The 142841-nt window shown below is 45.2% G+C and overlaps 7 protein-coding genes across 8 annotated transcripts; 3 read left to right on the plus strand and 4 right to left on the minus strand.

The window, feature by feature from the left end:
* Positions 1-18321: 18321 nt before the first annotated feature.
* On the plus strand, positions 18322-47983 carry LOC130108276 (hemicentin-2-like). The gene is made up of 15 exons (XM_056275166.1): positions 18322-18610; positions 27066-27365; positions 29259-29528; positions 30025-30318; positions 32812-33102; positions 33785-34054; positions 38158-38451; positions 38974-39246; positions 39333-39447; positions 42212-42369; positions 46222-46323; positions 46509-46577; positions 46845-46904; positions 47632-47700; positions 47848-47983. The coding sequence occupies exons 1-15, from the start codon at positions 18322-18324 to the stop codon at positions 47904-47906; spliced, it is 2913 nt and encodes a 970-aa protein (XP_056131141.1). The 3' UTR covers positions 47907-47983.
* A 1265-nt stretch (positions 47984-49248) lies between these two features.
* Positions 49249-65173, minus strand: apobec2b (apolipoprotein B mRNA editing enzyme, catalytic polypeptide-like 2b). Of its 2 annotated transcripts, XM_056274099.1 has the most exons (4): positions 64887-65173; positions 62237-62417; positions 49493-49845; positions 49249-49382 (listed from the first exon to the last, which is right to left on the minus strand). In XM_056274099.1, exons 1-3 carry the CDS (start codon positions 65171-65173, stop codon positions 49495-49497), a joined length of 819 nt encoding a protein of 272 aa, XP_056130074.1. In that variant the 3' UTR covers positions 49249-49382; positions 49493-49494. The 2 variants fall into 2 exon arrangements, with proteins under 2 accessions (XP_056130074.1, XP_056130073.1); XM_056274098.1 differs by lacking the exon at positions 49249-49382 and having other exon boundaries at positions 49484-49845.
* Positions 65174-67403: 2230 nt separating this feature from the next.
* Positions 67404-72747, minus strand: si:dkey-109j17.5 (zinc finger BED domain-containing protein 4). The gene is made up of 3 exons (XM_056274964.1): positions 72492-72747; positions 69898-70489; positions 67404-69821 (listed from the first exon to the last, which is right to left on the minus strand). Exons 1-3 carry the CDS (start codon positions 72722-72724, stop codon positions 68994-68996), a joined length of 1653 nt encoding a protein of 550 aa, XP_056130939.1. The 5' UTR covers positions 72725-72747; the 3' UTR covers positions 67404-68993.
* Positions 72748-72800: 53 nt separating this feature from the next.
* Positions 72801-75120, minus strand: LOC130108277 (short stature homeobox protein 2-like). The gene is made up of 3 exons (XM_056275167.1): positions 74550-75120; positions 73556-73807; positions 72801-72842 (listed from the first exon to the last, which is right to left on the minus strand). Exons 1-3 carry the CDS (start codon positions 74697-74699, stop codon positions 72801-72803), a joined length of 444 nt encoding a protein of 147 aa, XP_056131142.1. The 5' UTR covers positions 74700-75120.
* A 1447-nt stretch (positions 75121-76567) lies between these two features.
* ccdc115 (coiled-coil domain containing 115) lies at positions 76568-82085 on the minus strand. Its single transcript, XM_056274853.1, has 5 exons — positions 81787-82085; positions 79118-79221; positions 78923-79026; positions 78121-78318; positions 76568-77279 (listed from the first exon to the last, which is right to left on the minus strand). The coding sequence occupies exons 1-5, from the start codon at positions 81904-81906 to the stop codon at positions 77164-77166; spliced, it is 642 nt and encodes a 213-aa protein (XP_056130828.1). The 5' UTR covers positions 81907-82085; the 3' UTR covers positions 76568-77163.
* A 4555-nt stretch (positions 82086-86640) lies between these two features.
* On the plus strand, positions 86641-98383 carry si:dkey-16n15.6 (organic solute transporter subunit alpha). The gene is made up of 7 exons (XM_056275169.1): positions 86641-86707; positions 86983-87134; positions 87320-87393; positions 92259-92414; positions 93061-93172; positions 96080-96332; positions 97545-98383. Exons 1-7 carry the CDS (start codon positions 86641-86643, stop codon positions 98006-98008), a joined length of 1278 nt encoding a protein of 425 aa, XP_056131144.1. The 3' UTR covers positions 98009-98383.
* A 2803-nt stretch (positions 98384-101186) lies between these two features.
* Positions 101187-135087, plus strand: LOC130107862 (histone-lysine N-methyltransferase SUV39H1-like). The gene is made up of 6 exons (XM_056274640.1): positions 101187-101229; positions 107047-107192; positions 108737-109396; positions 111486-111632; positions 130945-131074; positions 133624-135087. The coding sequence occupies exons 1-6, from the start codon at positions 101211-101213 to the stop codon at positions 133755-133757; spliced, it is 1236 nt and encodes a 411-aa protein (XP_056130615.1). The 5' UTR covers positions 101187-101210; the 3' UTR covers positions 133758-135087.
* Positions 135088-142841: the final 7754 nt, after the last annotated feature.

Here is a 142841-nt window from a genome sequence, read left to right on the forward strand (position 1 = left end):
CCTCTAAATTGTCCAGTGTGTTCTTAGCCCAGCACCTGCAGCCAGGGATACCTTCCTTGATTTGGATTAAGCAGCCATGAGCAATGGATGATTTGCATAGTTTTCGCCTAAAACAGATAACGTCCAGGAATGTTAGGCAGTGACAGATAAGAAAGCTTAGATGGGACAGGAAACAAGCTGAATTTCCTGATGGGTATAATAACTACCGTCCTTTAAAAGTGCGTGCGATAACTTGCCACGACAGCGCCTCCCTGGTCAGAATCCGTAACCGCAGTCGTGGTGTTTTCAGGCAGTAAGCGACACCACTACGCCTGTGCACCCGGTGTGGATCCGCGGGGTCTCAATGCGCTCCACGAGCAAACGCACGGCGCTCCACGCGTGGTAACCACGGAAACGGCTTCTGTGCACTACTGTATCCCTGTCGGTACAACCGTATGCTCTTTATAGGCTATAGTAGCGTATGAAAATATATCTTCTAGGATTATGGAAAGAAATAGCCTACAACTAAATAACAAAACCGACTCTGTACCATAACTGTAGTCCACTGACTTCCGGTTTCTACAGCAGCGGGCACACCAGTTTCCTGTTTGTTGGCGCGCGCTATTGACAATGGTGTAGAGCCGAAGTAACGGAGAAGACCGTAGGTTCACACTTTAGCCGTGTAGGCAACTTTCTTTAATCCACGGTAAATCAGCGAGACAAACAAAACCCACAGCTCGACTGAGCGGAGGTGGCAAGAATAACCAGAAAACTGGCTGGACAACCATAACTTAACCCTGCGTTAACCTGCCAGGGCAACCATGACTTAACCCTTAGTTCCTGGGTTGAATTCTGTCCCCAATACGTGTCCACCACATGAGCTCCCCCAGAATTCGCCCTAGTAATCGAAGTCAGGCAGGCGCGGGTGGACGACAGGCCGTCCGCGGCGGCTCCGGATAACAGGGGCCGGAGTGTCTCTGGGAGGCATTGACGCGGGCCTGTGGAGGTCGGCCTGAGGAGCAGAATAGGCAGCTCGGGCCTCCACGGGGGGAGGAGGCGGAGCCGGGGGACGACCGCGACGAGGAGGTTGGGCTAACTCCAACGGCTGCGTCAAGTCCAGGTGTGCGGGTTTAACTCGGTCCACTGAAACATGCTCGGCAGTGCCCCCAAAATCCACCACCAGGTGCTTAGTTCCCCGTTCCAGGACGCGGAAGGGGCCGTCATAAGGGGGTTGCAGAGGGGGGCGGTGTGCGTCGTGACGGATGAACACGTAGTCCGCTGACTGCAGACCTGGGGGCACCTGGGACACCGGAGCGCCGTGTTGGGCGGTAGGGACGGGTGTGAAAGCTCTGACCCCGTCCAGCAAGGAGGCTCGTTGGTCCACAGCTGACCAGGGACGCGTTGCATTGGGCATGAAATCGCCTGGGACTCGCAGCGGTGTGCCGTACACCAGCTCCAAAGAGGAGGCTTGTAGGTCTTCCTTCGGGGCGGTCCGCAGGCCCAGCATGACCCATGGGAGCTTGTCGACCCAGTTGCAGTCCTTGAGAGTAGCCCGAAGCGCAGCCTTCATGGACCGGTGGAAGCGCTCACATAGGCCGTTCGCCTGAGGGTGGTAGGTGGTAGTGCGATGAAGCTTGACGCCCAGAGCCTCACCCACAGCATTCCATAGCTCTGAGGTAAACTGTGGCCCACGGTCAGATGAAAGGTCGGAAGGCGTACCGAAACGTGAGACCCACGACCCAATAAAAGCCCGGGCCACATCAGCAGACGTCGTGGATGCCAGGGGAACAGCTTCAGGCCAGCGCGTAGTCCTGTCCACCACAGTGAAGAGGTAGGTGAACCCATGGGAGGGGGGTAGGGGACCAACCAGGTCGACGTGGACATGGTCAAATCGTCTCTCCGGCACTGCGAAGCGTTCCAGGGGCGCCTTAATGTGGCGGTGTATCTTAGCCCGCTGACAGGCAACACACGAGTCGGCCCACGCTTTCACGTCTCTCTTAAGTCCCTCCCACACAAACTTAGCAGAGGTCAGGCGCACGGATGGCTTACCGCCTGGATGAGAGAGGCCGTGTACAGCTTCAAATACGGGGCGTCTCCAGCTGTGCGGGACGATGGGCCTGGGCTGTCCTGTGGAGACGTCACACAGGAGGGTGGCACCTGTGTCGCTGAAAGGAACGTCCTGCAGGCGGAGCCCCGTGTCGGAGGCCCGGAGACGGAGGATGCTCGCGTCCGTGGCCTGGTCAGCAGCCATCTGTGCATAGTCAAGGCCTAGGTGGACCGCTCCAATCACTGCCCTAGACAGGCAGTCAGCTACCTGGTTAGACTTACCAGCGACGTGCTGGATGTCGGTAGTGAATTCCGAAATGTAGGAGAGTTGTCGCTGCTGGCGAGCGGACCATGGCTCGGCCGTCTTGGACATGGCAAACGTGAGGGGCTTGTGGTCCACGTACGCAGTAAACTCGCGGCCCTCTAGCAGGAAACAGAAATGCCGGACGGCGAGCCAGAGACCGAGGAGTTCCCTGTCAAAAGTACTATACTTGCGCTCTCGGGGTGTAAGCTGGCGACTGAAAAAGGCCAAAGGCTGCCAAGCCCCCCCCACCCACTGTTCGTGAACCGCACCAACAGCATAGTCCGATGCATCCGTGGTTATGGAAATAGGCGCTGTAGGTGAAGGATGCGCTAGCAGGGTAGCCTGGGAGAGCGCAGCTTTAGTCTCGGTGAACGCACGGTCCCGCTCTGCTGTCCAGTCGACCGCCTGGTTGGGGGACATGCCTTTCAGCGCCTCGTACAGTGGCCGGATGATAAAGGCGGCTCGAGGAATGAAGCGGTGGTAGAATGTCACCATCCCGATGAACTCCCTGAGCGCACGAGCTGTTTGGGGGCGCGGAAAGGCCGCCACCGCTTCCACCTTTGAGGGCAGGGGGACTGCCCCGTCCCCAGTGATGCGGTGCCCGAGGAAATCAATGGCTCTCAGCCCGAACCGGCACTTCGCCGGGTTGACGATCAGCCCATGCTGGCTGAGGCGTGTGAAGAGGGCATGAAGATGGGACAGGTGTTCTTCCTCGGAGGCGCTGGCGATGAGTATGTCGTCCAAATAGACGAAGATGAAAGGAAGGCCACGGAGCACTGAATCCATCAGCCGCTGAAAGGACTGGGCCGCGTTTTTGAGTCCAAATGGCATTCGTAGGAATTCAAATAGGCCGAATGGGGTTGTCACCGCTGTCTTGGGGATGTCTGAGGGGTGCACGGGAACTTGATGATAACCACGGACCAGGTCGACTTTTGAGAAGACGCATTTGCCAGACAGGTTTGCAGAAAAGTCCTGGATATGCGGGACAGGATAGCGGTCAGGCGTGGTGGCGTCATTTAGTCGGCGGTAGTCCCCGCATGGGCGCCAACCTCCATCAGGCTTAGCGACGATGTGGAGTGGGGACGCCCACGGGCTGTCAGAGCGGCGGATGATCCCCATGCGTTCCAGGTGCTCGAACTCAAGACTTGGCAATGGCGAGTTTGGCGGGGTCGAGACGCCTGGCTCTGGCGTAGACCGGGGGCCCCTTCGTAGCAATGTGATGCTCCACCCCATGCTTAGCGGTGGGTGCAGAGAAGGTAGGCTGGGTGAGGTCAGGGAACTCAGCGAGGAGGCGGGTGAACTTGTCTGCCTCTGAGAGAGAGTTGGCTAGACCTGCATAGGCCGCTTCCCTCCGCGTACATGCGAAGGAGGAGAGGGTTAAGGCATCGACCAGACGGCTGTTCTGAATGTCCACTAGCAAACCGTAAGCGCACAAAAAATCAGCTCCGAGGAGGGGAAGCGTTACATTGGCCATGACGAACTCCCACGTGAAACGTTGTCCACCAAAACACAGTTCTACAGACCGCACGCCGTAGGTGTGGATAGGGCTGCCGTCAGCCGTCGCCAACTGGGGGCCCCGCTCCCCGCCCATGATGTCGACGTCAGTAGCAGGGAGCACACTTCTCTGTGCGCCCGTGTCACAAAGAAATCGCCGACCGGAGATGGTGTCGAGGATGAAGAGTAGCCTGCTCGTATCGCCAACACTCATGGCCACTACTGAGTGTTGGCCCTCTCGTTTCCCGTCGGCCTGTAGTTGCAGGGGGAACGGCACCGTTTAGCTTTCGCACCAAATCGAGCGTGGTACATACAGAGTCCAGAGGGCTTGTAGCGGTCTGATGCTGTGGCGCCACCGTCGGGCCACGCCCGCGATGTCGGCGGGGGGCCAGTGAAGGTAGGAGCCAGTACCCCGGCATGGGAGGAACGTTGTGTAGCGACGAAGAATCGGTCAGCCTCCTTTGCCAGCTCACGGGGATCAGTGATGGTGGAGTTAGCGAGCGCAGTCTGGACGTGGGGCGGCATGTTGCGCAGAAACAGCTCCATAAACAGGAAACATGGCTTTTCTTGACCCAGTAGGTTTAACATCCTGCTCATTAGCTCCGATGGTTTGCCATCTCCCAAGCCCTGAATTGCGAAGAGGCGACGTGCTCTCTCCGTTGTTGACAGTTCAAAAGTTTCAAGGAGGAGATGTTTAAGTGCGGCGTATTTACCATCGGCCGGTGGGTTGGTTATGAAACCGCTTATCCTGGAAGCCGTAGCGCCCCCCAGCGCTGCCACTACGTAGTAGTACCTGGTCTCGTCTGCTGTTATGTCTCTGAGCGCGAACTGTGCCTCAGCCTGCGCGAACCATGTAGCCGCGGAAGACTCCCAAAACTCCGGCAGTTTAATTGCAACGGCGTTCGTAGCCATAATGTGTGTGGTTTCAGAAAACTTATCCGAAAACCGACGTCGGGGTCACCAGTGTAGAGCCGAAGGAACGGAGAAGACCGTAGGTTCACACTTTAGCCGTGTAGGCAACTTTCTTTAATCCACGGTAAATCAGAGAGACAACCAAACCCAGCTCGACTGAGCGGACGTGGCAAGAATAACCAGAAAACTGGCTGGACAACCATAACTTAACCCTGCGTTAACCTGCCAGGGCAACCATGACTTAACCCTTAGTTCCTGGGTTGAATTCTGTCCCCAATACGTGTCCACCACATGAGCTCCCCCAGAATTCGCCCTAGTAATCGAAGTCAGGCAGGCGCGGGTGGACGACAGGCCGTCCGCGGCGGCTCCGGATAACAGGGGCCGGAGTGTCTCTGGGAGGCATTGACGCGGGCCTGTGGAGGTCGGCCTGAGGAGCAGAATAGGCAGCTCGGGCCTCCACGGGGGGAGGAGGCGGAGCCGGGGGACGACCGCGACGAGGAGGTTGGGCTAACTCCAACGGCTGCGTCAAGTCCAGGTGTGCGGGTTTAACTCGGTCCACTGAAACATGCTCGGCCGTGCCCCCAAAATCCACCACCAGGTGCTTAGTTCCCCGTTCCAGGACGCGGAAGGGGCCGTCATAAGGGGGTTGCAGAGGGGGGCGGTGTGCGTCGTGACGGATGAACACGTAGTCCGCTGACTGCAGACCTGGGGGCACCTGGGACACCGGAGCGCCGTGTTGGGCGGTAGGGACGGGTGTGAAAGCTCTGACCCCGTCCAGCAAGGAGGCTCGTTGGTCCACAGCTGACCAGGGACGCGTTGCATTGGGCATGAAATCGCCTGGGACTCGCAGCGGTGTGCCGTACACCAGCTCCAAAGAGGAGGCTTGTAGGTCTTCCTTCGGGGCGGTCCGCAGGCCCAGCATGACCCATGGGAGCTTGTCGACCCAGTTGCAGTCCTTGAGAGTAGCCCGAAGCGCAGCCTTCATGGACCGGTGGAAGCGCTCACATAGGCCGTTCGCCTGAGGGTGGTAGGTGGTAGTGCGATGAAGCTTGACGCCCAGAGCCTCACCCACAGCATTCCATAGCTCTGAGGTAAACTGTGGCCCACGGTCAGATGAAAGGTCGGAAGGCGTACCGAAACGTGAGACCCACGACCCAATAAAAGCCCGGGCCACATCAGCAGACGTCGTGGATGCCAGGGGAACAGCTTCAGGCCAGCGCGTAGTCCTGTCCACCACAGTGAAGAGGTAGGTGAACCCATGGGAGGGGGGTAGGGGACCAACCAGGTCGACGTGGACATGGTCAAATCGTCTCTCCGGCACTGCGAAGCGTTCCAGGGGCGCCTTAATGTGGCGGTGTATCTTAGCCCGCTGACAGGCAACACACGAGTCGGCCCACGCTTTCACGTCTCTCTTAAGTCCCTCCCACACAAACTTAGCAGAGGTCAGGCGCACGGATGGCTTACCGCCTGGATGAGAGAGGCCGTGTACAGCTTCAAATACGGGGCGTCTCCAGCTGTGCGGGACGATGGGCCTGGGCTGTCCTGTGGAGACGTCACACAGGAGGGTGGCACCTGTGTCGCTGAAAGGAACATCCTGCAGGCGGAGCCCCGTGTCGGAGGCCCGGAGACGGAGGATGCTCGCGTCCGTGGCCTGGTCAGCAGCCATCTGTGCATAGTCAAGGCCTAGGTGAACCGCTCCAATCACTGCCCTAGACAGGCAGTCAGCTACCTGGTTAGACTTACCAGCGACGTGCTGGATGTCGGTAGTGAATTCCGAAATGTAGGAGAGTTGTCGCTGCTGGCGAGCGGACCATGGCTCGGCCGTCTTGGACATGGCAAACGTGAGGGGCTTGTGGTCCACGTACGCAGTAAACTCGCGGCCCTCTAGCAGGAAACAGAAATGCCGGACGGCGAGCCAGAGACCGAGGAGTTCCCTGTCAAAAGTACTATACTTGCGCTCTCGGGGTGTAAGCTGGCGACTGAAAAAGGCCAAAGGCTGCCAAGCCCCCCCCACCCACTGTTCGTGAACCGCACCAACAGCATAGTCCGATGCATCCGTGGTTATGGAAATAGGCGCTGTAGGTGAAGGATGCGCTAGCAGGGTAGCCTGGGAGAGCGCAGCTTTAGTCTCGGTGAACGCACGGTCCCGCTCTGCTGTCCAGTCGACCGCCTGGTTGGGGGACATGCCTTTCAGCGCCTCGTACAGTGGCCGGATGATAAAGGCGGCTCGAGGAATGAAGCGGTGGTAGAATGTCACCATCCCGATGAACTCCCTGAGCGCACGAGCTGTTTGGGGGCGCGGAAAGGCCGCCACCGCTTCCACCTTTGAGGGCAGGGGGACTGCCCCGTCCCCAGTGATGCGGTGCCCGAGGAAATCAATGGCTCTCAGCCCGAACCGGCACTTCGCCGGGTTGACGATCAGCCCATGCTGGCTGAGGCGTGTGAAGAGGGCATGAAGATGGGACAGGTGTTCTTCCTCGGAGGCGCTGGCGATGAGTATGTCGTCCAAATAGACGAAGATGAAAGGAAGGCCACGGAGCACTGAATCCATCAGCCGCTGAAAGGACTGGGCCGCGTTTTTGAGTCCAAATGGCATTCGTAGGAATTCAAATAGGCCGAATGGGGTTGTCACCGCTGTCTTGGGGATGTCTGAGGGGTGCACGGGAACTTGATGATAACCACGGACCAGGTCGACTTTTGAGAAGACGCATTTGCCAGACAGGTTTGCAGAAAAGTCCTGGATATGCGGGACAGGATAGCGGTCAGGCGTGGTGGCGTCATTTAGTCGGCGGTAGTCCCCGCATGGGCGCCAACCTCCATCAGGCTTAGCGACGATGTGGAGTGGGGACGCCCACGGGCTGTCAGAGCGGCGGATGATCCCCATGCGTTCCAGGTGCTCGAACTCAAGACTTGGCAATGGCGAGTTTGGCGGGGTCGAGACGCCTGGCTCTGGCGTAGACCGGGGGCCCCTTCGTAGCAATGTGATGCTCCACCCCATGCTTAGCGGTGGGTGCAGAGAAGGTAGGCTGGGTGAGGTCAGGGAACTCAGCGAGGAGGCGGGTGAACTTGTCTGCCTCTGAGAGAGAGTTGGCTAGACCTGCATAGGCCGCTTCCCTCCGCGTACATGCGAAGGAGGAGAGGGTTAAGGCATCGACCAGACGGCTGTTCTGAATGTCCACTAGCAAACCGTAAGCGCACAAAAAATCAGCTCCGAGGAGGGGAAGCGTTACATTGGCCATGACGAACTCCCACGTGAAACGTTGTCCACCAAAACACAGTTCTACAGACCGCACGCCGTAGGTGTGGATAGGGCTGCCGTCAGCCGTCGCCAACTGGGGGCCCCGCTCCCCGCCCATGATGTCGACGTCAGTAGCAGGGAGCACGCTTCTCTGTGCGCCCGTGTCACAAAGAAATCGCCGACCGGAGATGGTGTCGAGGATGAAGAGTAGCCTGCTCGTATCGCCAACACTCATGGCCACTACTGAGTGTTGGCCCTCTCGTTTCCCGTCGGCCTGTAGTTGCAGGGGGAACGGCACCGTTTAGCTTTCGCACCAAATCGAGCGTGGTACATACAGAGTCCAGAGGGCTTGTAGCGGTCTGATGCTGTGGCGCCACCGTCGGGCCACGCCCGCGATGTCGGCGGGGGGCCAGTGAAGGTAGGAGCCAGTACCCCGGCATGGGAGGAACGTTGTGTAGCGACGAAGAATCGGTCAGCCTCCTTTGCCAGCTCACGGGGATCAGTGATGGTGGAGTTAGCGAGCGCAGTCTGGACGTGGGGCGGCATGTTGCGCAGAAACAGCTCCATAAACAGGAAACATGGCTTTTCTTGACCCAGTAGGTTTAACATCCTGCTCATTAGCTCCGATGGTTTGCCATCTCCCAAGCCCTGAATTGCGAAGAGGCGACGTGCTCTCTCCGTTGTTGACAGTTCAAAAGTTTCAAGGAGGAGATGTTTAAGTGCGGCGTATTTACCATCGGCCGGTGGGTTGGTTATGAAACCGCTTATCCTGGAAGCCGTAGCGCCCCCCAGCGCTGCCACTACGTAGTAGTACCTGGTCTCGTCTGCTGTTATGTCTCTGAGCGCGAACTGTGCCTCAGCCTGCGCGAACCATGTAGCCGCGGAAGACTCCCAAAACTCCGGCAGTTTAATTACAACGGCGTTCGTAGCCATAATGTGTGTGGTTTCAGAAAACTTATCCGAAAACCGACGTCGGGGTCACCAGTGTAGAGCCGAAGGAACGGAGAAGACCGTAGGTTCACACTTTAGCCGTGTAGGCAACTTTCTTTAATCCACGGTAAATCAGAGAGACAACCAAACCCAGCTCGACTGAGCGGAGGTGGCAAGAATAACCAGAAAACTGGCTGGACAACCATAACTTAACCCTGCGTTAACCTGCCAGGGCAACCATGACTTAACCCTTAGTTCCTGGGTTGAATTCTGTCCCCAATACGTGTCCACCACAATGGCATATTTTTCGCGATGCCTGCCAGGTTTACCATGGATAAATGTCAACGATATACACCGAATTGTCGACAAACTTTCACCTGCGCCTACCGGCAAACGGGTGAAAAGTTTCAAGTTGTACATATCAAGTTACGTCCACAATGTCCGGACCGTCCTCATAATTGTGGACGTAACTTGATATTACAGCGAATAAGGGAGCAGTCGGGGAACCGTCGCCACAGCCGGGGCGCGAACCCATATCTCCTGCACCGCGGGCGACAACGTTAACCAGTCGACTAAAGGGTCCGACCCATTAACCTTATTCGTGTACGTTACATTACCCCCCTCTTTCAGGAAGCGCGGGTACTCCCTCGCGCCTCTGGGCGCACGCGCTTCCGATGACCTCACAGTCTCACCACCCCACTTACTTCTAACACCAATGCAGCGAATTAAGGGGGCAGTATGGGAACCGCCGTACCCGGGACGCGAACCCGGATCTCCCTCACCACGGGTGACAACGTTAACCAGTCGACTAAAGGGTCCGACCCGTTAGCCAAAGGCTAACGTGTCTACTTATTCGTGTACGTTACAATATGTACAACTTGAACCTTTTCACCCGTTCACCGGTGGGCACATGGGAAAGTTTGTCGACAATTCTGTGTATATCGTTGCCATTTATTCATGGTAAGTCTTGCAGGTGTAAACTACTAATAAGACACGTTAGCCCCCTAGCTAACGAGTCTGACCCTTTAGTCGAGCGGTTAGTGATGTCGCCCTGTGGTGCAGTACACCCAGTATCGAATCCCGCACCGGGCAAGAAAATAACCGGTTACATAATCATCAGTACGAGATTGTGTATAGGGCACTTTCTCCAGCAAGTGGGAATTAGAAGTCTGGCCAACTTCTTTATGTCACCCCCCCCCCCCCCTTTTAGTTGGGAGATGCTTATGTCACACATAGAGATGTACGCTAGGGAATAATGACAAGCTATGCTACTGTAACCGGTTATTTTCTTGCCCGGTGCGGGATTCGATACGAGGTGTACTGCACCACAAGGCGACATCACTAACCGCTCGACTAAAGGGTCAGACCCGCTAACGGGTCTTATTAGTAGGTTGCACTACCAGAATTCAGCTACTGACCCCTACTACAGCAGTTTTGAGAAGTTCGGGGGGGGGGTATGTTGCTGAGTCAATATGTTGTCCATGTCATCTTTATTTTGTTTTGTTTTTTTTTCTCTTGGTGAACATTCTCAAAACCCGTGTGTAATATTGTAACGTGCATGGATAAGATGACACGCTGGCCGCTGGCTGACGGGTCTGACTCTTTGGTCTAGCGGTTAGCTATGTCTCCTGCGGTGCGGGCGACACGGGTTCGCTTCCCGGCCGCGGCAGTTCCCGTGGTTGAGTTGTCCCCCGAATTCGCCACAATATTTTCTGTCATAGTCCGTATGTCACCAACCTTATGGTTAACGAACGAATATGTAGTTCCGGGTTACCTGTTGCAGCAAGGGGGACTTCGATTAGTGACTCACAAGCGACGCAGGTGACGTGGCAGCGGATTCGCGGCGAAAGTTGAGCCGCTCTTGTGACGGTCGTTTGTTGTCCTTCGTCCGCCGCAGCGACGAGGACCGTCTAGTCATCCTGTGATGGATGACAGATGACCCCCCGCAACGATTAAAGCGAGGAAGAGTTGCACAGCATCAGCCCCGCTCTCTCGTCCGAGACCAGCTACCACCAGTGGCAGGACCAGCGAGACGACTGGCAATGGAGACGGATGAGGCGGAGGTCTTAAATCAGAATTGTCCTTCTCCTAGGTTGGCTGCCAACCAAGGCTAACGAGTCCAATCGACCCACCCGGCTAGACCGCCGGGAACCCGGTCTCCCCCGCAGCAGACTTTGTGAAAACAGGAGGCACCACGAGGAGGTGCTGCTGCGGACACATTTGCGTAGGAGCGGCCATATTCTGAGGTCCTGATGGACCCGCGGCGACCACTGCACCAGGAAGCCCGAGGCCACCGCACTAGTCTAGTCAGTTAAGGCAAAATGGCTGCAAAAAGTCATTCACATTTGAGCCTATGTTTTTCTGTTAATTTAGAGTCCAATAAAGAAAAAAATGCAAGGAGCCCAAAATTTTAGGTGGGGGAAGTCTCTGAAATGGCCACGCCCACTTTTTAGGCCTGGAAATCAGTATCTCGGCTCCTGAATGTCGCAGAGAGCTGATCATGGGCTCAAAAGAAGCAGAAGCACCACATTTATATAAGCATTATGAACAAACATATACCCCAAAACCTTTACTTTTTCAGATATTTTAAGAAAACTAATTTTTACTGGTCACGTTTCACGTATCAGCTCCTGAAGGTTGTAAAAAGCTATATTTGACATGAATCTCATTCGCTGCCTATGTTATAAAGCATGAAGCACAATACACACACGAATCATGAGTTTAGAAAATATCTTAGTTGTCTGTGGTTCTTCTTATCACTTGGGATGTAATGCCGCCTCTGACCACAATTACAAATTGGCGCTGTTTGTTTATCAAGTGGTTGATTCTACAGGAAAGGAAGCAGAAGTGCACATGTTTCAGTAAAGCTAGTTTACTGTAAACATTTTCCAAAATATGACATGCATGCCTCATCTGGCCTTCATATCAGTGAGTTAATTTGTTCCTGACCTCGTGGATGGATGGTAAGGAACAGTGTTGTTTTATTTTTGTATGTTTACCTTGTAAAACATTATTTTCACCTTAGCTCATATGTGTAGGCCTAACTAGCCTTGCAAGCATGACTTGCTCGATACACTCGACAGCACAGTTGCACAGTTGTAGTATTTGGCTAAGGCATTACCTACTTTTGGACAGTTGGTGTTTGTGTGTCTGCTTGCTCTACACATGTTGGTTAATTTTGGGCATTTTTAGTTGGCTGGTATGAAAGGGTGAAAGTATTTGTAGTAACAACACTTTTATTATGCTATATTTGGACACACTTTTATTGGACTATATTTTGTATCTATGCAGAAGAATAAATAACATTGTTTATTGCATGCTATTTTTGTGGGAGGGTGGATGTATTGTGCCATACCAGTGAAACATCACTCTGTTACAAACTTGTGTACAGAAAAATCAAGTTTAAATTAGTTCTGATTTTCCATGATCAGATGATCCCCCATCCTAACTATGGAACTAGGGAACAAGACCCTGTGCATTGTCTGCAAGGTTAGTTTTCACGTGTGTGCTTCAGTAGTATAATGTTTATGACATCAATGAGTCCAACAGTGTTAGTTTTCATGCGTATTCCTTCAGTAATGTAATGTTTATGACAGCAATGAGTCCAACATTTCATTTCTAAATTCATGACAGGAATCTGGTGGAAGGGACATAACTGCTGTCACAGCTCCTAAGCTGCTTCACCAAGTAAAACTGTTTGAGGAATCCGGACTGATCACCAATGATGCGGATATCAATCTTTCACAGAGACTGTCAGCTGTCAATGCAGAAACTTTACAGGATGGATATAAAATCCACAAGAGTTGCTATGATCGCTATAATAACAGCCATTTCAATTGTGCGAAGGATCGTAAACGGAAAAGAGAACTGGACCTTGCAGATCACCAGACTATTGGGGCAAACACACGAGCAAAGGCTGGGCCTAGTCTTGCGTTTGGAGCCGAACTTTGCTTCTATTGTGAAGAGCCAGCCATTGAGAACCCTCGGAAGAAGGACAAATCAGAACCATTGTTAGCTGCTGCGGGAAAAGAAAAGTCAGCAAAACATGTGAAGGATTTCACAGACAATCTAGAGATGATGGCCAAAGTCCTGAATGATGGCAAAATACTCAGATTACTTGAAACTGATGTTAGATCACGGGAGTTATTCTATCACAGGAAGTGCCACTCAAGATACCGTAACAGGTGAGCCAGCACAACATACCCTTTTAAGTTCAATTCTTAAGTTGAGCTATAGTCGGGCCATATATATATATTTTAATAATTTGATTATTTCTTCTTACTAGATACAGTTCAGCGAGCTGCAGGATAAAGCAAGAAAGAACTTCATCACAGAACTCCCCAGACATGATCCAGTATGCTGAATATATCGCCATGGAGGAAGTAGGGAACTTCATTGATGACAGCTCAGAAAATGTTTTTGATCTTCACAAACTCGAGAATATTTATCTGCAGAAAGTTGAAGATTTGGGCTTCGACCGGCCCAAATCTCACTCTACACGATTTGCTGAGAAACTCTCGAACAGCTGTCTGGACATAAATGTAGTGCAGAAAGAGACAGGGGCACATTACAAGGTTATTAAGAAGGGTAGTTTGGACAATGTAAAACAGCCTGCTACAACTCCCTTGTCCCCCTGTCATTGAATGGGGTTGGACTACCGAAGGAGAGGAACTCTTCGTCAAGTGGAGCACAGTTTCCACAAGAGATACATTGTCTCAAGTAACAGGGGTGTGTAGTTGCAGATCTAATAAGTGTACCTCATGTTCTTGTGCTGGCAGAGGGATGAAATGTCTCATTTATTGCAAGTGCCTCAGCAAGTGTTTGAATCCAGTCTGATGGGATGTGTGAGGTTAAAATAAAGACTTTTTTGGACCTCACATGGTTTGCTTTGTTTCTTTGGTGGTTACTGGGTTCCTCCTCTTATAACAAAGAGTCAACTTGAATACTAGCACTCCATGAGTAGATGTAACACTTTTACTCAAACAAACTGTATAGCCTTCTTGCACAGATTTGGCTAAAGTTGATTGCATGCTGCTGATCAATTCAATGGAAAAAAGAACATGTTCATGAATAGCTCAAAACGTGAAGGTTTTAGGGCATACAGTATATTTGTTCAGAGCACTAATATAAATAGTTATTTCCACATCTTTTGAGCCCAATATCAACTCGGGGCAACCTCCGAGAGCTGAGCCTGAGATATAGTCCCAGGGCTAAAAAGTGGGCGTGGCCATGTATGTGACCAGTGAAAATTAGTTTTTTGTAAATACCTGAAAAAGTAAAGGTTTTGGGGTATATGTTTGTTCATAATGCTTATATAAATGTGGTGCTTCTGCTTCTTTTGAGCCCATGATCAGCTCTCTGCGACATTCAGGAGCCGAGATACTGATTTCCAGGCCTAAAAAGTGGGCGTGGCCATTTCAGAGACTTCCCCCACCTAAAATTTTGGGCTCCTTGCATTTTTTTCTTTATTGGACCCTAAATTAACAGAAAAACATTGGCTCAAATGTGAATGACTTTTTGCAGCCTTGACCCCATATTTGCCCTTAACTGACCAGACTACACCGCTTCGCGTCCCTTTGAGATGCATCTGGCTGCAGACAAGATGCGTTAGCTAGCAATCGCTATTGTTTCTAGCTAGTGTAAACTACTAATAAGACCCGTTAGCTAGGGGCTAACGGGTCTTATTAGTAGTTTACAGTCGTCACCCTCTCCCGGAAGCGCGCCCTCGCGCTTTGTTATTCCCGCGCTCCGGAAGAGACTTCTGAGGCTCTGCACATTTCCGGATCCCACCGCTGCCACCAATGTAACTAACCGGTTATTTTCTTGCCCGGTGCGGGATTCGATACGGGTGTACTGCACCACAAGGCGACATCGCTACCCGCTCGGCTAAAGGGTCAGACGCGTTAGCTAGGGGCTAACGTGTCTTATTAGTAGCTTACACTAGCTAACGTATCGCTATTGTTGTGCCTTTTGTGCATGCTCCTGTCAAGTGCCTCTTGCGCATGCTCCTGTCAACTGCGGAGGTCACGTGATGGTCCTGTCAACTGCGGAGGTGCCTCTTGCGGAGGTCCGCCATCTTGTCTGCAGCCAGATGCGTCTCGCCCAACTCGCCGTCTCTTGTAATGGTAAGACGCGTTGTAACGCTCTTGGTTAAGCTAGCGCGTTTAAAAGTAAAACGTCCCCTGGCTTAAACTGTGTGGAAATGCAACAGTAGATCATTTCTTAACATGTTCGGAGTTTTGCCATTGGGTTTGGGTCGGTACAAAACGGCCATTAAATCCTCTTGAATCTGCCGGGAAATGTGACGTCATTTGCATATTTCCTGACTCGCTGCAGGGGGCCAGTGCGTGAATCGAGTGTGCGCATGCCGCTTTCTTCAGGCGCGTCACGGTGTTACATTGTTACTTGTTATATTCTGGTGTACTATAATGGAAGGACTGCACTGAATGAGCAGCCTAACATAGTCTTACTTACTGTCGTTTTTGCCTTTACTTAAACTACTGATTTCAAATACACGTGTAACCACTGTAAGGGCAAGCATTCTTTTAGCGTGCACATATTTGATTTATAGTTGTATTTTGTTAGATGTATGTTTAAAACAAGAATTGATAACAGTTATCAATATCAACTTACCTCGTTACTTTTGGTCAAATTCTGGAGAATCCCATCAGCTTTATTAAGACATTAAAAAAAAAGAAGAACATCTTTGAGACATGCTGCCTGGTGTGCAAGAGATGCGCCACAGACATTACAGACGGTGTTCTCTATTCTTTGCTTTGCTGACACCCAGTGGTCAAACAGAAGAACAGAAGAATACGAATCATCTGTATGCATCTGTATGAGTATTTGTATTAGTATCTATTTAAATACATGGATCTGTATCTGCCATAAATATAAAGCAAAAATATAACAAGCAGAATTCATTCAAGTTTCTAAGATTTGTGTCACACCAACTTTTAGATAGTTAACTTTAATGGTTAAAAAAAAACAAATTGGCATTTCATGGAACTACCTGAAATCATTTGTGACTTTGGCTAAACTTCAGATTTTGAACTATCATTCTGGATAATAAATCTACCTGCAACATTATGTAAACATCCTCTGCTACTTTCGGCTGCTCCCGTTAGGGGGTTGCCCCAGCGGATCATCCGTTTCCATCTCTTCCTGTCCTCTGCATCTTCCTCTGTCACAGCAGCCACCTGCATGTCCTCCCTCACCACATCCATAAACCTCCTCTTTGGCCTTCCTCTTCTCCTCTTCCCTGGCAGCTCCATATTCAGCATCCTTCTCCCAATATACCCAGCATCTCTCCTCCACACATGTCCAAGCCATCTCCACCTTGTCTCTCTTGCTTTGTCTCCAAACCGTCCAACCTGAGCTGTCCCTCTAATATACTCGTTCCTAATCCTGTCCTTCCTTGTCACTCCCAATGAAAATCTTATTCAAATTAATTAAATTAAAAATTAATTAAAATCTGCAACATTATTTCAACATATTTTATCTAATTTTTTTTTAATTCAGTGTTACAGTTGTGGCAAGACAGTTGATCAACAGAATACAAAATCAAGACAATCACAAGACATGAAAAAAGTCCAAGCTCGCACATCTGGATTTTGAATTACATTTAATATGACATCGTAAGTTCTGTAAATATGCTGTCGTACTGCTGTTTATTACAGTTGGACAGGAGGTTACATTTTACCAGAAATCACCAACAACAGAGGCTGTCATGACAAACATCTGAGTGTGGTTAAACCATCGCACTTCCTGTTTCTTCAAATACAGTTCCACGTTTCAGAGACAGGAAAACAGGCCGGCCTGAGGTGAGATCGAATGAATTTCAAACACACCCAGTTCCGTCACTGAAGGTCTTAATGCCCCGATTCAACCTGTGAGTCATCTGACTGAAGGTAACCATGCACCATGCTTGCATCACAGTTACACAAAACTCAATGGAAAATGTGTCTCATCGAGCTCTTTGGCATCATATGTAAGTTTAATTCAGCTTCACCTTTTTGAGATTTTGCAACATGTCTTCGCATTGTATTTCCTTACGCAGGACAAAACGTTTTGATCTGTACTATGCATATATCACCGAGTCCTAAACTCATTTTGACAGAAACATCTCCACAGAGGTTTGGATTTGAGCACATATGGGATTTAGCTGCATGTGGATTTGAAAGACTAGTCAGTGCTTCCTCTGCAGCTGTTTCTAGGAGTGAAAGTTGGAACAGTGAAATGTGACATTGATAAAACTGAAGTTAAAGCATTGAAATGAATACCGATCTGAAACCAACCTGCTTTCTGTTCAACAGCTTTGACCGCTCTTTGTGCGGGTGAAGACTTTGCTGACTACAGTGATCTGAATAGTAAGACACAAATAATGATTTTACTGTCATACTGGAACAACAGCAATACATTTTTGAAATATTGACAAGGTTAAGAAAGTTTTAACTCATGGCCTTATTGCTTTGTGATGGCTATCACCTTCCCTCAGTACCGCAGACACAACATGTAATTTAAGTGTGATCAGTTACAGATTCAGTTGTTCAAACCCTGTCAGACTTCCTCCACTTCATGGTTTAGTTTTGATTTTAGAAATAGTCCTACCTCTCTGTCCAATGGCGACGGAAGATGATGAAGTAATCTTAAAAATCCCAACCAGAAGTCGCATGCAGCTATCTGCATGCTCACAGTTGTAATGAGGAAGCTAAATTCATTATTCAGGTAATTTAATTGTGGAATTTAACAAAGACATTTGGAAACAGGAACATGGTTGTCTTTTATTTTTATGTCTCTTTCAGCCACTGACCTCTCTTCTAATGGTACGTTACAGTTCAAGTATTTTTCTTTTCTTTTTTTTGTGTGTATGATTTGTCTTTGTTTTACACACTAAATCATTTCAATGTCTTTGTTTCTATGATATCCTTAATAATGTCACTTATATTATCATCATGTGTAATCTTATAAAAGATAAAGAGCAGTGTTCCTCCTCACAATTCGGCTCCAGTTCCATCCAATGTGGTTTCTGTCTGTAGGTCTCCTGCATGCATGTATCGAAGCAGACTCTAATATCTATAATACACGCCATCACTGGGGAAAACCTCATTGAGAGTGAAATACAAATACTGGCTGTTGGGATTAAATTAATCATGTAATGGAGGTTAAATGCAAATAAACATTGGTTAATAGAAAAATAGTGTGTATTTCAGCTTTAATTTGATGAAGGTAGTTTGATCAAGCAGATGCAATATTCAAATTATTGCCTTAATCGGACTAAAATTACATTTTTAACTTGCATGTAAACACACTGACTGACTGAATGTCAGAGTTTATCCACCCTTTTATTTACCGCTGCATCACCGGGTCAAACCCGTACTCTTCCCCAGCCTCATACAGCTTTCCCATGCCCACCGAGATGCCCATGGCCAGTGTGACGCCCGTGTTGTCTCTGGAGCATCCTGATCAACACGTCTACACAACGGAGTCCGTCAGTCTCCTCTGCCAAGGCAGAAACAGCTCTTCCGACTGGACTTACCTCTGGTTTGATAACAATCAAGGAACGCCTCGCCAGTCTGCTGATCCCAGTTTGCCCAGTTACAACATACGCTCTGCCAGCCTGACTGACAGTGGAACGTACTGGTGCCAGATCCAGCGAGGGGAGGAAGTATCTGGGCTCAGCAACAGCATTTCACTGGATGTTATTGGTGAGATTTCATTTCCACACACCAAAAATGCCAAGTCAAAACTGAGGCAAAATGTTGTATGTTCAAGTAAGAAAATCCCCAAAACAGTCAAATTATCTGCCGTGGCAGATTTCTCTGTAACAAAAAGAAATCACTTGTTTACCTGAAAGACCAGAAATGTTGATACACGCCAAATTGCATTGATTTGAAGGTATTCTATCAAATCTGTTGCATAATTTGATATTAGACAAAACCACTCCACAAAAAGCTTTATCATTTAACCTGTACAAATACTGAAGATTAAATAATTAACTTGTAAATGAATGTTGAGGTTAAGATGGTGAGATGGATGGGGAATGGGAGCAGCGTTCTGCTGGAGAACAAGGTTGTGTTCAGGTCAAGTCAATTTTATTTGTATAGCCCAGCATCACAAATTACAAATTTGCCTCAGTGGGCTTTACAGCAACACAACATCCTGTCCTTAGACCCTCTCACTGGATATGGAGCAACTCCCTAAAAAAAAAAGAAAAAAAAAAAGCCTTTAACAGGGAGAAAAAATAGGAAGAAACCTCAGGGAGAGCAACAGAGGAGAGATCGCTTCTTTAATCATACTTGTTAGAGGAGAGAACAGTTTATCTGAAAATGTTTAAAAATATGCGATCGGGAAGCCATCTGGTCCTGGGGCCTTATTATTCTGCAATGACTTCATGGCCAGGAGAACCCCTCACTTATGTCAGCATTCAGACGATCGTTATCTTCTGTGTTAATCTGAGGAAGAGGTAAACCTTCCAGAAATTGCTCCGCTGCAGTATTAGTGGTGTTGTGATCCGATCTATACAGTGTTTCATAAAGCTTTTTGAATTCCGCGTTGATCTCCGATGGGCTTACCAGGGATTTGCCCTCATCAGTAGTTGTTGAGTGGGTAATTTTATCGGTTTCTTCCCTCTTAATCTGCCATGCTAGGAGCTTACCAGTTTTGTTTCCATACTCGTAATAGTGGTAGTTAGTCCTTGCTAAAGCTGCTTCGGTATCTGCTTCATGGTCAAAGAGTTTAAAAAATGTCTGCTCTTTTTAGTTTCAGAGTGCTATTGCTCAAGTATTCTAATTTCTTCATCTAATTTTGACCAGGCTTTTTTCTTTTAACTTATGTGCATTGTAGGATAGGGTACATCCCCTCATAAATGCCTTGACAGCCTCCCAAATATTTGCTTGAGAAGCTGAATTCAGATTGGCCTCAAGGAACAGGTAAATATGGGAGTTCATAAATACAATGAATTCTGGGTCTTTCAGCATATATGTTTTAAATCTCCATCTCTGAGAGAATGTTTATACAGGCTCTATTACCCAGGTCATCTTCAGTGGATTATGATCTGATAGTGCAGCAGCCAGATAAGAGCAATCCTTTACCCTAGCGAATATATTTTCTAGAGCAAGAATCATCGACATTAGAGAAAAAGGAGAAATCTTTCTTGTTAGGGTTGAGAGTACGCCAAATATCACATACTCCTAGTTCTTTTATGCTGTGATTCAATACTAAAGATGCCTTAGATGGTGTAAGTGCCTTGAGCAGTGAGCGGTCAATAGCTGGTTTGAAGACCAGATTAAAGTCTCCACCAATAAGGCAGAGACCCTCAACCGCCGCTAGTCTTAGAAGTAGCTCATCAAAGAAGGCTGGGTTGTCATAGTTGGGACCATATATATTTACCAATGTCAACCTATTCATATTCAAAACACAATCAATAAGCAGGAATCTACCATTCTCATCTTTTTCTACTGAGTTCAATTTAAACTCTGTGTTTTTGTTTATAAGTACAGCAACCCCTCTCGCTTTGGAGGTAAAAGACACATCCAATCCAGTCCCTCTAAAGTTTCAAATGTTCCATATCAGTAAGGTGTGATTCTTGAATGAATGCAATACTTGTAGATAGCTTCTTTAAATAAGTAATAATTTTCTTCCTCCTTATCGGAGAGCTGATTTCCTTTACGTTCCAGGAGACACAGTTGACTAGTCATGTAAATATGTAAAAAGTATTAACCATTCTGAGATTTTCGGTCATAGATATCAAACAAGGAAGTGTTGATAATGTATGAGAGATTAAAAATTTAACATTGTACCACATAAATGTTGCCATTTCTGAAAACAATGGAGAGCATATCAAATAACCATTCCAATCCCCATAATAGACCCACTCAAACCTTCAAAACAAAAAAGACAAAGACAGGAACATTAGGTGGGCTACTCTTGTTAACTATAGGGTAGCCTCCACAGTTGTTGTAAATCTTGAACTTTTGAACCTCAATCCGTGATGAAAGGATAACCCGGTGTTCCCAATGTGTGAGTCTATCCACAGCCACTCCAGAAGTCTGGGAGCATCACGTCAGTGGCATTATTCAGAATGGACCATAGGCCGAGTATCAAGCTGTCACTGTGGGGGAACCTCTTTATCTACTGAGCCCGTTGCACTATGGTGTACCATGTAGGAATGGGTTCTGAGGTCCAGAGAGACTATTCGCCGGGGGCATGACACCGACTGTCTTAACTACTGTACAAGGCCTGATGTGAGGAGAGCTTGACAAGAAAAGCACTTGCAAGGAGAGTGTTTACAAAGTCCTATGGCGACAGAATGAACGTGATGGTAGCAGGTTTAAGGAGCTGGAAGCTACTAGCGGGATCTCAGCACATAGGCGACTCACATGTGATGTTTGCAACTCTGTTGAATCCTGGGCAACAACAGGGTTGAGGCAGCTATGTGGGTGTCCGGACAGCCGTTTTCAGGTAAAGCACTGCCTGCCCCGTAAGGGGAAGCCCCTAGAAAAGGTAGGGTAAAAAAAAAAGCTTGCTCAGAAACTACCTGGCTGGTTCACCGTGGCCAGCGGGTCTTCACTTCAGTGGTCGACAATGCAAGAAAGTGAAACTGACTGTTACTATGTGCAACGTTCAGACCATGTTGGACAACCACACCAGACCTGAGAGAAGAACTGCATTGATTGCTAAGGAGCTAAAGAGATACCGCGTTGACATTGCTGCTCTCCAAGAAACACGGATTGAAGGCCAAGGACAAATGCAAGAGAGCAACTACACCTTCTTCTGGATTGGAAAGGCAGATGGAAGGAGAGATGCTAGAGTGGCCTTTGCCATTACCAACAGAATTACATCCATATTGCCCACTCTACCATTAGGAATCTCTGAGAGGATTATGAGTCTCTGAGTTGGGGGGGAAAACGCTTCTTATCACTCGTCAATGTGTATGCTCCGGGTATGGCGTATCCAGATGAAGACGAGGAATCTTTCTCCCAGAAATTGGCTGAAGTAGCGGACAGTGTACCAAGTGCAGACAACCTTCTCATTTTAGGAGACTTCAGTGCAAGGATAGGCAAGGACCACTTAACCTATGAGGGTGTCTTCGGAAAGTTTGGCAAGGGCAATAAGAATACCAACGGCGACCTTATGTTGAATTTCTGTGCGGAGTGTGACCTGTGTATCACAATCACCTTCTTCTCTCAGCCTGAAAAGAACTACTTCACCTGGATGCATTCAAGATCAAAGCATTTCCATTTTTTAGACTACGTTGTGACTTGCAGGATAATCTTGACAGAAGTACTCTCAGCAAAGGTGATCCGTGGAGTGGAATGCTCAACTGATCACTACCTGGTCCAAACACAGTTGCAAATGAAACTAAAGATGAATTTACGAAAAACACCCTGTGAAGCACAGAAGAAACTGGATACCAACAAGCTAGTAAGCACAGAACATCAAATGAGACTAGCTGCACCAATCACATCTGCTCTTCAAGATGAAGAAAGGTTTGCAACAGGCGCAAGTAACATTGAAGAATGCTGGACACAAATGAAAGAGACCATCTATAATTCAGCAAAATTGGTGCTTGGTAATCCAAAAAGGAAATCGCTTGACTGGTTTCAGGATCAAGACGAAGCAATGCAAGAGCTGCTACAGGAAAAGCAAATGCTTCACAATGTCCACCTGAAAGAGAACTCTGAGGGGAGTCAATCGACCTTCAAGGCAATTAAACCCAAAGTTCAGAAGGAGATTAGGGTGATGAAGGAGAACTGGTGAAGCAAGAAAGCAGAAGAGCTGCAGGCCTTAGCAGATCGAAATGATATGCATGGGCTCTTCTCTGCACTAAGAGCCACCTACAGCCCAAGAAGCAGTACGATAGCACCAGTAAAAACGGCTGATGGGAGTAAGCTGTGTACTGACCTGAAAGAGATCACAGAAAGATGGAAAGAGCACTTCTGCACCCTCTTGAATCAAGAATGATCAGAAAATCCAAATGCATGCCAGTGGCTTACAAGAAGGCGGCTAAGAGAAGGCCTCTGTGAGCTGATCACAATGGCTGAAGTAGAGAAGGCACTTAAAGACACCAGAAGTGGGAAGGCACCAGGACAAGATGGCATCCCATCAGACATCCTGAAGCATGGCGGCTCAGTACTTAGGTCAGAGCTACTAAAGCTCTATAATGCCTGCTGGCAGAACCTATCCCTTCCTCAAGACTTCAAAGATGCTTTGATTGTGACCATCTACAAGAAGAATGGTGAATGAAGCGATTGTGGAAACCACCGTGGGATCTCACTTCTGTCAACTGCTGGAAAGGTCCTGGCTAAGATCATACTGAACTGGATAAAGATCCTTTCAGAAGAAGTGTTGCCTGAAAGCCAATGTGGTTTCAGATCTTGTAGATCCACCGCAGACATGATCTTCACCCTAAGAGAACTCCAACAGAAAGCGGCTGAACAGCACCAGCCACTTTACATTGTTTTTGTGGACTTTTTAAAAGCGTTTGACACTGTTGATAGGGAGACACTGCGGAAAGTGCTAGAGACTTATGGCTGCCCCCAGAAAGTGATCAGCATCATCAGACTTTTCCATGATGATATGACAAGGAAAGTATCAATTGGAGGAGACGTCAGCGATGCTTTCAACATCAAGCATGGAGTGAAGCAAGGCTGTGTGCTTGCACCGACCCTGTTCACGTTATATTTCACTGCAGTCCTAGAAACAATGTCTCCCAACTTGAGAGGTGGCTTGTACATCAGGACCTAAACAGATGGAAACCTCTACAATCTTGTGAGACTCAGTGCGTCTACCAAAACAAGAGAACTCTGTTTGAGAGCTTCTCTATGCAGATGACTCAGCTCTGGTTGCCAATGATCCTGGAGAAATGCAAGAAAGAGTAGACCGCTTCGCTTCAGCGGCTACCCTCTTTGGACTGAAGATCAAAGTCTCCAAAACAGAGCTTCTGTACCAGCCTCCCCCTCAGAAAAGCCCTGACGAAGGTCAGCCCAGTATTTGGTTAATGGAGCAACTCTGAAGACCACTGAGTGCTTTACCTATCTGGGCAGTGCTGTGACAGATACAAACTCCTCTCAGTTAGAAGTGGACAGAAGAATCCAAGCACCCACAATAGCCTTTGGTGCCCTCCACAAACGACTTTGGTCCCACCATGACATTAGGCTGACAACAAAGATAAAGGTCTACAACACAGCTGTTCTCCTGTGTCTACTATACTCCACTGTATGCATGACCCTGTATCGCAAGCACATCAAGAAGCTCACCAGCATACAGCTTCGTCATCTGCGAAAGCTGCTGTGAATCAAATGGGAAGACAAGGTGCCCGACGTGGAAGTATTGAGACATGCTGGTACTGTCAGTGTTGAATCCCTAATAACAGCCTCCCAGCTCATATGGGCCGGCCATGTGAGAAGAATGCCAGACAACTGCCCACAAAAAGAGTTTTCTACGGGGAGCTGTGCCAGGGAAAAAGGAAGCAGGGAGGCCACAAGTTACGCTTCAAAGATGTGCTCAAGCACCACATGAAGATGTGCGGCATATATGACCCCAGCTGGGAGACAGTGGCCCTGGACAGACAGAGATGGCGCTCCACAGTACGGCAATTGAGAACAGCTGTTGAAAAAAATAGACCACTCAAACAACATTCATCTGTGACAAATTTGGATGATATTGTCGCTCTAATGTGGGCCCACAAGCGTGCTTGCCAAGCTTAAACTGCATCACAGTCATCATCGTTTTGATGGACTGCCGAAGAAGCCATGCTTGGTAGTTAAGAAACCAATTATGATAATTAAGAAATCAGAACACAATCAAAAATGTAAAGGAAAACAAGCTGTAATCAACGGAGCCTCTTTTAAATCTGAAATAACAGCAATAAGCAGCCTAACGGGAAGACAAACCATGTTTGTTAAATGTAGACTGGGTTGCAGCGCTAGTTGCCATACGGTTTTTCGCCACCATCAAGTGGCCCAAACAATAATAATCTATATAAGGTAAAGTCGATGGATGGCTAATTAACTCACCCATTTTCGCTGGATGACATTACCATCTCATGACAGCCGTTAGGCAATCTGTTAAAGAGTAAAAGGGAATTTAGTCTTCCAGCTTGCTCAAAAACTCAACGACATCGGCAAGTGTAATGAACCACATGACGGTTCCCTCATACAATATTCGGAGCTTGGCTGGGTGGTGCAAGCCGTACTCAATGCCCTTCTCCCGCTGCATCTTTTTCACCGCTTTGAATGTGTCCTTCCGTTGTGTCTTGGAACAGCTGTCAGCATAGATGTAAATTCTTCTGTTTTCAAAGAATGTCTCCTTCATTTTCCTGGCCCGGCGAAGCACCTTTTCTTTGTCTTTAAAGTTAAGGAATTTAGCTGTCAGAGGCCTGATCTTGTCTGAAGCTTTGCCGAGGTGATGACATTTCTCAACGATGATGGGAGACTCAAATACGATAGGGTTGAGGATTTGTGGGATAATCCATTCGAGGAATGTAGTTGCATCCCGGCCTTCCGACCTTTCAGGTAGCCTATGTTGAAGATTTGTATATTATTTTTCTTGCTCCTATCCTCGAGATCGACCAGTTTGTCTTTGATGTGCCGTAACTCCTTCTCTGTCTTGTCCAGACTTTTGAGTGCATCACTCACATTGTCCTTGTTAGCTGACACCTGTCCTTCCATTGCCTCCACCTGGTCAGATAAAGTTGAGAGCGAGGATTCAATTTCTGTGAGAGGGGTCTGGATACTAGCTATCTTAGCGTCTGTCTGCTTGGACAAGTCATCTTTGTGTTCACATATTGCTGACATCACAGCTTCGAGGGAAAGCGGTCCTTTCTTGTCGGTCGCCATGTTCGAGGGATCTTGCGGTTTTGTTGTATTAATATTTTTCGACTTAAGTTGTCGTTTTCCTTCTGAATGGCACGAAACAAACAGTAGAGTTAGTTGGTTTCTAGCTTGGGATCAAGGTTTGATATAGATGGCTGGAATATAAAAACAGCTGTGAGGTTAACCCGGCGGAGCTCACGCTTGCATGACCTGCTTCAGTGCGTGCTAGACCAGAACTCCCCAATGGAAATACTTCTGACCCAGCGAAACAGCACAGTCCTCCATTATAAATGCAGTATTTTGCTTTTCAGGCTTCAGTTGTGGCCTACTAATGATGAAATGAAATAGACGAGGCATTATTTCAGTTTCACCATGACACTGAACGCTAGGCCAGCAGACACGATGACACCTAATAATGCCCTTTTCCCACTGGCCAAAAAACCCGCTAGTGTGCGCTTTTGGTCAATGTAGAAAGGCGGATGTAAGCGGGTTTTTTTGGCCAGTGGGCAGATTGGTTAAGAAAGATGCCGCTACATTGAAACTAACAGCTCTCTTCTATGACGTCATCCTCTAAAGGAAAGACATCTTTTCTTTTGAAAACCACTCTCGTATATAGAAGAGGAAGAAGGCATACACCATTCGTGCAGATATCAATAAGATCACACGAACACACAAAGTTCAAACATTACGCAGTTAGGAAGTACAAAGGACTGATTATCAAGTGATATAGGGATGACGAAGAGATGTGTTAACTTTTATTTTTCTCTGAACAGTTCTTATTAAAAAAAAATCATTTTTCTTTCTATGACACCGAGTGGATATTTGGGTTGCACGTTACATTGAGATCTGTTTAGTCTTGGCACATGACACTAGGCTGCGTTTTATTTTTTTTCTCTTATTGTTCACAGCAGTTGAGTTTGTATTGCGCAGGACGACTTGCATTGAATGTGAGCCATACAGTACAGCGGGAATTGAGTTTGAAATGTAAAGTAGCTGAATTAACTTAAGAGTAGGTAAGAAGGCGCGGGAAAAAAAATCAAGCGTCTACTTCCTCCTACTCCTTTTCCAACATGTAACAAATAATCTGATGTATATGGAGATTTGTTCAATGACTGATGTGTGGATTTGTTGATCACTTCAGATTATTGGCAGTGGCTTATCTGCTTCTATCCAGCTTATTTACATGTTTGAAATAAATCATAACCAATAGTCATATTTTTAAACCATCTGATAATGTTATTACTCGTTTATTAACCACAGTCAAAAGGTGTTCATTATAAAACGTTACCCATCACACACACACACGCACACATTTATATAAAACATTTTCCTGTGAAACTTTCAGAGCCACCCAGACCCTTGCTGCAGCCGCTGAGCCAGCCGTTAGACGTCTTCCCCTCCGAAACCCTGGAGTTGAGCTGTGCGGTTCAGGGCAGTTCTGCATGGATTTTTAACTGGTACAGAAACGGACAACAGATCAGTGAAAACTCACACATGTCCCTGAACGGTGAGGGTTCAACTCTCACCATCAGCCCTGCACCACAAGCATCAGGGGAATATTCTGGAAGTTACTCCTGCAGAGCTCAACACAAGAACAGATCGGTCGTCTCCGGGGACAGCAACTCAGTTCGCCTCCAAGTCTACGGTTGGTAAAGTCCATTTTGTGTTACCATGCCATGTTCGACACCATCTCTTTGACACTGATGTGTTTCATGACAATGTTAAACCTAGAAATTTTAAAACTCCTTTTTTTTTCTTCTTTTGTCTCGAGTAGCAAACGAGGCCAAAACCACAGTGAGCCAGACTCCAATATAAATTTGCATTATACATTCCTATTACAATGGCTGTTTTAAAGTTAGCACAGAGTTGCTGTGTTTGCCAGCTGCTAGCCCATGCAGCCCGGCAGCTCCGATAACACCCAGGGCGGTCTGGTGGCGGCCTCGCCTAGCGTTGACTGTGTTGTAGGGTCGTCGTGTAGAGTGTGAGGAGGTGTGTCAAAGGTGACTGGCTTGAGAGCTGGTGCTGGATTGGCCGGGGGAGCTTGGTCTGCTGCGTCCGGTGGGCCCAGGGACCGCGGCTCTGGCAGGGCCGCGACCAAGAAGGAAACCCCGAGGGCGGTCTGACAGGACGCCGAAGCGGGGCAGGCTAAGCTAACTGCTGGCCCATGCAGACCGGCAGTGCCCCCAGTCATCCTGGATGGCGTTCGTTCTCTGGACAGTGGAATTTTTGGACACGGTTGCGCTGAGTGGACTGGGTTTTTAACTGTGTGTTGTTTTTTCTTGCTTTGCTCTCTCTGTTTTTGTATGTTTTTGGTGGTGTCGTTCTTGGGAAATCTGCAATGTGTGTTTTTGTCTTTGTGCTGCACTGCTGTGGGCTGGCGGAAACGGAATCTCGTTTCTTTTGTGTACGCAAGTGCATGAAAGAAATGACAATAAATTGTTCCTGATTCCCGATTAAAGTAGGGAGAACTACAACAAAGTGAGCGTGTTAGCTCTCAGCACGTCCACTAATAATCAACATAGTGGCAACACACATCCAGGGCGGCGCGGTGGCCCAGTGGTTAGCACCGTTACCTCACAGCAGGAAGGTCCTGGGTTCGAACCCCAGGCCATCCCAGGTCCTTTCTGTGTGGAGTTTGCATGTTCTCCCCGTGTCTGCGTGGGTTTCCTCCCACCATCCAAAAGACATGCACGTTAGGGTTAATACTCCTGTCTGTGCCCCTGAGCAAGGCAATGGAAAAAGCTGGAGTTGGTCCCCGGATGTTGCAGCTGCCCACTGCTCCTATACAATAGGATGGGTTAAATGCAGAGAACACATTTATTGGAAGAATACAACTCATTGTAAGGTACAGTGACAAAATAAAGTGGCTTTGTTTCTCACAAAGCTGACATGTACACATTACATACATTATTACATACATATACATACATAGCTCTTTTTTTATCAACAAATGAGGAGTGGAATATTATTACATACATACATATACACTTTTTCTACTTACATATTTAACATTACTATGTTGATTATACCCGGTAATTTGCATATGAAACTGATTGTTTGTTTCGGTCATTATGCCACTGTATTGTTTATAAGGGTGGGGGTACGGAAGAGGTCACTTATGCCCCTTTCCCACTACATGGTACCGACTCGACTCGACCGCAGAGAGTCGTTTCCCATTGCCATTACAGTACCCCTCAGTGTAGCTTGTCTGCATTGGTTTTGGTACCCGCCCCAGTTTTTTTTGGAACCTCGACAAAGGTGGTACCAGAAAAGTGGCAACAGTTACCAAAACGCCAGTACTTCCCAGTTATGGAAAACGAAAAAGTTGAGTCAAGCTGAGCCGGGGCATTAGACGAGCGATGAAACGTTTCTCTCAATGAACGCTGGGTCCAGATGAACTGATTCAACTTTCTGTGATTACCTTAACCTGGATTATTGAGCATGCATCAAGACATTTTCATAGCACTGCTTCGTGTACTAGTAGTGAACACGGTTATTGATTATACCTTCTTTTTTTCCCTTTTTCTCTTGGATTTAGAAAGCAAACCCAAGCCCTTGATGACTCAGAGTCCCAGTGTGGAGGAGGTGTACGTAGGAGAGCCGGTGAATTTTGGCTGTGGTGTGGACGTCTCGTCTGGATGGGAGTTTCTCTGGTACAGAAATGGAGCATTACTCCCTGCGAGTGGCAATAAGTTCAATATAACGTCTGTAACTCCAGCAGACAGTGGCACTTATCACTGCATGGCCAGAAGAGGCAAAATAATATTCGATACAGAAAACAGCGAAACTCGGACTCTACGGGTCTCAGGTGAGCTGCCATTACGTTCAGCATATGTTATTTTGGGCAGGGAATCGACACGTACCTCCCAGTTTGATATTACAACGATGTTTTAGAGTTGACTTGATACCTATAGTGATTTTTCAAATATCACATTATAATAAACATTGTGGTTCAATATTCCAATATTTTGCATGTGTGTGGGGTGGTGGGAAGGGACAGACTGGGGATATTATTGCCAATTTGTTGAAATTGTACATTTGCAAGTAGGAGGAGCGAGGGATTGACTCGCCTGTTTCTGTGTTTGGCATTATAGCGGTAATCGTGAAAGTAACATTGCCACCGGGTGGGTTAAATTGGGGGGGGGGACTTTTCTGCCTACATTTCCGCTCCATAGTGGAAATTTAGGCATAGTTTCACAGCCAATGGCGTCCCACAAGATGCCATTGGCCGTGAAACTATATCGATGGCCTGTGACATTAACGTTTTAGCAGACACTGTGACTGATCCGTGTCCATGTCTTCAGAGCGGCCTGTCCCATCCTTGGCCCTGAGGAGCCCGTGGCAGGACGTCTTTGTGTCTGAAGAGGTGAAGCTGAGCTGTGGCGTCCAGAACAGCAGCGCTGAATGGACTTACGAATGGTTCAAAGACAGCCAAGCGGTTCAGATGGACGACTCCGTGGCTCAGAGTTCAGACGGAGCGTCTCTGGCCATCTCCTCTGCTTCTGACGAACACCGGGGAACGTACTCGTGTCGAGGGCGACATCGAAGCCGGCCCGTCAGCACTAAAACAAGTGATGGGCTTTTACTTAAAGTCTACGGTGAGTTTTAGATTGTTGTTTATCTGTATTTACTCTTTTTAGGTGGTTTTATATTGTATGATGATGGGCTGTCTCACATCAACATTTCTCCTGGTGGAGCCTGCGTCTATGTCACGTGACTGTCCAGTTTCTGTCTGCTAAAAGAAAAAAGAAAAAGACTGTCCTTCCTTTTATCCTCAGTGGAAAACGCAATATTTCAAGATAGTTTTGGCAGTAAAACTCAGTACCGTTGGCGGTCCTTGGTATCCTGAGCCTCCACCAATCCAGTATGGAGATCTGATTTATGATCCACATATTTGATTTGGCAAAGATTTTACGCCGGATGCCCTTCCTGACACAACCCCCTCCCCGTTTATCCGGGCTTGGGACCGGCACTAAGGATGCACTGGCTTGTGCGTCCTCGGTGGCTGGGTTACCTTGAGTGTCATGAAAGACGCCTTTAAATAAAATGTGTGTCATTATTGTATTTATTATTTTTATATGCAGTGTTACTGTATGAGGAAATTGAACTAAATGTTGTTATGTGTAGTGTATCTTAAGGTAAATCCACTTTTTAGGGCCTTAATAGAAAACTGGAGAAAACAACAACCCAGTCTCAGGCAAAATATTTGTGTACGACTTATTTGCAGTTCCTAAAATATGTTGATGAACAGCATTTTACGACATGAATACAATGCATGTCAACTAGTTGCAAGGGGCCAGATGTGACTACGAGACTGTGACGAAAATGCACACACACACACACACACACACACACACACACACACACACACACATATATATATGTGTGTGTGTATATATATATATATGTATATATATGTATATATACATACATACATACATACATACATACATACATACACACACACACACACACATACACACACACACACACACACACATACACACACATACACGTATATACATATATATATATATATATATATATGTGTGTGTGTGTGTGTGTATGTGTGTGTGTGTATATACATACATACATACATACATACATACATACATACGTACGTATATATGTATATATGTATATATGTATATATGTATATGTATATGTATATATATATATATACTGGTATGTCCACCTTGAATAGTAGAAACGAATTGGCCGCCAGCTGTAGACACCGAAAAAATATCTCCTTTGTAATTACAAGTAAAATCTCTTTATTTTTACTTGTAATTACAAAGGAGATATACCCCCCCCCATTAGATGATACACATGTGACATTTATTAGACGTTGTATTTTTTCATATTCTAACTGCCTGCCCTTCCAACTTTGCCCCAACACCACCCCACTATATGATTTACATAAATTACCTTGTTATATTCTAAACGTAGGCTATTACAGCAGCGCCCTGCTCATTTATATGCTTTTTCAAAACAAGCCCCAGCCCCTTACCCCATTGGCTGTAATGTTTTCTACCCCACCATTGGTTGCTGTGCATCGTAACTACCTACCCCATTGGTTGTAATAGTTCAAATGTTTTCTCCTCTGATTGGTTGCTGTCCACAGAAATGAGGGGCGTGACGCGGGGCAACGTAAACTGTGTGTTTTCGTTGTTGAATCACATTAGCAGCTGATGAGCGCGCGACGCACGAAACAGGCTTGTACTGCAATGTATTAAAAGTTTTTTTCCCCTACATCTATATTGATATTCCGCTCCTCATTAGTTGAGCACTTTTATCAACACCATTGATAGTTTAAAAAAAAACTATATATATACACACACACACATATACACACACACACACACACACACACACACACATATATATATATATAGGGTTTAGGGTTAGTGGTTGTGTCAGGAAGGGCATCCAACGTATCGGTATGCGGATTGACAAGACCATACTGGATTGGTCAGGGCCTGGGTTAGCAATAGCCGCCATTGGTGCTGTGCCCTCACAGGGTACCGATGGAACCTAAAATCCACTGTGGTGACCACTGAGAAACAGGGAATAAGCTGAAAGAAGAAGAAGATATATATAGATATGTGTGAGTCTGATCTCATGATACCTCATGTTAACATATTGAATCACATTTTGTGACATGGATGTGAAGTATTACAACATATCGATGAATGATGATGACTGAGGATGTTGATGAGGACGTTGGCTCAGACCATCCAATTTTCTACTATAAGATTAGCGCTGGTTAAGTTTAGGTATGGATTTGGTGTGGTTATAAGGTCGTAAGTGTTGCAGTTGTATTTGAGTGTCAGTTGTGGTTAAAATAAGTTTTAATCAGATAACCTCAAATTATGTCCTCATTCATCGAGACATGCATTGTATTCATGTGACGGAATATATTGTATGCACTCAACGTATTTCCAGGACCTGCAAATAAATTGTACACAGATATTTTGTCTATGAGACTTGACTCAAAGTTGAGAGAGCTGTCTTGCCATCACACAAAGAATTGGCCAAGTATACGTAACGATTACATTTTCACAAAAATTATAATGTTGTTTTCTGTTTAGGTATTCCTGTCCCATCTCTGAGACGAGACACGTCGTGGCCTGATGTGTTCCCGTCTGAGACAGTGGCGCTGACCTGTGGCATGCAGAACAGCTCTGACTGGATCTACACATGGCACAGAGATGGACGGAGACTCGAAGTCCATCCCGACCTGTCCTTTGGGCCAGACACGTCGTCCCTCAGCTTGACTCCAGCCAAACCGGAGTTCTCGGGGACGTATGCCTGTGATGGAGAGCACAAGCACAGACGTGTAAAGACTAAATCCAGCAACCAACTCCATGTCACAGTCCATGGTGAGGATGAAAAATCAGTCAGAATTTTGTCATTTTAAAACCAAGACGTGAACATGTAAAACTAAGATTTAAATATCTGTGATAACCGGTTCATGCTCGAAATGTCCAGAGTGTTACAAAACTTCCACTCCAGGGTTTCAACAACACCCTGAATGACTTGGAAGTCACAGCAGAATGAATCCTCCTTCTCATAGCACCGTCCCATCGGGTGTCCGGGTGGCGTAGCGGTCTATTCCGTTGCCTACTAACACCGCGATCGCTGGATCGAATCCCCGTGTTGCCTCCGGCTTGGTCGGGCGTCCCTACAGACACGATTGGCTGTGTCTGTAGGGACACCACCTCCACCTCTGGTTGGTCAGGGCGCCTGTTCGGGGGGGAGGGGAAACTGGGGGCAGTAGCGTGAACCTCCCACACGCTACGTCTCCCTGGTGAAACTCCTCACTGTCAGGTGAAAAGGAGCGGCTGGCGACTCCACCTGTATGGGAGGAGGCCTGTGGTAGTCTGCAGCCCTCCCCGGCTCGGCAGAGGGGGTGGAGAAGCGACCGGGACGGCTCGGAAGAGTGGGGTAATTGGCCGGATACAATTGGGGAGAAAAGGGGGGGGGCACTGTTTCATATGCTAGTAGTGAACACGGTTATTGATTATACCAGGTTTTTTTTTTCCCTTTTTCTCTTGGATTTAGAAAGCAAACCCAAGCCCTTGATGACTCAGAGTCCCAGTGTGGAGGAGGTGTACGTAGGAGAGCCGGTGAATTTTGGCTGTGGTGTGGACGTCTCGTCTGGATGGGAGTTTCTCTGGTACAGAAATGGAGCATTACTCCCTGCGAGTGGCAATAAGTTCAATATAACATCTGTAACTCCAGCAAACAGTGGCACTTATCACTGCATGGCCAGAAGAGGCAAAATCATATTCAATACAGAAAACAGCGAGACTCGGACTCTACGGGTCTCAGGTGAGCTGCCATTACGTTCAGCATATGTTATTTTGGGCAGGGAATCGACACGTACCTCCCAGTTTGATATTGCCATGATGTTTTAGAGTTGATTTGATACCTATAGTGATTTTTCAAATATCACAATATAATAAACATTGTGGTTCAATATTGCAATATTTTGCATGTGTGTGGGGTGGTGGGAAGGGACGGCTGGGGATATTATTGCCAATTTGTAGAAATGATAAATTTGCAAGTAGGAGGAGCGAGGGATGGAGTTTTTTCCCCTTCTTTTGTAAATCCGGGATTTTATTTGTGATTTTGTCGTAATTTTATTGTGCGTCCCTGTGTATTATTTCTTTTATCTACCTGCTCGAGGATTGCGGATGGAAATGAGCTGTTAGCTAAAATCTGGTGCAAAGCATCTCTTTTCTCTGATTATCTGATTATGCACGGCACAGTGGCCCAGTGGTTAGCACTGTTACCTCACAGCCAGAAGGCCCTGGGTTCGAATCCGAGGCCATATCAGGTCCATTCTCTGTGGCGTTTGAATGTTCTCCCTGTGTCTGCGTGGGTTTCCTCCCACCATTAAAAAGACATGCATGCATCCAGGTAGCGTAGCGGTCGATTCTGTTGCTTACCAACACGAGGATCGGTGGTTCGGCGCCCCGTGTTACCTCCGGCTTGGTCGGGCGTCTCTACAGACACAATTGGCCGTCTCTACAGGTGGGAAGCCGGATGTGGGTGTGTGTCCTGGTCGCTGCACTAGCGCCTCCTCTGGTCGGTCGGGATGCCTGTTGAGGGGGGAGAGGGAACTGGGGGGAATAGCGTGATCCTCCCATGCGCTACGTCCCCCTGGCGAAACTCCTCACCATCAGGGGAAAAGAAGCGGCTGGTGACTCCACATGTATCGGAGGAGGCATGCGGTAGTCTGCAGCCCAGCCCTCCCCGGATCGGCAGAGAGGGTGGAGCAGCGACCGGGAAGAGTGGGGTAATTGTGCCCCTGAGCAAGGCAGTGGAAAGAAGAACTGGAGTTGGTCCCCGGGCGCTGCAGCCGCCCACTGCTCCCATACAATAGGATGAGGTACATGCAGAGAACACATTTCATTGTAAGAATACAATGAAATAGTGTATTTATACATGGTCCCGAATATGATAAACACAAAATTAAAATGGGAAAATGAACACTCCATCCCCTCTAATCTACAAAAAATGTGGGAACTGCAATAAAAAAAAGAAAAAAGAAAAAATACATTCATTTGAACCCCCCCCCCCCGGTGATTTCTCAGTAATGTAGTTGAAACCTTTATAACCGATGGCTGTGAAATAAACCTCTAGCATCACGTCGTCATCTGGAAGGCTCACCTGTTTCTGTGTTTGGCATTATAGCGGTAATCTTCAGCAGTGGTCTCCGCTCTGGAGGTGGAGAAGGCTGAGGTAGCAGAGGGTCCTGGTGGACTAATGTCTCTGCCGGGCACCTCAGTGTGGAGTCAAGTCGTGAAACGTCGCCCCGCGAAAGTTGCTATTCACTCAAGCTCATGTACCGTTAACCCCGCGCAGAAAAAGAAATCTGGTAACGTTACTGGTACCGGAGCCGGGGGTAATATCAAGGCGGTAAAGACGAAGCTGGTGAGTGCTTTTGCCGCCAAGTTCGCACCAGACCTAGATGCTGACACTCTATCTGGGCATCTTAAAGATAAATTGGCCGTGATGTTATCTGTCAAAAGACGGACTCTGTACACAGTAGATTTGGCTCATTTGAAATATCTGCTGAATGCAATGAGGTTGGAGAAATGTACAATGCGGAGCTCTGGCCTGAAGGGGCGCTTGTCCGGCAGTATTACGAGCCGCGCAGGGGCGGAGTCATAGGGTCAAACACTGCTTTTGCTGCGGGGGGGGGGAGGGGTGAGTATGCCTGCTGGTGATATGGTCACTCACTAGTCTTGCTAAATGACCATTCGGGTTTTGTCACACAACTGTCGTGGCCTGCGTCTGGGCCAGAGCGCAGGGGATAAAGCTCGCCGCATAGTTGTTGAAAACCTCTTGGAGGAACTGTGACATACTATGTATGCGAGAGACATTTTTAGCAAAGCAAGAGCTGGAAAAACTAAACTCCTTCAATGAGAACTTTCATGGGGCTGGGGAGTCTACAACTGACCTTAGTGTGGGAATAATCAGAGGCAGGGTACCAGGGGCTGTGGCTAGTCTAAAAATGAGCAAGCCATGGGGGCAGATTCCATGGCTAGGAAGTGATCCTGCTAATTTTAGGAAAGAAGTGAGAGCCCTCAGCAACTATAAAACATCTCTACCATGTACTGTTGATGGTATCTCCGGCACAGACAATATTGCTGAGTTATGGCGACAGCAGTATAGTACCTTATTCAACTGTGTCCACAGTGATCTGTATAAGGTGGGCAATACTGAGAGTGATGATTCAATGGTGATGATGTCACATGAGGTGTACCAAGCTACAAACAAGCTGTCTGTTAACAAGGCAAGTGGTTTAGATCATGTTACTGCTGAACACCTTAAATACGCCGGTCCGAGGATAGCTCCTCTCCTTGCTGTCTGTTTTACTGGCTTTATGGTCCATGGCTTGTTACCAGACTCGGTGTTGTCTGTACTGTTAGTGCCCGTCATTAAGGACAAAGCTGGTAAAGTACGCAGCCTAGATACCTACAGGCCTATAGCTCTAGCCAGCATACTGTCAGAAGTCCTAGAAAGAATCCTGCTGGATAGAGTGTCTGAGTTTATCAGCTCCACAGATAACCAGTTTGGTTTTAAAGCTAAACATGGCACTGACTTATATATATACGCCTTAAAGGAAATTACTAACAAATACAGAGGCCAAAACTCATCGGTTCTGACGTGTTTTATTGATGCTTCTAAAGCTTTTCATCGGGTTAATCACAGAAAGTTGTTTGTTAAATTGAGTCAAAAGAGGGGTGCCTAAATACATTGTGAGAATTCTGGCTTATTGGTATGCCCACCAGACTATGCAGGTGAAATGGGGTAATAGTGTTTCAGCCCCATTTTGGGGTCAGCAATGGTATCAGACAAGGGGGACTTCTGCCTCCAGTTCTCTACAATTTATATATTGATGATTTGTCCAAGCAGCTGAAAGCCTGTAACACTGGATGCATGATGGGTAATAGCTTGGTGAACCCTATTATGTATGCGGATGACCTTGTCGTTCTTAGTCCCTGTAGCGCCGGTCTCCAGCAGCTCCTTGATATACGTTCTGTGTATGGTGTGGATCATGATATCAAATACAATGCTAGTAAGAGTGTTGTCATGATCTACAGAACCAAAGAGGTCAATCATCTAAAATTTACTGATGTTAAATGGTCTGATAATAATCTTGGGGTATGTAATAAGGTGAAATATCTCGGGCACTGTATTACTGAACAAATGACAGACGATGATGATATTTACAGGCAATGCCGCATGATGTATGCGCAAGCAAACCACTCTGTCACGCAAGTTTGGTGTGTGTTCAGTTAGTGTGAAGATGTCTCTGTTCAGAGCATATTGTACACCACTCTACACTGCACACCTGTGGTCTAACTATAAAAAAGCAAGCTTACAGAGGCTTCGAGTAGCTTATAACGATGCTATGAGAACACTACTAGGAAGACCTAGATGGTGTCGTGCAAGTGAGATGTTTGTGGCTGCAGGAGTCAACACCTTTCAGGCTCTTCTAAGAAATCTCATGTATAAATGTATTTGCCGGCTCAATGACTGATAATGTAACCATTAACAGTTTAACTAATATAAGATTCAGTGCCACACGCTACCAGTCCCGGCAGTGGGACCACTGGTATAGCTGCCTTCTTATAAGACGCTGATTTGTTCCATTTGTGTTATTTTATTGTGTTTACTCTGTGTGTTGTCTGGGGTTTGTCTTTTACCTATTTGTCTTTGTCTGTTATGGACCCTGAGTCTGCAGTCTGCAATAAAGTTTTTTGAATTTGAATTGCAGCTGGATGGATTAAGGGGGGGGGGGACTTTTCTGCCTACATTTCCACTCCATAAAAGATGCCATTGGCTGTGAAACTATATTGATGTCCTGTGACATTAACGTTTTAGCAGACACTGTGACTGATCCGTGTCCGTGTCTTCAGAGCGGCCTGTCCCGTCCTTGGCCCTGAGGAGCCCGTGGCAGGACGTCTTTCCCTCTGAAGAGGTGAAGCTGAGCTGTGGCGTCCAGAGCAGCAACGCTGAATGGATTTACAAATGGTTCAAAGACAGCCAAGCGGTTCAGATGGACGACTCCGTGTCTCAGAGTTCAGACGGAGCGTCTCTGGCCATCTCCTCCGCTTCTGACGAACACCGGGGAACGTACTCGTGTCGAGGGCGACATCGAAGCCGGCCCGTCAGCACTAAAACAAGTGATGGGCTTTTACTTGAAGTCTACGGTGAGTTTTAGATGGTTGTTTATCTGTATTTTTCGTTTCGGTTGGTTTATATTGTATGTCGAAGGGCTACAACGACGTTGAGAATTCGGCAATAAGACACATAAGCAAGTTCATGGACACTTTGACTTGGTGGAGATATCATGAGGGTTAACATTTGGACATTTTGAATACTGGTGAAGAAAGACAACAAAAAATGTATTTCTCCTGGTCCACTTGCACAATTTAAGTAACAGTTTGTTGAATTTATATTATTTGAATTATAAAAGTATACTAACTATACAGCTAGAATTCGTCGAGCGCACTATTGGTACACATTGCCTCCTTGCGCCGCAGCTTTTCCTCTTGCATGTGTTAAACCTCCACTCTCCTGAGAGCATGCCGTTTCAGGTTTCATTGTTTTTGTGCATTTATCTGAGCAATGACAATAAATCTGAATGGACTTGAATTTTAATTTACATTACAGTGTAATCTTTCTCTAAATGTTGACCCAGCAACGGCAACGGCCTTCTTACTCACCCTCAGATCAAATACCCCGGGCCCTACTGACCCAAGAGCCAGGATATGAAGACATGTATGCGGAGGAAACCGTGTCCTTCAGCTGTAACGTTAACGTCTCAGGCGGTTGGGAGTATCTGTGGTACAAAGAGGAAACTCGTCTCACCACCGCCAGAAGCAGGCACACCATCATGTCTGTCGTCCCGGCGAACACGGGAGCGTATCGATGCAAAGCCAAAAGAGGCCAGACAAACGCCTTACAGTCCGACCTGAGCAAGTCTTCGAACATCAGAGTTCGAGGTAAGCTGCTGGGGACTTGGGTTTTTTTTTTGTAAGTGTGCAGTAATGTAATTGAGTCATGCAGATGTGTAACCGTGTGTTTGCAGTGCGTCCGATGGCTGTGGTGGTGCTGTTAAACGGCTGGTCCGAAGCTTTTTCCACAGATACTCTGGTGCTCAGGTGTGTGGTGCAGGAAAGCCAATACACCTGGAACTACACCTGGTATGTGGCACATGTCATGTCTTATGTGTACTTGTGTACTTAACAAATACTTTACAAGTATGTAGAGCTTGAATAACACTAAATCAAGTACTGTAAAGTAGACAATGATGAGTTACTTGAGACCAGACTGTTTCGTGCCATGTTCATGAACCAGTGTCTAATGATTACTTCCTGGATATCAGCATAATGGCCACTTACTTAATGAACTGCTCCTCATTAGCTCTGACGCTGGTGTTAAATGGCATGAAACGGGGCGTCCGGGTGGCGTAGCGGTCTATTCCACTGCCTACCAACATGGTGATCGTCGGTTCAAATCCCCGTGTTACCTCCGGCTTGGTTGGGCGTCCCCACAGACACAGTTGTCTGTGTTTGCGGGTGGGAAGCCAGATGTGGGTATGTGTCCTGGTCGCTGCGCTAGCGCCTCGTCTGGTCAGTCGGGGCGCCTGTTTGGGGGGGGGGACTGGGGGGAATAGCGTGATCCTCCCACGTGCTACGTCCCCCTGGTGAAACTCCTCGCTGTCAGGTAAAATGTAGCGGCTGGCGACTCCACATGTATGGGAGGAGGCATGTGGTAGTCTGCAGCCCTCCCCGGCTTGGCAGAGGGGTGGAGCAGCGACCGGGACGGCTCGGAAGAGTGGGGTAATTGGCCAAGTACAATTGGGGAGCAAAAGGGGGGGGGGTGGCATGTAATCAAAAACAAATCGTTATTTCCTTATTACCGCCATACTAGTTACTTAGGTTTTATGTTTTTAATCACTGGCCCTTTACTCTGCATCTTAATTTATCGGCCTCCTAATTCAGCTAGTTTTAGCTCTGAGTTTCTGACCTTCTATCTATCGTCATGCCAAATATGACAGGGTGCCTATCCTTGGCGATTTTAATATTCATGTGTGTTGTCCCCCCCATCCCCCGACTTCACATTTTTTTGGATCTTATAGACTCTTTTAACCTCATTCAATCTGTTTAAGGGGCCACACATTTCCAAAGGTCACATTTTAGACCTTGTACTCTCCTCTGGTTTCTCTCTCCAGCGTCTTAATCCAGTGGCTATGCCTGTAACTGACCATAAAGCTGTCGTTTTCAGAGTTTCACTACAGCTCGCTTATTCCTCGTCACTATCCTAAAACACGCTCTCGCATTCTCAACGCTTGTTCTGCAGTTAAATTCAGTGATGCTTTTAAGTCAGCATCCTTTAACCCCTCTATATCCCTCCTCAATCCAGATGCACTGTTAAATCCATTCAATGATCAGTGCCCATCCATCCTTGACCATATTGCACCATGTAAAACTAGGAAGCAAAACTCAGATAACCTCCCCTAGCTGAATGATCATACACATGCTCAGAATGACAATGGAGGGTCAACGAGTCTGTATTAGCACATAACACCCTTACAAACCCACTGTTAATTTACCAGAAGGCCGTCAAGGATGCGAGATCAGCGTACTTCTCTGAACTGGTATCAAGAAATAACTACAACCCCAAAGTTCTCTTCAGGGTAATTGATTCTGTTATTAATGGTCCCTCCACTTCTCTTTTTCAACCTGATGTTGAGTTTTCAGAAAATTTCCTCACGCATTTTGTCAATAAGGTGGAGAATATCAGGTCCTAAATCCAGCCTGGCTCTTGCATTCGTTCATTCCCCATGTTAATTCTGCATCTTTCACCCAATTCAACCAGTTACAATTTCAGTGTTAGAGACTGCAGTCTCCAATATGAACTTGACTTGTACATCGGGGAAACGAAACAGACGCTGGCCAAGAGGATGGCACAACACAGGAGAGCAAACACGTCAGGCCAGGACCCCACAGTCTACACCATCTACAGGCCAGTGGCCACTCTTTCAGGGATGAGGATGTGCACATCCTTGATAGGGAGGAACGCTGGTTTGAACGGGAAGTCAAAAGAGGCCATCTATGTGACGAGAGAATGACCATCCCAGAACTGGGGGGGGGGGGGGGGGCTAAGAGTACCGCTGTCACTATCTTACAATGCTGTGATTGCAAACATTCCCAAATCCTCTGTGAATAGTGAACATGGCCATTTTGACTTCAGTTAATGGTTATGACAATATGCATATCAAACCAATCGCTAGTTTCAGTTGTGATACAACTGTGCCGGTTTCGGTCGTTGTACAACTGTATTGTTTGTAAGGGTGGGGGTACCTGCAGTCAGCCGAGACTGGCAAAGGCAATTAGACGAGTGCAACGTTTCTGCCACTAAACGTTGTGTGGGTGGGAGAAACGTTGCACAGTTAGGTGGGGGAAACGTTGCACAATTAGACAAATGCACAATTAAACATTGTGTGGATGGGAGAAACGTTGCACAATTAGACGAGTGCAACGTTTCTCCCACCAAACCAGATGAACTGATTCAACTTTCTGGGATTTCCTTACCAGGATTATTGAGCATGCATCAAGACATCAAGTATGATGCACTATTTTACCGGAGGGGACACAAAAATACTAATATGGTGGAAAAAGGAAGTAATTCATTAATTAATATGAATTAGTTAATTAGGAGTGGTCATTGTGAATATTCACAGATATCTAGGAAGAAATCATGACCGGTTCATTAACATGGTATCAAACAGTCTGTTCTTGAGTAACTTACTATTATTTACTTTATAGTATTGGATTCAGAGTTATTCAGGCTCTGCTTGTTAACTGTTAACACTTTGTTCCTCATTTATTCTCTACTCGTTCCTTTGTAAATACTCAGGATTTAGTGTACAGTATTGTAAAGTGTTGGCAAAATCTCACACAGGTTCAGAGAAAAAGAGGAGATACCGCTGTTTCATTCTGACCAGCACCTAGTCACGCCTCAGGATGACCCTCAGCAGAGCCAGTACACCTGCAAGGGCGTCCGCACAGGGCGGCCATCTTATTCGACCCTGAGCGAACCCTTCAAGACCAAGAACCTCCGTGAGTATGACCCGGGGCGGGGGGCGGGGGGGGGTGTCTACACTGAGTAAATACATTTGCATTATTGAGACAGTTTGTCTGAAGTTTCATCACAGCCACTCAGATATGACGCAATTATGGAAAGTCTGCCCAGCTGGACTGTTATCGTGGGTTTGAAAACATTTCGCCGCTCATCCACCTGGCTTTCTCAGTCCAGACGCGCGGTGGGAGAAACCTTCGGCTTTTATTCCTGTGGAGATGATGCTCGTCTTGCTGAAAGAGGACGTGGCTGAGGACAGTTTGTTCTGTAGGTGCCTTACTTTGAACACCGCCAGTCTCTCATCGTTCCTCCAGCTTGTGGATGGGTTGGAGGAGAGAACTGTCAGCATGGGGATGCCTCGGAAACTTGTACCAGATTTTATTTCAAGAAATTATCAGGGAAAAACAAGATACAATCCGCAAATATGAGTTTTCATGGCAGAACTATCAGATATTATTTACTTTCCTTCACATGAAGGTTTTCGTCCTTCCTTCAGTGAACATGGCCAGGTAGATGTAATCCTGGTTGTTAACCATTTGTGAAGCCTTTTGCGAAATAGAAATCTATACCTGTTTGGATGTATGGAGGTCAGTCAAGTCAATTTTATTTGTATAGCCCAATATCTCAAATTACAAATTTGCCTCAAGGGCTTTACAGCAACACAGCATCCTGTCCTTAGACCCTCACATCGGATAAGGAACAACTCCCCCCCCAAAAAAACCTCTTTAACAGGGAGAAAAAATAGGAGGAAACCTCAGGGAGAGCAACAGAGGAGGGATCTCTCTCCCAAGACGGACAATGTGCAATGGATGTTGTGTTTACACAATTTACACAATACAACATTGAAAGAGGACAACAGAATTATAATGGAATTATAACATATATGATGAATATGTTGAGGGGGGTGCCAAGCAGTGTCCAGACGCCACTGGAACAGCCCAGGACCCGAGCCACACGACCACCATCACCATGGAGACCTGACAGGAGGAGGACAGACTGCACGTGCACACAAGGGAGACTCATATCACACCATTCACACACAAGAAGAGAAAGGAGAAGACATCCTTCAGAGAGAGAGAAAAGACATGTGAGAGAAGAGAACACTTTGCAATAGTCATAATCTATATGCTATAATCTGGCTGGCAGAACAGTGGTTGGTAAATTCATTGAGACAGAAACCGACCCGCCATCCAGTACAGCTTGCGAAGCACCCAACTTAAAGGCAACTAATTGTAGGCTACGGCAAAAAGGCGAGTTTGAAGTTTGGATTTAAACGACTCAACAGCCTCTGATTGTCTGATGGCAGCAGGCAGGTTATTCCACAAGCACGGGGCCTGATAGGAAAAGGCCCTGCCACCAGCTGACTTCTTCTTAACTTTGGGTACACACAGGAGCCCTGTATTTTGAGAGTGGAGAGCTCGAGATGGAATGTACGGTTTAAGGAGATCAGACAGGTAAGATGGGGCAAGTCCATTTAGGATTTTATAAGTCAGCAGAAGCACCTCGTATTCTGATCTAACATGGATAGGAAGCCAATGAAGGGAGGAAAGAATTGGTGTAATATGGTCCAATGTTCTAGATTTAGTTAGGACTCTAGCTGCAGCATTCTGAACCATCTGAAGAGTTTTAGTGCTAGAATGTGGCAGACCTGAAAACAGAACATTACAGCAATCAAGTCTGGATGAAACAAATGCATGTGTTAGAGTCTCTGTGTCAGCCATGGACAGGAAAGACCAAATTTTAGCTATATTACACAAGTGAAAAAAGGCAGTCTTGGTGATTTCTTTAAGGTGCTTATCAAAGGAAAGGCCGGGGTCAAACATAACACCAAGATTTTGGGCTGCCCCACCTCGTGAAACCACAGAGTTGTTGCTTGTTATCGTTACTTGATCAGACTGTGTCTAGTAGGGTCAAAGAGGCTATGACAAACGCCCAATGAGGATAACCACACTGGGTGTTTGCCAAAGCCAGGAAGACGCCCTAACAGTTCACCAGCTGGTCAAAGAGAGGGGAAGGACAACAGGGTGCCTGAGCGTAAACCAGATTCAGATTCAGACAGCTTTATTTATCCCAGAAGGGCAATTCAGTGCTGTGGTGATTCTGTATGTGGCGGGAGTGTCTGAACAGTTGAGACGCATATTTACCAAACACCGCGTCTCAGTTGCTTTCAAACCCCAAAACACGCTGTGCCGGAAGTTGGTTCACCCCAAGGATCGCGTCCCCCCGACAAAAACACAGCAATACAGTGTACGCTGTTAAGTGCCGGGAGGATTGCCGTGACGATTGCCGTGACTTGCACATCGGGGAACCTAAACAAGCAAGCAAACAAAATTTTATTCATATAGCACTTTTAAAAACATGGCCTGGCGGCCTGTCCAGGGTGTCTCCCCGCCTGCTGCCCAGTGACTGCTGGGATAGGCTCCAGCATCCCCGCGACCCCGAGTAAGGATACGTGGTTTGGATAATGGATGGATGGACAGTTACAAAGTGCTTTACACTCAATACACAAAATACGAGTAAATACATAAAATAAATTGAATGAATAGAAGACATGGCATCGGGAGTAACAGACCAAACTAAAAATGAAGCAAAACAGAAGTCGAGGTGGGGATCTATAAAAAGGCTTGCCTGAAACGACGGGTTTTTAGACGCCGCTTAAAACAGTCCAAAGATTCAGCGAATCTACTGGATTGGGGAAGGTTATTCCAGAGGCTTGGAGCTAAAACTGCAAAGGCGCGGTCACCTTTTGTTTTGCGGTTGGAGCGGGGAATGATAAAAGACCGAGGTTTGAGGATCACAGTGGTCGGGAAGCGGAATGAGGAACGAGAAGATCAGGAATGTAACTGGGGGCAAGATCATGCAGTGCTTCAAATGTAATCAATAAGACCTTATAGATTATTTTGAATTTTACAGGAAGCCAATTGAGAGATGCAAGAATAGGGGTAATATGGGACCTACACCTAGTTCTGGTTAGTAGTCTAGTAAACAGATGCTGGCCAAGAGGACCGCACAACACAGGAGAGCTAACACGTCAGGCCAGGACTCCACAGTCTGCACCATCTACAGGCCGGTGGCCACTCTTTCAAGGATGAGGATGTGACCATCCTTCATAGGGAGGAACGCTGGTTTGAATGAGGAGTCAAAGAGGCCATCTATGTGACGAGGGAATGACCATCCCTGAACTGAGGGGGGGCCTAAGGGCCCAGACAAACCAAACCGACTAGCGGCGACGAAGGCCGACTGTTGCGTCGCCTCACGTTGCCTGCCATCTGGGCCAAAAAGTAGCAAATGAGCACACCGCAAAGACTACAGCTGACAGCCATCTAGCATGGACATTCTGCACTGATTCGCTAAGCTGAACAGCCAGTCGGAGGGATCTATCTCACCAACGGGCTCCGCTGATTCAACATGCCGAGTCGGCCCGAAAAACTGCCGATAGGGGTCCGACTAGTGCTGATGGTGCAGGACACACTGCAAAAACTAGGGTCACAGACGCTCACCCACGGCCCGACATTGGCCGACCATTGACCTGGTGTGTCAGGGCCCTAAGACTACATCTGTCACCATCTTACAATGCGGCGCTTGCAAACATTCCCCAACCCTCTGTGAACAGTACACATGGCCACTGAAACTCCAGTTAATGGTCACACCCATATTTACATATGAAACTGGTCATTGGTTTGGGTGGTTATACCACTGTATTGTTTATAAGGGTGGGGATACCAGCAGTCAGTTGAGAATGAAGAGGTCACTTAGATGAAATGTTTCTGTCACTAAATGTTATGTCCAGATGAACTGAGTCACCTTTCTCTCTCTCTCCTCTTTGCCCACAGTTTTGAAGAGGCGGCTGCTTCTGTCCATCTCTGGTGTGCTTTTCTTTGGCATCATCTTTGTCGCCGTTGGCTGCATTGTCCTGAGAGCCACCCGCAAACAAGGTTTTGTTTTTTATCTTTATGGATGAAAAAAGAACTACTGTTAAATGTCAACACAATAAAGTAGCTTGTCTTTAAAAAAAAACCGCCCGCCATTAAAGTAACAGAATGTAATCGAACTGATCCTTATTGACAGGTCACTGCAGCCACAGTAAGGCGACACACTTGTATTATTTATTCTCTTTCAGCTGAAGAGTCCACGAATCTAGAAGAGCCCGACTTGTTCCTCACCATGGCTGAGCTGAAGGCACGCGATGGTACGCCGGCACAACTTCGTCAGTTTTTTGTTTTTTTTTTGTTGTTGTTGTTGTTCATGCAACTGGTTTCTGTTAACGCTATCGATGTAACACCACGAGAGACTTTGCTACAGAGCGTTAATGCTGAAACCCCTGCATGTAAACTTGTATGGCTGATGTTTGGAGGGTAAATGGGTGGATTGGGCGTGTGTGAGAGGGTCTTCTGGGGTTTACTTCCCCTCTGGTCTGGGTTAACACTGCAGGTAAACACCCTCTTCCTGCCCACAGATGCACCCTGCCCACTGGCTGAATACATCACAGAAGAACAACTGATTAGATCTGCTGAAGGTAAACAGGGAACAAATCAGTGCGGTGGAGAAAGACAATGCTTTCATTTACAGGCCATTCATTTCACAGAAATAACCACATTTTATATATATATATATATATGTGTGTGTGTGTGTGTGTGTGTGTGTGTGTATATATGTACACTAGATGTAACTGAACTATGGTTATGCTACACAGAAGGGCATTTAATATTCACCTTATATTCAGATTTAACAGATTACTGTTAATCACTGAGGCACAAATGATTCGAAACACTTGTGTCTGGTACAATGTGAATTTATCCCATACAGTGTTTGGTGTAAATTATATTTAAAATCCCATTATAATGACGAGGAAGCAAACTAGAGCTGTTGAAAAGACCCTATTTTACTCCAAAGTTACTCAGTTATTTCTGTGTAATTAAACATCCTGTCATTGAAAGGGTTACCAAAGTTTTTTTTTTTTTTTAATCCTAACATTGAATTAAGTGATAATTGTTTTTGGGGCATCCTGATTGCTCAACTGTGCACACTGCAACCTTACAAGACAGATCCGGCTTACAGACTGAAACCGAACCACAACTTCCTGTATTGCTTGTTGTTGCCCTCTTTCACGCCACCCTGCCTTTCCTGTCAGAATCTTCTGAAAAAAAGGGTTAAAAAATACTTTGAGGCGTGACATTTCACCACTCATCTGACAGATGACCACAGTCGTGTGCGTGTGTGCTATTTCCGTGACAATTTAACAGATGGCGAGGACAACGGCGCCGTCTGCAGTGAGACGACACCCCTTCCCATAAGTTCCCCAGAGGACCAGGGTAATACACAGTCACGTTACAAACACACGTTCCCCATGAAGCCAGCTCTCTCTGATGGGTGGCATTTGCCAGGTCATCCCCCTGGAAGAGATTATGTGACACGGATCCATCTTTTTGCATCTCTTGTCTTTCTCCTTCTCTTTCCAGAGGGGACATCCGAGAGCCTGGGCCATGCAGACAACGGTGGTCTAACGTCCTTCAAGTAATGACTCGTGTGTTTGTGGTGTTTCTGCGTCATTGTTGAAGACAAGAAAGACTGGGACATGCTCGTTCTAGATGCAGGTTTACTGACCCAACGTTTCAAGCCGGAGTCCTCGTATCGGCCTTGTACAGGAAAAAAAAAAACTGCCTTAAATAGGTAATATGCTTCATTATCCGACACCTGCCGCCAACCCTCGATAATATATACAATACGCAGCACAAAACGACAATCAGTTGCCCCGGTGGGCTGCGCCACAGCACACACGAAACACAAGACAAACAACAATTAGTTCCCCCAAAAGGGTTGTATGTAATCAAAAATAAAATACACACACACATATTGCATTGTGGGCAAATGGGTAACTCGGCATATTACCTATTAAAGTATATTTCGATGCTCATTTCGTGTTGAAAGGAGCCAGCTGAGGTGGTTCGGGCATCTGATTAGGATGCCTCCTGGGGCGCCTTCCTTTGGAGGTTTTCCAGGCACGTCCAGCTGGGAGAGGGGACTCCGGGGTAGACCCAGAACTCGCTGGAGGGACTACATGTCCAATCTGGCCTGGGGACGCCTTGGGATCTCCCACAGGAGTAGCTGGAGGGCGTTGCTGGGGAGAGGGATGTCCGGAGTGCCCTACTTATAGCTTGCTGCCACGGTGACCCGACCCCGGAGAAGCGGCTGAAGATGAGATGAGACCTGTTAAAGTGAGGCGCTTTCTGTACAAGACCTACACGAAGTCTTTCTCTGGTTGAAACGTTGGTCTATAAAATGGGGTCCAGAACTAGGATCCGCGCCTTGCAGGAAATTCGGGGTGCGTTGCTTATTTTATCAAGGTAATTAACTTTGAACACATTTCTTATACATTATTCATTTCCCTTGAGGTTTTATTTTTTTCACTTGCAGTACTATTTGAATTGTTAAATAGAGCAGTTTATTGAAAAGATGTTTTACTCTAAAGCGCTGTAGAAACAGGAGGAAGTCCACAGCCTCAGACAAAACACACATTATTCAGCCAAAGGTGTTAGCAGTCAAACTTTTGAATATATAGAATATCTCAGCAGCTCTGCCTTGCAGGTTAACGCCTCAATTTTGGGGAACCCCCTCCCCCCCACCGCCAATGTAAGTCAGTATAATTTAGCCTTTTGTGTTATATAGCCTTTTTGTGTGTTTTATATCCGAGATGGCTCGCCGTGTCATCGCTTTGTTTTCTCAGAAGGAGCCATCTGATAGTGTGTAAATATCTATTGTCCTGGATACCTCAGAATGTGTTGTGGGGGAGAAAGCCTCGTCTCCATATATTAAAAAAAACACACACATAATACAACACAGCACATGACCCTGTGACTTCCTTTTCAAAGTGGTAAACCTGAATCGTAAGATTTGATTTAATTTACGGAAACACGTGTAGAAAATGTGTGAATGTGAATTCCAGATGAGTTGCAGACACAGAGGTTCAGCCAGTGACTCAGTCCATCAAATGATCCTGAAACAGAACAAAAAGAACATGTCGGAATTAAACAAGGAATGTTCTAGAAGATCGACAGGCGGACGGATGGATGGCTAATCTGAGGCCAATTGATTAGGTGGACGTACAGCTACTTGAGGATAGCCGCCAGTCTCTCTACGTAGTAGTCATAGTTCTCCTTGCAGTCCTCCCAGGGAGTAAAGCTCTCCTCCTCCTCCTTCTCAACGTACGTCTCCCAAACATGAACGAAGTCGGAGGGCTTCATCATCCGCAGCTTGCAGCCAGCGCTGACCAGCGTCCTCAGCCCAGCCGTGGTCTCCTCCTCCTCCCAACCGAAGAGACGGGAGCAGAAAATGCAGAGACGGAGCTTCTTGCGCTGCTGAAGGACGCCGGCAACTTTGGCGGCACAAGCCACACAGGGACTGGACGACACGTACCATGTGACGTCATATTCCTGGGAGGAATTACTGTTCGGGAGGACCTGGAAGCGTTCAAAGGAAGAGTAAATCAAAAAGACATGCATGTTAGGGTTAATACTCCTGTCTGGGCCCCTGAGCAAGGCAGTGGAAGGAAGAGCTGGAGTTGGTCCCCGGGCGCTGCAGCTGCCCACTGCTCCTATACAACAGGATGGGTTACATGCAGAGAACACATTTCATTGTAACCTGTACAATGACAAAATAAAGTGGCTTTCTTCTTCTTCTTCTTCTTCTTCTTCTTCTTCTAAATATAGCATACAGAGGTGTGCAGATATTGATTAAAAGTATATGAAATATGTATTTCAATTACTTGTGAGCATTTTGTAATTCATATTTGATCAGTCTGGGAGAAAATAGAAGGTAATTTGTAATGTGTTTCCTTTGGGAGCAGTATTTTGTATTTGAAAATACTCAAAAACCACCTCAGCAGAGATCAGAACATGCACATCTGGGCCACTTTAGGCACTCGTGGCTTGGTTCTGACAACGGCGAAGGTAAAATGGGCCACATGTGGCCTAAATATAGCAAGCCAGTGGCTGCAGCCAGGTTATGGCGTGATGTGTCTATGGGCCAAGTTACAGTGTTAATATCTGGCCCTGTTATTCCCTGGTAAATGTGGGCCACATTAACTCGGCATATACATATGATAGCCCTGAAACAACTGATTGGACAATTAAATAAACCAAAAATTGGATTTTAAAAAACACATTTACATCTCTCTCCATGTTTTTCTGCCCTTTTCTATTTTTATTTTTGTTGGACACCACTATTAGACTTGGCGTGCCGCGTTTTACAACCGGAGCACACCTGAAAGGTTTAAATTTACTTTCTGTGACAGTGTGATCGCACTTGGTCAAATAAAATTCAATACGAGATGACAACCCGGATGAATGGAAAAGTTGATGTAAACTAATGTCACTCATTTGTTCCAACTTGTGATGTGCCTTTCAAAGTCTACACATTTGAGAAATACAATAGTCATGATAAATTATTGGGGCCTTGTTCACGAGTGAGGGTAGGATGGAGCGGGGGGTTGACAGGCGGATTGGTGCAGCATCAGCAGTAATGTGGACGTTGTACCGGACTGCTGTGGTGAAGACGGAGCTGAGCCGGAAGGCAAAGCTCTCAATTTACCAGTCAGTCTTCGTTCCAGCCCTCACCTACGGTCATGAGCTTTGGGTAGTGACCAAAAGGGTGAGATCACGGATACAAGTGGCTGAAATGAGTTTCCTCCGTAGGGTGTCTGGGCTCAGCCCTAGAGGTAGGGTGAGGAGCTCGGACATCTGGAGGGAGCTTGGAATAGAGCCGCTGCTCCTTCGCGTTGAAAGGAGCCGGTTGAGGTGGTTCGGGCATCTGATTAGGATGCCTCCTGGGCGCCTTCCTTTGGAGGTTTACCGGGCACGGCCAACTGGGAGGAGACCCCGAGGTAGACCCAGAACTCGCTGGAGGGACTACATGTCCAATCTGGCCTGGGAACGCCTTGGGGTCCCCCAGGAGGAGCTGGAGGGCGTTGCTGGGGAGAGGGACATCTGGAGTGCCCTGCCTAGCTTGCTGCCACCGCGACCCGACCCCGGAGAAGCGGCTGAAGATGAGATGAGATGATAAATTATTGTGATTTGCAAAATGTAAAATCAAAAAAGTGACAGGGACTGAGCTTTGTCAAGAGTACTACTCTTGAAGTAATGCCTTTGCAGCTCTTGTGTTTTCAAGTGCTATCGTCAATATTTATATTCTGTTGTGTGAAACCTCTGAAACACTCGTTAACACTCCATGGAGCTCTGTCCTCTGCCTTGACTCCAGACTGTTTCAGCAGCCCCGATTCCACAAGTCAATTTCTCGTTCATTTCCCCCCCGTAGGCGTTTCAGAAAAATATGAGGAGTTTTAAGTTTTGAGCCAATCCAACCAGCGACGACACGCATCAGGGTTTAAAACAATTGATTGAGTTAGAACAAATGTATGTAAAACTGAAAAAGACAAAGGGAAAGGACTGTGTACTGTCAACAGAGAGTTGACAGTACACAGCTGGCTGAGAGAAACCACCTCCAGTGATTTAGACTTGCTGTTGTAGCACTTACGGCGTTTGTATTTGTATGATGTAATTTGATTTTATATTAATCCTCTGTTCATTGTTATGTGGGGTTGTATTGTTCAACCAATGTCTGTCAAGTGCTTATTTTTTTTGTCTCTGCTGCACAAAAATTGCCCCCCCCCGGTACATTATGGCTCTACTACCACTGCTACTTCATTCAAAGAAAGCGACTTGATGACTCCCTAAACGCTCGCACAGAGAGCTAACGTTAGCTCAATGTGCAGCTATGGATACACGACAGATAATTAGCTAATGTTAGACAAATTATATTCGTGTGTTTTCAAAACAGTGATTAAAACTGAACACGCTATACATCTTAAACAGCTTTACTGCATTAAGTAGTGGAAATGTGTTTCTGCTTGTGTTAGTAACTAGCCAGATGGCATTGATGGCGTGCCTGATCCAAGGGGATTAGTTTAGTGTCATCAGTTAACATTAGGCTAGCTAGCTGTTGTAGCTGGTAATGTCAGCATGCATTCACACGTTATGTCGCTGGGAATTCACAATGTGTGATATACCATTACTAGTTGTACACTGAGCCGCCAAAAGAGGTATTTCAAACAACGGGGTGGGCTGAGCTCCAGCCATTTTGAATGAATGAATGAATGATGATCAGTGTCGAACATGTAAATAAGCAGGATATAACATACAGATAAGCTATTGCCAACAATCCAAAGTGATCAATAAAGCCACGCATCAAATTCAGCAGACAGATCTCTGTATGCATCAGATTGTTACATGTTGGAAAAGGAGTAGGAGGAAGTATACATTTATTTTTTCCCTACCCCTTCTTACCTACTCGTAAGTTAATTCAGCTACCATGCATTACAAACTCAATTCCCACTGTACTGTATTGTTCAGCTAGGAACTAGGAGTCAGGGGGCAGGCCCACAGGAGAGTGACCAAAGAGCTAGCCAACACTGCTGAGAGGACTAGCCACTGGATCTGGATCAAAGGGAGAGACGCCGTCTGGGCTGCCAGGGTGAACAGCTAACCACAGGTCACACACCCAGGACCGATCAACCTGTGGTGGGCCTGCCTCAGCGGAGGGTGTCTTGTGATGAAAGGCCGAAACACCCTGTGAGGCTGAGGTACACAACTGATGATGTGTCCTGGTGGTGGCAATGTCACCTTGGCAGACATCTCCAGTTTAATTCCCACCGAAGCTGTTGCAGTGCAAACACTAGGGATGTTAACAACCAGTCCTTTTTTTGAATCACATTCAATGCAAGTTGTGCTGCACAACACAAACTCAGCTACTGTGAACAACAGGAGAAAAAAGAAAAAACACATCCTAATGTCATGTACCCAAGAATAAACAGATCTCAGTGCTACGCACAACCCAAATACCCACTCGGAGTCAGAAAAGAAAAAAAAAGTAATGAGAACTGTTTAGATAAATACAACAAACAACACGACTCTTCGTCATCCCTGTATCTCTTGATAATCAGCCCTTTGTACTTCTTCTTGAACTGCGTAATGTTTGTACTTTTGTTTATATTCCAAAATATTTTCATTATCAGGGTTGGGCAGATGTGTTCCACGTTGTTATAAAGTATACATCAAAAGAAAAGGAAGCAATAACAAATGACACTGAATAGCGATAAAATAAAATAAAACAGCCCTTCCCTCCCACCCCCATCCCCCCCCCACCCCTTTTAATTTCCAGAGTAGTTTTAAGGCACAACATTTAGCAATAAGTCAATAAGTAATGCTGCAGCTATTTCCATTAAATCAGTTGTTATTTTTATGTCAAGGGCCGAGGTAAAGGGTTATATTTTATGTTATGTCGTTCGGGTGTTATGGAAGTATGTTAAAAAGGATCCCCAAGTTTTGTAGAATTTCTCCTCAGAACCACTGACTTGAGAAGCACCACATCTCCAGGTTGAGGCAGGACATTACATCTTGATGCCACTGACCAGGTGTGGGTGGGGCGGCATCCTTCCACCTGAGCAGAACTGCACGCCTGGCCAAGAGTGAAGCAAAGGTAACCATGCGGCAGTCTGCCAATGTCAAATGAGGAGCCACTCCATCAGCAATGCCAAACAAAGCAATCAGAGGGTCTGGGTCTAGGGTCCGCTTAAAAATGTTGGCTGGAGTGTGAAAAACATCTTTCCAGAATTTTTCCAAGTGAGGGCACAGCCAGTACGTGTGTGTACCAGGGTAGCATCGCTGTTTCTGCATTTGTCGCAGGTGGGGGTGATATCAGGATAGATGCTAGACCATTTAACCTTAGACATGTGAGCCCTTTGAACCACCTTAAATTACAGTAGGCAGTGTCTTGCACAGAGTGAGGATTTGTGTATTGATGTGAAAATGGAATCCCATTGGTCATCAGATAGCGCATGTCCCAAGTCGTGTTCCCAGGCTGTTTTAATTTTGTCCAGAGGTGGACACGTCAGCATGGGAATCTTTCTGTATAATGTTGACAACGCACCTTTAGGTAGTGGGTCAAAGGAGAGAAATGTGTCGACAGGGTTAGTGTCAGGTTTTTCATGAAAGCATGGCAAGACAGAACGCATATACTATTGTCTGACCTGTAAATATCGAAAGAAGTGTGTTCTGGGTAAGTTGTATTTCTCAGACAGCTGGGTGAAAGACATCAAACAGTTGTTTTTGAACATGTCTTTAAAAAAATCTGATGCCTTTCTTGTGCCAATCCTGAAAGGTTGAGTCGTGTCGAGATGGTATGAAAAGATGTTTGGAAGCGACGGGACTCCAAAGTCTCTGTAGCCAAAAGTCTCCCTGAACTGGGCCCACACTTTAAGGGTATGACATACAACTGGGTTGTCTATTAGTTTAGTCAGGGAGTAGTTGAGCGGTGAGCCAAGGAGTGCTGGAAGCCAAATATCCTGGCATGACCTTAACTCTAGAGATATCCATTCTGGGCTGTTTGACTGAAGGTAAAAGTGGTTCCAAAAAGTAAGACAGCCACTATTAGCAGCCCAGTAGTAGTGACGCATATCAGGGAGCCCCATGCCCCCATCTCTTCTGAATCTCTGGCGTAAGATCCTGCTTACTCATGGCCTCTTATTTTGCCATATGTATGAGGAAATAATCGAATCTAATGAAACAAAAAAATGATTTTGGGATGAACACCGGTACACACTGAAATAAATATGTAAACTTTGGTAGTATATTCATTTTTATAGAGTTTATTCGTCCGGCAAGGGACAGTGTAAGAGGGCACCACTGCAGTAACGATGTTTTAACCTGATTTAGTAGAGTCGTGACATTTTCTAAAAAAAGATGATTTCCGTGTGACTGCTACTCCCAAGTAGGTGAATTGTCTTTCTTCAATTTGGAATGGTATGTCATCGTAGTCTAGGTCAAATGCTTTGCTATTAATTGGGAACAACTCTTGTGTAAATGCATCTTGTATCCCGATAGTGATCCATTAAACAGCTGCAAGCTCTTCCTTACTTTTACTAAACTGTCCATACACTTCCTGGCAGTTTCGGCCTCAGTCCCGTATTGGTACAGGTGCCTCAGAATCAGGGACAGCCTTCAGTTTTTAGATGTCTACTGTAAACTACTAATAAGACACGTTAGTCCCTAGCTAACGGGTCTGACCCTTTAGTCGAGCGGTTAGTGATGTCGCCTTGTGGTGCAGTACACCCCGTATCGAATCCCGCACCGGGCAAGAAAATAACCGGTTACATTGGTGGCAGCGGTGGGATCCGGAAGTGTGCAGATCCTCAGAAGTCTCTTCGGAGCGCGGGAAGAACAAAGCGCGAGGGCGCGTTTCCGGGAGAGGGTGACGACTGTAAACTACTAATAAGACACGTTAGCCCCTAGCTAACGGATCTGACCCTTTAGCCGAGCGGTTAGCGATGTCGCCTTGTGGCGCAGTACACGCCGTATCGAATCCCGCACCGGGCAAGAAAATAAGCGGTTACACTACTAAAAGCTGTGCATAGAAAAATACAACAAAAAAACGTATATACATACACATGCCTACATGTACGTACACACACACACGTGCATATACATACCCCCCCCCCACACACACAAAAAACATTTACAAAAAATATGATAATGAAACAAATGAGACATCTGGTAGAAAGATTGATAAGCCATCTGTTACTAAGCATTGCATAAATAAATGAAACAGCAAACCCTGAATGTGGTGCAGTTAGAGTTCACTGTGAAAATACCACGAGTAGGGAAACGGCAAACATAAGAAATGGAACCATGAATTTATAGTCCTGTTCAGAGACCACAGTAACCGCATTATGTTTACATCCGTCATTGTGTCACAGAAGCGCAGCCCCGTGGTAACGTGACCCAATGTCTTGCCCGAGCTTCAGTTCGTCCGCCAGACCAGACGGGGGCTCCAGCTGGTCTCGCCTAGGATGTAACGACGCGGTATCCGGTATTAGCACAACCGCATATACGATGCAGGCTAATTAACGAACGGTTAGTTAGCCAAACCCATAATCACAGGGATTTATACGAACGTTGTATTCGTATAAGTAAGAAGTGTACTGTTAAAGACGTTCAAACATTCTTTACTTAGTGTTTCCTATTGTAGCGAATTCGGGGGACAACGCAACCACAGGAACTGCCGCGGCCGGGACGCGAACCTGTATCGCCCGCACCGCAGGAGACATCGCTAACCGCTCGACTAAAGGGTCAGATTCGCGAGCCAGCGGCCAGCGTGTCTTCTTATCCATGCACGTTACAATATTATGACTAAGAACTGTAATATATTGGACCTATGTCAACGTTTTGTGCAGCTGTGAAGAAGGATTAAATGTGTTTCCAAAGAGAGAAGACGGTGTCCTCGCCATTTTCAGACGAAGCGAACTATTGAACCGTGTTGGGTTGTACTCCGGAGTTTAGCTAGCTAGCTAGCACCAGGAAGTGACGGACAGCGCCAGCGAATTTCGGCCCTGGATCCCAAATAAATTCGGTTCCCCTGCAACTTCCGGCGAAGGTAGTCAGAAGACGGAGACAGGAAACGTAACAGTGTAGTGGTTATGGGGCTTACATAATTCCCCTTATTGAGCTGGTAGGAACGTTAGTTTACAGCTGCTGTTTCCTCGGTTCGGGTTTACAGTGACACACTTCCGCTGCGCGGGTTTTTTGTTGTAATGGTGGAAGGAATAAATGGTGCACGTTGTGTAGCCGAAAGAGAAAGTTGTCACGACTCCTACTTGAGCCCCTCTACGACAGTAGGATTACCGCTCTTGGCCTGGACCCGGGAGCGGCTTTGGCTGTCGGGGCTCTACGAGCACGGTCGAGGTCCGGGGGTGAAGGAAGGATCTTGTCGCCGAGGAGCTCCACCAAGCAGTTTGGAGAAGAAGGCCGTGGGTTGTGCACCCTCAATTGATTCAGGTAGGCCAATTATTCTTATAATGGCTTTGGCCTTTAGCTTGTTGTAGCTCTCCCCCATGGCTGTGCATTTAGCCTTCATCGCCTCCATCTTGTCGCCGAGTGCGCTCACTGTGGCTTCGAGGGAAGCCGGGCGGTGTCCGTGGTCTGTGACCGTTGCCTGGACATGGTCACCTTACGCTTCAAGTGGCGTTACGGCCCCTTTAAATTCCTCAGAGAGGGCTCCTCTCTTCCTCCTGTAGCGTGGTCAGGAAGGCCAGGAGCGGTGCGGAAATGACTACAGCGTCGCCTTAGTCTTTTTTGGTTGATTTCGATGCCGTCTTTCGATTGTTTTGGCAAAAAAGTGTAAATAAAAACGGGACCGTCAAGTTTGACTTTACTGTGTATACAGATGAGGCTCTAAAATTAAGTCGTGTATAACGTGTAGCGAGAGCCTGAGGACCACACTAATACCACTGTAACGTGCATGGATAAGTGGACACGCTGGCCATTGGCTGGCGAGTCTGACCCTTTAGTCGAGCGGTTAGCGATGCGGTGCGGGCGATACGGGTTCGCGTCCCGGCCGCGGCAGTTCCTGTGGTTGCGTTGTCCCCCGAATTCGCTACCACTACCTTTGAGTTCCATGCTCAAACTGTTCCCATAGATTGAAATGCCCATGCTCTTCAAAGTTGTACCAACACGTAATTTTTTGAAGTTTGATTTCCCTCTCAAATGATGCTCCCCTTCTCTATCTGAGAATATTTTTGGTATATTACTCGGTAGTAGATTGTTTCTTGCTTTGAACATTATCTGTGCTGTGTTACATTCTACTAAATCCCTGAACGTCAAGGCACAATGGGCCTGTAAATTTTAACTAATCAGCGTTGGCTTAAATTTATGCTATTATGAATAGCAGCTAAAACGTATTTGTTCAGTGTTAACTTTGCCATTTGAATAATTACCTCAAAAGTTATGTATTGCCCAATATTAAATGGGTTTATGCTTTCCCTTTCACTTCCTGTCTCTCTTATTCTCTTTATAACTATCTCGGCCCATCTCTCCGTGTATCTGTACACAAGTTAAGAACACTATCCTCATCAGATGCAAATACTCCCAAGTCCATTCAATTCCTGCCTTACTACGTGCAGTAAAGGTGATGAGTTGTAGCAGTCTCAGGAAAGGGCTGCCAAGAGTGAACAGTTTACTTAAATCAGTCAGCCATGTGGTGCATGAAGATGTTCAGCACCGTGACGCTGAAAGCAACCCCCTGACATTTCCCTCAATGGAATGGAAATCAACAGGGATGAATGTCTTGATAATGAAGATCGCTATGATCATAGCAACATGGGGTGGGAGGAGGGCACTAATGAAAGTTTGACAAGCAGTTTGGTTGACTGGGCCGTCGGTTTTGGTGTCTCTCTGCTTGCTCTTTCTGCCTTGCTGCCAAGACTTCGGGCTCTGGTTTCTGGATGGTGCAAGGCCAGCGGCAGCGCTAACGCAGACGTAGTGACAATTGACCTTTCGCAAAGTCCCGCTCCCCTTAGTTACTGTTGCTATGCCCTTCAAGCATTTCAGAACCATCCAGGAAGTTGCCGGAAAACACCAAAACATGAAGGAAGAACTCAGCGCATTCCCAGAGAAAATAAGTGATGTATTTTGGAGTAATTCATCCTTAATATCATCCCGTGAAAGGCAGAAGGGGCTACAGTATGCGGTGGCGGGATCCATTCAGAATATTAACAGTAAAACTGACTTGCGTGGACTCCGGGCTGCCGGGTGCGACTGTAATTGAGCGTAAAGTTTACCGGTCGCAATCAAAGAATGAGAAACCCCATCAACTAATTCTGAAACACATTGTGGACCAGATGTGCTCTTGCGCTGTAGGGTAAGTTACATATTTCAGTTATTATTGGTATATTTTTGATAATCCATTGTCAACATTACCGTATTATAGTGTTGATTTTGGCCAAGGTTCCCCATAGTGTTCTTTTATCCAGGCTTTTTCGGGGGTTCTGTATGGGCTCATGGGGGTCGCAGGGCAGCCAGGGACATGCCCCGGGGCCGGGGGAACCGCCCATGACTTTTTTTTTTTACCTTCGGACCAGAACCGGTATTTTCAACAAAATAAGGCAAACGAGATTCCCCCGCGGGCGGGATGACTTTTCCGAACGGCCGGTCCCCACCTGGAGCTCACAGAGGGGGAGAAACGTTTAAAATAGGCCGGATATGGGGAGGTCAGACTGGCCAGAGACCATCCCAGCCGACCCTCCCCGCGGGTCTTTATGCTCTGAAATGAAAGGTGGAACCTGGCTAACCTGTGACTAGCATAACAAAGTTATGTTAGTGGGCTAGCTATCATTAGCTATCATTAAATTAGGTATTTTTGGCCACAGACTAGGCTGGTTACGTTCATCAGGTACATTAATAATGTTATTTTGTTAGTCAGTAATACGTTGATATGTTAATAATGATAATAATCATTGTGTGGGTAAAAGGAACAGTAATAATACGTTAGCTGTATTAGCTATCAATAATAGCTAGTAGCAAGCTTAGCTTGGAGCAGACAGGTATTTTTGTTGATTTTGGATGGATTAAGCTGGCCATGGGGTCTGCTATACTGCCAAATCTATTGCCGACATTGCGCTTCTTGTGTTCTGGGTTTTGGGAAGGGAAAGGAAATGACACCCCCTCCAAACTTTTCAGATATCTTGTATCTGATTTGCAGATCCCATAGGCACACCGTTTCAGCGTTTTGCTGTGTGTTTGAAAGCTTGACGGACCGTTGCTAAGGTAGGATCGGACAAGCACCGTTCTGGGGCGGTACTTTGCGAAAGGTCAATTGGGTGCAAGGTGGTTTTTCTCTCGCATTTGCTAATTTCCGGGCTCGCCACGACGTCGCGTGCGCTGAAATGGGCGTGGGGGCGCAGTGGATGGTGTGTCAGTCAAAATCAGGTGGCGCAGCACGAGCTCGGTGTCAAATAAAACCAAATGTTACGCCCGCGTCTCGGCCTGGTCAGACCACGTCTTAGCGCAGGCGTTGTGTGGTAGTTTCAGGGCTTTAGGCGAAGGTGCCCTAAAGCAGAGACTTGTCCAAAATCACACTTGCCACTTCTGTGTATGTTAAGTTAGCCTATTTCATGAGTAATGTAACTAATGACTGCTGTCCTAAACCTTCTTAATCACAAAACACGACATGTATCATTGTCTTCCAGCGTAAGAGTCAATGTGTGTTATTACACATGGAAAACAACATGGTGACGGGATTTCAGTATTTCAGTTAACCTCATTCAACCTGAAAGAAGGAACTGGTTGCCTTGGCTAATTGACCCGTGATCTCCTGCTGTGTTCATAGGAAATGCAGGGAAGAGAGGAAGACGCCGGTGAGAGCGAAGATACGTTAAAGGTAGCCTGTCAAATAATCATGTTTGTGTATTGTCTCATATCACACTGGAATTGGTGTCAATGTCTGTTGTATGCGCACATCAGTTTCCTCCTGGGAGAAACTTCTCTGCCTTAGCCGGTCTGGACTTCCGCCCCACCCCTCACGATTACGGCAGTCGCCATGACAGAGCGCGCGCTGCTTTTAAAGGGAATGAGAGGAGCTGTTTTGTTTGGCCGAAATTGAAGACAACCCCCACCACCCCGACTGGTAGTTTCTTCTACTACTACTACTACTTTCGGCTGTTCCCGTTAGGGGTCGCCACAGCAGATCATCCATTTCCACCTCATCCTGTCCTCTGCATCTTCCCCTGTCACACCAGAGACCTGCATGTCCTCCCTCACCACATCCATAAACCTCCTTCTTGGCCGTCCTCTTCTCCTCTTCCCTGGCAGCTCCATATTCAGCATCCTTCTCCCAATATGCCCAGCATCTCTCCTCCACACATGTCCAAACCATCTCCATCTTGTCTCTTTTGCTTTGTCTCCAAACCGTCCAACCTGAGCTGTCCCTCTAATATAATCATCCCTAATCCTGTCCTTCTTCGTCATTTCCACTGGAAATCTTAGCATCTTCAACACTCCCACCTCCAGCGCCACCCCCTGGCTTTTAAGCAGTGCCACCGTCTCCAGACCATATAACATAGCTGGTCTCAGTACCATCTCCTACTGGTAATTTATTTCTTCTAATCCAACCTTTTACAACTGCACCCCCGTTGCAGCTGATTACTGCCAGTGCAGCATGTCCCAAAATTAGCACAAAAAAAAAGAGTGTTGACCACACCTTAAATCTGTTTGCGCTGTGAACCAGCACCTTCGACTGTGCTATGACCCGGAAACTAGAGCCCTTGGAGTCTACTTCCCATTTCTGCCAAAAGATGGAAGGTCATCGTTGCGAAAACAAGAGCCTGTGAGGGGGGAGTGGATATCTTGATTGTATGAGCTCTTCATGTATTGTTCAGTCATTCACAGGAATCATTCGTTTATATCATAACCTGTCTTCTTAACTGTATTCTTTACCAATTTCCCTCAAAGAATGAATGAGACACTTAGGGGCAAAGAGAAGAAGGGGGAAAAAAGTGCTGCAATTAGTTATTTGTGTAAAGACGGAACGATTTCACACTAGAAATCTTTGAATTTTCATATAACTCGCATGTATGTGTGTGGCATGATGTTAGATGCCGAGGAATACCCAATCCGTCTCTGTCCACACGTCATCCGTTTTAGCCAAGAGTTTCCCCATTACTTTGGTTTATCTTTTATGGTCTTGAATTGTTTTTACACATTTTCAATTGCCATGTTTCAAAGCACTTTTAAACTTTCTTTTTAACCCCATTTTAATTTGTCTGCTTCTCTCTGAAGTGAATCAGTGAGTATTATTATTATTTCTTATTCGTCTTTATTTTAGTCTTAACGGGTAAACCTGAGCCCTCTGGTTGGAGGGGCAACCTCAGTGCAGCCCTACGTTTATCTCAGCAGCTCTGTGTGTGTGTGTGTGTGTGTGTGTGTGTGTGTGTGTGTGTGTGTGTGTGTGTGTGTGTGTGTGTGTTACCTGTTGAAAGAAGGCCTCCTCTGCGTGCGCTGTGGCATGTTCGTCCTCCATGTAACCTTTGAGCGGCTCGGTGCTGCCACCTGGTGTGTCCACTCTGAAACACAACAGGGTTTTGTTGCGGCCCGAGGAGTACTCCACATTCCTGAACTGAAACTTGAAGTAGAACGGGCTCATCTGTTCCCTGAGTCAAAGAGGAAGCAAGGCAGATAGAGAGAATCTGTCAATCTATCATTAGGTAACCTGTATTTGTCTCAGGGTACTTCAAAGTAGAGGAAACGAAACTTTTGTCTTTTCTCTCCAGTCAGCTCCTCTGTTTTCTTTTTTTATGCAGATGTGGGTAGGATGAGCATGTCTGAGCGGGAAAACAACCAGCACATTAATCTGTTAGACTTGTTTCCCATTCACTCTTTACTTTTAATTTACAGTGCAGCTAGCAGTGCAGCTGAAAAGGAATTTGTTGGACTTTCAAACACGAGATTCACGCCAGTGGAGGGTAAACTTATCTAAATGCTGCTTATCCCCCTTTTTATTTGCAGACTATGGTTTACCCACCTGTTTTACATTTACTCGTTTAGCAGAACCATTATCCAAAGTCAGAATCGGCAATTTGTAGATAAATTCAAGTGTTACCAACTGGCATCGTAGACCACTTCATAGTAATCATATCATAGTGGTCCTGTATGAAGTAGTAGTAGTACATTTGGTACATGGTAGTCATATCACAGCTAATAGAATGCCATTGAGAGTACACTTGGTGTAAGTGCAACTTAATGATCAAGAGGCGGTGAATAGGAAAATCACAATGCAAAGCAGATTAAGATTGACACATATCAGGAAAAAAAAGAAAGCTGAAAGCAAGTAAACAAGGGCTCAATAGTAACTGTTGAAGTAAACACAGGCACAATAATAACAGTAACAGCTGGAGCCAATCCCAATTCAGAGCAGTGTCAGCTGAGACCACTTTGAGGTAGACCTGAAGAGGATGGTTCCAGGGTTATTATGTCTTCACCTTACATACATTTTTAGTGTCAGATTGATGAAATTTACAAGGAATAACTTATTACACCTGGGAAATACATAAAATAATAGATTTATGAAAATATGGCCCATATTGGTAGTTGGTTGCCTAATGAAGGTCACAGTTTACCTACCACATCGCTGATTAACTTCCTTATTCTTAGCGATGACTTCGTTAGCCATCCATGGCTACTAGCCATGCGAGACACACTAGCTAACAAGACATCATGATGATGGGCTCCTCTCTTTATAGACTGACACCATAAGCAGTGTTAATGGATTTTAGTAAATTGAGCCTTCTTTCAACATCGTTGGCTCCCAAACCACCCAGCTGTCTGGATGTGCAAAGCCTCACCCGCTCCACTAAATCTATAAATCACATGCACCCCCCCCCCCTTGTCATTTCTGGATCAAATTATTGTTTTATTGTACATGGGCAGCCAGGGGGGTGCCGCACATAGATCACGTTTAGCCTCCGTCTCAAAACAGCTAAAACTCAAAAGTGGAGATGAACAGATGGTTTGGGAGAACTTCTCTGACTCATCTCTATTCTTACTTGTGCTTTAGTACCGGCGGCAGGTGCAGGCCATTAGTATTTCTATTCTCTGACATTAAGTGGCTTGAATTGGAAACAATGTCTCCCCGAAAACAGACCGCAACTGCCAATCGGGTATTTTTAAACCGCCGACCAGTCGACCGAGAAAGCCCGTTTCCCGTTTAGCGGGTGTTTCGCCCTTTAATTGCGTAACACTGATACAATTGAAATGCGGTAGTGTGAACTTCGTAAAAGAGCAACATCGTCTAGTTTAATATATATATATATGCTAACAAACTAAGCGCGGATGTGTATCATAAAGCCGCCATTTTCCTCACTGAGAAGCTAGGTGGCTGTTATGTCATCCAGCCGCTACGGGCGCTGCTGAGCACGGAGGGGGCAGAATACTGCAATCCACCGGAAACCGGAAACCGAAAGTTCCGCGTCGGTGTTCCCGACTTCCAATCCTAAATAAACAAATAAATAAGCAAGTAAATAAGTAAACAAGGAAATAAACACTTTTAGATTGGAAGTTTTTTTTAAAGTCATGCCGTTTAGAACTGATCGTTTAAAGCCGGTAGTTCCGAGTCGGTGTTCCTGACTTCCAATCTAAGAAAATAAAATAATAATAAAAAAAACGCATTTAGATTGAAAGTGTTTATTTTTTAATTTAAGTCATGCCGTTCAGAAGTTACCATTTAAAGCACCTTCTCTGTTTATGATTCAGTTTATGACTGTTTGCTAAATTGTGGTTCCCTTTGGCAATCTGTAATTTTCAAACACCTGTGTTGCCATATTTGTTCTTGTACATTTTCAACACAAAAAAAAAACCCTCCAATCTAAATGTGCCCCAGTGCGTTCTGCTCAGGAAAACATGGACACCCGCACAAAACTGTTGTTTGTATGAGCAGTCGTGTTTGATGGGGGGCCATGTAGTACATGCAGGGTTTCATTCCAACCCAGCGCTACTCGGACCCCGGGGGCCACATAGTCTGACGACGTTTTTATATATATGACATGCAAAAGACATTGCAAATCAGTTTTACTGAACCTCATGTGTGAGACGTCATTCTGCTCAGTGGATTTGATCTTACCCACCCTGTGACGATCTCAAAAGGCGGCAGCTCTATGGGCTGAAACTCTCCATTCTCCTCCTTCATCTCACCCTCTGCTCCTTCAGCCGTCCTCTCATCTCCTCCCATCTTCTCCTCTTTCTCCGTCTTGGGCTGTTCGGGACTCTTGTCTGGCTTCTTCCCAAGTTTGTCCGGCTTTTTCGGCGCTTTCTCCTTTTCTTTCTCTTTCTCTTTCTCCTTCTCCTCGTGGGTTTTGCTGTCCACTTTCTTGTCTTTACGTTTCACACTAAGCCGGCTGTTTCTATCCGCCATCGTCTCCAATATTTGTGTTTTTCTATTTGTATGTGTGTATGTGTGAGAGAGAGAATGAGAGATGGAAAGAGGAGGAGGAAGAGACAAACAGGGTGCCAGTATGAGAGGAGAGGAGCGATAACTTGAGTGCAGAGAACAAAAATAGACACTATTGTGTGTTGAGTTTTGTGTGTGTGTGTGTGTGTGTGTGTGTGTGTGTGTGTGTGTGTGTGTGTGTGTGTGTGTGTGTGTGTCAGGCTAAGACACTGATAGGTGGCTCAGTTAACTCACTCCCCCTTTTCCATGCCATGGCTGTGGAAAGGGCAAGGGACGACTCGGTGTGTGTATTTGTATTGTATGGATTTGTTTGTGTGTCTCCGTGTGTGGATAGGCGGAGCCGGGTGGAGGTGAAGTGTTATATCCATATCACACTTCATACAGCATCCCATTCAAGAACCGATGGTTAACATTGTGACGTATTTCTTGCATCGCTCAGACACGACCACAAAAAGCCTCAACGTTTGAGTCCGTCGGGGTTAGGGACTGTCAGCAGGCGGGTTATTTATAACGATAGTTTGGGTGGGTGTGTGTGTGTTTGGGAGAAGGGGGGTGCTTGCATGGGTAACCAGGGCCTTGTTTGTTCTTGCCAGCTTCAAAAACCTGCAGGTTGCCAAGCCTTGGCAATGCAGCAAGGCCAGCTAAAGGACAAAACAAATCAAGTACAGAGGAGGGGGTCCAAAACATACATGCATGCATGCACGCACGCACACAAACATGCACATACAAACGTGCACAGGATGAGTATGTTTAGAAGCACTTTTTGATCTCTGTGCTATGAATAAATAGTGTCGTGTTTCACATTGTGCATGAACAATCAATCTCTGAAATCACTCTGCATCAATATGGTCCTCTGCCGAGACCAGCTGTGGGGGAGGGGAAGGACTCGGTTGTGTATTTCTGTGTGTGTGTGTGTGTGTGTGTGTGTGTGTCTGTGAGTTCACAAAATGGCTTTCTGCAGTGCAGATGTAATAACTAGAGGCATAAGGGAGAGAGAGTGGGAAGGAGGGGGCAGTTCAATTACAATTCTCCCCCTCCCCTCCGTCTCACTCTCTGCCAAGTAATTCATTTCAGAGGCAATTACCAACAGGACCGCCGCCCAGCCCACTCCTCTAACTCAAATGGATAAGCTGTCATGGCCCCGTTTTGTGTGTGTGTGTATATGTGTGTATATGTGTGTGTATGTGTGAAGCTGTTCCACACATGCACACACTAAACAACACGCCCAAGGGAAGAGCAAGCACACTTTACACCAAACACCTTAAAGACGAGCACGGACACAATCACACAGACATCCAGCGGCACCTTCGGATCTGCAGACGCCGTTTTCGTGCGCCAATAACTGCCGATATCACGGCGATCCACGACGATAATCTCACTGAACATCGAGCGGCTCAAGCCGTCCTCTGCAAAGTGGTTCTTTCACTTTGCGGGGGCAGAGAGATGGGGCTTGCGGTGCCATCGGCGACAGGACGGGAATCCTTTTGAGGCCGCTTAAGTATCGGATGTCTTTCATTTCAGAGACTGACTGACGGATGGCCTCGGATGAGCATTATCTCCCTCTCGCTCTTATCAATCACAAACCAGCAAGACGCGGTGAAGCCACGTGCACTTCATCCTCTGTAGTGGGGACAGAAGAGTTAAAAAAAAAGGATGAAGACAGATAAAAATGCCGTCTCTGGGCAGGACGTGACTGTTTGCTGCCTGCTGATTCAAAATCAGTTGTAATGTAATTATTTTCATTACCCCACCCCCAGCCCAGAGTAACACACAGTCTCCTGAATCAAGACACACACACTTTCTGTTCCTCCTTCACACCAGATGCCCGCTCTGGTGAGCTCACAATCATTTGGTGGTTGGCACCAGAAAAAGCCTTTGGGATACACGTTTCTGCAGCAGCGGCCATGAGGTCACATCCTTCTCAATTTCACGTTATTCAGAGACAGAACTGGAGGTGAAATTGGAAAAGAGGGGGGGGGGAAAGAACCTGTAATGAAATTGGAATGGAATTGACCTGTGCTATCAGAGGGCACGCGGGGCAGAGCCGACTGGAAGGGGGAAATATAAATCCATCAGGGGCCAAAAAAGAGAGCTGGAACGGCCAACTTCTGAGCTTCTGTCCACGATTACAGAGAAGGATGTGTTAATACGTTCAACGCACAAACACACTCCAGTGTCTCTTCATTAAGGACCCAAACTCATTTATTACAGTGTCCTGGTGATGGAGCATACACACAGAGATAGAAAAAAAGAAAGAGGTGTTGTAATATCTTGTCATTCTCTGTCGATCCCTTCCATCTGACGACCACTTCAACGACTTGCCTATATCGAACATTAAATGGACAGTTTGGTGTCCTACTTACATGGTGTAAAACTCACGGAAACCTTTTTTTTTGTGTGTGTAGTTTGGTGTACCTTTTCCCCCCACATTTTCTCCCCAGTTGTATCCGGCCAATTACCCCACCCTTCCGAGCCATCCCGGTCGCTGCTCCGCCCCCTCTGCCGATCCGGGGAGGGCTGCAGACTACCACATGCCTCCTCCGATACATGTGGAGTCAGTCGCCAGCCGCTTCTTTTTCACCTGACAGCGAGGTGTTTCACCGGGGGGACGGAGCACGTGGGAGGATCATGCGACCGACCAGAGGAGGCGCTAGTGCGGCAACCAGGACACGTACCCACATCCGGCTTCCCACCCGCAGACACGGCCAATTGTGTCTGTAGGGACGCCCGACCAAGCCGGAGGTAACACGGGGATTCGAACTGGCAATCTCCGTGTTGGTAGGCAACGGAACAGACCGCTACGCTACCCGGACGCCCTGGTCTACGTTAAACTGTGAGTTTATCCTAGTTTAGCTTCCACCAGGATCAACCCATAGCCATCTTCATGAGCTGCAGAAGAACACATATCCTTCTATGATGGAAAAAGAAGGACGTGTGCATTACGGAAAAATAGTTCAAAGTTATACACTGATTTTTAGGAATTTGCATGTAATTTGCATGTACTCTGAAAATGTTGGTTAAGAAAATTGTTAATGCTAGGCTAACGAATAAGCGGTATTAATGATCAGCTTTGGAGAAGTTGTATTTCCCTTCTTTTGAGAAGGGGATGCTAATGATCCCAGTAGACATCCAGCAGTTGAGCTAAGCTAGGCTAAACTCACTATTATACCCTCAAACCTCACGCACACCTAAAAAAGGTATTCAAAAGTTTGTCTGACTCTGTGTAAGTAGGACAGTAAAATCCGTTCCTATGTTTCCTACATTCACATGGAAATAAACTATAACTTATATTAGTACAACCATTTGGTTATCCTTGGTATTTGACTAGAGTAGTTACTGGCTGGTAGTATACAGGCACAAGCTGTGGTTGGAGTGTGTGTGTGGGGGGGGGCGGGGGGTGAAGGGTCTTGCTTTTGTCTATAGAGGCCCTGGTCAGGCTGTAATGTCAACGTAAATGCTTTAGCATTGATTTTTGCTCCTTGGCATTTTAGTCCACAGCCACGTAGTTGGTTCATCCATACGCAGACTACATGTTAAACAGACGTTATAGCGTTTCACATACAGAAGTCTGTAGACGGCTCCACTCAAGAATGGAAAGAGCCTCCAAACTGAACTTCGGGAGGGAATTTATAACCTCTCATCTCAGCTGATGCTATGATCTTCTGCTGCTATTTGCAGTTCCTCAGAAAAGTGTTAGTAGCCGAAGAGTGGCCTTCTGTAAAAAGTTGTTGGCTTTCTGCCAACCTTTAGTGGCCCCAGTTGAAAGAAAAACTAAAGCTAACCATTAAGTCCATAATGACCTGTAGTTAGCTTTGAGGTAGATAAGTGTCTCAAGGTTCTTTGGTATGACATGGCCTTTCTCCAGCCTCAGACAGCGGCCTGTAGCAGTGAAAATACCCTCCACCACGGTGCCACTCGCAGGTATGGTGAAGGCCTTCTTAGCTACCTGGGCGAGCAGAGGAAAGTCGATCGCCTTGCGCCTCCAGTAATGCAAAGGCTCCTCATCAGTGGGCTCCTCGCGCAGATAGACAGCCAGCTCCTGCTCCAGGCTCTTGGCCTGCATTGCAGGCCTCTGCTTGATAAAGGAGAACAGCTTGCAGGGCCGAGACAGTGAGGAAATGGGAGATGGGGTCGGGGCTGGAGGTGACTGGGCCTGGGGGCAAAGCTCTGTGTTGGAGTCTATGGTGCTGGAGGATGGAGAGTGTTTAGCCAACTCCTCCAGGAGGACCTGCTGGTGCCAGTCTGGGTCGTTGCTCCAGGTGAGTTTGAACTGTGGATCGAGGGTGGTGGCTGTGACATAGAGCGGATCCTCCAGGATTGGGGCGAGCCGCCGCTCCACGGCCTGGGTCAGACCCACTAACAGGGAGGGGCAGTGTGGAACCGAGCTTTCGGATAGATGCTTCCGGAGGCCCAGGACACACGGCAAGGCCAGACTAATAGACGTGTGTCTGTCTGCCGCATCCCCATGCACCATGTCCCAGGCCTCAGCGAACGGCTCCAGAGTGTCTGTCAGCTCCCTCAACAGTGCCCTTTCCAGACCGCCCAGTGCCAACTCCCCTCGACCGCTCACCTCCTCCAGGAAGTCCATGGAGTCCAACAGCCGCCGCAGCACCTGCACCAAACACTGAATATTAAAACATCATTCAAGCAGTCAAAAATCAGTAAAGCTACACATCAGTAGTACACACCTTCAGCTGAGCAGCCCAGTCTCTTGCAGCATTATGTGCACTTCCTGGACTCCTCACTGTGACCGCCGGACCCTCAAACACCTGGCTAAGTTTCTCCAGTGGCACGGCAGAGGTGATGTAGTTGTAGAAACAGGCGGCTTTGGTCAGGGTGGAGGAGAGGATGGGACATGAGCGAAGCCCCTCATGGACACATCGGTCGAGCGAGCGAGTGAAACAGTCGACTCGACAGATGCCCAGCCCTGTCTTCCACGCCTCCTCCCATTCCCCATCCCCTCCCTCCCCGTGGCCATTCCGACTTCCTTCCTCCACCTCATCTCTACTGTCCACCTCTTCTTCATCCTCTTCCTCCTCCTGTCCGCCGCCATTAATATGGAAACCAGGAAGACAACACACCCGTTGGGTTGCTGTGACCGGCAGAGAATCGGCAACGACACGGAAGGCTCTTCCTGACACGCCGTGAGCGTCGCACACCTCATCAAAATCCGTGAGCACGCGACTCCCGGAGCCTCCGCCCGCTAGGGGGAGACACGCCAGGAGAGCTGAACGCATCTGCCAGTCGGACGTGAGGAAATGGCAAGTGACACCCAGGTACCTGCAGAGAAACATAAATTAATTTATCAGTAAGGATGCACGATAATGATTTTTTTTTTTTTTTGGCTACTGTTCAATAACTACCATGGTAGTTTCAGCCGATAATGATATTTTTTCATTTAATTTCAAACCGACTATGCATCTTAGTTTCCAGCAGTGTACTTTATCTATTATTCTACTCTAACTACGATGCAGACATCTATAAAACACTGCTTTACTTCCTACCTGTCCTGATTTAGTACCAAACACTGTTTCAAGACGAACACAGATGACTTCAACTTGAACGGAGAAAACACGTCACTTTTAATTTGGCAGAACATTTTCAGACGTCGTTGCTCTTCCATTTGTCTTACTACAGGTCGAGCCTTAAAGCTTCTCTGTAAAATACGACTATCACAGACACCTCAAGTATTTGTGGTAACTATCAAAAGGGCCGACATCTCTTGGTAGGCTGTAGCTTCACCTGCCTTTCCAGCAACGCCTGTCGTCACCACATAATTAATGCGTCATCATATTGGTGCGGCACATCGGGCATAATTTTGATCTCAGCCCCAACCCTGATAACACGTTCTAGAGAGGGAAATGTAACTGATGGTTTTGTGTAAGTGTAATCAGTGTTGATGGGTGTTACAGTCAACTGAAGCAATAAGATCCTTACCATGTACTACTCCGATGGAGAAACCAGTGTACTCTTGCTCACAGAGGCTTTACCACAGGGCCTCCACGTACCAGGAAACATTGCGTGCAGACTTAGATCATTAGTTTAGGGTCAGTGGGGAAAAAAATAACTGAGATAGAATCGGGTGGGGTGGGGTGGGGAGGATCCATGTGGCAAAAATGCAGTAAGTCACACAATTTTACTTTTTTGATAGCATGTTCCTCATAGCTTTTGCTATAGGATTCCTGTCTTGCCTACCAATGTCTTTATGCGCGCTCAATAATCCAGGTAAGAAAATCACAGAAAGGTGAATCAGTTCATCTGGACACAGCGTTTATTGAGACAAACGTGTCATCGCTCATCTAAGTGACCTCTTCAGTCGCAGCTGACTGCAGGTATCCCCACCCTTACAAACAATACAGTGGCACAACGACCGAAAATGATCAGTTCTGCCTGTCAGTGTGTGGATACGCAGCCTCCTAGGTGGACCCTCGCACGAAAGCGACCAAGTCTGACATGAAATGACAGAGATCAGGCTATCATCATTTCAAAGCCCATATTAAAAGACGTCACATGTGTTTAACCGTCGCGGTTTTCATGATATAAAATGAATGAAGGTGAATGGCTGCTCTGCCGATTGACTTTCATTCATAAAACAACGGTAAGAAAACAGCTCAGCCACGAGAAGTGTTTTATTGTAGCTACTGAGATGGTTTCCAGCTGTGACTGCGATTAATGCTACTCTTGACATTGTATTTTTATAGCGGAGTTTTAATATTGGAGACTATGGCACTTCTGCATGGCGGCGAAGTGAAGAAAGTGAATTATTTTTGGTTCATCAGAGTTCCTCCAGTTCTCCTGTGCTGAGATCAGCAGTGAATGATTTGCTGGCTTGTGAAATACGAGCCACTTCTCGTTTACTTTCAAGACTCTGACCCAAATACATAATGTTTTGGTTTTGACACCGTTGCTGCCCGATCTGACCCAACTGCAGATGTGAGTCACACATGCACACAGTTGACTCAGATCGGGCAGCAACGGAAAGCAGCGCTGGTTGAGCGAGCTAGAAAGTGAATGAAGAGAGGGAGCGGCGACAGAACAAACGTTTTTTGAAGGTTTTGAATCACCACAACCACGAGGTTCTTCATCATGCACTCTTCTGTGCACAACAAAATATAGACCGATAGGTCCAGTAGTTTGCAAGATTTGCCGCAGACACACACACACACACACACACGACTAAATGCATCATCTCCACCAGGCGGCCTGGCAGAGATGATAATAACAGTAACAGCCGTGTATTCACCAACCATGCATTGATTATAATGTTTCTTTGGCTACTCACCCTGGAGCAGCTCTAGAGAGACTCCTGTAGACATCCAGGCTAAGGCTGAGGGCGTGAGCGGAGGCCAGCGCCTGACGCGTGGCCAGCTGGACTTGGTAGGCGTAGGCTGGCAGCAGCTGGTTCTGCAGGTAGTGGCGAGGCTCCGGCGTGTAGCGTGGCTCCAGCAACTGCAGGAGTTCTCTGAAGCCCTGGTTCTCCACTATGGATGCCGGCTGCAGGTCACGCACAATCATCTTAGCTATGGCTTCGGAGATGAGAACCTAATGGTGACAACAGGAAAAAGGATCTTCATTCTTACAAAGCATTTCTTCAGAGTGGCGTGTCTGCACAGGTGACCCTGATGATACGAGACTGTAAGATCATCAGGAGATGCACTGATATGGTTATTGGTATCAGAGATTTTATCTAAGATGCAAATCTGATACCAAAAGCCATGAGTAACATGATGTAAATAAGAGCAAAATGGTTTTATTTACTGCAATTTTGGCACATGGAAGCCTGTATTTCTTTAATAGTGGGGGGGGGGAACCTGATTCAGTTATTTTACACTTTGAATCCCAGCTAATGGTCTAAATCTGCACTGTTCAGTAAAAGTAATGGATGAGATCAGTACTTGGTATTGGCCAATACATAAAAACTCATACTCAGAAATGCTGAAAAAGTGTTATCGGTGCGTCCCTGGTTTCATCCGAATTAAAATACACAAAAGCCTGAAGTTAACTTAATTCAAAATGTAAATCTGAGCGATGCAAACGCAATCCCCACCATTTCATTTACTATTTATGCATGCCTTATTTGGGTCAGAATTAAAATTTCAACGCATTAATCCAATTTGCATTTGCACCCAATGTTGGGAATGCACATTTGCTGACAAAATTAAATGTTATATATATATTCTTTTTAACTTTTATCCTTACATTCCGAGACAAATTCCTTGTATGTTCTTGCACTCTGCAATAAATCTGATTCTGATTCAGATGAAACATCTGGAACCAAGTTAAGTTGCTTCCATAAAAATGAGCTTGACAATTTGCGTTGCTCACTGACAGCTGAGTTGAACACACCTGCCGTGGGTCGTGTCTGTCAAACTTGGTCAGTCCTCCACCACCACCACCACCACCACCTCCTCCTCCTCCCTCTACGGTCCCTATCCCCCCCACTCCTCCTCCTCTTCCTCCTCCGGCGCTGATGGGGTGGGAGGTGTAGCGAGTGTTGCCTCCGTTGCCGGTGAAGCTGTGCAGGGTGCCAGAGGAGTAAGCCTCTCTCTTCATGTCCTTCCTCTTCACAAACTCATCATACATGGCCTGGTGCTTCCGCTGGGTCAGAAAACGAGCGACAGGGAGAGAGGGATGGCGGTGAAAGGTCATGACTGTGATGTCAATTGACATCTGCAAGCTTCTCTTTCCATGTTATGGTACCTGCATCACTACGCTAGATTACCCTGTAAAATCTATGAGAGAGGGTCCATAGGTATTGGAGGATATAGGGCCGGGAACATACGATGAGGTGTTAGACTGACCACCTCCATATGGATGATGTGGTGCTATTCAGTGGGTGACCATTGGTTCTTTCACAAGACATGTGCACATGAGAAACTGTTGGTAAATGATCATCAGTAATGTGGATGTGGGGACCCGGCAGGTAGAGAGACAATTCACTGTTCACGCCTCTAAAACAGTGGAACAAGTTCAGGAGCGGTCTCGCTTTACTGTGCTGCAGCCTTTAAGAGCAGGGAATGACAACATTTAAGTTATAGCCACCATATTACCACAACCCCCATCTAGCCTCACGTCACCATGTGTCATCCACATGCCGAGCAGTGCGCAGAAACGGGACAGGCAGCACTTCCAGATGGCAGCACACAGCTTATCAAAAGAGTTGGTCACGTCTCACATAGACATTGATCATAACCAGCCCCCCTAGCTGAAGGCACCGGGGGGCGTCTGTTTATCGAGGCGTACTGAGCAGCAGAAACGGGACAAGGCCAAGCATAACCGTGGACGGGGGGGGGGGGCTGAATAACTAAGGGTTTCCACAGCGGGGTTTTTAAACGATTACCTTCAGATGCGTTACGAAGTTGGACGTGACGCTCCTCTTGGCCTGGATCCGGGTGCCACAAGCCTTGCAGTTGGACTCGATCTTGCCGTTCTCGCCTTCGAACACAATGTTAAAGTAGTCCAGGATGGACACCTTGGAGACTGACGCCATTGGAGCCGACGGTGTTCCTGCCGAGGGTCTGAACAACGTGAGATGCGAACGGGAGCTCGCCCGTGGTCATGAGCGGGGGAGCGCGGGGGCGGCGGCGGAGGGGGGGGTTTGTTGATGGCAGCGGAAGTGTTGCGGTCAGTTTTGCGCTCACGAAAGAAAACGGATTCCCCAATTGAAGCCGTGTGGTGCCGCGGATCTGCGCGTCACACGTCACAGCCGCGCGCGTCGTCCGGTGAGGTCCGCGTGTGTGTCCCGTTTCTCCCCGCTCACCCTCCGCGTCACGGGCGGGAGGCAGCGCGGCAGGGGCGGCGTGTTTTGACGGGGGGCAGTCCGGTCTGCTGGGATGGACCAGGAAGTCCTCCGGAGAGAACGGGAGTCTCGTTTCCTGCCGCCGCTTCGACACGACTCGGTCATGTCCGGCTGGCGGAGCTGCGGACCAGGGAGGAGGAGGAGGAGGAGGAGGAGGAGGCGCCCTTCTAACGCTTCATTGTCACATGTTCACGCCCCGCTGCCTCTTGCAGCTTATATAGAGCCACGGAATCTCATCGTCTTCATTTATGTATATGTGTGGGTTTTATTTATATGTGTGTGTGTGTGTGTGTGTGTGTGTGTGTGTGTGTGTGTGCACAACGCATTGAGTACAATACAATGCAATGAGAGAAGAAAACGGATAGAACGATTATTTTGTGTTTTGAGGCGAATCAGCTCGTCTGGACACCACGTGTAACGAGAGAGACGTCTCATCGCTCGTCGCAGTGACCCCCTTCAGCCTCAGCTGACCGCAGGTGTCCCCGTCCTTATACACACAACACGGTGGCATAACGACCCAAACCAACGATCGGCTCCGTATGCAAATTACCGGGTCCATTAGCTAGAGTCACAATGGCGCCGCGTACTGTCCGCAGAGGATTGGGCAGCAGTTGCGATCACAGCGGCGTAAGATGACGACTCTAGTCGTGGCCACGCCCCTATCTGTTCATGGCCACGCCCCTATCTGCATGTGGAGCCGATCGTTGCCCTCGGTCGTTGTGCCCCTGTGTTTATCAGGGTGGGAGACCTGCAGTCAGTTGAGACTGAAGGAGTCACTTAGTGCAGTGTTTCTCAACCGGGGGTCCGCGGACCCCTAGTGGTCCGTAGTGTAATTGCAAGGGGTCCGTGAAAATAAAATAGCTTTAAAAAAAGATCCTATGACATTTATAGAAATAGGATTATTTTACTCAAATGTGACTGAGACCTTTATCTACCTAAACTATAAAGGGTAACGGGACTTTTTTCTCTAATTACATCTGTTTCACAAGTGTAATTTATTGTATTTTAATAAGAGATCTCGCTCCCGTTTGCATTGTTAAAAGTTACTGCATAAAAATTCTGTTACATATATCTGAAAGTTACTGAATACATATTCTGTTGTGTTACATATATCTGAAAGTTACTGCATAAGAATTCTGTTTTGTTAACTATATCTAAGTTACAACTGAAAGCTCTTATTTTTGCCCCAAAGAGTGAATAAATGCTATAATGCAATTTAAAATGCAGTTTCTACTGTTTCTATCAAATTGCAACCCCCCTCCCCCAAGATCAGGTGGAGGGGTCCTCAGGGTAGATCAAAAATACGCAGGGGGTCCAGGACCCCAAAAAGGTTGAGAACCACTGACTTAGTGGACTGGTGAAACGTTTCTCTCCCAGTAAAGGTGGTGTCCAGATGAGCCGATCCAACCTCTCTGGGATCTTCTTACCTGGGTTATTGAGCATCCATAAAGAGAGCAGCAGCAATAGTAGTAGTCTGTGTTTTGACGTGTATTCTTTTCTATCATATTTCATCTCAAGTAAAATGAAAACAATACATGTTCATTTTATCTCCTTTCTTTACTCATCATTGCTTTTGTATGCATTTTTATGTAAAGTGCATTGCAATTTGATCAACAAAATATACTATATGAAGTTTAGCCGATTCGATTTATTGATGTGTACCATTATCTATATTCATTGTACGTTTTTAATAAGTATGTGGATCCATAAAGAGTAGCGAATCTCTTCCCTTGCTCACTTTTGAAAGGAATTACAATTATTTGACACAGGTCCCCAAATTGGGAGGGGGGGCAGTTTGTGTAGGTGCTTTTGAGGCCACCACATCAATAGACTGAATATCACTAAACGTCTCATCCAACCCAACATATTTCTTTATCACGTGCGTAAGAAAGTACACAGAATGTATCAAAATCACATTTTAATGGAGTAAATCCTGATAGGTTCTGTATAAAACACTAACTTACACGGGCTTATGAGAAGACATTTCGGCCTATCAACGTCAACCACAAAACATCTAGCAATGTCAAAGACAGATCTGGCAGACGGCCGCAACAGCACAGTTTAAAACTCAGGTGTGTAACCATTAAATAAATAGTAAGCGAATCTGTGGCCAAAACATGCCATGAGGGATGTTTTCTGGCGGAGGATCCGAGACTCAGTCTGTGCAGGTTTTCTGCTCCTCGAGGTCGTCCGTCACCTTCAGACTGAGCTCCTGTCTGGTTTTTAAGACGGCACTCTGCAGGGTGGCCACCTCGACAGACAGATCTATGACTGGAACAACAGAGAATGGGAAGAAGGTCAATTGTATGGTTTGATTTAGAGGTTGTACAGGTCAGGATGAATCAACATGAGAAATTCTTTTATTGCCATGTGCATTACATGCACTGGACAGTGCAAGAACAATACCTAAATGAAATAAAGTAAAATGAAAAATATATGTGATATAGCCATCCATCCATTATCCAAACTGCTTATCCTGCTCTCAGGGTCATGGGGATGCTGGAGCCTATCCCAGCAGTCATGTACACAGCAAAACTAAATTAAACGTACATTTATCCATAATCAGTGTGGGTAAAACCAGTTTAGCCAGATCAAATGATGCACAAATAATGTTTTGTTCATCCCATGCCGCCATCTTCTGTCAATTTAATTCAGGCCGGCTTCAGTAGAAAAGCCTTTTTTTTCAGGACTACGCACGGACATTTGAAGGGCAGCATTCAATACAATAAATATTCCCACAAAAAATATTTTATTTTGAAGGAGCCGCTTCCATTTTCCTCATGAACACTCGTTCATTTCATCGTGAGAAACGTACACTCTAACTATGTATGTTCTGGGGCCATTTTGTGGCAGGTTGAGCACCTGCTCACCACCGCCACCACCACCATCATCCACAACCACAAAATAATTACCCTTCTTAACCATATAGGCTACTTGTTTAACCAACAATGTGGACAATCTATAGCAACAGCATTGCTTATCATCCATTTTCCCCATAGAATATAGATTTTGGATATATCCATCAAAATAATCAAACATCTACATGGGTCATATTACTTTTTGTTTTCACAGTTGTCAAAATCAAGTATAAAGATTTTCAGAAGTGCCACACCTTGCTTGAATGAGGACTGTGCTTGTTTCAGAGACTGGGGCACCAGAATCCCAAACCATTTCAGTGGATCTTGCTGAGGAGTTTGGTCACTTTCGATAACTGGAGGGGCTTCAGTGGGCTCCATTTTCATCGAGGACGTCTCAGTATTTGCCTCTTTTTCTGTGGTGTCTTTCGTTGATTTGACTCTTCTCCTTACACCTATGAAATGATTTCATTAGTTTACAACAGTTGCATTGTAAAAAACATTTGGGTGCCTGGGGTCAGCTGTCCAGGGTGGCGGCGAGTGGGGAGGGGGGATGGAGAGGAGGGTGCAGGCAGGGTGGAGTAGGTGGAGAGGAGTGTCCGGGGTGATTTGCAATGGAAGGGCGCCAGCGAGAGTTGAGGGGAGGGTTGCAGGATGGTTGTGGGACCGGCTGTGTTGTATGGTTTGGAGACAGGGGCACTGATGAGGAGACAAGCAGCGGAGCTGGAGGGAGCGGAGTTTGGGATGCTGGGATTTTCATTGGGGGTGGAAGCGAGTGTATTGGAGGGACAGCTCGGGGGGGGGGGGCAGGAGAGGTGGGATTGAGAAGGCTTGGACATGTGTGGAGGAGAGATGCTGGGTATATTGGGGGAAGGATGCTGAGTGTGGCGCTGCCGGGGGAGAGGGGGGGCCAGGGAGGAGGTTTGCGGGTGTGGTGGGAGGGGACATGTGGGTGGCTGGTGTGGCAGGGGAGGACGACCCCTAGTGGGAGCAGCCAAAAGTAGTGGTAGTAGCACAGTAAAAAACACTGACGCGCCACACTGAGCATGACACACTCACCGCTGTCTTCCGGTCCAATCGTCTCCACTTCTTTTCTGTTTTCAGCGGAAGATTTCTGCGTCGTTTGTTCGGTGCAAAACTCCACCTCGCCACTGTCCAATGGTCTGTGCCAAGAAACACCTTGAAATATTTAGACAATTTATTTCTGCTGAATCGAAAACCGTTCAGCTCCACAGAAAGGAAGGTGATGCTCACCTCGCGTGCACACAGACACGTGGCTTCATCTCACTTGCGTACTGAAGAGCAGACACTTGTTTGTTGCCCATGGAATATCGTGCCTTTGACATAGAAAACCATCCCTGTGGACAGAGTTACATAGACATTAGATTTGTGTCTGTCAAACACAAACACCTGTGTGTGTGTGTGTGTGTGTGTGTGTGTGTGTGTGTGTGTGTGTGTGTGTGTGTGTAAATTGGTGGGAACCAGCACAGTACAACATATACAGTTAGTGAAAAGATCGAAGTACCATCACTTTGCATCAGTGCTGTGTGAGTTGGGGAGCTGGTTAGTGGGAGATTCAATCATCTCACTACTGTAATCCACACCTCGACCTCATTAAACCATTCTGAGGTCATTCTGGATTCTGTTGGGTCCCAGTTTGTGGTTCCTGCCCTACTGAAGTCAGTGGTGGATTGTTCAAAATACATCGCCGTACGGTTTCTGCTACAAAGCCCAGGGCGTAGGTCAGTTCTGTGTGAAAATACTTCAACTACATTTAGCACTTTTTTTTCTACGGCCCTTTGTTTTGATTTCACTTACTACCGATAGACGAATTAATAAAAATTAGGTTTTAACAAACAAAGCTAATTTCAGTTGCTAACTAGAAGTACTGGACAGTTGGGAGAAACATCTTCACATTTCAGGCAACACAGAATTGTGAAAAGTGAAAATGCATACTTGGAAATGAAAAAGGCTATAAATACTATCAAAATTATTGTTCACCTGCTCATTTTTTTTAATTAATTTATTTTCAAGGAAAACAAATTGAACTGAACAGTGACAGTTGAAAGACTATGATATTTTTTTTTAATCCTTTTAACATCCCATTTACCCACATCCTGCTCCCCTCTATCTACTCCTACCCCTTCCTGCAGGCCCCTTCTCAGAACAGAATTAAACCACATTACAGTAGGTTAAATATAAACACGAAGAAGGAAACAAAAGAAGCAAAAAAAAGACAAGTTAAATAAATGAATAAAAACCTGCTCATTTATGATCACATTTGCTCTCAAAGTGTGACCTGTTCCAACAAACTGAAAACTTAACCGATAGTAATTCAACACCAGACATTTGTCTTGATGCATGCTCAATAATCCAGGTGAGAAAATCAGAGAAGGTTGAGTCAGTTCATCTGGACACGACGTTTACTGACAGATACGTTTCATCACTCACGCTAAGTGTCCACTTGATACACTTGATACACTCAGCACCATAACATAACTGGAAAACAACTCTTGCTTAGGTGAGATATATTTTCCTTTACATAAAGGGTATTTTTTTCCGATTCTTTGATGGATTTTATTGAAGTGGGACCCAACGGAGTTTACAGTGATTTTCTGTGTGAACTTAAAAACGCATCCCTGTATTGTTCATTTATTTTACCATATCTGATCTACCATGTGGAGGTATGGGGTAACAGCTACAAAACCAACCTTACAACCATTATGTATACTACAAAAAAGAGCCATAAGGATAGTTAATAATGTAAGATATGAACACACCAACAAGTTGTTTTTAAAGTCAAGTGCCCTGAAGTTCAGGGATTTAGTAGAATTTAACACAGCACAAATAATGTTCACTGCAAGAAACAACCTGCTACCGAGTAATATGCAATAAATATTCTCAGACAGAGAAGGGGAATGTAATTTGAGAGGGAAATCAAATTTCAAGGAATGATGTGTTGGTACAACTTTGAAGAGCATGGGCATTTCAATCTGTGGGGTAAACATGTGGAACAGTCTGAGCATGGGACTCAAACGAAGTACAAACATTACACAGTTCAAGAAGAAGTACAAAGGACTGGTCAAGAGATATAGGGACGAGGAAGAGTTGTGTTATTGTTATTTATCTCTGAACATTTCTCATTAAATTTTTTTTCATTTTTCTTTCCATGACACTGGGTGGATACTTGGGTTGTATGTAGCACCGAGCTCTGTTTATTCTTGGTACATGACATTAGGGTGTGTTTTTCCTTCTCTCCTGTGTTTTTGGTGCGTTTTTCTTTTTTCTCTTATTGTTCACAGTACTTGAGTTTGTAGGGTGCAGCACAGCTTGCATTGTATGTGAGCTACACAGTACAGTGGGAACCGAGTTTGAAATGTATAGTAGTGAATTCACTTAAGAGTCGGTGAGAAGGGGTTGGAAAAACAAGTGTATACTTCCTCCTACTCCCTTTCCAACAAATAATCTGATGCACACGGAGATTTGTTCCCTGGGTTTGATATGTGGATTTGTTGATCACTTCAGATTATTGGCAATGGTTTAGCTGTACGTTATATCCTGCTTATTTATACGTTAGAAATAAATATCATTCATTCATCTGTTTCGTGTGGACACAGTGAAAACAGGCGTTAATTCTGCTTGAATTGCCATCTCACCACATTTGTGAATACACGTGTGTTAGTTTTGTGTGTTTAACGTTCTGCGTCCATGTGATCCGTTTACATAAACCCTCGGTGATCGTTGCTGTTGGCACTTAAACTAGCGCGTCGTCCGCACCACAGTACGACGCCTCCGCCTGAAAACCAGACCGCCAGATGACTGAAACCATAAAGAAAGCTAGCGTTCTGTGCACCTAAAACCGGCGTCCGTTATACAGTTTTTTTTTCTTATCAGTGTGTCACGTAATGTCGATATAAAACTACCTGCTCTATGAGGGAGTTGAGAGAGGCTCGTTTCTCCTCCAGTAACTCCAGTTGCTCCATGAAACGAAGCAGCTTTTCGTCCATCAGTAGCGACGCCTCGTCTCTCTCCGACAGAACCATCTCGGTTTTTACGCTACTAAACTATAATATATATATATGTGTGTATATATATATGTGTATATATATATATCTATATACACACACACACCGTGATACACTTTAATATACCTTATCAACGTCACTGAAGAATATTTCCAACTCAGTTTTCATGCGGTTTGCTAACTACTTCCGCTATAGGTCACAAGACAGGATGCGTCATGTGACCTGCTGTTTACGGAAGCTACGGCAAGCTGATAGGGCCAAACGTATGGGGGAAACGCAGTTTTTTTTGCCCCATTAGGGGTTTTCCGAATGAAGCGATGTGTTTTAAAAAAAAATTAAAAGTCATTAAAGCTAAGAAAGGCATATATTTGTATGCCAGCCTCTGCACAAGCGATCTGTTGTTAAATGAATGAGACCTTTGTGCCTCCTATCGTTTGCCTTTTACGTATTTAGGTCCATCCAGCGTCCAAACCGCTTGTCCTGCTCTCAGGACGCTGCAGGGGAGGTCTTAATTTTGTGACACACCGTGCATAAGGAACAACATCATTTGTTTGATGTTGTATTTGATCGTCTAAAATCTTGTAATTAATCAAAAGCTTCTTCTGTTGTCTTTACATTGTGTCCAGACGAACTGATTCAGCTTTCTTTGACTTTCTTCTTTCAGACCTTTTTCTTTTACTTTTAATTCTCATATTCATTATTCCTGTTCTCAGAACAAGAGACACAGTCAGCACATTGCTGATAATTTATGAAAGAGGAGATATTTAGATGCTACAGTATGGTAGACCTGTCTGTGGTTTGGACTACATGGTAACATGAAGAGTCATCCCCAATATTAATAACAGCATGATCTGTTTGTCTTGTCATGCCTCGCCAATCTACAGATCCATTTGCACACTTTCACTGCCATGCTTTCAATCTACAATCTCACTTTTGTGAATTTTGGTAGTCTTTTCATTTTTAATCTTATGTTGGTCATTGTTTAAGTTATTAAGTTTTAGAGCATCCACTCAAATAAGAGCATCTGCAAATAAACGCTTAACTGTGTAACCAACAAATAACAATTAACCCTGCAACAAATTTCAACAAAGTGTCAAAGAACTCTACTGCCAACCAAAGGTGTAGGCTCTCTTGATATTATATCCATCCATCCATCCATCCATTATCCAAACTGCTTATCCTGCTCTCAGGGTCGTGGGGATGCTGGAGCCTATCCCAGCAGTCATTGGGCGGCAGGCGGGGAAACACCCTCCCTGTGTGTGTGTGTGTGTGTGTGTGTGTGTGTGTGTGTGTGTGTATATAAATCCAATGAGTCAAGTAAATTCATTAGCCCGTTTCATGCCATAAGCAATCATCAGCTGTCTGTATATATACTTTATACATTAGCAGCAGATGAGTGAACGAAACAAGCTTGTACTGCTATGTATCAAAAAAATTTCCTACATCTACATATAGTATTGTTCCAGAGAGGACCAGAAAAATAGCAGAAAATTAAAATATAATTATAATAATTATGCAAAATATGCATTTTCTAAAAATGGCAAAAAAACACTTTTCTCGGCATTTCAAGTGATTCTGAGCATTTGGGGGGAGGGAGTTGGAGTTGGGGGGGGGGTTAGGGGCAGGGGGGAGGCGGTTAGCTGGCAGGATGAAGAGGGGAGATTTAGACGGGTGGATAGCTAATAAACGTCATGATCACCGCAACTTGGTTGCGGGTCACTTACTAGTGTGTGTATATATATATATATATATATATATATATATATATACACACACACACACATACATAACTCACCTCTGACCCCTTTATTCTCATCAGAGATTGTTCATGAAATGACCCTAAACACACACACACACACACACACACACACACACACAGTTGCTTGCTGGAAGTCCATAAGTCCGATAAAGACATTCCTCCTTGTTAACAGTGTGTTTCTGGTGACTGTATTGTCCAATTCTTGATCAATAAGTTTTGTTGCATGTTGGGCATATGAAGTGTGAGTTAGTGGGGGCAGGCATGGTTGTGTGTCTCCTTAGCCTTTCTGCTGTTTTTTCACATTCCTCTCCATTTCCAGCTGTTCTATACCTCTGTGGCAGATCTCCCATCAGTTGGAGCGGTTGATGGCAGCTTGCTCCAGTCTCAAGGGGTTGATACAACACTTCTTCAGTGATCCAAAGGAGTTGAATCAAGTGCAACTGGACTTGGTATATATCCGTGAAGACGTTTCGCCTCTCATCCAAGAGGTTTCCTCAGTTCTGCTCTGACAACGACTCCTAGAGGATAAATACTGAGTCTCATCACCAGCCAGTCGGACTAGCTTGGTCGAGTCAGAAAGGCACGAACTGAGGAAGCCTCTTGGATGAGAGGCGAAATGTCTTCACGGATATATACCAAGTCCAGTTGCACTTGATTCAACTCCTTTGGATATCCATGACCTGGATGAATGAGAACATTCACAGACATCTTGTTCAGTGATGTTCTTAGCTGGTCTTTGTATCGCTTCTTCTGACCACCTGCGGCCCGGCGGCCCAGATGAAGCTGTCCATACAGGACTTGATGTGGCAGGCATTCTTGAGGCATCCTGATGACATGCCCAAGCCAGCGCAGTTGGTGTTCAGTGACATGGCTTCTACGCTCTTGCAGTTTGTCCTAGCAAGAATCTCAGCATGGGGAACACGGTCACATCACGTGATCCCCATGATTCACTGCAGACACCTTACGTATGTGGAACCGCTCCAGCAACCTTAGGTGGGGGCTGTATGTGACCCAGGCTTCACAGCTGTATAGGAGAGTTGTGATGCAGACGGCTTTGTAAATGGTGATTTTGGTGTGCAGGTGGAGGTGTTTGTTTTGGAAGACCTTACGTAGGAGTTTGCTGAAGGCTACAGAGGCTTGTTTGATTCTATTGTGAGTTTCGCGATCAGTGTTGCAGCACTCAGAAGGGCTGCTGCCCAGGTATTTAAAGATGGAACAACTGAGTGGTTGGTGTTCTATAGTGAAGACAGGCATAGTGGATGGGGGGCTGGACCTCCATTGGCATAGCACCTCAGTCTTGGCGATGCTGACTGATAGACCCAGCCTGCTGTAGGCATTCGCAAATGCAGCGAGGATGGTTTGCAGGTCTTCTGGTGTGTGAGCTACAAGAGCGCAGTCATCAGCATACTGCAGCTCAAGGACCTGCACTGCTGACAACTTGGTGGTTGCCTGGAACCTTCAGATGTTGAAGAAAGACAGACAGACAGACAGGCAGACAGACAGACAGACACTATTTTGGTACAGCTGAATGAATGCCTCCTCTGTCATTGTTCCATATTCAGCTGTTGACAGATGATGAAACTAGAATATTGCAGTGTAATGTTTACTGGAAAAGTTCTTAAAGATGGTCACTATTAAAATGCAAAAGCGTTCATGGTTCAGATATTTTGTGGATTAACTATGGTCGTAAATACTGCAGCAACAGAAAGCATAAAAAAGGGCATTTGTTTGCGTATTAGTCATCACAATTGTAGCTTTAAGAAATGTAAGTAAGCACTAAATAAACTATTGAATAATGCTATAGTGGTCTTTAGTTGGTTAACTTGTTTTTTGCAAGCAGCTTCTTGCTGTTCTATGGTCTCGTCAGGTGCTAATAGTATGGAAGAAGGTAGGTTATCGGCAAAAAGCTTCTCAAATTTCAAGAATGAAGACTTGTTTTGTTTTCTTTTTACCGTCAGTTGGAAAGTGAATATTGGCTAAATCACATGACAGTGTACTTTCCTCGCTAGAGTACATAAGGAGAACGATTGCAACCAAAATTTGCCGTTGCTACTGACTGTAAAATTATCCAAGCTGCTTATCCCAATCGGGGTCGCGGGATGCTGGAGCCTATCCTAGCAGTCATTGGGCAGCAGGACGGGGAGACACCCTGGACATGCCGCCAGACCATCACAGGGCGTCGGTAAATCCATCTTAATATATTATAATGGCCTGACATGTGTGCAGTCATTTCTTAAACTACGTTAACATACAATTATGCTCAGTATCGTTTAACCAGTATTGTAAATGCGGTCTTTCATTTTGTAGTGATCAAGCTTATCTGGTAATATTTATCAAAAAAAGTAATGTTTAGTCAGCTAAAACTACCTCCTAGTATGGGCTCATACTTTAGTATGGGATCAGACATCAGTTTTAATGAAACTATGCATCTCTCTGGCGATGCCCAAGATATCCCAGCATGCACCCTCTCACCTGAACACCAGGACTGATGCAGAAGATCTGCAGTCTTTTTGAATTCCTGGCATAAAAAGACTTGTCTCATCATACAGTGTCATATGTGTCCTGGAGACACCGGTCATGTTTTTGACAGACTGCTGTGATTGCAGGCCTGGTGTTTAATTAACAACACGAGATAAAGGAAACGGCCTTGTTCATAAAGGGAAGCTCCGTCTTCTGCAGAATGGACTTAGATCCCAGCCGTCCACTTACATGTATGTAGTCAATCATTAATCGCTTTGGTAGATATAAATTGGTGGGACTAGGAGGAGCTGGGTCAACAAGGAACTGACAGGAGAAGACACGGTCCAGAATCATGGCCCGTCATCCGGATCCAGTGAACGTGGAGGATGACTACGTTCACCAGGACCTGTTAAAGCTCACAGCATAGTGAATTTCTCTGCACTGATCCGCTTGTTTTCTGTTTTAAAGTCAGCCGAGAGTGTTATTTGTGCTGTGTGTGTATATATGTGTGGGTGCTCTGGCGAGCCTGAAGGATGGGGAGGGGGACAAACTGCAGCTTGATAGGCCCCGAGATCCCCCTGTCATCCGAGTTCTTCAGAGGTAAGCTGCTTCATTGCTCAATGACCAGTTATCCTCGATGGGCTCTAACGGGGGGGGGGGTGTTGTGTGTTGTGTAATGTTCCTTCATAATCACTGATACACCAGTAGCATGGGGAGCTTTGTTAAGCAACAGGTCTTTGTGGGTTGATGTAAAAACGCAACACACAAAGAAGAAAAGAGAACAACATAAAATTAAACTCGCTCAGAGAAAGACTGCCTATCTTTTGGGGGGGAAAAAGGTTTTGATAGAACTGTTTGTTTTTTGTCTGAGTCAGCCATTAAAGATGAACTGTGGCTGTTCCTCATCCCGGCGGGTTTGGGGCTCATTCTACTGGCCCTGTTCCTGGAGGAGGTCGGCTTTTTCCTGCGTCACATCTCTTCTTCCAGACGAAAACGTCTTTATTTGTGGATCCTGGGGATGTACCCGGTACCGACCGCTCTTCTTTACACCTCACAATTCATCTTTCATCTGGCCACCTCTCATTTATAGACGGTGGATGTTGATAAAGTTCTTGGCAAACAGCACCTGATACGGTTCGGTACCTGTATATTTTGGATTGCTCAGATTTGTTCCTTATGACTTTGACTTGACATTTTTTTTGTGTGTCTTAGGTGTTTGCCTTGACCTCCATCATAGCCTTGTATGTTCCCCGGTCGTCCTCGCTGTGTAATTTCATTGCATCGCTGTGAGTTCAAGTTGTTTAATTTCACTTTTCCACACCTGTACAGACAAAATTAGGTTATGCTTTTACACTTATCTTTTAAAAACTTCTCTTTTTTTCAATTTCCCCCCCTTTTCTGTCCAATTGTATCTGGCCAATTACCCCACTCTTTTTGAGCCCTCCCGGTCGCTGCTCCACCCACTCTCTGCCGATCGGGGGGGGGGGTGCCCCGACCGACCAGAGGAGGCGCTAGTGCAGCGACCAGGACAAATACCCACATCCGACTTCCCACCCGCAGACACGGCCAGTTGTGTCTGTAGGGCCGCCCGACCAAGCCGGATGTAACACGGGGATTCGACCTGGCGATCCCGTGTTGGTAGGCAACGGAATAGACCGCTGTGCTACCCGGACGTCCCTTTAAAAACTTGTCACACACACACACATATATATATATATATAAGCTAATATATATACACTGCTCAAAAAAATAAAGGGAACACCTAAAAACACAATATAGACCTCAATGAATGAAATATTTCAGCTGAAAATCTTTATTTATTAGACAGAGGAATGTGTTTAGAGCAAAATAACCTAAGAATGATCAATGGAAATCAAAATCATTAGCCCATTAAGGTCTGGATTCAGAATCATACTCAAAATCAAAGTGGAAAATGAGAACATAGGCTGATCCAACTTCGGTGGAAATTCTTCAAGACGATTCAAAATGAGGCTCAGTAGTGTGTGTGGCCTCCACGTGCCTGTATGCACTCCCTACAACGTCTGGGCATGCTCCTGATGAGACGACGGATGGTCTCCTGAGGGATCTCCTCCCAGACCTGGATCAGGGCATCGGTCAACTCCTGGACAGTCTGTGGTGCGACATCGCGTTGGCGGATGGTACGAGACATGATGTCCCAGAGGTGCTCGATTGGATTCAGGTCTGGGGAACGTGCAGGCCAGTCCATAGCATCAATGCCCTCGACATACAGGAACTGCTGACACACTCTGGCCACATGAGGACGAGCATTGTCATGCATGAGCGGGAGCCCAGGGCCCACTGCACCAGCATATGGTCTGACAATGGGTCTGAGGATCTCATCCCGGTACCTAATGGCAGTCATGGTACCTCTGGCTAGCACGTAGAGGTCTGTGCGGCCCTCCAAGGATATGCCTCCCCAGACCATCACTGACCCACCGCCAAACCGGTCATGCTGGAGGATGTTGCAGGCAGCAGAACGTTCTCCACAGCGTCTCCAGACTCTCTCACGTCTGTCACATGTGTTCAGTGTGAACCTGCTCTCATCTGTGAAGAGCACAGGGCGCCAATGGCGAATCTGCCAACCAAGATGTTCTCTGGCAAAGGTCAATCGGGCTACACGGTGTTGGGCTGTGAGCACAGGCCCCAATTGTGGACGTCGGGCCCTCATACCATCCTCATGCATTCTGTTTCTCACTGTTTGAGCAGAAACCTGCACATTAGTGGCCTGTTGAAGGTCGTTTTGTAGGGCTCCGGCAGTGCTCCTCCTGTTCCTCCTTGCAGAAAGGACCAGATGGCGGTCCTGCTGCGGGGTTGTTGTCCTCCTGCGGCCCCCTCCACGTCTCCTGGTATACTGGCCTGTCCCCTGGTACCTCCTCCATGCTCTGGACACTGTGCTGGGAGACACATCAAATCTTCTTGCCACAGCACGCATTGATGTGCCATCCTGGATGAGCTGCCCTACCTGAGCAACTTCTGTAGGTTGCAGATACCGCCTCATGCCACCTCTGGTGGTGAGGGCACTAGCAAAATGAAAAACTAACCAAAGATCGGCCAGAAAAGATGAGGACAGGCAAATGGTCTGTGGCCACCACCTGCAAATCCATTCCTTTTATAGGGGTTGTCTTGCAAATTGTCTAATTTCCACCAGGTGGAAATTAGACAATTTACCAACAGGTGAAATTGATTCACAAATCAGTGTTGCTTCCTAACTGGACAGGTTGATATCTCAAAAGTGTGATTGACTTGGAGCTACATTGCATTGCTTATGTGTTCCCTTTATTTTTTTGAGCAGTGTATATATATATATATATACATCCTATAACACTAGATGTTTCAGTCAACTACACACACTAACACATACACCAATCAGCCTGACTGGTGTATGTGTTAGTGTGTGTAGCTGACTGAGTAGTTGGCTGATTGAAACAGCCAAAACATCAGAACCACTTACAGGTAAGTGGATAACATTGATTATCTCGTTACACTGGGACCTGTCAAGGGATGGGATATATTAGGCAGCAAGTGAACAGTCAGTTCTTGAAGTTGATGTGCTGGAAGCAGGAAAAATGGGCAAGCGTAAGGATCTGAGCGACTCTGACACGGGCCAAAATGAGATGGCTAGACAATTGGGTCAGCGCATCTCCAAAACAGCAGATCTTGTGGGGGGTTCCCGGTATGCAGTGGTCAGTACCTACCAAAAGTGGTCAAAGGAAGGACAACCGGTGAACCGGTGACAGGTTCATGGGCACCCAAGGCTCATTAATGCGCCTGGGGAGTGAAGGCTAGCCCATCTGATCTGATCTCACAGAAGAGTTACTGTAGCTCAAATTGCTGGGAAAGTGAATGCTGGCTATGATAAGACAGGTGTCAGAACACACAGGGCATCACAGCTTGCTGTGTATGGGGCTGTGTAGACACAGACCGATCAGAGTGCCCATGATGACCCCTGTCCACTGCTGAAAGCACCTACGATGGGCACGTGAACATCAGAACTGGACCATGGAGCAATGGAAGAAGGTGGCCTGGTCTGATGAATCACGTTTTCTTGTACATCATGTGGATGGTCGGGTGTGTGTGCATCATTTACCTGGGGAAGAGATGGCACCGGGATGCACTACGGGAAGAAGGCAGGCCAGTGTGATGCTCTGGGCAATGTTCTGCTGGGAAACCCTGGGTCCTGGCATTCATGTGGATGTTACTTTGACCTGCACCACCTACCTCAACATGGTTGCAGACCAGGTACAGCCCTTCATGGCAGTGGTATTCCCTGATGACAGTGGCCTCATTCAGCAGGATAATGCGCCCTGCCGCACTGCAAAAATAGTTCAGGAATAGTTTGAGGAACATGACAAAGAGTTCAAGGTGTTGCCTTGGCCTCCAGATCTCAAGCTGATCGAGCATCTGTGGGATGTGCTGAAAAAACAAGTCTGATCCATGCAGGCCCCACCTCACAACCTACAGGACTTAAAGGATCTGCTGCTAACGTCTTGGTGCCAGACACCAGAGGACACCTTCAGAGGTCTTGTGGAGTCCATGCCTCGACAGGTCAGAGCTGTTTTGGCGGCACGAGGGGGACCTACGATTATCCCATTTATATCACAGTCACTTACCAAAGAATTTGAATAAAAGCATTCACTTTTTTTGTGGAAAATTTTAGACTCAGAATAAAAACGTTATGAATTAAAAGTTAGCCAAAAATTAAAATGATGTAAATCACATGCTATGGTCTTCACAGTTACCAGATCTCAACCCAACTGAACACCTATGGGAGATATTGAACCGATGTGTTGGACAGCGCTGGGTGATAAATTAAAGGAAAACCCTACATAAAGTGTCTTAGTAAGGTGTTGGTGTGGATACCACAAGCCTCCAGAACATCTTCAGTGCTCCTTGTCATAGATTCTACAAGTCTCTGAACCCTACTGGAGGGATGAACACCATTCTTCCAAAAGATATTCCCTCATCTGGTGTTTTGATGATGGTGGTGGGGAGTGCTGTCTTACACGTCAGTCCAAAATCTCCCATAGGTGTTCAATTGGGTGGAGATCTGGTGACTGAGAAGGCCATAGCATGTGATTTACACCATCTTTATCCTCATCAGTTCAGTGACCCCTCGTGGCCTGTGGGTGGGGGCATTGTCATCCTGCAAGAGACCACTTCCATCAGGATAGAGATGTCTCATCATAGGACAAAGGTGATCACTCAGAATAACTTTTTATTGATTTGCAGTGACCCTTCCGTCTAAGGGGACAAGTGGACCCAAATCATGCCAGGAAAATGCCCCCCACAGCATAACAGAGCCCCTGGACCCCCTCACTGTAGGGGCCAATCAATCAGGTTTTTCATATAAGTTTACAACTGGACAAGACCAGTTTTCTATTGGATATAGAGGAGTGGCATTATGGCATATTCTAAGCACTACAGTCCAGAGTTATTTCTCTCCATTGTTTCAAGAAATATTCAATTTTTTTCTTGTTTATGAATTATACGTTAATGAGATGAATAAAATGTAATCATAGAGAGTTGAATCAGTTCATCTGGACACAACGTTTATTGACAGATATGTTTCGTCACTCATCTGAGTGACCTCTTCAGTCTCACCTGACTGCAGGTGTCCCCACCCATATAAACTATCCAGTGGCAGAACGACCCAAACCACCGATCGGTTTCATACGCAGATTACCGTGGCCATTAACTAGAGTTACAATGGCCATGTATAATATTGACAGAGGACTGGGGAATAGTTTTAATCACAGCATTGTAAGTAAAGCATTGTAATAAAAATAACAACAACAACAATAATAATAAATTAAATAAAATGTAATGTTTTTCCATGACAACTTTTAATTTTGTTGTTATTTTACTTATTTTCTATTTTATTCTGTTGACTTTTTTATTTGTTAGTGTTTTATTTTAATTGTCACATGTAATGTAGCTTTCTTTCCTGTGATTTAGCTACATTTGACAGAGGCGGTAGTCTTACAAGTCCAATGGGGGTTTTTTCCCCCTAAACATTTGTGCATATTGGATGATTTTGTGTTGTTGCTTGTCTTGCCTTCTGTCATTTCACGCATTGGCAAAAAATAAACTATGTTAAACAAAGCTTTACCTTTTTGTCTCTGGTTTGCAGATATCACTCCATCACTCTGCTGAAGTTTATGGGGTTGATCACCAACTTCTTCGGGGGGAAGGAGCGGATGTTAGAAGTCTTGTCAGGGGCGCAACTTTCTCCAGATCCCTTCCCGTGCTGCTTCTGCTGCTGCCTCCCCATGATTGCCATCAACCGGTACACAACACAACAAAACAGGACTGACCGCTGTCATGTGCAGTTAGTCAAAGATCACCTCCAGTGATTTTAATTTAGACAAACAGGTTTTATAGTGTCATATTGATTGTTAGGAGTCCTTTCTTCACCTTCAGAAGCATAATTTGATTTGTTATAACTGCGTTAGCGCCCCCATCTCTCAACAGATTTCGTTCACAAGACTCCTTACTGATGGCTAGCTTGCTCGCTAACTAGCATGATGTTGCTAAGCAGCTATTCTGAAACCGATCAACTGAGAGACTGACGGCAACTCACTGATTGTCCAATCAAATCAGAGAATTAGGTGATGTCATTTGTTACCAGAAGCTGATTGGTTTTCTCCAACCATTTGATTAAATTGGTAACCAGGAAGAGAGTTTCTCAAGGGGGCTTTAGTCACATTTTCACAACAATAGCAGTGCTAACATTAAAAATAACTTTACATTAACAGACCTTCTCTTGAAAAATACTACAAGATTTAAAAACATGATTTTCACTGGACTGGATCTTTAAGAACAAACCTTGTTGTGTCACAGCTGGTAGATTTGGTAATAAGGGACTGGTATGACACATTGCCCAAGCAAACAGTTAAAATACTGAAGGTTTTGTCTGGTCGCTTATGAAACAGGACCAGTATTGGATGGATGATGGCTGCTGTGCTCCAGCTCTCTTTGGTTCGAAGCATCCTGTTCTTCATCACCCTGGTCCTCTGGACTGATGAACAGTATGACTACGGGGACGTGAGTACGATATTCAGTCTCCGTTAAATTTTATGTCCTATGACATTATTATGTCATTATTGTCATTATTTTCTAGCAGTTATTGACTTTTCAGAATGAAAATCAGTTGTATTATCCGAGTGTATTTTCATTTGTTTTTGCTGACCAGGTTGCATTTGCAAACAAGCCACAGGTTGGCAGAACTGTAGCTGAGGACAGGCACAGATATTAATGGATTATTCTATTTTTTTTTTTTTTTTTACAATGTTGGGTTTTGTTTTTGTAGTTTTTTTCCATCTTACATATCAGTTATGATACCTTTATGCATGCTCAATAATCCAGGTAAGAAAATCAAAGAAAGTTGGAATCAGTTGATCTGGACACAACGTTTATTGAGAGAATCGCTTCATCACTTAGATGGGATCCAGGCAGTGGTTACAAAAAAAAACAAAAAACAAAAACAATTGATAGATCGTCTGAAGCTGTTAGAAGAGGACAATGCTACTGACAGAATGTTGTACCATAGATTATACCCAGGGGGAGCTACACCTAGTGTGCATGGTTTACCTAAGATACATAAACAGGATGTGCCATTACAGCCTATTGTTTGCATGATGAACTCAGTGACCTGTAACATCTCTTAAGTTTCTAGCATCTATATTTAACCCGTTGGTAGGCAGTAATGAACATCACATTCAGAACACTATGGATTTTGTGGATAAGGCGAGGGACATAATTATGGAGGAGGATGAAACAATGGTCTCTTATGATGTTACGTCTTCTTCACGTGCGTTCCTGTTGATGAAGCAGTGGAGGTAGTCTGTATGAAATTACAAAATGACCCCACCCTTAGCAATAGGACCACCCTTAACACTGACCAAGTGTGTCTGCTCCTGAAGCTGTGTCTTCAGTCCACGTACTTCACATACAGGGGGCAGTACTATAGGCAGAGGCATGGGTGTGCTATGGGTCCCCCGGTCTCACTTTTAGTGGCCAACTTGTATATGGAGGAAGTGGAAAAGAGGGCTCTGACGTCCTATCCAGGGACATCCCCTAGCTATTGGTTCAGATTTGTGGACGACACCTGTGTTAAAATTAAACCTCAGGATGTACCACATTTCACCAACCACATTAACTCTGTAGACAACCATGTCAAGTTCACCAGGGAGGATGTGAACAATGACAGGTTAACCTTCTTAGACTGCGAAATTGCAATTGGTGATGGGGGACATTTGACTGTTGATGTTTATTGTAAACTGACACATACTGATCAGTACTTAAGGTTTGACTCATCATCCACTGGAGCACAAACTAGGAGTCATCAGGACGCTGTACCACCGAGCTGACAACGTCCCCACCGACACAGCGGCTGTGGAAGGGGAGAAATCCCACATTAAACAGGCCCTGGTTAAGTGTGGTTATCCTAACTGGGCGTTTGTCAAAGCCAGAAGACGCCTAAACAGTGCACCAGCCGATCGAAGAGAGGAGAAGGACAACAGCTGTCTAAGCATAAACCAGTGGTGATTACGTATGTGGCGGGAGTGTCGGAAAAGTTGAGGCACGTGTTTTCCAAACACTGCGTCTCAGTTGCTTTCAAACCCCAAAACATGCTGCGCCAGAAGTTGGTCCACCCCAAGGATCGGGTCCCCTGACACAAACAGAGCAATATAGTGTGCGCTGTTAAGTGCCAGGAGGATTGATGTGACTTGTACATTGGGGAAACCAAACAGACACTGGCCAAGAGGATGACACAGCACAGGAGAGCTAACACGTCAGGCCAGGACTCCACAGTCTACACCATCTACAGACCATTGGCCACTCTTTCAAGGATGAGGATGTGCACATCCTTGATAAGGAGGAACGCTGGTTTGAATGGGGAGTCAAAGAGGCCATCTATGTGAAGAGGGAACAACCATCCCTGAACCGAGGGGGGGGGGCTAAGAGTACATCTTTCACCATCTTACAATGCTGTGATTGCAACCATTCCCCAATCCTATGTGAATAGTACACACGGCCGTTGTAACTCTAGTTAATATTCACGGTAATTTGCATATGAAACTGATCATTAGTTTTGGTCGTTTGGCACTGTATTGTTTATAAGGGTGGGGGACACCTACAGTCAGTTGAGACTGAAGAGGTCACTTAGATGAGTGATGAAACGTATCTTGTCAATAAACGCTGTGTCCAGATGAACTGATTCAACTTTCTTTGACAGATATGATACCATTTTACCCACCAGATTCAAATGAACACGAGCGTCAGATATGTTTCAACAAGTCCAATTTAACCCAGTTTTGGAGGTGAAAACCAAAGTGAAAGTTAAAGTTATTATCTGAAATGTCCAGTGTGATCAATGGTGGATGACATTGCTGATCTACTTCCTGGTTCAGCCTGCAGGAAGTAGCAGCCTATACTTACTGTAGGAAGTAGTAACCATCCATAAACTAGCCGGCCAGCACAACAGAGATGATGGACAGTCAAGGACACAGTCTGACTGAGACACTAGGGGGGTTTGTTGTATAGAGGACACGTTTCACACCCCTGTTCGCTTGTCCCATAAGACACCGCTGTAAAGCACTGGTGGTCCAGCAACATAGTCAACATGCACAAGAGCAAAGAGTATGAAAATGAGACCCAGGTTGTAAAAAAACGGAATTTCCCTTTAATATTGCTGAGTATTATACTCTGTTAAATCGATTTAACAGTGTCAACTTTGGAGAGTAGGAGGCAGGTGGCTTGTGAGTAAGAGGCCAACCACTTCTAGAAAGAAACTATTCAAGGGTAAAGCAAAAAAAAAAAAGTGGTCAACCAGGAAGGATACTGGAAAGTATCTGACTCATCTGTTTCATTTGGATTCATGGAGACCATCCTAGAACGAGCCTAACACATACACAACTGGTGCTTTTCTTACTATCCCCCCATCTCCAGGTAGATTCGGTCAATCCCAATTTGTACGTGAATGGAATAATAGGGGTGTCAACCTTCCTGTCCTTCTATGGCCATCTGCTGTTCTACAAAGCCACCAGGCAGGCGCTGAAGGGCTATAGACTGAGGGCCAAATTTATCTGCATCATCTTGGTCTTGGTGCTTTGTGGCCTGCAGAACGGTATTTTGGAGACCGTCGGAGCTCTGGGGGTCATTCCCTGCACCCGACCGTTCTCTGCTCACACCAGGTCCCAGCGTAAGTAAAATCCATCCATCCATCCATTATCCAAACCGCTTATCTTGCTCTCAGGGTCGTGGGGGATGCTGGAGCCTATCCCAGCAGTCATTGGGCGGCAGGTGGGGAGACACCCTGGACAGGCCGCCAGGCCATCACAGGTCCAGTCAGGGTAAATAACAGATAAGAGATAACTTAACAAAAGTCTTGACACATTTAAAGACCAGTTTGCACTACAAAAGAGCATCTAAACCACCCTGCCGTATCTCAGTTTCATGTTGGGATAGCCTGCTAAATTTCCCTCATAGTAATCTTGAGTCACTTCATGTGTTTGAAAGTGCTAATTTCTACTGGTATTTGTCTTCATGCATGCTCAATAATCCAGGTAAGAGTGTGTCCAGATGAAGTCATTAAACTGTTTGTGATTACACTGGTATTAGTTGACAAGGATGATCCAACACCAATAACAACCAATCCCAAGAGCTGAAACCTGTTTTCATCCAGTGCTAATGCAGGCATGCTAATGTAGTGCTAATGTAGGCATGGTAATGTAGTGCTAATGTAGGCGTAATAAAGTCCTTCTCTGTCTGACTAAAGTCAGGGAATTCAATTCATATCAAACATTTTCTCACTGAAATATCCAGATTTTCAAGTTAACATTTCGATAATTGTGATAAAAACATTTGGATCAGGCGTCTGGGTAGCGTAGTGGTCTATTCCATTGCCTACCAAAATGGGGATTGCCGGTTTGAATCCCCGTGTTACCTCCAGCTTGTTCGGGCGTCCCTACAGACACAACTGGCCTAGTCTGCAGGTGGGAAGCCAGATGTGGGTATGTGTCCTGGTCGCTGCACTAGCGCCTCCTCTGGTCGGTCGGGACCCCTATTCGTTCGGGGGGAGGGGGAACTGGGGGGAATAGTGGATATGTCCCCCCTGGTGAAACTCCTCACTGTCAGGTGAAGAGAAGCGGCTGGCGACTCCACATGTATCGGAGGAGGCATGTGGTAGTCTGCAGCCCTCACCGGACCGGGACAGCTCGGAAGAGTGGGGTAATTGGCCGGGTACGATTGGGGTGAAAAAGAGGGGAAAATCCCCCCCCCCAAAAAAAATAACAAAAAACATTTGACTCCAAATGGCTGACTTGCAGTCTATGTATTATAACAAGCACCTGCAGAACAACAGAGAACAAACGACTTTATTGCGTAACTTTTTCTCTCCTCTTCCCTCCGTCAGTAATCTACCACTACGCTGTTGTTGTGGAGATGTTCTGCATTGGTTTGTACGCCCGCCACACGTTTCGCAAAGTGGAGCCGAGTGTGGAGGACGGCCTTGTATTGGAGGAGAGGTCAAAGACAGCCCGGATGCTGGAGGTGGCGGTTCAAACGGAAGACATTGTGACGCTGGAGCCACATCAAAACCCCATCAGGTCATCAGAGGAGCCTTGGCCCGGCAGCAGCGTCCTGCTGGGCCACTTCAACCCAAGTTACAGCAGTGACGGCGAGGACTGCCTTTGCAAAATTGAACACGCCCCCCTTGATTGCTTCCCCTTCCCTCGTCAACCTGAATCTCGAACCCTGGGCCGGCCCGGCACAGACGTGGACCACAAGTCTCCGGGGGAAGACTGCTTGAATCAGACGAAGATTACTGTCATAGCGGATGTTTGCTATGACGAATCCAAAGATGTCACCGTCGTTTGAGTACTTCTGCCGTGATTCATCACAGGACAGAATACCGCTTAAACTGATGCGTTTGGTTGTAATGGACGAATAGCACAAGAGATCCCAGTCTACACTGTCATTTCAGACATGTTTCTAAATCAGAAAAACTTTGATTTCATATATATATATACACTACCGTTCAAAAGTTTGGGATCACATTGAAATGTCCATATTTTTGAAGGAAAAGCACTGTACTTTTCAATGAAGATAACTTTAAACTAGTCTTAACTTTAAAGAAATACACTCTATACATTGCTAATGTGGTAAATGACTATTCTAGCTGCAAATGTCTGGTTTTTGGTGCAATATCTACATAGGTGTATAGAGGCCCATTTCAAGCAACTATCACTCCAGTGTTCTAATGGTACAATGTGTTTGCTCATTGGCTCAGAAGGCTAATTGATGATTAGAAAACCCTTGTGCAATCATGTTCACACATCTGAAAACAGTTTAGCTCGTTACAGAAGCTACAAAACTGACCTTCCTTTGAGCAGATTGAGTTTCTGGAGCATCACATTTGTGGGGTCAATTAAACGCTCAAAATGGCCAGAAAAAGAGAACTTTCATCTGAAACTCGACAGTCTATTCTTGTTCTTAGAAATGAAGGCTATTCCATGCGAGAAATTGCTAAGAAATTGAAGATTTCCTACACCGGTGTGTACTACTCCCTTCAGAGGACAGCACAAACAGGCTCTAACCAGAGTAGAAAAAGAAGTGGGAGGCCGTGTTGCACAACTGAGCAAGAAGATAAGTACATTAGAGTCTCTAGTTTGAGAAACAGACGCCTCACAGGTCCCCAACTGGCATCTTCATTAAATAGTACCCGCAAAACACCAGTGTCAACATCTACAGTGAAGAGGCGGCTGCGGGACTCTGGGCTTCAGGGCAGAGTGGCAAAGAAAAAGCCATATCTGAGACTGACCAATAAAAGAAAAAGATTAAGATGGGCAAAAGAACACAGACATTGGACAGAGGAAGACTGGAAAAAAGTGTTGTGGACGGATGAATCCAAGTTTGAGGTGTTTGGATCACAAAGAAGAACGTTTGTGAGACGCAGAACAAATGAAAAGATGCTGGAAGAATGCCTGACGCCATCTGTTAAGCATGGTGGAGGTAATGTGATGGTCTGGGGTTGCTTTGGTGCTGGTAAGGTGGGAGATTTGTACAGGGTAAAAGGGATTCTGAATAAGGAAGGCTATCACTCCATTTTGCAACGCCATGCCATACCCAGTGGACAGCGCTTGATTGGAGCCAATTTCATCCTACAACAGGACAATGACCCTAAACACACCTCCAAATTGTGCAAGAACTATTTAGAGCAGAAGCAGGCAGCTGGTATTCTATCGGTAATGGAGTGGCCAGCGCAGTCACCAGATCGGAACCCCATTGAGCTGTTGTGGGAGCAGCTTGACCGTATGGTACGCAAGAAGTGCCCATCCAACCAATCCAACTTGTGGGAGCTGCTTCTGGAAGCGTGGGGTGCAATTTCTCCAGATTACCTCAACAAATTAACAGCTAGAATGCCAAAGGTCTGCAATGCTGTAATTGCTGCAAATGGAGGATTCTTTGACGAAAGCAAAGTTTGATGTAAAAAAAATCTTATTTCAAATACAAATCATTATTTCTAACCTTGTCAATGTCTTGACTCTATTTTCTATTCATTTCACAACATATGGTGGTGAATAAGTGTGACTTTTCATGGAAAACACAAAATTGTTTGGGTGATCCCAAACTTTTGAACGGTAGTGTATATATATATGCTTTATCAGCGTTTATTCTAATTGCAGTATCTCAGCCTAACCTCATGTGGCCTATTCTTGTAAATCAGATTCATATCTATTTGTTTTGAGTCATGATGCAGAACTGCAGTTGCGGTTATACTCAGTAATTTAATTCATGTAATGCTAAAATACCACAACTAAAATGATAGGAGGGGTGCAGTCTGTCTATAATATCCATCATCCTGTTTCAGTGTTGTATTCTGTAAATTGTGTAAACACAACATCCCCTGCACGTCTGTCCGTCTTTGGAGAGAGATCTCTCGGTTGCTCTCCCTGAGGTTTCTTCCTATCCCCCCCCCCCCTCCCTGTTTTTTTTAGGGAGTTGTTCCTTATTCGATGCGAGGGTCTAAGGACAGGATGGTGTATTGCTGTATAATCCACCGAGGCACATTTGTAATTTGTGATAATGGGCTATTCAAATAGAACCGACTTGACTACGTTGGCCTGCAGTGCTCCATAACACAGCAGCAACGCCCCCTAGCGGAAAATAGCAGGTATTTGCCCCATGCGGCAAACATGAGGAAACGCCCCATCTGGTGGAAAACACTAAGAACTACACATTTGAAGACAGAGGTCCCAGGTTGAAAACCTGAAAAGAACGCACGGGTTTATATGCTGTGATGGCATCAAAAATTAGGCTTTTAATGGGTTTAAATCGGCCCGTTTCTGCGCATAAGGATACGAGTGTCTGTATTTTGGTTTCACAGTTCATTATAGACCAACAGGAGCTGATGTTGTGCTTCCAAAATTCGAAATAAACAAAAAAAATCACAGCCTTGTCAAACTGTATGCCGTATGCCTTACACAGCCACAATGATGGGGGGGGGGTCGCAAATTAAAAAGCCAACTGTGTCCCTCGTGAGCCACAGGGGTTAGATTTTAAACCCAACTCGGAGAGCTCTGACAACTAAATCGCACTTGAGTGGACCCAAACGGCTGTACTCAAACGTAGGTAGACAAGACCATCGGTTCTATTGTCTCTGGCGTCCACTCGAGATCGCCTCTGAATAGAGATTTCAAACCATGTACCGACACTTCACCTTGTGTTATTTCCGGATAAGATGGTAAGGGACCGTCTCAAAATAGTTAGTTTTAAGACTTGTGGGGGTGGGCGGGGTGGGGGGTCGCAGTTAAACCGCCAGTAATAATCTCACGCAGGTAATCGATTTAAGAGTTTTTCGCATACCTACTAATGTAAAAGTGTAAAGGCGACGCACCTTATACCTTGTCCTATTCAAACAGCGAAAAGTGTAGGTTTTGTTCGCTGACCCGCAGTGCCTAAATGTTGTTCCGGCTTCTCGCAGCGCTCATCCAATCACGGCTCTCGGACGCTGGTTCCTGCCCTCCGGAAGTCTCTTCTCCAATACCGTCTCTCTTATTTTGGCGGCAGGGCGGAAATCATGGCGGAAAATTTGAAAGGTAACCCACGAAGTCGACTATTTAATTTTTTTTATTTCGTTACAGAGTTGTTATTAAATGTCGGCGGTTTCGGATTGAGCGAAGTCGTTGTGCCGTGCGTAGATTGTGCACGTTTGTCGTCTTTGAGGCTGCCCCCCCACGTCACGCAACGTTAGGGGCTCAGTAAGCGTGATGCGTTGGCGCTGCTGTAGTTTGGGATAATTGGGGAACTGGTTGGGACGACGAGCTGTCCGTCACCAGGCGACACGTCCTTTAGTCTTGGCGATATTTCATAAAAACCAGTTAACTTAAAGTAAGGACTGACTTTAGTGAGGATGCAGTTTACGGGGGGGGGGGGACAACGCTGGTTTACGCGCTAATATGTTGATCATCGCTAAAGTTACGCGTCATGGGACCCGTTGAAGAGCATGTCGACCACATTAAAGTTAGGCAGACAAAGCGTGCGTGGCTCCCCCCCCGTCCGTCTGTGTCTGTAGGACCCGCAGTAAAGTTAGTAAGACAGACTGTGTCCGTCTCTGTAGGACACGGAGTAAAGTTGGTAAGACAGACTGCGTATGTCCATCTGTCCGTAGAACATACAGTAAAGTTAGTAAGACAGACTGTGTATGTCCGTCTGTCCGTAGAACATACAGTAAAGTTAGTAAGACAGACTGCGTATGTCCATCTGTCCGTAGAACATACAGTAAAGTTAGTAAGACAGACTGCGTATGTCCGTCTGTCTTTAGAACATACAGTAAAGTTAGTAAGACAGACTGCGTGTGTCCATCTGTCTTTAAAACACAGTAAAGTTAGTAAGACAGACTGTGTATGTCCGTCTGTCTTTAGAACATACAGTAAAGTTAGTAAGACAGACTGCGTATGTCCATCTGTCCGTAGAACATACAGTAAAGTTAGTAAGACAGACTTCGTGTGTCCGTCTGTCTGTAGAACATACATAAATGTTACTGAGACACCCGGTGTGTGTCTGTCAATCTGTCATTAAAGAAAGTTAGACAGACTGTGTATGTCCATCTGTCTTTGAAACATACAGTAAAGTTAGTAAGACAGACTGTGTGTGTCCATCTGTCCGTAGAACATACAGTAAAGTTAGTAAGACAGACTGTGTATGTCCGTCTGTCTGTAGAACATACAGTAAAGTTAGTAAGACAGACTGCGTATGTCCATCTGTCTGTAGAACATACATAAATGTTACTGAGACACCCGGTGTGTGTCTGTCAATCTGTCATTAAAGAAAGTTAGACAGACTTTGTATGTCCATCTGTCTTTGAAACATACAGTAAAGTTAGTAAGACAGACTGTGTGTGTCCATCTGTCTTTGAAACATACAGTAAAGTTAGTAAGACAGACTGTGTGTGTCCGTCTGTCTGTAGAACATACAGTAAAGTTAGTAAGACAGACTGCGTATGTCCATCTGTCTGTAGAACATACATAAATGTTACTGAGACACCCGGTGTGTGTCTGTCAATCTGTCATTAAAGAAAGTTAGACAGACTTTGTATGTCCATCTGTCTTTGAAACATACAGTAAAGTTAGTAAGACAGACTGTGTGTGTCCATCTGTCTTTGAAACATACAGTAAAGTTAGTAAGACAGACTGTGTATGTCCGTCTGTCTTTAGAACATACAGTAAAGTTAGTAGGACAGACTGCGTGTGTCCATCTGTCTTTAGAACATATAGTAAAGTTAGTAAGACAGACTGTATGTCCATCTGTCCGTAGAACATACAGTAAAGTTGGTAAGACAGACTGTGTGTGTCCGTCTGTCCGTAGAACATACAGTAAAGTTGGTAGGACAGACTGTGTGTGTCCGTCTGTCCGTAGAACATACAGTAAAGTTGGTAGGACAGACTGTGTGTGTCCATCTGTCTTTAGAACATACAGTAAAGTTAGTAAGACAGACTGTGTATATCCGTCTGTCTTTAGAACATACAGTAAAGTTAGTAAGACAGACTGCGTGTGTCCGTCTGTCTTTAGAACATACAGTAAAGTTAGTAAGACAGACTGCGTGTGTCCGTCTGTCCGTAGAACAAACAGTAAAGTTAGTAAGACAGACTGTCTATGTCCATCTGTCTTTAGAACATACAGTAAAATTAGTAAGACAGACTGCGTATGTCCGTCTGTCCGTAGAACATACAGTAAAGTTAGTAAGACAGACTGTGTATATCCGTCTGTCTTTAGAACATACAGTAAAGTTAGTAAGACAGACTGCGTGTGTCCGTCTGTCCGTAGAACATACAGTAAAGTTAGTAAGACAGACTGTCTATGTCCATCTGTCTTTAGAACATACAGTAAAATTAGTAAGAAAGACTGCGTGTGTCCGTCTGTCTGTAGAACATACAGTAAAGTTAGTAAGACAGACTGTGTGTGTCCGTCTGTCTTTAGAACATACAGTAAAGTTAGTAAGACAGACTGCGTGTGTCCGTCTGTCCGTAGAACATACAGTAAAGTTAGTAAGACAGACTGTCTATGTCCATCTGTCTTTAGAACATACAGTAAAATTAGTAAGAAAGACTGCGTGTGTCCGTCTGTCTGTAGAACATACAGTAAAGTTAGTAAGACAGACTGCGTGTGTCCGTCTGTCTTTAGAACATACAGTAAAGTTAGTAAGACAGACTGTGTGTGTCCGTCTGTCTTTAGAACATACAGTAAAGTTAGTAAGACAGACTGTGTATGTCCGTCTGTCTTTAGAACATACAGTAAAGTTAGTAAGACAGACTGTGTATGTCCGTCTGTCTTTAGAACATACAGTAAAGTTAGTAAGACAGACTGTGTGTGTCCATCTGTCTTTAGAACATACAGTAAAGTTAGTAAGACAGACTGTGTATGTCCGTCTGTCTTTAGAACATATAGTAAAGTTAGTAAGACAGACTGTGTATGTCCGTCTGTCTTTAGAACATATAGTAAAGTTAGTAAGACAGACTGCGTATGTCCATCTGTCCGTAGAACATACAGTAAAGTTAGTAAGACAGACTGCGTATGTCCGTCTGTCCGTAGAACATACAGTAAAGTTTGTAAGACAGACTGTGTGTGTCCATCTGTCTTTAGAACATACAGTAAAGTTTGTAAGACAGACTTTGTGTGTCCATCTGTCTTTAGAACATACAGTAAAGTTAGTAAGACAGACTGTGTGTGTCCGTCTGTCTTTAGAACATACAGTAAAGTTAGTAAGACAGACTGTGTGTGTCCGTCTGTCTTTAGAACATACAGTAAAGTTAGTAAGACAGACTGTGTATGTCCGTCTGTCTTTAGAACATACAGTAAAGTTAGTAAGACAGACTGTGTGTGTCCATCTGTCTTTAGAACATACAGTAAAGTTAGTAAGACAGACTGTGTGTGTCCGTCTGTCTTTAGAACATACAGTAAAGTTAGTAAGACAGACTGTGTGTGTCCGTCTGTCTTTAGAACATACAGTAAAGTTAGTAGGACAGACTGTGTGTGTCCATCTGTCTTTAGAACATACAGTAAAGTTAGTAAGACAGACTGTGTGTGTCCATCTGTCCGTAGAACATACAGTAAAGTTAGTAAGACAGACTGTGTATGTCCGTCTGTCTTTAGAACATACAGTAAAGTTAGTAGGACAGACTGTGTGTGTCCATCTGTCTTTAGAACATACAGTAAAGTTAGTAAGACAGACTGTGTATGTCCGTCTGTCTTTAGAACATACAGTAAAGTTAGTAAGACAGACTGTGTGTGTCCATCTGTCCGTAGAACATACAGTAAAGTTAGTAAGACAGACTGTGTGTGTCCGTCTGTCTTTAGAACATACAGTAAAGTTAGTAAGACAGACTGTGTATGTCCGTCTGTCTTTAGAACATACAGTAAAGTTAGTAAGACAGACTGTGTGTGTCCATCTGTCCGTAGAACATACAGTAAAGTTAGTAAGACAGACTGTGTATGTCCGTCTGTCTTTAGAACATACAGTAAAGTTAGTAAGACAGACTGTGTATGTCCGTCTGTCTTTAGAACATACAGTAAAGTTAGTAAGACAGACTGTGTGTCCATCTGTCTTTAGAACATACAGTAAAGTTAGTAAGACAGACTGTGTATGTCCGTCTGTCTTTAGAACATACAGTAAAGTTAGTAAGACAGACTGTGTGTGTCCATCTGTCCGTAGAACATACAGTAAAGTTAGTAAGACAGACTGTGTATGTTCGTCTGTCTTTAGAACATACAGTAAAGTTAGTAAGACAGACTGTGTGTGTCCATCTGTCTTTAGAACACACAGTAAAGTTAGTAAGACAGACTGTGTATGTTCGTCTGTCTTTAGAACATACAGTAAAGTTAGTAAGACAGACTGTGTGTGTCCATCTGTCCGTAGAACATACAGTAAAGTTAGTAAGACAGACTGTGTGTGTCCGTCTGTCTTTAGAACATACAGTAAAGTTAGTAAGACAGACTGTGTATGTCCGTCTGTCTTTAGAACATACAGTAAAGTTAGTAAGACAGACTGTGTGTGTCCATCTGTCCGTAGAACATACAGTAAAGTTAGTAAGACAGACTGTGTATGTCCGTCTGTCTTTAGAACATACAGTAAAGTTAGTAAGACAGACTGTGTATGTCCGTCTGTCTTTAGAACATACAGTAAAGTTAGTAAGACAGACTGTGTGTCCATCTGTCTTTAGAACATACAGTAAAGTTAGTAAGACAGACTGTGTATGTCCGTCTGTCTTTAGAACATACAGTAAAGTTAGTAAGACAGACTGTGTGTGTCCATCTGTCCGTAGAACATACAGTAAAGTTAGTAAGACAGACTGTGTATGTTCGTCTGTCTTTAGAACATACAGTAAAGTTAGTAAGACAGACTGTGTGTGTCCATCTGTCTTTAGAACACACAGTAAAGTTAGTAAGACAGACTGTGTATGTTCGTCTGTCTTTAGAACATACAGTAAAGTTAGTAAGACAGACTGTGTGTGTCCATCTGTCTTTAGAACACACAGTAAAGTTAGTAAGACAGACTGTGTATGTTCGTCTGTCTTTAGAACATACAGTAAAGTTAGTAAGACAGACTGTGTGTGTCCATCTGTCTTTAGAACACACAGTAAAGTTAGTAAGACAGACTGTGTATGTTCGTCTGTCTTTAGAACATACAGTAAAGTTAGTAAGACAGACTGTGTGTGTCCATCTGTCCGTAGAACATACAGTAAAGTTAGTAAGACAGATGTGTGTGTGTGTGTGTGTGTGTGTGTGTGTCTACCATATCCAGAAATGGTCGTAGTGGATGAAGGTTTAAATTTCCACCAAGCTGTTACACACCTGAGTCTACTAATCAAGGTCGTCAGCAAAACCTGCTGGTTAATTAGTACAATCAGTTGTGTCACTGCTTGGATAGCCCCCGACACAGTGTCTCTCTCGTTGTGTGTGTGTGTCTGTCCATTTGTCTGTAGAACATACATTAAAGTTTGCAAGACACATGGCGTTTTCTCTGTCAGGGTGGGTGTGTATGCAAGACACCATCTTCTCTCATTTTGTAAGTGACACAATGTTTGTTAGACAGTGTCTTCGTTCTCATTGTGTGCGTGTAGAAGACACTGTCCTCTCTTTTGTTTGTGTGTGTGTGTGTATGTGTGTGTGTGTGTGTGTGTGTGTGTCTGTTTGTATAACATCAAGGTTAAAGTGTTTAAGACACATAGTCTCCTCTGTGTGTCTTGTCGGTGTCTGACAAGACAGTGAGTTCTCTCTGTATGTGTGTATGCATATAAGACTGGCTCTATTACACTTCCCCGTCTTAACACAACTCAATGTAGCTGAAGGGAAACCATTTCACTGTCTAAGTTGCACAGCTAAAGCCACTGCTGCTATTGCTTTCACTTCTATTGCAGATTGTAGTGTGCCGTGCAAGCTGTCCTGGGATGACCTGGAGAGCATGTGTCGCCGTCAAAGAATCCACTGCAAAGAGCTACGGGTGAACAGGAGCAACTTGGATTGTTATGAAGTGGAATACCTCTGTGACTACAAAAGGACAAATGTATGTGGGGGAACAGCATATCCTTAAATGCACATTATTATACTATCGATGATTTAAAAGTGCTATGTGTGATATTTCAGCCTCAATGAAATGTGATATGACCGTATGAGCTGACTGAATCAAAGAGAACATCTCTCATGTTTGTCTTGTTAACTTTTAAATTGTCATTCACATCGCTGAATGATGGTCAGAATTCAAGAAGAAATACACAGAGCACCTTTAATGGTTTGTTGCCTCTCTAAAGTCCTTGACATTTTTAATACACATGCATTTAAGTTTGAAGGGATTTTATTCTGTCGAAGGTATGACGTTGTGTCTCCATTAATGCTTGAACAGTTCTTGTCTTTTGCTTCTGACACTGTTGTCTCATGAAGAGAATAGTATTATCTGTCAAGGAGAGGCTGATTCAGTGACTGTATAGATTTTGAATATGCAAGAACTGTGGCTTACATCCTTCTCCATTTATCTGGAGTCTTTGTGTTTAATATTCGCCTGGAGTACAACGACACTCATGAAAACATTGGTTTTATTAATGTCATCGATATCAACAGAACAGAATACTGCAAGTCACTTTTAGTCTTAAAAGAAGTCCACTTCCAGTGAGGCTGTGGTACAGACCGTTCCTAGAATGAAAGCAGTTTTCATAAAATCTCAACTGAAGGCCCTCTTTATGTTAGATTCAGAATCAGTGTACGTTTTTTTTTTTCTCGCTTGAGTTTGCAAATCAAAGAAAGTTGAATCAGTTCATCTGGATACAGTGTTTATTGATAGATACATTTCATCAATAAATGTATCCAGATGAACTGATTCACCGTTCTTTGATTACTTTTTATTTTATTTTTTTTACCTGGATTATTGAGCATGCATAGACATTTTGAGTTTGCAAAGTGACTTAACGGGATGCTCACTTGAAACGTGGGAAAAAATATGACAGTAAGGAATATCTAGGAATAGTTGGCAAGATAGCAAAGGAATTAAGGGAATATTAGCAATCTTCTATACCAGGTGAACCATGCCAGGCAAATAGTTCAAGTTCAGCTTTATGGTCATGTGTATTGGAATATGATGAAATTGTTGTGCTCTGGCTCTCTGCCTTAACACGAAGGACACAAGGACACCCCCCCCCCCAAAAAAAGACTATGTACAAAGGAATTCATACATTATATACACAATATAGAAAAGTACATGATAATGCCACAATGTAAGGTGCATATGGGTGCATCAACTGTTCAGCAATCTGACATCTGATGCAATTTTACAAACAGGTAGTAGTTGTGTAAAATAATGGCCAGAACAATGAAATTGTTGATGTAAGTGAAAATGAAGTCCATCAGAGAGCTTATTGGTCAAAAATAAGTGTTTTAGTCTGATAATGTAAATTGTGACTTTGTTGCAAGTTATCAGTGGTATGCAAATTACCATAGGGACATGCAAGTATGCCACCGTTTCAAGGCCAGCCACCCAGGGCATCCAGCCTCAGTTTCTTTTAATTTGATGTCTGGTTGACCAAACCACTTGGTGTGCTCTAAATGTTTGTATTTCAGGAAGAAGAATTGTACTTGGTCAAATGGAAAGGCTACCCAGAGTCAGACAACACTTGGGAACCCAAGAGAAACCTCAAATGCACCAAGCTGATGAAGCAGTTCCACCTAGACCTGGACTCCCAGCTGAAGCAGCACAAACGACACTCCATACCTAAGAAGTTGTCTAAAGAAGTGTCCTCGGTTCTGGTCCAGAAAGCAAGACTCCGTCGGATTCTCCAGCGCTGGGAGGCTCACTTAAACAAAACTCGGAACCACCCGGGACGAATATTCGTCAGGAATGAAGTTGACCTTGAGGGTCCGCCAAAAGACTTCACCTACATCAACAACTACAAGGTAGGCCCGGGCATCGTGTTGGACGAGATGGCGGTGGGTTGTGAGTGTACAGATTGTGTCGCGGAGCCCATGAATGGTTGCTGCCCAGGTGCCTCCTTGCACCGCATGGCCTACAACAGCCGGGGACAGGTGCGAATACGGGCGGGTGAACCCATCTACGAGTGTAACTCCCGCTGCGTCTGCGGCCCTGACTGCCCCAACCGAGTGGTGCAGAAGGGCATCCAGTTTGACCTTTGCATCTTTAAGACCGACAATGGCCGTGGATGGGGCGTACGCACGCTGCAACACATCAAGAAAAACACTTTTGTCATGGAGTACTTAGGAGAGGTAAGACTTATTAAAATATATGAATCTGGACTTGTTAACAGGTTTGAATTAAATGTAATATAATGTGAGTTGTCAAGTAATTCAACTATACTTTTAAGCAAAAAGCAAGTGGCAAAGTTTAGTGATTGCTTTGTATGTCATTCTGAAATTTAAAGTGCTTGGTTTCACATGGGAAAATTTTGCTGTTAGGCACATAACATTTTTTATTTACACACATTGCTCATGGGTGAGTTCCATTTTAGTGGTAGTGCTTATAAGGATCTATGATTGATCTTTGAATTTGAGCCAAATTTGTGATTACCCGTATTTTTTTTTTTAATTTTATATCTTTATTAGATAGTGGTAGTGGAGGCAGACAGGAAATGGGGAGAGAGAGAGCAGGGGGGGGGGTGCAACAAAGGTCGCCGACTGGATTCGAACCGGCGATGGTTGCAGCCATGTGGTATGTGCTCTAACCTTTTGGCTCTAGAGGTGCCCGTATTCATATTTGAATATATCACAGCTGAAAAATTCTTTCTACCCTTTTTTGCCTAACTGCTTAAATACAGCCTTTTTTGGGAGCATTTTCACAAGTAACTTTCCTTAAAAATCCAAACTACAGTGCACAGTGTTATTGCATTGTGTTAATCTGATCCTTTGCACATTTGCCCAAATCAACCTTTTGGTAAACGTCTGAGTGAAAATCAGGAAATGGTGGCATGAGCACAATGCAATGTATGTTCAAAGGGGGATGTTTAAGTTGTTTTTCAGTTTTTCATCCCTATAACAGTGAAAGTGTTGGGCAGTACCAGTGTAGAATTTATCATCAGCAGTCGGTGCGGTCACATGGACAAAGTCTTGCGTTTTTGCTCTCATATACTCACATTTTGGACCTATGAAGCGATCAAAACAACCCACCCTGAACCCATATTGCATTGTATTATGTCATCATTTCATTATTTAGATGAGGAATTTACAGAGAGTTGTTTCCAAACCAGAGATGGTCCGCTTGGAAGTGGACTGAGAACCCCAAATTTTGGTGAACCTTTCAGACTAGTTTGGTGTGCACTAGGGTCGGGCGATATGTAAAATTGTTCTTACCAGCCACCATCCGCCCAACAATCGGTGTTTGCTGATATTGTATTGCAAAAGATTCTAACACTGCCAATTTGCACAAGCATTAATGTGAAAATCTAATTTTACTGAAACATTACAGCCTGTAGGCTACTCTTCAGTCAAACAAAATAAATCACCTTGAGGTCTTTGCTAAACAATAAGATGTAAAGACATGCTGAACAGCTGTCTGAGACGATTTGGGAAAAAAAAAAAAAGAAAGTTCGATATCATCAGAGAAGGACGCCTCCACTTGCTGCCTCCAAATGAACAAACAATTGGGATAACATAACTAGGCTATTAAACGATCATAACTGGACATACAGTTTTTGGTCTAGTTCTCAAAAATTATTTATGAATTGACGTCATTTTTCAGCACCAATCGATTGGACAGCAACCACTAAAGACGGCGTAATTGTTATTTAATCACTGCCCTGTTTTGTGAAAGACTCGCTGGAAGTCAGTACAACAAAAATGTGCATATGGCCCAACTCCAACTGCTAGTTCCTATTTGCTCACGCTTTGAATTGTGCTTTACAGGTTAATCATTTACCGAGTTGAATTCCCGAGGAGGCAGACCATTAAGTTTGCAAAATTAAAGGACAAAATTGCCACACAAAAAAAAAAACAACAACCGCCTATTGGACTCAGCCAATCACCAATTGCCGACGTATTCGTCCAATTGCCCAAGCCTAGTGTGATTCTCCACATGGGCTATTCAAATCTGTCATAACAATCGGAACTCAATAGAAATTCATTTAAGTATGCACTAAATGTTGTTGGTGCGAAAGCTACCTTAAAGAACAGGATCACATTTATTCTAGTCCAGACTTCATTAAAACATTGTCGGGCAGGTTTCAGAATTATACAGACAAAAACTTCACTGGTTGCTTCAGTAACGAGAAACTTATCACTTTGCTGACTATTTCCATCAATCCAATGGTTGTAATCATTTTAAAGCCTTCAAAAACTATAAATGCTTTAATGTTCTTTCTAGATCATTACTACAGATGAGGCTGAGAAGAGGGGTCACCTGTATGATTACCAAGGCTCTACATATTTGTTTGATCTGGACTATGTGGAGGATGTGTACACAGTGGACGCAGCTAACCAAGGCAACATCTCTCATTTTGTCAACCACAGTGTGAGTATCTCAGTGGTTTGATTGGCACTACCTTTGAATGAAATTTGCTAAATTGTTTTTTTTTTTAATCTCAGCCGGGCCGTAGCCTGGGGGGGATTATGCGCCTGTGTGTGTGTGTGTGTGTGTGTGTGTGTGTGTGTGTGTGTGTGTGTGCATGTGCGTGTGGCTAATCTTGCAAACTACTTGACCTATCAATCTAAAAGTTTGTGTGAGTGTATGATAAAGAATCTCTTGTGGTTGCGGTGATTCAACCCCTTCAAAAAAACTTTGTTCTTGCTATTTCCGCTCCCTCTCTCCATTCACTGTCTAGCTCTTTCGACCAACGCTGCTTTCTGTTGCTGCCATATCTGAGTCAGCCGTGTGCATGCGCGACTCAGATTTACGGTTGAGTCACATTGGGCTGCGACAGTGTCGGAACCAAATCATTTTGTATTCGGGTATGAGTCTTGAAAGTAAACAAGAAGTTGATTGTATTTTGCAAGCTGGCAGATCATACACTACTGATCTCAGCACAGGAAAGCTGGAGAAACACACTGGATAAACCACAAATAATTCGCGTTACTCACCTCGCTGCCATACAGAAGTACCATCATCTCTGATATTAAAACTCCGCTATAAAAATACAATTTCAAGATTAGGATTAATCACAGTGACCGCTGGAAATAATCTCAGTCGCTGCAATAAAACTTTTCCCATGGCTGAGCTATGTTTTCTTACCGTTGTTTTATGAATGAACGTCAATCTGCAGAACAGCCATTCACCTCGATTGATTTTATATCATGAAAACCTTCTTTTTGCTTTTTAACAGCGGTTGGCAACCAGTGTATTAGGTGCATTACCACCACCTTCTGTGGACCAGAGGTTAAATACTACCCATTAATCCTGTCTAATAAACTCAAAGAAAACTACTGTGCAACCCACTTGGCATATTCATTAAATTTTTAATGCTGAGCTCCTGAACTGCAGTCATCCTAAGTTCTTCCTTCATATATTGTCTTTCTTTATCATACTTAGTACCATCTATAGTTGCATGCGTTATAGTCTCCTCAGCCTGATAGTGTTCACAGAAACCAGTTGGATGCTTTCCTATTATACTGAGGGTGCTGTTGCAAATGACCTCTTCTTTCTGTGACCTACCTATATTATTGAATTGACTTTGTTGTTTAAACTGTATAGAAACCTACCCCTTATTTCAGTGTTCCACTTCCATTGCCACTCTTCTATTGCCTTGACCTCTGATTTGCTTAATGGGACTTGCAAATCTATGGTGTCTCTATGTAAAGCTTGTTTTGCTAATCTGTCCACCTCCTCGTTTCCCCTTAGACCTACATGTGCCAGAACCTACATAAACCCAATTGACATACCTTGTCGAATGATTCTGGAATGTACTTGTGCTCCTCTTTCGAGTGCTTCTTGTTGTTGTTGTTATTCCTGTTAATATTGACTATTATCATCTCCCTAGTCAAGGAAATGAGGGCAAACATTCACTAGTTGCCTAGAACTTTTAAAGATTGGTACAGACTGTACAGAACACTATTTCAACTCAGAAACTACCACAGGTTATTCTCAGACCACCGGATCTAACGTGGAGCCTTATCCCGGGGGTAAGCGTTGCAGATGGCACAGGGAGAGGAAACAGAAGGGGGTTAAGTGAGCTGGTTTGCTAGCCCGGCTAAGGGTTGCTCTATACAAAACTCCTCTCCCTAGGGTTTTTCTCGTGAATGTAAGCTCACTTGCCAACAAAATGGATGAGCTCAGACTGAGTGTCGCTAGAGAGAGAACTACAAAGGACCACTATGTTCTGATTTTCACGGAGATGTGACTGAATCACAACATACTGGCTGCAGCAGTTGAGCTACCACGCTGCTCGCTCCATTGCAAGGACAGAACGTCTGACTCTGGTAAGAAATCAGGCGGTGAACTTGGTTCTTACATAAATGAATCACGGTGCACGAACACGACCATAATAAATAAATGCTGCTCTCCGGACCTGGAATATCTAATGCTTAAGTGCCGACTGTTTCACTTGTTCAGGGAATATACAGTTGATGTTGTCATGGCAGTATATATACCACCACAGGCTAATGCTAAGCTAGTGCTTGGACACATGCGTGACACTATCAGTAAACAGCAAAACACACCCTGATGGAGTTTTCATCATTGCTGGAGACTTCAGTCAAACGAACCTCTGAAATTTTCCAGATTCAATCAACATGTCAAATGCACAATCAGGGGGAAAAACACCTTAGAGCATGTCTTTACTAACATAAAGGATGCCTAGAGGGTCATACTCCACCTCCATCTTGGACAGTCAGACTACTTCTCTTTGTTCCTTGTCCCAGCACACAAAGCCCTTGCTATCAGTGCTAAGCCGACCAGCAGAACAGTTAAAGTTTGGCTTGAGGGAGCCGTCTCTCAACTCCAGGACTGTTTTGAACACTCAGAATTCAGTTCAATTCAATTCAATTTATTGTCCTTAAAAACAATGTGCAGGCACATGTTAAAAACAAAATAAGGGTTGCGGCTTCACCCAACAGTGCAAGACAGACAGACAAACATAGCAAACATAGAATAAGATATATACAGATGAAGACTAAAAGCTAAAGTAAAAAAAAAAAAAAGCAGGAGTATAAACATATTTACAGACATTGAGTGGGTAGTCAGGTTCAGGTGGGTAACAGCTTGGGGAAAGAAGCTGTTTTTGAGCCTGGTAGTGCGGGCTATGAGGCTCCTGTAGAGCCTCCCACAGCGCAGGGGGGAGAACAGTCCATGGTTGGGGTGGGTGGGATCGCTGCTGATGCTGAGACCCCTTCAAAGGCAGTGTTTGTGATAAATGTCTTTTATGACTGGGAGCTGGTTACCGGTGATATGCTGGGCCGCCTTGTCGACCCGCTGCAGAGCTTTCTGGTCTACTGATGTGCAGCTGCCGTACCAAACTGAGAAGCAGCTGGTCAGGAAGCTCTCTGTGGTGCGGTGGTAGAAGTTGGTGAGAATTTTGGAGGATAGGCAGGTGCTTCTCAGCCTCCTCATGAAATGCAGGCATTGGGCCTTTTTCACAAGGGCTTGGGTGTTTGATGTCCAGGAAAGGTCCTCGCTGATGTGGACTCCAAGGAATTTAAAGCTGGAGACATGTTCTACGTCCACCTCATTGATGTGTATGGGGGAGTGGCTGCAGCTTCTAGACCTCCTGAAGTCCACAATCAGCTCCTTTGTCTTCTGCACATAGAGGACAAGATTGTTGGTGGTGCACCATGATGTGAGGTGCTGAAACTCTTCCATGTAGCCCGTCTCGTCATTGTTGGTGATACAGCCTATGGCTGTGGTGTCATCTGCAAACTTAACTATTACATTTGAGGGGTGAGTTGCCAGGCAGTCATGAGTAAAGCGGGAGAAAAGGAGGGAGCTCAGAACACAGCCTTGAGGGGCATCTGTGCTGAGGGTCAGGGTGCAGGAGGTGTGGTCACCTAACCTAACAGACTGAGGTCTGTTGGTCAGGAAGTCCAGGGTCCAGTTACAGAGGGAGGGGTTGAAGCCAAGGGAGAGGAGTCTGGTGATTAGTTTAGCGGGGATGATAGTGTTGAAAGCAGAGCTGTAATCTATGAACAGCATCCAGATGTATGTGTTGTTAAGTTCAAGGTGGGTCAGAACAAAGTGCAGGGTAGTGGAAATGGCGTCCTTCGTAGACCTTTTGGGACAGTAGGTGAACTGATGTGAGTCAGGTGTGTGTGTGTGTGGGGGGGGGGGGGAGTGATAGTGTTTTTGATGTGAGCCAGAACCAGTCTCTCAAAGCACTTCATGGCAATGAGGGTGAGTGCTATGGGTCGGTAGTCATTCAGACACGTGGGTGTTGATTTCTTGGGGACAGGAATGATAGAGGTGGTCTTAAAGCATGCCAGGACTATGGATTGGGACAGTGAGAGGTTAAATATAGTTGTGAAGACCTCAGCCAGCTGGTCAGAGCATTCCTGGAGGACCCGACCCGGTATGCCATCCGGTTCGGCAGCCATCCGTGTTCACTCTGTGTAGTGATTCTCTGACCTTTGCGATTGATAGAGTGAGCACCTGGTTTTCTAGATGGATGGGGATTTTTGTGGCTGGGTTAGTATTGTCCTTGTCGAAGCAGGCATAAAAATGATTTAGCTCGTCTGGGAGGAAGGCACCGTGGACAGTGTGACCACTATTGGAGCTTTTGTAGTCTGTGATAGATTGAACGCCTTGCCACATTCGCCAGGGATCGGAGTTATTGTGAAAGTGGTCCTCTATTCATGGGGAATAGTTGTTTGGCTGTTCTGATGCCCTCTTTGAGGTTGGATCTGGCTGTGCTGTAGGCCTCGCAGTTACCTGACTTGAACGTTGTATCCTGGGCTTTCAGCAGCTGCCAGACCTCACTGGTCATCAGGGTTTCCGGATTGGAAAGGTGCAGATTGATTTTTGTTGTTGTTGTGACACTCTCAGTGCAAAAGTTAATGTAGGATAGCACGGCAGATGTCAGATTAATGTCTATATGGGAGCCATGGGTGGCTAAATGTGCAAAACAATTCCAGTCTGTGTTGTCAAAACAGTGCTGGAATTCAGAGACTGCACCTTCTGGCCAGACAGTGATTGTCTTTACTGCTGGCTTGATCCGTTTTATGAGGGGTTTGTAGGCTGGGACCAGGAACAGGCATGGGTGGTCAGACTGCCCCAGGTGGGGGCAGGGAGTAGCCTTGTATGAGTCCTTAATGTTAGTATAGCGATGGTCCAGGGTGTTTTGTCCCCTAGTGGGGCAGGAGACATGTTGATGGAATTTGGGCAATACAGCGCTGAGGTTAGCCTTATTAAAATCACCCCCTATGATAAAGGCATTGTCTGGGTGTTTGGTCTGTTGTCTGCTGATGGCACATTGTAGCTGCTTAAGTGATACTTTAGCATACGTATGTGTGGGGATATACACAGCAGTGACGGTAATGGCCGTTAGCTCCCTAGGCAAGTAAAAAGGCCTGCACTGAATCATAAGGAGCTCGAGATCAGCAGAGCAATGCCTTTCAGTGACCTTTATATTTTTGAACCAAGAGTTATTGACATAAATACTCAAACCTCCTCTGCAGATCTTGCCGGAGTCCGCTGTCCTGTTGGCACGGAAGGCTGTGCGGCCCGCTAGCTCAACAGCCGGGTCGGCTATGTTGCTGTTGAGCAAGGTCTCCGTAAACATCAGCAGACAGCAGTTCTCCAGCCTTTCTGAATAGATAGCCTGAGTTTTATCTCGTCCATTTTGTTAGCTAACAATTGGACATTTGCCATGAAGATGCTTGGGAGGAAAACTTTGAAGGGAGCGCTACTTAGCTTAGCATGTAGCCTGCCTTGCTTCCTCCTCTTCTGTTTACATTGCTGATTGGGGCAGCGTTTCCACTGTGAGACTGGTGTGCGGATAATATCGATGGGGAAATTGTCCGTGATGGTAGAGGGGAGTGAGTAATCCGTCCTGAGGTTTAAACGTTCCTGAAGATCGTGTAATTTACTGTTGTGAATAAACTTAAAACTAACATAAATAACAAAGAAAACATGGCACTGAACAGGGAGCCGCAGTAGCCGCTGTGTCCAGCGCGCTGGCAGCGCGATGGAGTATATTTGCTCATCAGACAGACCTGGAGAGGTACACTTCATCTGTAGTGTCATACATTAACTACTGCACGGACAATGTCACTGTTAGCAAAAGGATCCTATTGTACCCAAATTAGAAACCGTGGATGAACAGCGAAGTCAAACAGCTGCTCAGGGCATGAAACATGATAAAATGTTAGCAGGACAAGTACGCTATTTGTTGGTTAATGATATTTTTTCATATGGATTGAGCATTTCTTTGAAAGTTTCATTTATTTTGGTGGTCTCAGAAATTTACGAGTTCCATTTTGTGTTACAAACTGTCTGTAATCTGCGCTTGGTGCTGCATGTAAGAAAGCTAATAAATGCAGAAAACCTGCTCTGCCTCAACCGCCATCAGGACTCGTCTCCCGTCTGTACAACTGTCTTCTCCCTCCGTCTGCCAAGGAGTCAATATACATTAAAAAATAACACAACGCAGAGACTGTTCAAGGGGTGTTCGGGCTGACAGACAGAAGAATAAGGTTATATCTTTTAAATCAGGAGACACTTCAGCCTACGGCAACACCAGAGCAAACCTCAAGAGAGATATCATCTGCAAAACACAAGTACAAAGTGCGAATAGAGGAGGGCTTCAACAGTAACTCTAACCCATGGAGGATGTGGCAAGGCATCTAGGCCATCACAGATTACAAAAGGGTAAATAACACACAGCATACATCAGCCAACAACACTACCAGCCTAAGGGTGGAACTTAACTTCTTTGCTCGGTTTGACAAAGACAATAACCAACCTCCAGTCAGTTTCAAATTGTTGGGAGACCCACATACTCTTGTTCTACACACTCCAGAGGTGCGCAGACCCTCCGCAGCATTAACACATGGAAAGCAGCGGGGCTTGATCGTGTACAAGGGCTTGTACTCCAGACCTGTGCTGACCAGCTATCAGAGGTATTCACACACATTTTCAACCTCTCTGTCCTTATGCACAGTCCCCGCATGCCTCAAATCCAGCACCATCGTGCCCATTCCCAAAAAACCTGTGTTAACCTGACCCAGTCTGCCAGTCGCTCTCACCCCTGTCATTTCAAAATGCTTTGAAGGACACCCACATCAAAGACACTGTCCCAGCTGATGTAGACCAACACCAGCTTGCCTACCGGGCAAACAGATTGATGGAGGACGCTATCTGTGTGGCTCTAAATATAGCCCTCTTACCTGGAAAGACCCAACACCTATGTCAGGATGCTCTATGTTGATTACAGCTTGGCGTTTAACACCATCGTACCAAACAAGCTGGTCAACAAAATCCACAAACTACGACTAACTCCTTCCATATGCAGTTGGATACTGGACTTCCTCATCAATCGCCCCCAGACTGTAACACTGGTCAAGCACACATCCTCCACCCTCATCCTGAGCACCGGCATCCCTCAGGGTTGTGTGCTGAGCCCCCTCTCACACGACTGCCAACCCATACACAACTCAAACACTATTGTTAACTTTGTGGATGATACGACAGTCATCAGGCTCATATCAGACAACGAAGCAGCATACAGGGAAGAGGTTCAGAACCTGACAACATGGTGTGCTAACAACAAGCTGGTCTTAAACGCCAAAACGGCCAAGGAGATTATCGTGGACTTTAGGATCTCCAAGAAGATCACACACAATCCTGTCCACATCAACACAGAGGCTGTGGAGAGAGTCCCCAGCTCCAGGTTCCTGAGAGTCACCATCACAGAGGACCTTTCCTGGGCTGACAACACCTCAGCAGTGGTGAGTAAGGCACAACAATGCCTTATTTTCTGAAGAGGTTAAGGAGAGCCAAACTTCCCTAAAACTGCTTGTCAACTTTTATAGATGCTCCATCGAGAGCATCCTAACAAACTGCATGACAGCCTGGTACAGCAGTTGCAGGAAAGCTGACAAAAAAAGCCCTCCAGCGTGTTGTGGAAACAGCACAGGACATTGTTGGCATTGAGCTGCCTTCACAAGAAAATCTTCACAGCACTCGCTGTGTGAGGAGCGCTAAGAACATCATAAAAGATAGTACCCGCCCTGGAAACCATCTGTTTCAGCCCCTCCCATCATGTAGGTTCCTTAGATCAATCTGCGCACGCACAAAGAGACCGAAAAACAGCTTCTTTCCAAAAGCTGTGGTACTAATGAACTCAGACATCTACTCAGTCCGACGAGACTGATGTGCTGCCAACATTGGGCACTTGCAATATTTACTCACATGTCAATTTAAGCCACTTCATATCTGTCCACTGCACCTTTACTGCGTTTTTGCACCTCGTAAGTTGTATTTTATCATTAACAGTATTGCATTTTGCACCATTGTGAGGTTGACACCCCTGCAATTTCGTTGTGCTTGGCACAATGACAATTAGTGTTGTCACGATACCAACATTTTTGTTGCGATACCGATACCATTATGAATTTCGATACTGGATGCTTTCAGTCAAAACAAACTTTTAGAACAATGAGTGCAATAAATAAAGCAATGGCATTTAATGTAAAATGACAATAATCCAGGTTAACTAAAATAGCAGCATAATCTCAAATTGTCCAGTTACCTCTAACCTATCCTAAATCTTGGCTGTGTAATCTTTTTTTTTTTTTTTTCTCGGTCAAGAAAAGTATTGTCAACTTGGCCATTGAGCTTTGTCTTAATGCTAAACACCTTTTCTTTGTCACAATTCAAAATAGATTTGTATTAAAACAATAAGAAATGACATTCAACACAATGAGATCTATGACAAAAATTAGAACAGTAATAGCCAGCCCAACTAATACAGCAGCATAACTGGCTTGAATGGTATTCTGTCACTATTCAGCCTAAACCATAATCCTAGGGTGGCTGGCTGTTTTTCGTTTGTTACTCGGTCCCTTTGCCTTGTTTAGATTTTGGGGCAAGGAAACAAAGGTGTCTACATTTTCCTCACTCAGTCTAGAATGCCTAGAACTGCAGATATTTCCAGATGTGCTAAAGACACGTTCATATGCACAACTTGATGCTGGAATACATTGATACTGTTTTGCAGAGTGAGCCAGGATGGGCAGATGTGCCTCATGTTGACTCCACCAAGTCAAGGGGTCCCCTCTGCAGGGCTGATGTCTTAATAGTTTATAGTCAGTGATCTCACCATTTAGTTTTATCTACTGGTGTTGTGGGTGTGGAAGAATCTTGTCTTGTTCCAGAACTATCTGCCCCCTTCTTTTGTGAGGTGATACTGCAGAGCAAACGTTTAAGATCACTTGTTCTCTTTGCTACAGCAGCTGCTCCTCTATGTCCTCCGAGTCTTCTTGTTGCTCCTGACTGTGCTTCCTATGATGCTTAACTGTCGCAGCTTTTAGGAGCAGTTCCCTCTTAACGTCCTCTTCCATAGTAACAGGAGTGTTCTTAAATCTTGGATCTAGGAAAATGGAGATGTTTAGTGTCATCTTCAGCTTGTGCTCATCATATCTCTTTGCAAAGTCTTTCCTAATTCTCTGCTTAATTTCCAGCACTAGTGGACAGTCACCTTCCTCATCTTTCAGGCAGGCTCTTGTCTTCCACATGAATGGCAGGATTGATGAGTTGTTTCTTTCTCTCCACTTAGGGCATCTGTGCTATTATTATAACACCCAGATTATTATTATTATGTTATTATTATTATTATTATTATTATTATTATAGCACCCGGAGGAAACCCACGCACGAGGATAATTATTAATATTGTTATTACTATTATTATTTTAGTGTTCTCGTAAGGGTGTAAGAACCGTAGACTAAACACCGAAGCTAAACTCAACTCAAAATGAAGAAAGCGTCATGGTCGTAGTTTACTGGTAACTCCTTCACAATGACATGGAGTGAAAACTGCAGGATAGTAAAAGTACAGAAAAGGAAACTGCACTAAGTCTTGTGTTGTTTTTTACAAACTTAGAATTGTACTGGAATTAGTATTACAAAAGCATGAACTACCTTGTATATACTTGTAACTACAACGTTTTTAAATCTTAACTTATTAATACATTTTCATCAAATAACCCTTACTATATGAACTTTAACATGTAAATAATGAAATACAACAACTTATGACATTGATTCGTCAGTCCTTGTGTGTAGATGTGAATGGATCCATGTACTGACTAACGCATGTGGCTTTCCCTGCATTTCCTGGTCTGACTGACAGGAAGTGATGTGCTTGAACTAACTTTATAAACATTTTTTTAACAAACGATACAATTCAATACAAAGCATTAGAAAGCAGTAATTAACATTACAAAATAACAACATGTCTTGTAGACATCACACTCCCTGCCTGACCTCAGTGAGGTCACTAAACCTAGTTTACAAGGAGTTCAAATCAGGGTCTGTCTTCTGGGAGAAGTAAGACAACTTCCACAGTTGGTCTGAGAAATGTCTTTACAGTATCTTGGTTGGTTGTTTTAACCTTGACCTTTCTGACGTGTCCGTCTTTCCCAGGGAACTTGGCAGTGATCCTAGCCACAAGCCAAGAGTTGCATTCAGCCTGCTTGTCTCTGAGCAGGACCATATCCCCGACTTGTAGGTTTCTGCTAAGTGCTGTCCACTTCTGTCTGCATTGTAAACAAGGTAAGTGCTCTTGTTGCCAGCGTGTCCAAAATGGATTTGCGAGAGCTTGGACTTGTCTCCACTATTTATGTACAGGTTCTTCTGCGAGGAGTCACCAGGGGGTGGTGGGACTCTGGTCTGTTGCGTGAGGAGCGTTGATGGAGACAGTATCACGGGGTTGTCCGGGTCTGTGGATACTGGTACAAATGGTCAGGCATTCATAATGGCAGTGACTTCCGCCATTAATGTAGAGAGCACTTCATGGGTGAGGTGAGTGTTTAGTTGGAGCGACATAGAATCCAAGATTCTTCTCGCAGTGCCTATCATTCTCTCCCAATAGCCCTCCCATATGGTAGGCATGTGGTGGGTTGAACTCCCAGACACATCCCTGCTCACTAAGATACCCTTGAATATTTGGGTCCAGCTGGCTTCTGCCCATCCTGAGTTCCTTGCTTGCGCCGATGAAGTTAGTTCCGCAGTCGGACCTCAACTGCTTAACCGGGCCTCTAATGGCAAAGAAACGCCTGAGAGCATTTATGCAACTCGATATGTCCATGGACTCTTATCAGCTGAACATTAACTGCTCTTGAACTCATACAACTGAACATGATGGCCCATTTCTTGCTTCCTGCCTGTCCTCCTTGGGTCCGTCTAGCTGCAGCTGACCAAGGACCAAAGACATCTAGCCCCACATTTGTAAATGGAGGGCATACCTGAAGATGTTTGGAAGGTAAGTTTGCTATGTGTTGTTGCTGGACCTTCCCTCTGAGCTTCCTGCATGTCATGCAGTTGTGGAGCACTAAGTTTATGAGTCTTTTGCCACCCAAGACCCATAGTCCTGCTGCCCTTACTGCTCCCTGTGTAATGTGACGACCCTGGTGCTTCAATTGTTCGTGATGGTGGCATGTCAGCAGTAGGGCTACATGGCTGACTTTAGGCAAAATTATAGGATGCCTTTCACCAGTCTCCAGGTTGGAGTGTCGTAGCCGGCCTCCGATATGGATCAAGTTGTCCTTGATGACAGGGCTGAGCTTTCGGAGACAGCTGTTTTTGGGAATTGGTTTTTGCGCTTGGAGAGCTGCAAGTTCCTTTGCGAAGGCTGACCTTTGTGATGCTTGAAGGACAACATGCATTGCTTGGTCCAGTTCCTCTGGGGTGCAAAGACGTGTGCACCTGTGCCACCCTTTGCACTCACTGTTTTTGTTCGTGTGTTTGCAGGATCTGGCGATGTGGGGGGGGGGGGGACTGGAAAAGCGTTGGAAGCGGTCTGGGTTGAGTATTTCCTCGCTCGGGTAAGTATTAAGTCTTTACCTCTGGTCTGATTTCCGTGTCATTTTCCGCGTCTATTAGGTTGAATTTTTCACTTATTTGTCCTTTTTTGGTGGATGGTGATCTCAGGAAAGATGGTCCAGAGAACCAGGTGGTCTGCGCCAGGCGAGATACAGGTAGGGACCTTGACGCATGGTCAGCAGGGTTTTCCTCGGAGTGAACGTAATGCCATTGCTCTGGTTTTGATGACTGGCATATACGTTGGACCCTGTTGTGGACATAGACATAGAATCTCTTAGTCACATTATGGATGTAACCAAGGATTACCTTACTGTTGCTATAGAAGTTTATAGCATCGAGCTTGACATCTAGCTCAACTTGGATGAGCTCCGCAATCTTGACGGCTAAGACAGCCGCGCACAGTTCCAATCGTGGGATAGTAGGTTCACATTGGGGTGCTAGCCTCGCCTTACCCATGACAAATCCAAGTTCAGTTTGTCCATCTTTTTGGACTGTCTTCAGGTATGCAACATCTCCAATTGCTTTTGTCAAGGCATCTGAGAACACACGTAGCTCGGTGTGCTCTGCCTTGAAAAGTGGCATGTTCGAGTATACTAGTTGGACATTGTTTGGATTTTAATGATTCTGATTCCGATTCTGCTTTTCGATTCTGGTTCTTAATGGTTCTCGATTCCGGTTCTTTGAGAGGCGGGGTCAAAACAGGTCACATGCTTCATTCACAGAAGAAAAATTTATTCAAAAAAAACTTTATACAAGCCATTCTGTTTTAAGAACGGCTCATTCATGTGAAAGTCTCATTTTTATATTTACATTTACAACAGTCTTCATACATGAAGATGAAGAAATAACAACACAGTCACACCCTGGTCCGGACTACCAGGTATTAAACTCCTTAAATTATAAACAGTTCTTGTATAGAAAAAATGAGCATATCTGCCTTCTCAGGCTGTATACATGAGCGTTCGTCACAGGAAAAACACATTTCAGTATTTGCATACAGTTTATCGCAATTCGCTCATGTATAAGTTGTTTGCTGTCTCGCTGTTGCGAATAAGACAAACATTATTCATTTTCACCTACCCAATTGTGACAAGGTGCTGCTTGCTGTTTGCTCATGGTTGGCTGAAGAGGACGCCGAGGCTGAACATGGAGACCGGCGCAACGTGTCAAACACGGTACACTGGTTAGTTTATACACCATGTAGGTGAAAGTGTTTGGCCACATTTGTTGGGCATCCTCCCTTGCATGAAATAATTTTGCCACGGGCATTGCACTGTGCCAACCCTTCATTTTTAAAGGCAAAATTAAGCCACACTTTCGACTGCCGCTTGGCTCTGGTCCATGATGACGCACATTTAACTTGCGGAGGCGGAAACTATGGAAGCTGCATGCCGCCACCATGGAAACTGAAACTAACTTTAGTGCAAGTGAAATTTATTTAGGAACCAATAGGCAGAATCGAAATTTGACTTTAACGATTCCTTTGGAATCGGAATTTTGGAATCAGTTCCAATTCTCGATGCCCAACCCTATGTTCGAGTAAGTACATGGTACGTGAAGCTGCCTGAGATCTTGGAGCGATTCTTGCAAAGTGTCCCACTTGTCAAGCTTTTCTTCTGGGAGAGGAGTATCCCAGTCTGAGAGTTCAGAGGTAAGCTCTCAAGAGAGTCCTTCTCTGGATAGTGACGGGTGCCAACAGACCCAGGGGATCGAAGGTGCTGTTTACCGTGGCTAGAACCCTGTGGCGAGTAAATGGCGTGGGTTCTGTCGACACAAGGAATGTGAAGGTATCTGTGGATATCTCCCAGAGGAGACCCAAGCTGCACTGTGTGAACAGTATTTCTCTGGGGAGGTCTAGGTCCTTGACGGTCATTGCATAGTCCTCAGGGGGAAAGGCCTTCAAGACGGTTTGGCTATTTGAGACGAACTTGTGGAGACGAAGGTTTGATTCCCTCAGACAGGACTGTGTTCTCCTTATTAAGTCGATTGCTTCATGGTTGGTTGGTGCGGATATCAAGCCATCGTTGACATAGAAGTGTCTTTCCACTAATGCAGTGGTTCAGCGCCATGCTGCTGTGCTCCTCTCTAATGGCTCTTCTCAAACCATAGATTGCCACAGCAGTAGGCTGTTGCCTAAAACGTGGACTTTCATCCGCTACTCAATGACCTCTTTGGTAATGTCGTTGTCCTGGTGCCACAAGAAACAAAGTTGTGATGGTCTTCCCTCACATCAAAACAGTGGAATAGGATGTCTGCTAACACTGCTACCTTCTCTTTCCAGAAGCGGAGAAGAACCCCAGTTAGGGTGTTATTGAAATCCGGGCTGGTTAGCAACATGTCACTGAGGGAGACACCATAGTACTGAGCGCTGGAGTCAAAGACTACCCTGATCTGGTTGGTCTTTTGAGGATGATATACCCCAAACGTAGAAAGATACCAGCATTCCTCATCATCCTTCAATGGTGGCGCCACCTCGGCATGTCCATTTTGGAAGATCTTACCCATGAATGCAAAGTACAGTTCTTTCATTTCAGGCTTTCTTTTCAGTACTCTCTGCAGAGACGTGAACCTGCTGACAGCCTGCTCTCTGTTGTTGGGAAGACACTGGCGTGGTTCCCTGAAAGGGAGTGGGGAAACCCATCCATCCATTTTCTGAACCGCTTATCCTGTTCTCAGGGTCGCGGGGATGCTGGAGCCTAACCCAGCAGTCATTGGGCAGCAGGCGGGGAGACACCCTGAACAGGCCACCAGATTGTCACACAGGGCTGACATACACACAAACACGCACACATTCATACCTAGGGACAATTTAGTATGGCCGATTCACCTAACCTACATGTCTTTGGACTGTGGGAGGAAACCGGAGCCCCCGGAGGAAACCCACGCAGACAAGGGGAGAACATGCAAATTCCACACAGGATGACCCGGGATGACCCCCAAGGTTGGACTACCCCGGGGCTCGAACCCAGGACCTTCTAACTGTGAGGCGACTGCGCTAACCACTGCGTCACTGTGCCGTTGGGGAAACCTAACTATTCTCATTGTTTCTGTAGACGTTAGAACCCATCCTGTCCAGGAAGCTCATATCCTCAATTGATGGAGCAGGTCTGTTGTCATGTTCCGTTCTGTTAAACATTGTTTTTCCCAGCATCTCCTCTGTAGCTTTGGCTGCTCAGTTGAAGCTATCCTGCGTTCTCTTGACATGCATGTAGCTTGTGCAGGGTTGAAAAATTGAATGACGACCGTCTTCCAGCACATTGGTCTTGAAGCTGTTGACCGTTGGCTTATAAACATTTCCCAGGCACACTTCCCCCACTACCACCCAGCCAAGGTCTAGGCATTCTGCGAACGGAGCATTGTGCGGCCCGTTAATCTGCTGTCTCACCTTGTGCACTCTCAAAATGTCTCTTTCGAGAAGCAACAGAATTTATGCATTCAGATCTAGTTCCAGGAGGTGTTTGGCAATATGATGGAGACAGGGTTGGTGTAGCACGGCACTTGGTGTTGGAATCTCTTAACGATTATTCAGGATCTCACTACACTCAATGAGAGGTGGGAGAGAAATGACCGCTTTGCCATCTAGAGATTCGACTTGGAATCCTTTGGCACGTCTCTTGGACTTTTCTACTAAACCTGAGCAGGTTCTTAGCTGATACGGGAATGGTTTGCCTTCTAAACCAAAGAGGTTGAAGAACTCCGTTTTGGCCAGTGAGTGATTGCTCTGGTCATCCATTATCACATAGGCATTGATAGCCTTGTTCCTAGTATCCTTTGGATATACCTTTGTAAGGCAGATTTTGCACAGGGCCAGCTCCATTGGCCTCCGCCACAAACCTCTATACAGCTTGAGCTAACAACAGCCAGATTAGCATTAGCTTCTTCCTCCCTGCTGTTCTCTTGAGGCGGTGAAGGAGCCTTTGGGATTTGAGGTGGTGGGCCAGGATGCATGGCTGTGTCATGGTAGGTGCCACTGATGGTGAACGATGCATACCATGTGCGGTAGTTTTGGGGCTTGTCATCAAATTGGTACAAACCTGAGGTTGTGCGATCTCGTCTGGCTAAGTACTGTGCCAAGGGTTCCGCTACAGGTGTTGGGATGGCTAGAGAAACTTGTTTTGGGATATAGGGCTGAGCATGGATGTTCATTCGTTCAGGAGTGTATGGTTGAAATTGTTCGTTCATGTGTTACATTACATTACATTACATTACAGTCATTTAGCTGATGCTTTTATCCAAAGCAACTTACAATAAGTGCATTTAACGTAGGAAATCAGGAGAACTGCTAGTCATCAGAGGTCATAAGTGCATCTTCTCTCTAAACAAGCATCTAAGAACAAAACCAGTGCTAAAGTAAAAGTGTGTGAGAGATTTTTTTTTTTTTTACTGAGTGAATACAATAAGTGCTACGAGCAAGTAACACGGTAGTAGTTCTTGAAGAACTACTACCCTGTTAGGCATTGATAGCCTTGTGCCTAGTATACTATGTGTTGAGGTAAGTATGGTTCACTGTTTCCGTTAGCCGGTAAGTACCGCTTTTTGACCGGTCAAATTTATGAAAAACTGGAAAAATAAAAACTTGTCCGGTAGGCATGCACATAAAAAACATAGCCTAGATATAACGTTGGCTATCCCTCACCTTGACATTTCTGTTTTGACAGCGAAACAGCCCATTAACAGCCTGCAGTGCTCTTTTCCACCATAGGGGTCTGCTCTTTAATTGCGCGATACTACCACCTTATTCACCTTTGATTTTAAGTTGGCAGCAGAGGAGTTTGCCGTAATAAAAAAACGGAGAGAACGAAAATGTCTGCTAGCCATATCATATATAGCCTGGGCTAAATGTTACGAGTGGTCTGTTAATTATGAGTGTTTTGCTATTGTAGTCTGGGCTAAATGTTACGAGTGTTCTGTTGGTTATGAGCGTTTTGCTATTGTTTGTTTTGTACAATCGTTACAGTTCGTTTTGTTTAATATGTAATCTTCATTAAATAAATAAACCGATTTGAGGTTTTTGTCATTATTTTTTCAACCTAAGCGTAGGCTGTTATATTTGCATTTGTAACAAACTGTTTTTGAACGTGTCCGGTAAGGTTCACATTTGTCCGGTAAAATAAATTCTCTCCGGACATTGGACCGGCAAGGAAAAATCCTAGCGGAAACCCTGGTATGGTTGACTGTTTCTATTGGAATTGGATTCTGGCCATTTGATTTCTGTCTTGGTTTTTTTGTTGGCAAAGGTAAGTATATATCATCGGCTGGTTTAAATTTCTTTTTAAGGTTACCTAATGATGGTTGCAAGATATCTTCTGCATGTAACTGCTTTATTATGAAGCTCTTGTCCATTTCTATACGGGATGGGCCCGCACAGGTGATTGTGGGGAGTGAGCCCATTGTTTCGGGGCATTTTGTGAACGGACATATTCACTTGTACGTTCTATTTTATTTTCAGACTCTGTTGCTGCAGCTTCATCTGTAACTTGCAAACCTTCTGCCATTTCCAAAACCTGTGCTCCTGCTGCTGTTACTTCTGCCTCACATTGTAGCTGTAGCACTTCTAGTTCTGCATCTGTTTTAGTTTTTTCAAACTGTGCTTCAGCATCTATTCTTTTTTTTTCAGGGTCTCTGCGCTTGCCTCCAAATCTTTATTAGCTGACTCTGGCTTCAGTTTTATGTCTCAGCAGGATTTAAAAAAACGTGTCCATGCATTTATCTTTAGTCGACTCGACTACTGTAACAGTGTCTTTACAGGTCTTTCTAAAAACTAGATCAAACAGCTGCAGCTGATTCAGAATGCTGCTGCTCGAGTCCTTACTAAGACCAAAAAAGTGGATCATATCACTCTAGTCCTGAGGTCGTTAAACTGGCTCCCTGTCCGTCAAAGAATTGAACTGATTTTAAAACTGCTTTTGGTTTTTAAAGCACTGAATGGCTTAGGGCCAAAATACATTTCTGATCCTCTGCTACAGTATGAACCGTCCAGACCTCTCGGATCATCTAGGACAGGTCTGCTTTCTGCCCCCAAAGTCAAAACTAAACATGGAAAGGCAGCTTTTGGTTTTTGTCCACCACATATCTGTAACAAACTCCCAGAAAACTGCAGGTCCGCTGCAACTTTGTTCTTTTAAATCAAGGCTGAAGACTTTCCTGTTTGCCACTGCCTATGGATAAATAAAATTTGGAGCTTTTGAATATCATCTTATACTGCACTGCATCTTTTACTCTTTTTATTTCTTGTATATGTCTTTTTATTGCCTTATGTTGCTTTTCATAATGCCTTTTATGTTTTATGTAAAGCACTTTGAATTGCCTTGATACTGAAATGTGCTATACAAATAAATTTACCTTACCCAGCTTTATCCACCAAACATACCTCCACTCTTCCACCCACTTCCCTTTCTGACTGCTTACTAGAAATCAAATCCTGGTTTTCATACCACTTCCTCAAACTTAATAGTGATAAAACTGAAGTCCTTTTAGTTGGCACTAAATCTACTTTGGCCAAAACTGATAGTTTTTCTCTTACTATTGACAATTCTATAGTATCCCCATCACCTTGGTGTCATCCTGGACAACACATTATCTTTTGAAGCCCACATCAACAATGTTACTCGGTCTGCATACTTCCACCTACGCAATATTAATCGTCTTTGGCCGTCACTTACGCCTAAGAGCATTGCCATACTCACTCACACCCTGGTTACATCCCGTATTGACTACTGTAATTCTATCCTCTTTGGTCTTCCCCTCAAGTGTCTTCATAAATTTGAACTGGTCCAGAATTCAGCTGCCCGTATCATTGCCAGAACTCCTTCCATAGATCATGTCACTCATGTTCTTCAGCAACTCCATTGGCTTCCCGTTATATACCGTATTGACTTTGAGATCCTGCTCCTCACTTTTAAGGCCCTTTATAACTTAGCTCCTTCATACCTTTCCGAACTCCTTCATATCCGCATGCACTCACGCACGCTCAGATCCTCTTCTGCTCTCCAACCAGAGGTGTAAAAACCAGGTCCAGAAAGTAAAAGTCCAAACCATGTATTTGCTCCACTCATGCTGTACACCAGCATATTCTAGTCAACAGCACTCCTCAACTAGGTAGGGAAAACTAGTTAATGAAATCAGATGGTTTAGTAACATGGTTGGAGCAAATACATGGTTTGGACATTTACTTTCTGGACCTGGTTTTTACACCTCTGTCTCCAACTCACTACGCCATCGGCCCGCTTGACTACCATGGGGCCTTCAGTCGTTCTGCCCCCCGTCTATGGAACTCTCTCCCACAAGAAATTCGCAACATTGACTCTCTTTTGACCTTCAAATCCCATCTCAAAACGTACCTTTTCAAACTGGCATATTCAGTCTGATCCACGCTTCACTGAGTTTTGTGCAGATGTTGATTTTATATTTACCTGTCGTGTTAACTTTTTATTGTCTGCCCTGCTTTGTTTTGATTTTACGCTGTCTGATACAGTGCTGCTTGTTTTTTATTTTATTATTATTTTTTGGGGTTTTTTTGTGTTCTGTAAGGTGTCCTTGAGTGTTTTGAAAGGTGCCAACAAATAATATGTATTATTATTATTACCATTATTGCCTTGCCTTAAGACTGTTAGATTTCTGCTGAGGCACACAGATGGTAGGGTCAGCACCAGCAGCATGAAACTATGGACCCAACCTGCATTGTGTCAACAGTCTAGGCTGGTTGTGGTGGTGTAATGGTGTGGGGCTTCATCAACACCGAGCCACCGATCTTAATTTGTTAAATGTCATTACTGGCACAGTACTTAAGTATTGAAACAGTTCAGTTATTAAAGTGTGCAGAAATCCTGATGAGAGGTTGTGTTGTCTCTTTTTGTAGTGCAACCCCAATTTGCAAGTGTACAATGTGTTCATTGACAACCTTGACGAGAGGCTTCCCAGAATAGCACTGTTTTCAACCAGGGCTATTCGGGCCGGAGAGGAGCTCACCTTTGACTACAAGATGCAAAGTAAGTGCTCAGTTATTCAGTTATATCTGTCAGTGGCATCTGCTGAACGGCATGAATAAATGTTGGTATTGCAGAGGTTACCGGGGCTGAAAAAGGTTCTGCACAACTTAATTTGTGACGTGACATTTTTTAGGAGATTTCCCAGAACTGTCATTTTTTGTTTGTCCTTCTATTCTATAGGAAACTATGCCGTCCCCCTGTCTGTATTTATTTCTTCATATATCAAATACATCTCGCATTTAACCCAACAGTCATTCACCAGTTGAATTAAAACACTAGAACGCCCAAGACGGTCATTATGACCGTTTTGGATTTTCAAAGTTTAATAACTTTGTGGAAAAAAAGATAGACCTGCCACTCCCCGAATTCTCCTAAAATTGCCTTAATTTGCATTTAAAATGAGTTTTAGATCAATTGCACAAAAAAGTTATGATAAGCTCTACCTAAAACGACCATGAGCAGACATCATGAGTGCTCACAATTTGCACGTGATCATGCGCATCATGTCACTATTTATGACGTGTTTTGGTTGCATAATTTCCTTCATGAAGTTCGTTGCTCTGTCCTAGAAAAAAAAACTAGCATTCTCCAGTGCAGAGAAATAGTATAAATTTGATTTTTGATTATTGCCAACATGTCTGGTTACAGACGCCATTAGACGCACCATGACTACCACTGACATGTTGCAGTATTTACAGGTGTTGGAACAGCGGCCATTTTAAATTGTTTGAAAAATAGTATTAAAGTTGTTGAAATTTTAATTTTGGTGTCAGTTTCATAACTGACATACTAACAGATATAATGCAATAATATCTCAATTGGGTATTTATCTGAAAAATAGTATTAAAGTTGTTGAAATTTTAATTTTGGTGTCAGTTTCATAACTGACATACTAACAGATATAATGCATTAATATCTCAATTGGGTATTTATCTTGACAAAATAGACTACTACTTTCAGCTGCTCCTGTTAGGGGTCGCCACAGCGGATTATCCATTTCCACCTCTTCCTGTCCTCTGCATCTTCCTCTGTCACACCAGCCACCTGCATGTCCTCCCTCACCACATCCATAAACCTCCTCTTTGGCCTTCCTCTTTTCCTCTTCCCTGGCAGCTCCATATTCAGCATCCTTCTCCCAATATGCCCAGCATCTCTCCTCCACACATGTCCAAGCCATCTCAATCTTGCCTCTCTTGCTTTGTCTCCAAACCGTCCAACCTGAGCTGTCCCTCTAATATACACGTTCCTAATCCTGTCCTTCTTCGTCACGCCCAATTAAAATCTTGGCATCTTCAACTCTGCCACGTCCAGCTCCATCTCCTGTCTTTTTGTCAGTACCACGATCTCCAAAACATATAACATAGCTGGTCTCACAACCATCTTGTAAACCTTCCCTTTAACTCTTGCTGGTACCCTTCTGTTGCAAATCACTCCTGACACTGTTCTCCACCCACGACACTTTTCTCCACCCACTCCACCCTGCCTGCACTCTCTTCTTCACCTCTCTTCTGCACTCCCCATTACTTTGGACAGTTGACCCCAAGTATTTGACAGAAAATAGAGTTTAAAAACTGCGGTAGTCATTTTTGACCATCCATGGTCGTTTTAGGTAAGAGTGAAATCCCAGTCGTTCTAGTGTTAAGATAATCCTGTGCGTCAGTTTGATGACCATTCATGTGAGGAGGGAAGTTGGCATCGTTGCCTAAACATAACTGACATCCCTTCAAATTACTTCTAATGCATGGCAACTCAAATATGGGCTTCATTTTAGAAAACTCAGTTTTCAGAGCTTCATTTTAAGCGAGGTTCTAAGAAGATCTGTAATCCATTAAAAGTACTATGTGTAATATTCTGCTTTTCTGGAGTATGATATAACATGTAAGTATCAGCAGTGTTTACCTCGTGAAATAATCCAGCTCATAAAATTAGTTTTAACCCTTTCCTCAATCCCTCAATTTAGCTCACGTTATGCTCATAAGGCAAAACTTTTAATCTGAATTAATTCCCTAATGCTTTGACATATTGAAATCTGTCAGCAGACTAAACCCTAGGTTGAACTGGAGATGAAGCCTATTGTTTTTTAAGAGGTCCAATACACAAAGAGAATACACCCCCCCCCCACACCCCCAGAGAAAAGCTCAGCAGTCAGTCAAAAGAGGTATAAGATTAAAGTTTGTCAAAGGTTTGGCTTGTCTGATTTTTTTCCCCCATTCTGATCAAAATGGCTTGATTCCACAGCATGTGTGTACGAGTTGAACATTTCAGGTGATTATGCAGTCATTCGCTTTTCACTTGTGGTTTGATTGGGCTCAGTTAAAATTGTGATTTTCTTTGTTAAGAATGGGAGGTTTGGTTTTTTTTTACAGGGAATTTTTGGATTTTACAAAAGAGTAAATGGAATAAAAAGTAGCTGCTGCATATTGATTATAATTCAATGTAGTGCTTCTCTACAGCTTGCTGTTTGCATATCTAACACATCTCAGTGATAGGTAAAAGACATGCGGTAAAACAAGGAATTCAGCAGCATGGGCTTTTTGCTGTCCTTCCAGTTGATCCTGTGGACACAGAGAGCACCAGAATGGACTCCAGTTTCAGTCTAGCAGGACTGCCCAGTTCTCCGAAAAAGCGAATTCGAGTTGAGTGCAGGTGTGGGTCGGACTCGTGCCGGAAGTACCTGTTCTGAGACAGGACTGCTCAAAGAATTTGGGAACCTGAAAAAAGAACAGCAGCGTCATTCTGAAAATGTGGGCAAACTGTACTGCTCTTAACGTGAACATTTTACTTCCACATCAGTCGCTGTGCCGTTTAGCCGCTCCATTTTCTTAATGAGAGTGTAAATTCACCTTCCAACTGTGAGACAATACAACACTTATCAATGGTTTGAACCACAGCACAGTGTTCAGTTATGCTTTCATCAATCAAATTTAGAGCTTTTTTATTTACAATAAATTAAAAGCTATTTTAATATGCACAGCACTGAGTGTAGAAGGACATTTTATTATGTTCCTTCTTCACTAAGTTGATCGCAATTTCTCCAGGATTCATTTCCAGACAATATCTTAGAGAGTCTTAGTACTGTTTGCTGCTCTGGGAAAGACTTCATGACTTGAGAAAACTGTTCAAGATTGAATTAAATGTAGATTAAGTCAATTTTACCCTTTTACATATCTTAGGTGGATTTTTAAGCTTTATTTTCACAAGCAATTTATGACTGGTTCTTTTCTTGTTGTGATAGATTTCATTTGGGTACTACTCTGGTGAAATCAGTTTAGGTATGTATGATTGTGGATTATATTTTGGAAAGTCTTTCTGTTCTATGCTGAGCCCTTTTCTTTAACTTTAAATTAACATTCAGTGTGTCATATGCAGAAGTCGTCGAGTTGCCTAATTTGTAGTAAAATTGAAGATGCCGCCAAATTTGGAGTGAATAAAAAACACAGTCAACCCCCAACGGTAGTTCTTTTTGTTCACGTTCATAAAGAACAATCGAACCTTGTTTATTCAAACAACATGAAAATGTTGGAACACTAAAGTGTTTAAATTCTAGACAAAACCTTACTCAGAGTAAAATATTCACTTGTACCCACTCTGACTTTTTTTTTTTTTTACTTCTTCAACAGACCGTTCAAATATAGTCTAAAAGTATAAAAGTCCTGTTTCTTTTTGAACATATATATATATATTTTAAACAACTAAATGTCATAGCAGTGAAATCATGTATAAATTACTGCCAATGTCTCTTGGGACCTGAAGCTGCTTATGACTTATTTTGGTTACACTTTTAATTTTTTCATTTCTGTTTTTGTTATTGTGTCACTTCCAGACATCAGTGACTGTGATGAGCATTTTTCTGTTGTTGCGATTCAGTTCATTTGGTATTCCCTTTCGATTGCACATGACACCGTCCACATTCAACATTTGTTTGGGTGACAAATAATGGTATTTTTACTCGACTACTGTCCTTGCAATTTTTAAGTGTTCTGTTTGTTTCATCAGTATGTCTTATTTTTTTAGGTTGAACAAAAAAAAAATGTAAATAAATTGTTTAAAAAAAGAAAGAAGAGAAGAACAATGTCTTTGTCTTGGAAGTTTATACGACATATGATGCAACTTTAAATGCACAGTGTTTGCCTGTTATGATAATGTAGAATACCACTAGATGGTGCATTTGACTGGCTGTTATGATGACATCTGCCCGGCACTTAACACTCCCACAGAACCCTCTTCCAGTGTCCGTCCCAGTGCCATTATAACGGACAGTATAAAGCAAAGTCTCATTCACGTCCATTTTCACTTGAGACAGTAACATTGAGAGAATTTGTCTGTGAATGTTCTCATTCATCCAGGTCATGGTTATCCAAAGGAATTGAATCAAGTGCAACTGGACTTGGTTTATATCCATTTCTGACTAGACCAAGCTAGTCTAGCTTGGTCTAGTCAGAAAGGCACGAACTGATGAAGCCTCTTGGATGAGAGGCGAAACCTCTTCACGGGTATATACCAAGTCCAGTTGCACTTGATTCAACTCCTTTAGATTTAGAGAATTATTTCCATTCTATTTATTTAATACTTGACATTACAAAGAATATACTTCAAAATGCAGCAAAAAAAGAAATGATCAATGGAGGATGAAAATACACACACGTGCAGTGGCTTCTGGAAGTAATCCATATAGAAGTCCTTCTCTGTGATGTCACAATATAAATAAATGATTTTGATGTGTTAAGAATTATCTTTAAAAACACACCGAAAATGTCATAAATTAGCATTGCCCACTTTTGTGTTGACAACTTAAATCGGACCGGGTATTTCCATTTTGTATGAGCAATACTTCTATATGTGTGTAAACATATTTATTTAGGGGGTGGGACGATTCACAAATCTCACGGTTCGATGCGTCTGACGATTCAGGGCTCAGGATTTGGATCCAGTACGATACAGCGGACGTCTCGGTAAGCAGGAGACAAAACACCACCGCAGTTTTCTATTTTTCATTTGTTTTAAGAATGAGACCCAACATTTTGGCATTATCGGGGCACGTATTAAAACGTAACGCAAGTGCAAACGTTTAAACCAAACTGTGCCATCTTGTGTAACAAGCTTCACTTTAAAAAAAAAAAAGCTTTACTGTAAAACTATTAAAACTACTAGAACGACCAAGGCGGTCATTTTGACCGTTTTTGGATTTTCAAAGTCTAATAACTTTTGGGGGGGGGGGTACAGACCTGCCGCCCCCTGAATGCTCCTGAAATTGCATATCTTCTTCTTCTTCCGGCTTTGTTCCCTGTTCCCCAGGGGTCGCCACAGCGGATTTGATAGTGCCCATCGGTACCCTGTGAGGGCACAGCACCGATGGCGGTCGTTGTTAACCCGGGCCTTGACCGATCCGGTGTGGTCTTGTCAATCCGCATAATGATTTGGCAAATTTTTACGACGGATGCCCTTCCTGACTCCACCACTGTGGACGGGGGCACCGGTAAAGCGCTGGATGCCGTCCCGGTATTCGTGGACTTGCGCCCGTGCCTGCATGTAGTTGCATTAAAATGACTTTTAGATCAATTACGCAACAGAAGAAGTTACGATAAGCTCCGCCTCAGAACGACCGTGATTGGTTAAAATGATCGCGCGTAATTTGCGCCTCACGTCCCTTTATGACGCGTGTTGTTCACGTCATTTCCTTGGCAACCTTCAGTTTTTGTACATTTCGCGTCTTGTAGGCCTTGTCGCGTTTGTTAGGTTAGCCGTACGTGTTTTCCCTTTGGTTTTTCAGGTATTATTTCTAACGTGCCTGGGTAAAGCCGCCGTGTCAGACCCACCATGACTACCGCCGACGCGTTCCGGTATTTACAGGCGTTGGACAGCGGCGACTTTAAATTGTCTGATAAAGAGCACTGTAGCCATCACGGATGTGTAGACTCGCTAGCCCGTTGACCAACGGGTCGGAACCTGTAGTCGCCTTGGTAACGTAGTCGCCCGTCACGTGGGAGATCCGGGTTCGCGTCCCGGCGGCCCCCTGAGTTCGCTATAGTATCTAAGTTGTTAAAATGTTAATGTTGGCGTCGGTCGTTTCCTAACTGACATACTAACACATGCAATGCGTTAATAGCTCAACTGGGTATTTATCTTGACAGAATATAGAGTTTAAAAACCGGCGGTCATTTTGACCGCCCGTGGTGGTTTTAGGTAGGAGTGAAATCCCGGTCGTTCTAGCGTTAATAACGCACGATCTCGTGAAATGGAGAGCGTCTCGAACCGTGAAGGCCGTATCGAACGATTCGGTATCCGATCCAGTATCGTCCCACCCCCCTAATATATGTGTACACACACACAGAGATGAGCAAACCACTGACAGGTAAGTGAATAACATTGATTACCTCGTTACAATGGCCCCTGTCAAGGCGGGGGGCGGTGGGGGTGGGATATATTAGGCAGCAAGTGAACAGTCAGTTCTTGAAGTTGATGTGTTGGACGCAGGAAAAATGGGCAAGCGTATGGATCTGAGCGACTTTGACAAGGGCCAAATTGTGATGGCAGGATGACTGGGTCACAGCATCTCCAAAACAGCAGGTCTTGTGGGGTGTTCCCGGTATGCAGTGGTCAGTATCTACCAAAAGAAGGACAACCGATGAGCCGGCGACAGGGTCATGGCTACCCGAGTCTGACTGATGCGTGTGGGCAGCGAAGGCTAGCCCGTCTGTTCGAATCTCACAGAAGAGCTACAGTAGCTCAAATTGTTGAAAAAACTTAATGCTGGCTATGATAGACAGGTGTCAGAACACACAGAACATGGGGCTGTGTAGCCACAGACCGGCCAGAGTGTCCATGATGACCCCTGTCCACCGCTGAAAGCACCTACAATAGGCATGTGAGTGTCAGAACGGGACCATGGAGCAATGGGAGAAGGTGGCCTGATCTGAAGAATCACGTTTTCTTTTACATCATTTGGACAGCCGGTTGTGTGTGCATCGTTTATCTGGGGAAGAGATGGCACCAGGATGTACTATGGGAAGGCAAGCCAGTGTGATGCTCTGGGCAATGTTCTGCTGGGAAACCCTGGGTCCTGGCATTCAGGTGGATGTTATTGTGTATTGTGCACGTACCACCTACCTACACATTGTCAACCGGTACAACCATTCATGGGAACCGTACCCCCTGATGGCAGTGACCTCTTTCAGCAGGATAATGTGTCTTGCCACACTGCACACATGGTTCAGGAATAGTTTGAGGAACATGACAAAGAGTTCAAGGTATTGCCCTGGCCTCCAAATTCCCCAGATGTCCATCCGATAGAGCATCTGTGGGATGTGCTGGAAAAACAAGCCCGGTCCATGGAGGCCCCACCTTGCTGCTTACAGGACTTAAAGGATCTGCTGCTAACATCTTGGTGCCAGAAACCAGAGGTCACCTTCCGAGGTCTTGCGGAGTCCATGCGTTGACGGGTCAGAGCTGTTTTGGCGGCACGAGGGGGACCTACACAAAATTAGGCAGGTGGTTTTAATGTTTTGGCTGATTGGTGTGTGTGTGTGTGTGTGTGTGTGTCTGTCTCATAGGTGTCTGTGTAGGATGTAGAGCACAGTACTTTAAGCTGGACACTGCCGTGTAGTTGAAGTGTCACAATGTGGTCGATCTGTAAAACTCGCTAATCTATACAAAAACAACCGGGAGACTGCGCGAGTCAGAGTAACCGAGTAACTGTGTTTGAAGAAAACACCTGCTCTGTACAGAATTCTTATTGGATTGAATGGATTTGTAATGGATTAGCAGGTCGTACGCAGCAAGTGTGATGGAGGCGTGAGCCAGATTCCATAGACGGTCCACGTCTGGCTCAATCCACCAGTTACTGGATCTGAGGTTTGCTTGAGACTAAAATAATTGTGGTCAATGGGAATCCCCACAGATATATTTACAACTGTTTCCTCTGCGGAGGTTTTCTTTGTAGATGAACTTTTTGTGGTTGTTGTGACTCATTTTGTCATTTGCTAGATAAACCTTTCATTTCAGAAATGACAGTTTTTGTTTTTCCCCGTATTCATCTTAATTTCCTCGGGATTGTAAACTGCTCTTCACCCGTTTGCTGGTCCCCATTCCACCCTGTATAAACACTCTTATTTTGCAAAATATGACATATGGTAGTGTTATAAGTGACACCAGTATGATCATATGTTCATGATCATATTTTATCCTCTCACGTGGTGAGAGGATAATTAAAAGTCAGTGTGTTTTTGGTCATGGTTCGAGGTCTTGGTGTGTCTGATAACAGTTTTCACCTGCTTACCATAAACTATCATCCCTCTGTCGCTACACTATTGGTAGCCTAGGTGTAGCTATGCTCCATCTCTGCTGAGTCTCTCTGCCCTTCAGATATTTTTCAGAATGTGCCACTGTTTGTAGTTGATGGTTGCATCTGAAAGCTGGTAAAAGGGGTCGGCCGTTCAATCTTACAAGCACACAAGAGTTGTGTCTTTTGCAAAACCGGAATGAAAACACTATCTGAATGCAGGAGACAGTCGAGTCAGATGGGAAATGATTTTAGATTAAATACTCCCTCACATCTTCAGATGCACTGAAAGGACCGTGGGCTATTTTAAGGTGGAACTCTATGAAAGTCTGCCTTTAACAACTACAGAGAGGACAGGCCATGCAGTACCTATAGTAGCAAACGTAGTTTGATTCACACATTCATCTTCTGGTTAAATTTAGATTTGAGCGTCTGGGTGGCGTGGCGGTTTATTCCGTTGCCTACCAACACGAGGATCGCGGGTTCGAATCCCCCTGTTAGCCCCGGCTTGATCGGGCATCCCTACAGACACAATTGGCCGTGTCTGCGGGTGGGAAGCTGGATGTGGGTATGTGTCCTGGTCGCTGCACTAGCGCCTTCTCTGGTCGGTCGGGGTGCCTGTTCAGGAGGGAGGGGGAACTGGGGAGAATAGCGTGATCCTCCTACATGTTACGTCCCTCTGGTGAAACGCCTCACTGTCAGGTGAAAAGAAGCAGGTGGTGATTCCACATGTATCGGAGGAGGCATGTGGTGGTCTGCAGCCCTCCCCGGATTGGCAGAGGGGGTGGAGCAGTGACCAGGATGGGTTGGAAGAGTAGGGTAATTGGCCAAGTACAATGGGGGGGGATAGGTTTGAAGATTTTATTTACCTTTGTCTCTATCTCACCGTGGAGAATACTTTTTCCTTCTCGAGTCCAAATTTAAGACACAAGTGACGGACATTTTGGATGACAGCTCTGGTTAATGTGCTGATGCAGTAGTTTAACCCGATCAACCTCGTAACAGTGTAAGGCCGAATGAGAATGGATGACTAAAATTTGCGGAGTACGGATCATTCGTATGGTTTTGCTTTGTATGTTTTCTTGTTTTACTATAATGTTTTGCTTTCAAAATCCTCCAGCGATTGACTGATCAACTGGACTATAGGGTATGTGGTGTGCTATATTGGTTCCAGGGTTCATACGGTCATGAAAAAACCAGAGAAGTCATGTCAAGTTCAAAAACACAATTTCCAGAAGTTATGGACATTTATAAGTTTAAAAGATTTGGAAAAGTCACGGAAATCTGAGTAGACCACTGATTGAAAGTGACAGCAGGTGTAATTTTGGCGTGTCTTTTCTGTTTCTGTTGTGTGTTCATGCAAGTTTCTCAGTATGCTAACATCCATTAGCTAGCTAGCTTGTGGACATCTTATTATTGGATGGCACCAGGCCAGCCATAGCAGGTAACTAGTGGGAAACTGGAAAAACAGATTTATACAGATTTCACAACCTCTGTGTCCTGTTCATAACTTGTCTGCAACCACTTCACGGGTCAATTTTCAGAGTTTTTTTGCTTATCAAAATTTGTGAAATAATAGTCAAGAGGCAAACTGCCCTCTACCAAATCCCTTTACCATAACCAAGCCCTTTATGCCAGGTGGAAATTTAATTCATTTTTTACAGACCTAGCCATTGTTTCACTGTAAATTCTTTACATTTGCAGTGGGTCGATATGGGAATTAATTTATGGGAATCCCAACCAACTGGTTGAAAAGGTTGAATCAGTAGTTGCAGTTTGGCCATTGCAGTTCCTAGTGGTGCTCATTCTATGTTCCGGGTAAAAGTGACTCTATTTCGGTTCATATTAAACACACAACGCCTCGCACCATCAAGATGTTGTTGTAAGTATGGCAGGCTTCCATGTAGAGCTGGTAAATCTATAGATTTAATGTGTTGATGTCAGACTAGATGTGTTGTGGGATTGTGATTGTGGTAATATGGTAACGTATAACTTACAATGTTGTCCTTCCCTGGTCTTAAAGGCTGCATTACAGTAAAGTGAGACCATTTTCTGAGCTTATTTGACTGTTTTAGTGACATGAACAATGAATGTCCCTACCTGCCTGGTCATCATATCCACATTACTGATGACCATTTATCATCATTTACTGATGTGTAAATATCTTGTGAAAACACCGATAGTCATCCACTAAATAGCACCACATTATCAATATCAAGATATTAAGTCAAAAATGTCATGAAATGGGGCATCTGGGTAGTGTAGCAGTCTATTCTGTTGCCTACCAACACGGGGATTGCCGGTTCGAATCCCCGTGTTGCCTCCGGCTTGGTCGGGCATCCCTACAGACACAATTGGCCCTGTCCGCGGGTGGGAAGCTGGATGTGGGTATGTGTCCTGGTCGCTGCACTAGCGCCTCCTCTGGTTGGTCGGGGCGCCTGTTCGGGGGGGGGGGACTGGGGGGAATAGCGTGATCCTCCCACGCGCTACGTCCCCCCTGGCAAAACTCCTCACTGTCAGGTGAAAAGAAGCGGCTGGCGACTTCACATGTGTCGGAGGAGGCACGTGGTAGTCTGCAGCCCACCCTGGATCAGCAGAGGGGGTGGAGCAGCGACCAGGACAGCTCGGAAGAATGGGGTAATTGGCCGGATACAATTGGGGAGAAAGGGGGAGATAGTTGTGGCTAAAAGGTGCATCGGCCTGTTGCAAATGATTGATTAAAAACAAAGTCAATAGATGTTATGAAATTAATATTCTGATAATATTACTGTAGCCATGTGCTCATTAAAAGTTAAACTCACCCCAAACGTTTAAAAAATGTATTTAATGATTGGTTTATAAAATATATTTTAAGTTGCAGGAAATTGGTTTTGAGAACCTTGAACATTTTCTGTGGAAGAAGCCCCAGACCCCCAACATATTTACCCCCCCCCCAATGTTGAATACATGGTCACGGCCCTGTATTATTTAAATCGAGTGTAATGTAAACCCTCGGAGGTTATGGCGTTATCGAGAGACTTCCACTGATTACACAGTGAACACTCATTTATTTTCATAATCTCAAATTTTATAATCTCAAGCATCCATGTAGCAGTTCATCCCTCCACAGACATGGAGCAAGACCCCCCCGCTCCGCTCTGGTTCACCCACTGCAGTCCAGCAGAAGTACAAATACCTTCAACGACAAACTTCCAGTACCATCAGGCTGCCTTTTTTTGATCAAATAGAGTCGAAACAACATACATACATTTCCGTGATATAATGTCCTCTGTCACCTTCAAAGTAAAATTCTTTTACTTGCCATCAGTGCTTGGGAGTTAAATTTTTTTTTAAAAAAAATCACAGAAAAGAGCAAATACCAGACCAACGTATAAAAAAAAGAAGCTACTAATCGTAACAAGAAGTGTCTCAATGTGATGTTTTCTGAGAAAAAAAAATCATGTCTCAACTTTTTTTCTGTCACTGATGCCTTTGATTCAAGCAAATAGA

Source organism: Lampris incognitus, chromosome 2, assembly GCF_029633865.1.
Source record: "Lampris incognitus isolate fLamInc1 chromosome 2, fLamInc1.hap2, whole genome shotgun sequence".
In the NCBI taxonomy this organism is placed as follows: domain Eukaryota; kingdom Metazoa; phylum Chordata; class Actinopteri; order Lampriformes; family Lampridae; genus Lampris; species Lampris incognitus.

Bases quoted from the DNA above. Each gene is read 5' to 3' on its own strand.
- si:dkey-109j17.5 (XM_056274964.1), bottom strand. From the start codon at position 72,724: ATGATTGTGCGTGACCTGCAGCCGGCATCCATAGTGGAGAACCAGGGC. The intron at 70,490-72,491 runs GTGAGTAGCCAA...GTTTCTCTGCAG, and splicing joins CTCTCTAGAGCTGCTCCAGG to GTACCTGGGTGTCACTTGCC. The intron at 69,822-69,897 runs GTGTGTACTACT...TGTTTGGTGCAG, and splicing joins ACTGGGCTGCTCAGCTGAAG to GTGCTGCGGCGGCTGTTGGA.
- ccdc115 (XM_056274853.1), bottom strand. From the start codon at position 81,906: ATGGTTCTGTCGGAGAGAGACGAGGCGTCGCTACTGATGGACGAAAAG. The intron at 79,222-81,786 runs GTAGTTTTATAT...CTCTGTCCACAG, and splicing joins TCAACTCCCTCATAGAGCAG to GGATGGTTTTCTATGTCAAA. The intron at 77,280-78,120 runs GTGTGGCACTTC...CTGTTGTTCCAG, and splicing joins ACAGTCCTCATTCAAGCAAG to TCATAGATCTGTCTGTCGAG.
- LOC130107862 (XM_056274640.1), top strand. The intron at 107,193-108,736 runs GTATGTGGGGGA...TTTGTATTTCAG, and splicing joins GTGACTACAAAAGGACAAAT to GAAGAAGAATTGTACTTGGT. The intron at 109,397-111,485 runs GTAAGACTTATT...TGTTCTTTCTAG, and splicing joins TCATGGAGTACTTAGGAGAG to ATCATTACTACAGATGAGGC.
- si:dkey-16n15.6 (XM_056275169.1), top strand. From the start codon at position 86,641: ATGGGGAGGGGGACAAACTGCAGCTTGATAGGCCCCGAGATCCCCCTG. The intron at 87,135-87,319 runs GTACCGACCGCT...TGTGTGTCTTAG, and splicing joins GGATCCTGGGGATGTACCCG to GTGTTTGCCTTGACCTCCAT. The intron at 93,173-96,079 runs GTGAGTACGATA...CCCCATCTCCAG, and splicing joins AACAGTATGACTACGGGGAC to GTAGATTCGGTCAATCCCAA.
- apobec2b (XM_056274099.1), bottom strand. From the start codon at position 65,173: ATGGCGGATAGAAACAGCCGGCTTAGTGTGAAACGTAAAGACAAGAAA. The intron at 62,418-64,886 runs GTGGGTAAGATC...TCTTTGACTCAG, and splicing joins CCTTTTGAGATCGTCACAGG to GGAACAGATGAGCCCGTTCT. The intron at 49,846-62,236 runs GTAACACACACA...GAACGCTTCCAG, and splicing joins AGGAGGCCTTCTTTCAACAG to GTCCTCCCGAACAGTAATTC.
- LOC130108276 (XM_056275166.1), top strand. From the start codon at position 18,322: ATGCCCATGGCCAGTGTGACGCCCGTGTTGTCTCTGGAGCATCCTGAT. The intron at 30,319-32,811 runs GTGAGTTTTAGA...TTTTCTGTTTAG, and splicing joins GCTTTTACTTAAAGTCTACG to GTATTCCTGTCCCATCTCTG. The intron at 46,905-47,631 runs GTAAACAGGGAA...ACAATTTAACAG, and splicing joins ACTGATTAGATCTGCTGAAG to ATGGCGAGGACAACGGCGCC.
- LOC130108277 (XM_056275167.1), bottom strand. From the start codon at position 74,699: ATGGCGTCAGTCTCCAAGGTGTCCATCCTGGACTACTTTAACATTGTG. The intron at 73,808-74,549 runs GTAATCGTTTAA...TTTCTGACCCAG, and splicing joins ACTTCGTAACGCATCTGAAG to CGGAAGCACCAGGCCATGTA. The intron at 72,843-73,555 runs GTGTGTTCAACT...ATGATCTTACAG, and splicing joins ACAGACACGACCCACGGCAG to TCTCGTATCATCAGGGTCAC.